Genomic DNA, 119542 nt, shown 5'->3' on the forward strand with positions numbered 1-119542 from the left:
AGTGGTAGACATAGCTGCTCTAGCACTCCTACACAAGAATAATTTTGAAGAGCCAGGAAGGTTCTAGAGGGTGGTAGTAGCTGATTGGCTCCTGGCCAAAGCTTGGTCCTTTTTACAAAAGGACTTGGATAGGTTACTAATGTGAGGACTCTGGCCTATTAGTATGTATATGTCTATATGACATTACTGTTTTTATATACCGGTGACTCCCACCCCGACGACGGGGAATGATTCAGGCATGTGAATCTATGAAAGATACCCATAATACTGGATAAGTGCTGAAAACACTCTGCTGCGCTATTCGGAGTTCCGTAAGTGAGAGTGCGGTAAGTCACACTGCTCGTGCTGATTTGTGGCGCCGGGTGTTTGCCCGTGCTGTCAAATCAGTGTGAATGGCACCATTCGCAACGCAAGAGGGCCCTGCTTCTTTCTGCCGCTCGAGTAGATGTTCTACTCAAGCAGCAGCTTCCTAAGCGCAAGCGGTAGGTTTCTCAAAGCGAGCAGTAGCAACCTGCCACAATGGCACGCTTAAAGAAATCTCACCTGGAGGTGGTCTAACATATGATTTTTTCTTAAAATTGGTGAGCAGTGCGAGAGGGAAAACTCTGCACCACTTGTGGAGTTTTTGGAACTCTGCGTGGAGTGGGCAGAACTCCTCGAACTCTGCCGGCAGAGCAGAATTCGTCACCCACCCCTAAAAGCAACATGAACGTAAATGGGAAGGGGTGGGCCCTGCTAAACAAACACAAGGGAGAGATCAACAATGAGCACAAGGGTCAGATCAACAATGAACGCAAGGGTAGGGGAGAAGTACAACAGGAAGAGAGTAACATGGGGTGCATGGTAAATTTGGTGGGGGAGAAACACTATGGTGATTGCAACATGTGGAGATTGACTAGGGTGAAACAAGACAGAGAAAGAGCACAACACTGAGTGTGAGAGTGGGAATCTGTGGGGAGCACAAGAAGGAGAGAGCTGAAAAACACAACCACTTTCATAACATGCAGAAATAAAAAGAAAAAAGAAGTTACCAAAAAGTGAACAGTAGAAGGACACAAATCAGGGAAGCAAAAGAATAGTGAAGAGTCTTTGCCGCAAAGGAGGGACAACCAGAAGATGGGGAAGGAAAGCCATTGAATAGGAAGCAAGCGAACAGGAGTGACAATAAAGACAACCAATACCAGTTTTGCTTGCAAACTGGTACTCAGGGCAGGGGAACATTGCCATATACCATGCAAGACAAATTCCCATCCCAACAGTCGCGTGCATATGAAACACAAGAGGTGCGCATTTTGCTCTCCGCCACTCCTGTGAAAGATAGGGAGCATGCATTTTTATCTCTGTCGCTCCTGAGTGGCAGAGACACATGCTTTTCTCTCTGCCACTTCTACTTCACACAAGGTTTATGCACTTTCTTTCTGCGTCTCTTATGAGACATAGGCTACAAGCACTTTTCTGTCTGCCACTTCTGGGAGACACAGCAGGCATATGTTTTTATCCCTGCTGCTCCTGAGACATTCAGGGGAGCCCTGCACTTTTCTCTCTGTTGCTCCTGAAAGACACATGATTCATGCAGTTTTCTTCGTGTTGCTCCTGTGATCAAGAACTTTTCTCTCTGTCACTCTGTTAAGACACACACCATGCACTCTGCGCTCCGCCACTCCTGCGTGACACTGTGTTCATGCACTTCTCTTTTAGCCACCAATGTGAGATACAAGAGCGTGAAATATTCTGCCACTCCCATAAGACACTTTTTTTAAGGAAACAAGGGAACCCAAAGGTAATTCACTAGGGGCCTTTGGTGAGTAATTGTTACTAAAGACAGTGGTCCCTAGACGGCAAGTACACGTCAAATAATCAACATATGCTAAACAGACAATATGTTCTTTGTCCAGCGTGACAGAATTTATTTATTTAAACGATATGCTTTTAGTGACAACGCTTTTCAAGTGGTGGGCAACCTGCGACCCACACATACAAAACAAAGAAACAAATTGGAGGGAGGGGGTTCAGGCAAGGAGGGGAAGGTCTGTTTTCTAGTATTCAGTAGACAGACTTGATTTTGTATTAGTACCATTGTGCATTATATCCACAATATTTAGTGCCATACGGTACTCTGGTGTCGAAGTTTCGTTCCCTTAACTCAGATACATGGGATCATCTTTATGACAGTGAATATGAACATGCCTGTCTTAGAATAATAGTTTGTATTGCAACCCTTACATAGAGGCAAAATACATTTTAACAATTCACAGGAAGGAATATGGGGAAAAAGAAAAGGGGAAAAAATGATAAAGCAATTTTAAAACCATTGGCAAGTTCAGACCAATTTTCAGTGACTTTATATACATGAGCACACAGTGGGGGAGGGAAGTGGGGGAATGAGATCAGGACATTCATTCACGGCGATCCTATGAAGAAAGGGACTATTTACTAGTGATAGCATTGGAGGGTCATCAACAAGGAGGAAGGTGAACTAAATTGTGAGCATGCCGCGATTGACTTACAACAATGTAGGATATTAACCTCAGGCCGCGCGTTAGTGGAGAGATATCAGAAAGGATTGTGAGCATGCCGCAACCAATGTAAAAGTAATTAAAAAGGGTCCGGTGGCTCAGGTAGCGCGTTTAAGGAAGATCAAGTGGCTTGGCGCAATATAAGTGCAGGGACTTAACGGGGGTTTAAGTAGAAGCTTGGCACAATATAGGGAGAGGAAGGGGGCGCACCTCATAGTTAAATTGCAAGTGCTGAGAGCGTGCGGGGCATTTTAGAGTATGCCGCATAATGAGCAAGATTACCGGAATTGGCCGGGTGTCTGCACATCATGCAGATAGCGTGCAGGTCCTAAGAGCGCAGGAAACAACCTTTACAACGCAACTTTGACAACGCACTACCATTACAACGAAACTTTTACAACACAACATCCATTACAACGCATCCCATTACAACGCAACCATTACAACGCATGACACTACAACGCACACCACTACAACGCAAGTCTTTACAACGCAGTCATTACAACGCATACCATTACAACGCATAACATTACCATCCAACACTTACCCTACTGTTGCACCCCCTGGAGTTAGAATATTAATTTTTACCCCTACACTATCCAACACATACCCTACTGTTGCACCCCCTGGAGTTAGAATAGTAAATGTTATCCCTACACTATCCAATACTTACCAAAACATGCAATGTAATGTTATGCGTTGTAATGGTATGCGTTGTAAAGGTATTATGCGTTGTAATGGAATGAGCTGTAAATGTAGTTTTTTAATTTTTGTTGTAATGGCATGAGTTGTAAGGGAATGCGTTGTAATGGATGTTGCGTTGTAAAAAATGCGTTGTAAAGGTAAGCGTTGTAAAAGTGTGTGTTGTAGTGACATACATCCAAGAGCGCGTGAGTCCGGCTCTGGATGAGCCGATCGATGTTGGCCAAAGGGGGCAATTGCCTACGGGTAAAATGAGAGTTTATGAGTGAACTGGTCAAGGTGATAATGTGTCGTGCGCCTGGGGAAACGAGAGCTCGTGCCCAATGAGATGAACGATATACTTCCAGCAGAGGTGTTTTGAGGTTGAATGATTCAGTGAAGTAAGGCTGGCAGCTTCAAGGAGTATTCACTCGGTAAGCTTAAACCCAGCACAACCCCGCGAAACTGCGCCCGTTTTTCCATGCGGATAACTAACTAAATTCCCCATTCCCCAGGTCTCGCCATATCCGCTATCAGCGACGGCCTTACTTCATTGAATCATTCAACCTCGAAACACCTCTGCTGGAAGTATATCAGTCATCTCATTGGGTAAGAGCTCCCGTTTCCCCAGGCCCACGACACATTATCACCTTGATCAGTTCTCTCATAAACTCTCATTTTACCAGTAGGCAATTGCCCCCTTTGGCCAACATCGATCGGCTCATCCAGAGCCGGACTCACGCGCTCTTAGGACCTGCACGCTATCTGCATGATGCAGTCACCCGGCCAATTCCGGTAATCATGCTCATTACGCTGCATACTCTAAATGCCCCGCGCGCTCTAAGCACTTGCACTTTAACTATGAGGTGCGCCCCCTTCCTCTCCCTATATTGCGTCAAGCTTCTACTTAAAGCCGCGTTAAATCGCTGCACTTATATTGCGCCAAGCCACTTGATCTTCCTTAAACGCGCTACCCGCCCCTTTTTAAGTCCTTTTACATTGGTTGCTGCATGCTCACAATCCTTTCTGATATTTCTCCACTAACGCGCCGCCTGAGGTTAATATCCTACATTGTTGTAAGTCAATCGCGGCATGCTCACAATTTAGTTCACCTTCCTCCTTGTTGATGACCCTCCAATGCTATCACTAGTAAATAGTCCCTTTCTTCATAGGATCGCCGTGAATGAATGTCCTGATCTCATTCCCCCACTTCGCCCCCCCCACTGTGTGCTCATGTCTATAAAGTCACTGAAAATTGGTCTGAACTTGCCAATGGTCTTAAAATTGCTTTATCATTTTTTCCCCTTTTCTTTTTCCCCATATTCCTTCCTGTAAATTGTTAAAATGTATTGTGACTCTATGTAAGGGTTGCAATACAAACTATTATTCTAAGACTGGCATGTTCATATACACTGTCCTGAAGATGATCCCATGTATCTGAGTTAAGGGATCGAAACGTCGACACCAATGTACCATATGGCACTAAATATTGTGGATAAAATGCACAATGGTACTAATACAAAATCAAGTCTGTCTACTGAATACTAGAAAACAGACCTTCCCCCTCCTTGCCTGAACCCCCTCCCTCCAATTTGTTTCATTGTTTTGTATGTGTGGGTTGCAGGTTGCGCTCCACTTGAAAAACGTTGTCACTAAATCATATTGTTTAAATAAATAAATTCTGTCCGGCTGGACAAAGAACAAACTCCCATGAGACAAAGTAGGGATGCACTTTTCTCTTTGCCGCTACTTTGAGACAAAGAGGACATCCACTTTGTTGTGCCATTTCTGTGAGACACACGGTTCACGCAGATTTTAGAGCTGCTCCTGAGACACAGGGTTCAAGCAGTTTTCTCTGTGCCACTTAGAACTTTCTGCCGCTCCTGTAAGAAGAATGTCTGACAAAATGTCGATACGAAAAATATCGACAAGCAAAAATATCGCAACAAAAATATCGATGTCAACAATATCGACATCCTATCTCCAACAAGGTAAGTACAAAAATATTGAGGAGAAAAAAATCGAATGTCAAAAAAATCGTAATTTACAAAATATATTTTTTAATAAAAAAAGTAAAATAAATTAAATACTTATAAATGTAATAAAAATAGTTACAATCTTTTATCATATTTAACATTAATAATTAATATACATAATGTAATAAACAAATTATTAAACATATACATATAATACATAATATATATACTTACTTAATAATAACTTTTAATATTTATTTTACTCATTTATAAATAATTAAAAATATTATAAATTACAAATACATCTATACACATAAAAGGATAATATAAATAATAAATAAATAAAAATGTAAAACAAATTTAAAAAAGTAAGGAGAATGTTGGATAGCGTAGGGGTAAAAATCACTATTCCATCGACAAAGAGTTCAACCGTAGGGAAAGTGTGTGATAGCGTTGGGGTAAAAATTTCTATTCCAACTCCAGTGAGTGCAACAGTAGGAAAAGTGTTGGTTAGCGTAGGGGTAAAAATTACTATTCCAACTCCAGAGACTGCAACTGTAGGGAAAGTGTTGGATAGCGTAGGGGTAAAAATTACTATTCCAACTCCAGAGAGTGTAACAGTAGGGAAAGTGTTGGACAGCGTAGGGGTAAAAATTACTATTCCAACTCCAGAGAGTGCAACAGTAGGGAAAGTGTTGGATAGCGTAGGGGTAAAAATTACTATTCCAACTCCAGAGAGTGCAACAGTAGGGAAAGTGTTGGATAGCGTAGGGGTAAAAATTACTATTCCTACTCCAGAGAGTGCAACAGTAGGAAAAGTGTTGGTTAGCGTAGGGGTAAAAATTACTATTCCAACTCCAGAGACTGCAACAGTAGGGAAAGTGTCGGATAGCGTAGGGGTAAACATTACTATTCCAATTCCAGTGAGTGCAACAGAACAGTAGGGAAAGTGTTGGATAGTGTAGAAGTTAAAAACAACATACTTAAAAATAATTAAAATATTAAAAAATAACAATGAATTAATTATTAAATAACTATCAACTATTTAAAAATACCAAAAAGTAATTAAAAACATAATTACCAATGAGAATTAATTAACAATAAATTAATAATAAATACCAATAAATAAAAATGCATTAATATTAATTAACAATTGAAAAATATATTTAAAAAACATAATAACAAGAACATATCAATTGTAAAAAATTATTACCAATTAACAAATATTAACAATTAAATAATGTATGCAAAAAAATTAATAATTACAATTAATAAAAATGATTTACCAATTAATAATAATTACTTTGCAATTATTACAAATTAATTATCAATTAATTAAAATTAAGTACCAATTAATAATTAATTAACAATATAATTATCAATACCAATTAATAAAAATAAAATTAATTACATTTAAATTACACCCACCATATTCCCCTATAAACCCACACCCTGCTACAGAACTTAAACAATAAAATTAATTAAATGTATGTATAATTAATAAGAATGAATAATTAATTTACTATAATTAAATGACTTCCCACCCTATTCCCCTATAAACCCACAACCAGCTATAAACCCACAACCTGCTACGGTACTAAAGCACAAAATTAAAATATACATATACAATTATTAACAAAATACATGAAAATAATACAAATATTGATATTAGGAACATCAATATATTTGATATCGATATTACTAACTTTGATATTAAAAACATCGATATCACTTACCTTAAGGTCGATATTCTGTCCATCGAAATTATTGACATCAATATTTTGTACCATCGAAATTAAAACATCGATATTATTGTATATCGATATTTTCATTTCGATATTTTGGCTACTCACCTGTAAGAATGAGGGTCATACACGTTTCTACCTGCTGCTCCTGTGATATACAGGGGCATGCACCTTTCTCTTCTAGCTACTTTAAGACATAGGATTCATGCAGTTTTCTCTGGGCTGCTCCTGTGAGACACAGGATGCACGCACTTTTTCGCTCTGCTGCTTCTGTGTAAGATAGAATGCATGAACTGTTCCCCCTGCCACTCCGGGAAGACAGAGGGTTCAAGCAGATTTCTCCGCACTGCTCTTGTAAGACCTAGGGTGCATATACATTTCTCTGTCGCTTCTGTGAGTTGCAGGGGACATGCACTTTTTAGGTTTCGCTGGAGGGCGGAGCTCTTAGCTCCGCCTCCAGAGAAATCTCTTGATTCCAGTAAGGAAAATGGAAAACGCCCCCCTGTCCCATTGGCTAGCTCCATAAATGGAGGCTAGCCATTGGAACAGACATCTGTCCGTCAAGGCCGGACCAGATTCGGGGGCGTTCCCGAGATTTTTTCCCAGGGCGGAGTTACGTAGTCTGTCCATTCCCGCCCCCTCCGTGTGCCTCTCCCGCCCCCTCCCGCCGTCCGTGTCCTCTCCCGCCCCCTCCCGCCGTCCGTGTCCTCTCCCGCCCCCTCCCGCCGTCCGTGTCCACTCCCGCCCCCTCCCGCCCCCTCCCGCCGTCCGTGTCCACTCCCGCCCCCTCCCGCCCCCTCCCGCCGTCCGTGTCCACTCCCGCCCCCTCCCGCCCCCTCCCGCCGTCCGTGTCCACTCCCGCCCCCTCCCGCCCCCTCCCGCCGTCCGTGTCCACTCCCGCCCCCTCCCGCCGTCCATGGATTTACACAGTTCTACCTATGCTCTTTCTTTGTCTCGGTAGCCTTTTGAAATGTAGTTGTATTAACATTAAAGGTACATTCTTAGTGGGCATTATGCAAAATTGAGTGAAACATGACATGGGTAATCCTTACATCGGTTTAGTAATATAACTGCAAATGTTCTTCTTCAAATGGCTGTGAAAGGTTACATTCTTTACATATGCTCTAGTGTTTTGTTATCATTCATGGGGGCTGCTGTTATGAGAAAGCAAGGAGGAGACGTGCATGGATTCCACGTTTCTAATACGTCAAGCTCTTTAATAGGCGGAACCAAATCAGGGAGCATCCAAGATGGCCACTGTGTTTACACGACCAGACACTATACCCTTTCGAATACATTTCCTGCAAACAATGAAGGGGGGGGGGGGGTCAGAGCCGCGACTAGACTCTATGGTTAAGGAGACGCTCTGGCTTCACTGGTTTTCCTCAGAGCTCACTCGTCAAACCTCGTTGGTTGTGTGGTGGAGTTCCTTCTTCGACGGAAGTGACGTCGGCGAGGAAACGGCCTCCGGTGACATTTTTCGGAGCAGTTTTTCGGAAGGGAACCGGTGCGTGGGGAGTCATGAGCTGAGGCCTGTCGGTGGCAGAGACCAATGCTCCATGTGGCGCCTCAGGTGAGAGGGGGCTGGGCCACGTCGTCCGAAGAGGCAACTGAAGGGCAGGCTCTGGGCGGCCCGGGTGCTCAACACTCCGGCCCCAACCAGTTTCGGAATCCCATTTTAGAAGTAGGTGGGATAATGCCGTTGTGGGATGTGGAGCAGGAAACCTTGTTTAAATGAGCCAATGCTTAGCAGTATTTCAAACATCATGGTTTTGAGTCCATTCATAGCGGTCGATTCTTCCTCCGCCAGTGTAGTGTACTAGATGAACCAGGCATCCAAAAATAACCAGCGCCAAATTGGAGCTGACCAAAAAATGTGTGCTACTCCACTAATGCTATAGGTGTATCGTCACTAGCCTGATCTCGTCGCTTAACTTGATGCTGGATGCCTCAGGCCATTTTGTTTGCTTGTCTGTTTAGACGGGTCGATTTATTTATCTTTGTTCACGGCGGCAATCGTAAGGGTGCACTGAAAAAGTTATTTGATCTGCTCGGTGTTTTGTTTAATCCAGTATTTAATGCATCTTGTCTTTGGATGCGATATGTAGATGGACGAAATGTATGCACTTGTATAGTGCTTCGTCCACAGGCAGAGGAGTACTGTATTAGGATAACAGGCGAAGGCGAATGAGTGATTGGAGGAGCGTTGCTGCTGCAGTCACTCACCGTGGGGGTGTGATGCAGTAAGGGCTGCCATACCCCACGACAAACTGGATAGCCTGACGTTGGCATGAGTATGCTTGTCTGTATTTAGGCTGAGCCGGAAAGGTGGTGTCTATTGATCAAGAGACAGACAGCAGATGCGTTTAATGCAATGCAAGAATGTTGGGAATATGCAAGAATGTTGGGAATATTGTCGGAGAAGAAGCGGCTTTGGAACTGTAGAACCAAGTTCGAGTCCCTGTGACATTCAACATCCTGTGATGGTAGAGCACAATTTCCTCTGTAAGATAGATATATTAATGGGACTTTGACATCGAGACGGTGGAGTGGCCGATATAGGGGCATTCCCCTTTAAAGTGAATTGACCCCGTGAAATAAAACATGCACGTGGGCTCCTTGATACTCCAACCCTGTGGTTACTTTGCTTCCGCTGACCTTCATCCCCGTCTGTCCGTCGTGTTTTGCATGCGGCACTTAATTATTGCTGCAACTGTGTAATGATGCGATTACGCCGTATTGATCCAAAAAGGTTTAATGCAGTATAATGAAGGGACAGGCGAAAGCCTGGCGGCACAGCTTCCACTCCAGGACGCAAAACATTTTAACTAAGATACACAACAAACTGTGAGGGTGTGCTCCTTTAAAGTGAGGTACACACAGGCACTTCTGCTTTTTGCGCACACGTGCATTTACAGCTTGGGTAGGCCCTCGTTGTCTGCACCTATGCATCTCGAGCAGTGAAGCACGCATTGGAGCACAGATGGCGGCAATATACTGATATGCAGTATGCTGCTGCTGTCATATTTGGTGTTTGCAGACTCAATCATACCCGGGGTGGTGGTTGGGAGGGGGCATGGGGGGCTAACAGGGCTATGACCCAAGTCCCCGTTATGCCAATACATACACCAACAAGCATTTACAATGCAACGGTTTCGCCTTTGGAAAAGTTTGAGCTATTGGCATTGTAAATGACAACATTTGTATTTGTGTTGGTTTTGAAAACAGATAAATAAATGGCATTGTCCTTTACATTGCCAATCGCTCTAACTTTTCCAAAGGCGAAACCGTTGCTTTGTAAATGCTTGTTGTCTCTGCCATTCCTGTGAGACATAGGATGTGTGAAGTTTTCTCTGTGGTGCTTCTGTGAGAGACAGGGTGGATGCACTTTTTTCTATGCCACTCCTGTTAAATACAGGGCCATGTACTCTTCTCTCCGCTGCTGCTACGAGATACAGAGGCCATTTACTTTTCGCTCCCACTGTTGTGAAGCACATGCACGTGTATCTGTGTCACTCTGTGACATAAAAAGTGTTTGCTATTTCTAGGATGTTGTGCTACAGTATTTTTGCATGTAGCATAACACTCTTGTGTAACGCATACTTTGGACTGAGTCACCTCCAGCTGCTTATAACGTTCCACGACTGAGTTGTGGCTGAAGACAGTGCGAGTTTCTCCCCGTGCCTGTCAGTGGGTCAAAAGGGTGCTCAGAAGGCATACTCATCCAATCCTTGGCCTCTCTGCTGAGCGCAGGGTAATGGCAAAGCATTCTAGGGTGGCACGCTATGCGAACTTTCATTGGCATGTTTAATCCACGCCCTTTACTAAATAGCCCCCATGTGTGACCCTCTATTTTTTTTCCATTCCACCTAAAGCCCTGCTCCGCTCTGGTAAACGCGCCGGGCAACTTTTCACTGTCACTTCAGGGAGGTTCCGGTTGCTTATAGTTTATCTGACTCTTGTACAGAAAACTGAAACTACAAAAAAAATACGATTAAGAGGCTAACGTTGCCAACCATCAGCGATATAAGTATTTCTAAAGAAGGGGATGGGTATGGCCGGGAGCAGGGAAAGAGAGGGGGTGACGAGGGTGCGGGAGAGCAGGGAGACATGGGGGGAAAGAAACGGAGAGGGGAAAAGAGAGATCAACAGGAAGAAGCAGCGCAAGAAAGAGTGAGAAAAGGATTGTGAGAGAAATGGAGATGGTAGAGAGAGAGGGTGTAATAGAGAGGGAGATAGAGACGCATAAAAAACAGACGAGGGAGAAAAATACGAAAGATTGTGAAAGAGGCAAGGTGACCGAGGGAGTGAGAAAGAAAGAGGCAAAGAGAGAGGGAATGACGGAAAGCAAAAGAAAATGCACGAGTGAGATGGGAAAGCCCGTGTGAGAGAGAGAGCGAGGGTGCGTGTGTTTGAGAGAGCGAGGGGGAGAGGCACTCGTAGTACCCGGGAAGGAGGAGACAGCTCAGCGTCCTCGGATCCTACCGAGCACTTTGGCAGACTGCATCGGGGAGGTGGAACCGCGATGGACGCGTTGGGGCTGGCCGTGGGGGCCGCTGCTGTGCTGGTCATTCTGCTCATAACCCAGTTTATGACACTCCGACGCGCTGCAAGCAAACTGCCTCCGGGGCCGACCCCTCTCCCCATCCTGGGGAACCTGTGGGCGCTGAACTTTACCCTGCATCATGAGACCCTCATGCAGGTACGTGGAAGCCTCAAGGTGAGCCGAGAGCGCGCTGCGAATGCCTTTCTTACAGGGCGAAGCACTAACACCATCTGTTACAAACCTAGCCAAGTCACTGAGGCGTTAGAGACGAACGGAGCTGACGACTGAGATCCTGTATAGGAGCACTGAGCTCCGCGGAAACTTTCAATCTCCTTTTAACCTCTAGTAGTTAGTATTTGTGGTGGGATTATGGCCGCAAATACGCCGACCCTAAGAATTCGTTGTTTTATTTATGAATTCAGGGCTTTACGAGGGTCGGGTCCCGCCAGTGCTGAGCACCAGCAGTTTATAAAGGGGGGCCTCGAAACGGGTCCCTATCGGGCTCTGTTTTATGGCCTTGCACATGCGGTCCGGTTTTTTTGGCAGTGAGAGCATGCACATCGATGCGTGCGTGCTCATTTTGCTCACTTCTCACCAGTGCACTTCATCTCTCAGCCCACTAACACTCAGGGGCATATTTACAAGCCCCTTGCGCCTCTTTTACGCTGCCGTTGCGTCACTTTTGTGAAGCAGCGGCGGCGCCAAGCTAGAGCCATGCTGCGGGGTATTTACAACGTGATGCATCTGGGAGATGCGTCACGTTGTAAAGCCCTGCGCCACATGTTGGCGTTCCGACGCAGAGGGGGGCGTCCAGCGCAGGAACGCCTCCTAAAAGTGGCTGAGTGAAATCTACAAGATTTCACTCATTCACTTTTAGGGCCATGCTGCGTCAAAACCCTGCGCCTGCTTGAAGCAGGCGTAAGGATTGACGTAGCATGTTAGGGTTAGGGCACCCCTGAGCCTTGCTGTAGCTGCGTTGCGCTTGCGACGCAATTCCAGCAATGCGCCGCCTTTCCGACGGGGGATGCGTCACGCATCTGCCCATCCGTGCGCCACGGTGCGCCGCAGTGCAAGTGCGGCGCATCTGTGGTGGCGCACGGGTGGGCAGATGCATCACAACTCTTCTGGCGCATCCTTGCTGATTAGCAGAGATGCGCCAGAAGTAGTAAATCTGCCCCTCAGTGCCCACGTTCATTGTGAAGGTCACTCCCAGGGCCCTGCCCATGGCCAGCGCTCCTCTTCTCTGTAACTAGGTCTGCGCTTCACAGGTCTACTTACACACGTGTGAACTAATCGCACTATACTGCAGCCGAAGTCTCAGGATTGTGGATTGTGCAGTTGTGCAGACACTCTGGAAGTGGGACGACACATTAACAAAACATCACCAATACTCTCACATTCCCCAAATATTTGGAAGAAATCCATAGGCCTCGCACTTATACTACACTTACAAAGTTCGTTTGACAAACCTGCCTATCGGCAATACACTTAGTTACTAATTCACATGTTTACGTAGGTGAGAGCAGAGAGGAACGCATGGCAAACAGATATCAGTCATTTTCAGAAAAACAGGAACATGTGCTATTTGTCTGAACTCCCAGATTGCTACGATATCTTCGAATAAGGAGTCCAAAGTACGAATGCAAGCTCACTGTACACACGAGAATAGTCCAAAAACATAAACTAGTATTGGCAAAACCAATAGCTCCTGCCTATGCTAGAGCTACTGGATTTGACAATGTGTTTTAGCCATGTTTAGACCACGCCCCTAATTGTATAAGCCACACCCCTTTAAGAGGTTTGTCACGCCCCTTTTAGAGCACCCCCAGTTTTTTCCCAATTAAAGCCCTGTATGAATCCCATTTTAGGAATATGTAAACTTTTACCGACTCCTAAAAAATGAGACTGCAAACCCATATAGATTCACTATTTAGAAGAGGCGTGCTCTTCTAGGCGTCCCTTCCAAATACCAATCTGATATGCAACATATCATTGTTTTGCAACGTGGAGTGTTAACCCTATTTGCAAAAGAGAAGTGGATCCCTTGGGACCTGTTTCCCTTTGTCAATGTTAGAATGAAAAATACTCAAAAAAACTTAAAAAGCAATCTTTTTTTAACACAGCACTAAAGTTTACATTATTGTAAAGCAATCATTGATATGGTGGCCTTCTGTCTCTCATAGACCACCTGCCCAGTGATGGCACCCAATCGTAGTGAGTCATAATTTGCGACTTGCCTCATTAGCAGTCATGAAGTTACTTCAAATTGGATTTTACAAACTGACCTACTGGTCTGTAAAGTTATTTATTGTTCCACAAAAAAAACTGTACACATTGCAACCAGTTTTTTACAACCAGTAAATAGTCCATCTGGCCCTCTCTTCTCTGTAATACATGGTTGACGCGTTAAGCTCCACCAAACACTCAATTAGATCCTTGTACTCTTCTTTCCTCATATTGGATTGGATTGTAATTGCATTTATATAGCGCTTACTACCACTGACGGGGGCGTCAAAGCGCTTTTTCAGCGAGTATCACGCTACTCCGGGACCCATAGAGGATTAGTGTTGAATTAGTATAGTGAAACATGCAAGTACATTTTAAGTGGTGGATAGGTTAGTCAGTTATTTGGAATGATAGCAGAAGGGAAAGAGTGCCTCTGGTTGCAGATATGTTGAAATACATGTGAAAACTCTACTATGACTATTAATATGCCTGTAGGCAGTTTTATACCAACGTATTTTTAGTATTGTGAAGCAAGTGGAAGACAGCTCTGCAGATCAGACATGTGACAGCAGTCAGACCACTGCCTGCCATCAGCCAGCTCCTGGGCCATACTACAGAGACTGTCCCGAAGTCGCAACAGGCGTGTTCCTGCATTTTGTCACCCCTGGGGCACTTTGGTATTACAGACAGGGAGCAAACCCTTGCACTGACCCTTCTGGAGCACAGATCGAGCTGATGCACCTTTATGTGCTAACACAATTTCAAGGGGTCGATCCATTTGAATGGGACCCTGGCCCTATACAAATGATGGCATCGCTTGTATTTGTCCCCGTGCCATATAATATATGCAGTGAAGACAAAAAGGCGATCAGGAGGTACCATTACTGTGAGTACCGCTATCCTCCTTTCAAACTCAGCCTTGGTTGCCACCTGTACAATGAAAGGTACAGATAATAAGTGTATGCAGTGTAGCTGTGGTGTAATTTTACTGTTACCTTTGAAAAGTGATCTCACAGCAGGACTGTAACATAGGCATTGCATCCTCTCAGTCACTGTTATTACAATGCAGCCAAGAATCTTCATATGCACGCCTTGTTAAAGGCTTTTTAAAGTTTGTGGTCTATTTCTGGGGAAGGATTTAACTTTTTTTTTTTCAAATCACTCCTTCCTGACTGGAGATTTAGCAAGCTGTACAGCAGTTTGCCAAGTTATGTTCCAATAAAGGAAAAGAGAGAAAATTACCCACATCTGAGAGCATTGTTTAGCTTAGCTAGTGTCAAAACGAAGCCAGTAAGGTGCATGATCAGGTATCTACACACGTAGATAATGGCCTTCCTTTTAAGTGACGGTTATAAGTGCATTAAAGTCAAGTCAACACTTTGGACTGGTAGGGAATGAGGGAGGGTAGGAGAGGAACCGGGGTGTAGGGAACAGGAGAAAGAATGGAAGAGCGTGGCTAAAATGGAGCCATTTTTAGGTCGAGACCTGCGGCGCTTGCGCAGTCGCAGGGAGAGATCTTATGTCGACAGTGTGGGGGCTTGTCCCCGCCCCTCTTCTCCATTGGCTGGTTTCCTAAACGGAGGCCAGCCATTGGAGGAGAGGGGCGTCACTCCGTTCAAGACGGGATTCGGGGTGTGTTTTTTACTTTCTTTCTGTTTTCTTTCTCTCCTCTTCCCATTGGCTGGAATTTTACATTCCAGCCAATGTGAAGAGGAGAGAAACAAACCACGCCCCCGAACCCAAAAATGACGCTGCGTTTCTTTGAGGCATTTCTGCCTCGCCTCGGAGAAACGTGGTCGTGTGGAGCGCTCCTCTCTCATCGCAGTTTCCTCAGCTGATACGAACAGCTGCCGCTTCCTCTGGTCCCCTCCAGCTGGTGCCGCCTGCCGAGAAAAATGAACTGCGCCACGCGCTTCCGACTCACAAACACTACCGCCTGCAACGTCACGTTATGTTTTGTGATGGGCAAATACTTGTTCTTCGTTTAGCTGCGCTGCTCGGGCAGCAGTCCCAAGTTAATATTTCAGGGTTTTTTTGGTTTCTGTTCCCTAGGCTCTTACGCTGCCCGTTTTTGACGTCAGGCTGTAGCGCCAGGAAACCTTTAGTAACCGGCCACCGACAGAGAAGCCCGCACCCAGGCGTCCGCGTTCACTTCCTGGTGTGCGCGAGCCCATTCCTGGAAGGTGCTTTGGACAGGGACGGCGGCTCAGAGGGAACACACTCCATCACCGTTTCGGCAGCCAAGGTGTCCCAGCTGGCGCAGCAGATTATGTCGCTGCGAGGTGGCGCCGGTGGGGGCCAGCTGGTGACAGTGCTGCAGCTGCCCAGCGGAGAGCAGGTGCAGGTGCACAGCGTAATCCAGGCCGCGGTGCCTTCTTCAGTCATCCGGTCGCCGGCGCCGCCGCAGCATATCCTGAGTGCCGCTCAACAGCAGCTGGAGGATCGAGCTGACGAGGAGCAGGCGGGATCCCCTCAGCCGCGCAGCGAGGACTCCCAACAGAAAGCGGCACGGGAGCTTCTGGCTCGGCTGCCCTCCTACCGAAAGATTCTAACGGAGTTGTCCGGTGGCGAGCGCGGCGGCGAGGAGCAGCTGCAGAACTTGCAGGAGGAGCAGGAGAGCGCTGGTGCCACACTTGCTCGTGAGGACTTTATTTTCATGACTTTGGAGTGCAAGTAAACATATAATTGTTAGATATTTGCAAAAGAACTGTGTACCTTAACTATTACGTTTCTCATGATCTAGAATCAAATAGTGGGATAAGTTACCCTTTTAGGCCTCTGTTACAGACAACGTTAGCTCTCTATTACCTGTTTGTTTCTAATATGTACCATATTCTTCAAGTGAGCTTTAAACACGTCCCTTCACGATTGAATGGTTTTGTTTTTGCATCAGTACATTAAAAAGGCCTCAGTGCGTTGCTGCACTTGCTTCATGACGTGACATGTGACCAGATATATGCATACGCATCATTTACCCTCTTGGAAAAGATTTTCTTTATTAGACCCCCCTCCCCCCAGTGAAAAAATGCTTGCTGTGTTTGCTGATGCCTATAAACTCTATGACAAAAGCCACCGTTGGAGCTTTTTAGAGCTGAGACAATTTGCGAATGTTTACTTTTCTTTGATATTGCAAATACAATCTATTAGGTAGCACAATACCTTATTATTATCTTGGACAACCAACAGCCCATGGTGTTAAGTACAGTGCTTAAATTAGTGAACCTGCAAACAGACCATAGTTATTGCCTGTCTTCTGAAAGCATACCAATGGCTTAGTTTGAAAAAAAAGAAAGTAATAACTAAGAGGTTATAATATGCAAAAATGTGTCCAGGTGGAGTGTAACAGATTGTAGATTCCGAAATGCATCAGACACTGCATTTGGTGCCCTGGACATGGTGACTGATGCAACTCGCAAACTGTGTGCCTTGGTGTGTACAGTTGTGTGACTATTGTTCAGCTTGCCTGCCGTCAACATTTATTCTATGCATATTTTTTAAATGTTTACCAAGATGCTATGTTCTCTTTGGGCAATATCGCTCATTGTTGCCTCAGTTCTTCTCACCCTCTTTCTTAAGTGCGTCCATGTGCATGCACCTCAGTTGCTACCGGGGCTTGCTCACCTTAACAGACTACATGCTTTGGTTGGCTGTAAAATTCCACTTATTATAGATTGCTCAGCATCTGCTCCCAGTTCTACTCAGTAGCCTAAAGATTGTGGATGTTATACAATGCCCAATCCATTGGTTTCGTTCTCTAGTATACCCGTGGTTGACAGCCCAAACCATAGTCCTAAGGGCCGTATCTCTGTTACTTGAAGGTAGGTTCATCCAAGCATTTACTATTGCTATATTGCTTTCTGGTTGCCCCTTTGTCACTTTTGAGTTGTTGTACAATACCCATCCCTGTGACTTGCTCTTTCCCAGTTTAGGGAGGATTTATTACTGCCAGTAGGGTTGTATAATGTGTTTTCATATAGATTGTCCTCTGCCACACCTGGATGGACTTTTTGGGTTACACCACGCTTGTCCTACAAAGGAACAAAAAGTGATGCTAGGTGTTCCATCTCTCCCTGCCGGACAATCATATCATATAAAGTTTTTTTTATTGGTTGCTCCCCGCCCCTCCTCATTGGAGTCATCATGTATTAACTATGGCTGATTTTAGAACTGTTAGGTGCTTTGTTGTCCAAAGTGGATTCGACAAAGCATAGCATGGCTGGCTCTATATAGTACGTTGCTGTGGGTTACTCCCCTGCCACTTCAGTGTGTACTCTAGTTATGCAGAATTGCACTTAATATGCCTTATTCTTTATGGTTTACAGTGTACAGAACAGTTCATAACTGGTATTCCGCATGTATGCACAATTGTAGCTTTTCTTTTACAGCCATGTTTAGGTTTGGATGCATGCTGGTTGCAGCAGGATTTAAGCAGTCTCTGCCATATAGTTGAGGCAAAAAAATTGCCATTTAGGTCACACTATATTCACACATTACTAGCCTATACTCTTTAACCCCCAGAGTACAAGGCGGGCCTAAGGCTGTTTACAAGTATTTATTCTCTTGCCAAAAAATCTTTGGGTCACATCTTGTACATGTGAACAGAACATCAGCCAACATGTGTTCTACCATTTTGACTTGCTGTCAAAGCTGAAAATATTAAGTGCACACTTTGTACCGTGTGGTATTCAAGGTTACAATGAAAAAGTATTTCATTTCGCATTGACAATATGGTAGCACACCCCCTCACACACCCTCACTCACCCACCCTCACTCACCCTCACACACCCTCTCTCACCATCACAACACCCTCTCACCCTCACACACCCTCACTCACCCTTTCACCCCTCACGCACCCTCTCACCCCCTCACTCACCCTCTCACCCCCTCACTCACCCTCTCACCCTCACATACCCTCATACCCGGCGCTCTGTGTGTGTGTGTGTGTGTGGCGCTGAGTGTGTGTGTGGCGCTCTGTGTGTGTGAGTGTGGCTCTCTGTGTGTGTGTGTGGGTGCAAATGCAATAGGTCTCGCATTTGCGAGATATTAAGCTATTGGCATTGTAAATGACAATTCCATTTATTTATCTGTTTTCAAAACCAACACATAAATATCAATTTTGTCATTTACAGTGCCAATAGCTCTAACTTTTGCAAAGGCGAGACCGGTGCATTGTAAATGCTTGTTAATGGATTACTGTACTTAATGAAAATGGCCCATTAGTTTTGGAAAGTGCCTCATACCACCATTGAGCCCATTTCATATCCTTTTGACTGAAACACCAGGACATAAAGTGATCCGTCTAGGACCACACAATTCAGGTAAGAAAGGAAGCCAGGAATGGGACTCGGGTGAACCAGTGGTGGCTCGCATAGGGCGTGCTGCAGGATGGTGAGGAGGGGAAGGGGCAGGGAGGAGGGGTAGTAAACTCGGACATATGACGGAACGGACGCTCCGTCGGATGTCCAAGTTTACTACACCCCCCCCAACCCGCCCCTTCCCTGCCTCACCGCCCCGCAGCACCCCCTATGCAATCCGCCACATTGGGTCATCAATTCTAAAGCAGACAAATTACCCACCACACAACGCCTTCTGGGCAAATTGAATACCCAATAGCAGATACTGCACTGTGACAATCCTTTTTTGTAAGGATAGGGTTAAGGATGTTTATTAGGATGAAGATAGAGCCAGGCGCCCAACACCCATTGGCCTCAAAGGGCTTCAGCCCCCAACCCCCCCCCCCCCGCTCGTGTGTGTCAGCCGGGATGAGACACTTCTCGGGCCCGCTCGGGGAAGCGTGGCTCAATGGTTAGAGCGGCAGACCCTGATGCAGAGGTCTGGCCCGGGACCAGGGTTCAATTCCCACCTCGGCGGCTCTTGGACTCAATTTCCCCGGACCTGATAATTCTCGCCTCGGTGCCTAGTCTAATCATGGGTCCCACTCTGTGACTCTGGGCAATAGCTTGCTTAATCTCCACAACGGCCCCAGCAGCGCTTGGATGCCTGGCTTCACCATGGGGGTGCCCAGGAGTGGACATTTCACAGGAAAGCCAGGATGGGTTCCACAGTAGTATGAATACAGCGCTACGAGGCCTCCGGGTAAAAGTGCGCTATATAAATACTTTACATTTACATTTACATCCGAACCCGATCACTTCACAGGTCTTTAAAATACCTTGTGCATGTTAACACCTTCAGCGCGGCGCGAATTTTCGCGCTGTGCTGAAGGTTCTAAAAAACGGGTGTGGTCATGACGGAACGGTTCCGTCATCAGCACAGCTCAACCGACGCTGATGACGGAACCGTTCCGTCATAAGCATCGAAGGGGTTAATGGGGCTTTGTTGTTGTTTCACCCCTTCCAAGAGCCCCTGCAGCTCGACTCTGCCGATTGCCTAAAGATCTCCTCCCCCCCCCCCCCCCCCCCCGAAATGTTTTCTTAGCCCCCCCCCCGAAATTTGACTCTAGTTGCGCCTCTGGCCATAGAGCACCCTAAACTCCGTTCGAAAAGAAGATGCCTGCATTCCTTGCCAATTAACGGCTAACGTGATGATTGAAGCTGCGCTGGTGAAGGGCCATGGGACAAACCAAAGGAGGCTGCAGGGGCTCTTAGTCTGGCCCCATTACGAAGTGCCATGAATCTGCAGTAAAGAAGCAATGGCATTGGCAAAGCCAAGTGGTCTGGTTTTAATGTGCTGACACGTTCATGCTGTTTACATGCATTAGCACATTACACCCTCACGTATTAACCTTGGCCATGCTCTGTACATTTGACATACTATATGCAGCTTGCCCCATTCAGCCATCCCAGCTCCTTGGAAATACAAACGTAAGAAGACATGAGGGTATTCTGTTTAGATGTGCAGATCTGCAACTGTCTGCTCTGGGTATTCCACCGAAGACCCTGCAGACAGCCTTCACCCCTGCTCCAGCGCCTGGATGCCCCTAGGCTCGTAAGTCGCGCTTTACAATTCCCAATCACATACCATAACATTCACAGCGGCAAGTCAGAACAGTGCCATGTCACTCTCTTGTGTGTATTCAGCAACATTCTGTATTTTTTGCAGTATGTTTTCTACAAAACATTTACAGTAGTGTTATCTGTAACCTTATCTTAAAGGTGCAACAATTCCGATGGTATTGATAATGTATGCAATATGAGAAAGTGTCACATTGTAAGTTATCTTGTGCATCCTCCCCCCAGACGCACACAACGTAAACAACTTGAACTGCATTGTGGTAACAAGTTTAGGCGTGTATTTATGCAGACGTCTGCAGTGTTGCAATATCTGTGTTTATGCGGCTGCCAGTGCTCTGGCACACCCCTTTTTTTATCGTTGGCCAAATACCTGAGAGGATTCAGATTTTTGGTGACCTACTTTTCAACAGGAAAGAAGCATACGTCTCCCAAGCATGCCCGATGGAAGGGGCTTATCAGCAGCTGGCAGCACCTTGCAGCGGGACTCACCCAGCAAGATACGAAACCGCCCACCAACGGGTGCTTTTCAGGGGCAATAGAAACATGCTGCTTGCTTTTATTCTGATTTACATAGGAACCAGTTACATTACAACAAGCTCAGACTCATTGTTGGGCGAGTAAGTGATTTGCCCAGAATCACAGATTGTTGAGCAGGGGCCAGAGCTCGAACCTGGTACCCCAGTTCGAAGGTCGGCGGCTCTGGCCATTACGCCACCATCCTTCTCTTTTAGTGAGGGTGGGCAAAGTATTTAATTTAAATGCAAATAGAGCTGAACCACGCCTCTTTTTAGCTGGTTTTCTGTTTCACCGCGCCAACCCCCTACCACGGGAAGATCTCTATCTGTTTATCCTGCCAAAGATGCTGAAAATGGAAGTACACATGGCAAGACATGGGGGCTTTTTCTTAACTTGCCTTTTGCCCCCCTTGTTTTTTAACAGTGCAAACAGCATGTGACAAAACACAAGATAGTGAGGAAGTTCTCAAATGTTGTGACAAATAATGTAACAAGGATATAGCTTAGGTGTGAAACTTGTGTAAAGGATCAATCCAGACGTAATGATTGTGAACATAATTTAAGAAAACAAGCATTTGCAATGCAATAGATCTCGCATGTTTTTTAGAGTTAGAGCTATTGGCGTTGTAAAGTAAATTTTATACTTATGTGAGAGAGAGCGCGCAAGTGTGAAAAGTTATAGAAAGCGAGAGAGAGAGTATATAGAGACAGTTAAGAGTTATTCACGTATATAAGTGAGAGGTAGACTGAAGAGAGAGAATGAGATAGAGGGAAAGAGAGTTAGAGAAAAGTAGAGTGAGAGAGAGAAACAGAGAGAGAAAGTGAGTGTTTAGACGTAGGTTGTTAAAGTTGGAGAGATACTTGTGTGGTAGAGTGAAGAGAGAAAAATACATCCTGTGATTCTGGGCAAATCCCTTAACCCCCCTGTGCCTACTAAAATGTTCACAAGATTCTCAATATGCCTTGTTATAAGTCCCTAAGTTCATTAATTGTAAAAGTAACTGGAACAGATAAAGGTATTGCAGGAGCACATGTGTCTTAATTACGTTAATGCGAACTAACGAGGAACTGAAGCAATCCCCCGGTGCGCCGCACGGGTGGGGGCCGGTTTTTGTTACAGGGCCGTTTTTGCAGCATAACTGCAAAATCGGCCCTGTACCAAAATCAAAACACACAAGATGATGGACGGAATGTTGCACATTGGCAAAACATTCACCCCCAGTCACAGATCTGGGTTTAATCCATCGTTATTTTGCTCACCAAGCCACCCCAGTTCAGACATGGCCATATGCAAATCAGTCTTGACCCTGTGCCTCAGGGGTACAGTCCAGCCCGAACTGCCAAGCCATGTCTTTCCTGGATCGGATTCAAGCATCCTAGGACCGGTTTCTGGCTATCAGCCGTGATCAGCCAGGATAACTTGATTCTAGTGGCATGGAGAGCACGGGACTCACGTCTGAGCATACCCGTCCCACTCGGGGTGAGAAATGCAAAAACAACAATTGATGGACGGAATGTTTCACAATGGCACAACATTCACCCCCAGTCACAGATCTGGGTTTAATCCATCGTTATTTTGCTCACCACACCACCCCAGTTCGGGCTGGACTGTTCCCATGAGGCACAGGGTCAAGACTGATTTGCATATGGCCATGTCTGAACTGGGGTGGTGTGGTGAGCAAAATAACGATGGATTAAACCCAGATCTGTGACTGGGGGTGAATGTTTTGCCATTGTGCAACATTCCGTCCATCAATTGTTGTTTTTGCATTTGTCACCCCGAGTGGGACATGTATGCTCAGACTTGAGTCCCGTGCTCTCCATGCCACTGGAATCAAGCTATCCTGGCTGATGACGGCTGATAGCCAGAAACCGGTCCTAGGATGCTTGATTCCTGTCCAGGGAAGACATGGCTTGGCAGTTCGGGCTGGACTGTTCCCATGAGGCACAGGGTCAAGACTGATTTGCATATGGCCATGTCTGAACTCGGGTGGTGTGGTGAGCATAATAACGATGGATTAAACCTAAATCTGTGACTGGGGGTGAATGTTTTGCCATTGTGAAACATTCCGTCCATCAATTGTTGTTTTTGCAACTGTACCAAAATGGTCCGAAAACCGGCCCCGGCAAAGAGCTCGGCGGCACCTGCAACCCCCCCCCCCCCCCGAGTGGGGAGGGGGGCCGGCCAAGCACTTTGCCGGGCCGGTTGTGGTTCCCAGTCCGTCCCTGAAAAGAAGGGTCTTTGGTTACATTTCACTGCTGCATACCAGCCCTCCACTGAACTTTAACGATATCTTCTACCCCTTTGGCAATATGAAACTACAAGGTGAGCATTTTGGGACATCCATGAAACGTGAGCATTCTAGTGAAACCAGACTCATTGCACCCTGTGCTAAGATGAACCCAAGAATGATGCAGTCAGTTGTAGAATCAAGGTACACTGTTGAAAACATGATGCTACAGTTAGTAAGCTGTAAATCTATAAAAAAAAATATACTAATTAAAATAAAACATTTAACTAGTTAAAAATCTTAAAAAAACAGTAACAATTATTTTCTAAATAAATTTTACCCTTTCCCTGCACCGCGAATTCCGCCCCGGCGCGGGGGGCTAGGGAGTGAGCGCGGCGCTTCCGTGCTCATGACGGAACCACGCCATCATGAGTCAAAGGTGTCGTGTGCTCATGATGGCGTGGATCCATCACGACCACTCACTAATTCACCCGCACAGGCGGGGAATTAGCGCAGAGTGGGAGCAGCATGACGGAACCATGCCGTCATGAGCAAACGCCACCCGTGCCTTATGACGGCGTGGTTCCGTCATGAGCACGCAAGGGGTTAATAATTAAAAATACTATAATTTCTAATAAACAAAAAATAATAATTTAAATTATAAAAATACAAAATTAATTGTAACATTTAATACCCATACTATTTCCATTACAATGTAACAAAACTACGCAAACTATTAAAGTAAATATATAAACAATTTTCCACTCCCATTTAGCACAACACATAAATATTAAGAGTGGATAAAAATAAAATTGACAAATCCTCGGGGTGGGATCCTCAATGTTTGGGAGGCGACGGATTTGACAGAAATTGAGCACCAATGGCTGGCTCTGGGGTGTCTTCTCATAAAACGTTTGATAGCAATGCACTGGGGCGCTCCTGACAGTCCTCTTATAGTGGTTTGGGCGGCAGAAATGGACAGGTCTATGATTGCTGAAAAAACCTTTGACAGAACTCGGGGCTGCCCCAAAAAATGGGATAAGAAATGGGGCCACTGGAATATCTACAGGGGCGAGATCTGCAGCTCTCCTACTGCTGACATGGCTATGGACAGAAATAGACCTTTATGATAAGACTCAAATTGATACCAAATGTCTCTGCTGGTATTGTTAACCATATTGTGCTTATTATGTCTTCTGAGATTGTACTGCTGATTTGGCTCTGCGTTTATTTCAATAAAATGTTCTTAAAAAACAAATTTGACAAATCCTCCTCCAATAAATGCAACAGCAGTAAAAGTGATAAATTACACATAGAAAATATTTACTGCACTCATTCCAGCCAATACAACACCAAGGAAACTGTTAAAGAGCAGAGGAGTAAAATATATTATTCCCACTCCAGTGAGTGCAACAGTTGGAAAAGTATTGGGTAGCACAGGGATACAATGCACTATTCCCACTCAATTCAGTGCAACAGTAGGGAAAGCGTTGGATAGCGGAGGGGTAACAATTACTATTCCCACTCTAGTGAGTGCAACAGTAGGGAAATTGGTGGATAGTAGAGGGGTACAAATTACTATTCCCACCCCAGTGAGTGCAACAGTAGGGAAGGTGTTGGATAGCGGAGGGATAACATTTACTATTCCCACTCCAGTCAGTGCAACAATAGGGAAAGATTTGGATTGCAGAGGAGTAAAATTTACTAGGCCCACTTCAGTCAGTACAAAATTAAAAACAAATAAAATATCATCAACAAAATACAAATACTTCAAAAACAAAGTAAATAAAAAAAGATAAATATGTTAAAAATTAAAATACAAACATATTTAATATTAAAAATAAAAAGGTAGAATGTTAAATACACATCACAAATACCTACAAATATTATATTAAATAACATATTTTTTCAAATCAGACAAATTAATATTTTTATTTAGAAATTATTTATTTAAAAAAATTAATTATTACATAAATGTAGTTTATTTACTTCCTACCCTATAACACCACACAATATGCAACTCCCATCTAAAATAAGTACTTTTTTACTTGCATAATTAACATAATTATCAATTAAACAAATATTTTTAAAAAATAAATTAAAACAGATACAAATTAATTAACTTCCAATCCTTTACCCCTATAATCCCCACAACACACACCGAAAAGTAACCTGTAAAAAAATTAATTACACAATTAAAATGTTTTTTCTAATACTATTTAATAACTAATTATAAAGTAAGTACAACTAATTTACTCCCCTCCCTTTACCACTATGAATCCAAAACCCCCACAAAAAATAAACAATTACATAACTAATTATCAATTAATGAATTAATATTAATTATCAACTAATAATTCATTACAAATAAATTACTTCCCACCCTTTACCCCATGAACCTCACAACCCACACCGAAAGTTAATTACACAATTTCCATATATAATTGTCAATTAATTAATAGTAATTAACAACTAATTAATTAAAAATAAATAACTTCTCACCTTTTACCAATATAAACCCAAAACCCACACCCCAAAAAATATAATGAATCAAATATTAAAATTATCAATTATTTATTATTTAAACTATTACTCAATTAAAAATAAATTACTTCCCAACCTTTACCGCTATAAACCACACAACCCACACCTAATTTTTTGTGCACAAATACCAAAATAACAAATTAATTAATATTAATTAACAACCAATTAAAAATAAATTGCTTCCCACCTTATACCCCTATAAGCCTCACAACCTACACATAAAATGTACACAAAAAAATAAAAAAACAATTAACACTATAAAATCTCAATTAATTAAATATTATTAAATACAAAATCATTAATTTATTATAATTAAATTACTTCCCACCCAAAGTCCCTATAAATCAACAACCCTCTATGGAACTAACTAACACAAAATGTAATTAAAATAAAATGTATGACTGCTAAAAATGTAAACCATATTAACCTCTACCGCGCTACCGCGTTTTCCCGCTGTGCGCTGGAATTTCAAAAATGCGCGGTTTGTGACAAAGCCAGCTCGTCATCCGCGTAGCGCAGGTAACGCCCATGACGAGCTGGCTTTGTCATCAGCGCTGAAGGGGTTAAAAACTATAAGCAATACTAATACAAAAAAGTCACATACATTTAAAATATATACTAACATACATAACACTAATAAAAAATCGATATTTTAAACAACTATATTTATGCAAACGTTATTAATGACTTCTATATTTTTTAAATCAACATTTCTTACCTTAAGTTCGCTATTCTTGACCACGATATTCTTGCTGTCGATATTTCTGTGTCACGATATTTACAACTTAATATTTGTGTAAGTCAACATTTTCAGCTCAATATTTGGTCTGAATACCCTTTGGACATAAAGCCAAATTTGCAAATATATTTTCTTCAGAGGGAAATTATTTTCTCTGATGAAGAAATCCTTTTCCCCCACAGCCATCCAGGTTTTTGGATGATGCAGCAATTTGCTGAAGTAAAACTCTGATTGTATGCAGACTGGGAGAGGGTCACATAGTTTGTGAATGCCAACATACTCTTGTCACTGTGTTCCTATCTTTCACACCCTCCTTCTTTGACCGTTCCCTGCCTTTTTCTCTTGCTGATGGTAAAAGTCTGTTGATGAAAAGTAAGGGACTCATTACGATGGCAGACGGACTTCCGTCCATCTGCCATTGTGCAGGTGCTTGGGAACATCCGCCTGGATTGCGGCCGTCCCGCACATAAGATTACGATGCGAACGCAACTGTGGCGGTTGTATTGTGTATCTCTGACATTTTGGTGGGTGCCGCTGGCTGCAGCACCCGCCACAATGTCAGAAATACTGTGTTTGCATTTCCCTGCACTACGTGGCAGGTACCACATGGTGCCTGGTGCAGGGAAATGCCCAGTGCATACCCACATCGCCCTAACACAAGGGGAGCCCGCTGCAGGCACCCAAATGCAATCCTCGCTAGCCTGTGAATGGAGGTTTCACCGCCCTACACCGGCTGGTGGGGAAGCAGCATCGTAATATGGCGGACGGTGCCTGCTAGGCGCCGCCACCATATTGTTGATGCTGGGTGGGTCTGCCAGGCAATCGTAAAGATTGCCTGTGGCAGACTCGTGGTGGACGGACTTTGCGTTTGCCAGCACACTGCTCGCCATTGTAATTTGGTGGACAGAGAAGTGCTTTACGATGGCAGTAAAACCGCCACCGGAAGGCTGCAGGTGGCGGTTTCAACGCCATCGTAATCAGCCCCTAAGTGCCCACCTCTTACCTCAAACCACCAGTACAAGTGAGGCCTGGATTCCATGACTTCCACCCACTAGCTGAATGGACTACATTGCAGCTGCCACATTCTATTCCACTCACACTAGCCAGAAGACAGGGTGTGGATTGTGCCAGTAAACTCAATGCAGCCAAATGCCAATTAATACGATGGTTAGAAGACCACAATAACAGACTGTTCCTGTAAGTGAGGGCGTGAGTCTTCATATAGGAGATCTGCAAAGAGGCCTCCTCTTTTTCAGTCAGCTGGGCCATGGTGAACTCACATCTAAGTTCACAAATATGCAGTGGCATAGCTGGTGGGGGGGTGGCGGACCGGCCCAGGTGGGACGAGTTTTGGGGGCGGTGACCTCCCACGCTATTACCTGCCGTCTCAGGGCAGCAACAACAGGCCCTCCCCCCGTGGGGCAGCAAAAGGAGAATACTGGACAGCATCCCTTCCTACCCTGGTTTTCACTGCGCCTGCTGCGGAGCGGCAAACGGAGGGACCACCACAGGCGGGCAAAGAGCTAGCTACACCATTGCAAATATGTAATGCGTCCTAAATGTATTAGTATTTATTACGCTTTACCAATCAACCACTTCAAATGCCTAAAGCACAATATTTTAAAGAAGCAGATCTACATTCCAGTCTGAAACAGAACCCTTGTTCATATTACTCACACTTATGAAAATGGTTATTAATCAGATAAGACCCTATAACAAAACCATATGTTGCTCACTAGGAACCCAACTGTACTTTTCAGACAGTTTGGTGTCACACACGTAATAGCTGTACTTTTGTATCCCTTCAGCTTACAAAAAGATATGGAAACACATTCACCGTGTGGATTGGACACAGCCCCATGGTGGTGGTCCATGGATACGAAGCTGTGATGGACGCCCTGGTCACCAGCTCGGATGTGATGAACAATCGCCCATTAACTCCATCTCTAAAGGACTATGCGAAGGACAAGGGTAAGCTTGCTGATAATTAATTCTATTAATCATAATATTTGTTGTAAAGCTTACATTAAAGACTTGGGGCCCCATTAGGATGGCGGGGATGATCCGCCCGCCATCCTTGCAGCAAGGACCCCCCTCCATATTACTATGGCTGGACCGACCGCCGCTTTTCCGCCCGGTCGACAAGTCGAACGGCGGAAAAGGGTTCAATATGGTGGCGGTGTCTTATTAGGATGTGGGCTGGAACATGCCTTTCCATGGCGGCATTGCTGCCACAAAAAGGCATGCGGAGTCTGCTTGCCGGGGCCCGTTACGGGCCCCCAGGGACTCCGGGGGTGGCGGGTGCACATGGGGGGTACCAGTTCCATGCACAACATGACAGGCACCGCGCAGTGCCTGCCATGTTGTGCATGGAAGTGCACAACATGCCTTACTGGCATTGTGGCAGGCGGTGCTGAGTGCGCCTCCCGCTGCAATGTCAGGAATGCAGGATGCGCCTGCCGGTGTGGCAAGCGCATCCTAATGTATGCAACGGGACCCCCGGACCAATGGGGGGCGGTCCCATTCCATAGGGGGATGGCGGGCAGACAAAGTCCGCCCGCCATCCTAATGACCCCCTTTGTTGTCTCTTTCAAATGGCAGCAGGTGTATCGAAACAAAAGTAAAGCAAAAAAAAAGCGTATCAGCAAACCCATAGATCTGCCTTGCATTTTGAGATGTAATTCAATAAACCAGGCTAATTGCCTTCGCCAGGCGAGGTGACGCAGTTGAGGGAACAACAAAGGTATGAACAGCTAAATTGTGCATGGGAGAAGCATGGTCAGCGAAGGGGTGGCTATCAAGAACAAGAATAATAAGCACAGACTACAGAGGTGTACCACAGAGATGTTTTAGGGCAAGGGAAAAGTGGGCTCTAGCCAGGGCCCCAGCCTTTGAGAGGTCCAGTTCTGTTATCCAGAGTCCTGCCCTGATGACTTTGAATGATTCTTCAACATAGTTTGTTTTAAATACCATTTGCCTTCAATTTAATTCTAATATGAGTGATGTGTGGGAGTCTATTGCACACAGTGCTGAGAAATGTCTGTTTTTCAGCACCATGCAACATCCATAAAAAATATCTTTTTCTATCAAAGCAGGGCCTTTCATGTGAAAAAGGTCACAGAGATTATTTGTAATAATAGTAGTGAGCTGCTGTTGCATTGCAATATTGAAAACACACTCACTATCCCATGGCAGTATATAGAAACAAGCATTTGCAATGCAATAGATCTTGCATTTTTGGGAGTTCGAGCTATTGGCGTTGTAAATGACAATATCTTTTCCCTATGTGGTTTTGTTCAGAGTGTAGTGAATGTGTCAACAGAAACGCAGCTGCAGCACTGCCTAGAGGAGTTAGAATGGAGGAGGTACTGGTGGTGTCCAGAGAAGCAGCTAGAAGCACTGCCTAGAAGACTAGGAATGAGGATTTACCACTGTGAATGGAGACACAGCTGCAGCACTGCCTAGAGGACTCAGAATGAGGAATTACTGATGGGAGCAGAGAAGCAGCTAGCAGCACTGCCTAGAGGACTAAGAATGAGGAATTACCACAGTGACCAGAGAAGCAGCTGGAGCACTGGCTGGAGGACTTAGAATGAGGAATAACTTTGGGACCAGAGCAGCAGCTAGTAGCACTGTCTAGAGGACTCAGAATGGAGGAGTTACTGACGGTGTCCAGAGACACAGCTGGAGCACTGCCTATAGGACTAAGAATGAGGAATTACCACTCAGACCAGAGAAGCAGCTGCAACACTGTCTAGAGGACTCCGAATGGGGGAGTTACTGATGGGACCAGAGAAGCAGGTGGCAGCACTGCCTAGAGGACTAAGAATGAGGAATTACCGACGGGACCAGAGAAGTAGCTATCAGCACTGCCTAGAGGACTAAGAATGAGGAATTACCACTAGGAGTCGAGACACAGCTGGAACACTGTCTGGAGGACTTAGAATGAGGAATTACAACTGGGATCAGAGAAGCAGCTAGCAGCATTGTCTAGAAGATGAAGAAAGAGGAATAACCACTGGGAACAGAGACACAGCTGCAGCACTGCCTAGAGGATTTAGAATGAGAAATTACCACTGGGACCAGAGAAGCAGTTGTCACACTGCCTAGAGTGCTTAGAATGAGGAATCACCAATGAGACCAGAGGAGCAGGTAGCAGCGCTGTCAAGAGGACTTAGAATGTGAATTTCTGATGAGACCAGAGGAGCAGGTAGCAGCGCTGTCAGGAGGACTTAGAATGAGAATTACCGATGACACAAGAGTAGCAGCTGCAGCACTGTGTAGAGGTGTTAGAATGAGGAATTACCAACGGGCACAGAGAAGCAGCTAGCAGCATTGTGTAGATGACTAAGAATGAAGAATTACCACTGGGAACAGAAGCACAGCTTCAGCACTCCCTATAGAACTTAGAATGGGGAATTATCAACAGGCCAGATAAGTAGCTAGCAGTACTGCCTAGAGGACCAAGAATGAGGAATTACCACTCGAACCAGAGAAGCAGCTGCAGCATGGTCTAGAGGACTTAGAATGAGGAATTGCCATTGGAACCAGAGAAGCAGCTGCAGCAGTGTCTTCAGGACTAAGAAAGAGGAATAACCATTGTTGGGACCAGAGAAGAAGCCCGCAGCACTGTCTAGAGGTCTAAGTATGAGGAGTTACCACTGGGAACAGAAAAGCAGCTGCAGCACTGCCTAGAGGATTAGGAATGAAGAATTATCACTGGGACCAGAGATGCAACAGCAGCATAGCCTTGAGGTCTAAAAGAATGAGGATTTACCACTGGGAGTATTATAAGTTAAAGCGCTTGTAACAGAAAGTGGGACAACCATACAAAGTGAAGCGTTTGGCCAGCTCAAAAGTTACCACACATTTAAAAATGTACTGAAAAAAAGTTGCAATGTAACACTGCCTAGATAGAAAATGAATACCATTACAGTTGTCAGAGCGTAATAGTGCAGTAAGACACTGGTTCCAATCATCAAATGCTTGCAGTTGTAAAAGCTTTTTAATGGTGTCATGGTTTACTTGGACCTTGTAGCCAATTCAAACCTAACATAAAGAAAATATTATAGCATTAAGCTTTGAGAAGAGTTGAAAAGATTGAAACCTTATCTCACCTCACACACGTTTGCACAGAGCTCTCTCCAGAGGCGCCTGCGGCCTTCCGCGCGCGGGCACGTGCTTTTCTCCCTTGCAGAGCCCACGCGGACACCCAGCGCTCCCTCGTGACTTCGCCGGCCCAGGTTCGTCCCTGTGGGGCGGACTCGAGCGCCGCCGCTTGCTTCCGTGAGGCCGAAAAACCGTCGGCCTCGGAGCGGCGTCGACGGAGCGGGAAAATGGCGGCAGGTGGCAGTTGGCGCGAGCCGGGTGCCGAGAGCGTGACGGGCGAGACGTTGACGTCCCGCGCGCGGCGCCCGTTAGGCCAGAGCGCGTGGCGGCGGTGCGCGTGCGTCCGTTCGAAGCTTTGCCCGCGCGCCGCCTGCCTGTGGGCCTTAGCCAGGGTTGTCACGTTTTACACAGAAAAGTACCGTTGTGATGTGATGTTATGCAGAGGCCTAGACATGATTCTTAAGTGGGCCTTTAAGGGACATGGTTTGTAACATGCCTATCTGTCTTTTTTACTTTAATTGTCAGTCTTGGCCAATAGGGCAGCTATAGGAGACAATTTTAAGTGTGTTCCTCTTATACAGGGTGACCAGGTTTTAAAAAGCAAGAATAACTAGTCGGGGCATGTTATGACAGCAGACCGGAGACTGAAGTAAACTAAAGTTGTTTCCCTTTTCATGCATATCATGAATCAATAAAGACATTGGTATTGTCATTTGTGTTCTTAAAGGAATCCAGAAAATGAATAGTTGGCCTAGCAGAAACCCATAATCCCCAGGAAGCAGTGGTTTGTTGTTTCTCTTACCCTTCTCTATTGTGTTGCATTTTAGCACGGTTTACCAGTGTCTAATATTAGAGATACCTGAGCTTATTTGACAATCAAGTCATGAAATTAGGTTACCACTTTCAGGTCAATGACTTCATCAGTGGCCATTATCTACCCGAGAAAAAAGGAACAAGTAAGTATTATCACACTATCTGCCACTGGTTTTAGTCCAAGTATGCCCATTACTCCTGGTAGTAATACGCCCTACTAACAATTCTAAAAAGTTTTCCTCTAAATGACTGATGTGCTACTGAGGCACGCAGTCTTCGATATTAGGAGTGCTCAGATGATCTGCAGAAGATAATGGAAAACTGTGTAAAGAGAGATCTGTTGAAGTGTATACGTCTGGCTGTGTGAAAGGAGGGAGTCTCCGCTTCAGTTATGAAATGGAATGTGAGGATGGAGTGACATTGTCATGAAATCTCTTAAACTTGCCTCATATAAACAAGGCATATTTGGTCCGGATATCAGTCAAAAGTAAATAATGGGTTTGTGTTTGCTACAGGGGTGACTTTCTCCAATGGGAATACATGGAAGCAGCAGAAGCGCTTCTGTACGATGGTGCTACGCAACCTGGGAACTGGAAAGAAGACTCTGGAACAGAGGATCCAGGTGGAGGCCAGGCACCTGGTGGAAGGCTTCGCCGCTCAACAAGGTAGGCATAAATCTGTGCAGTTCATTGATGAGTGAGGCGTTAGAAGGGGTTGCATGACGTTACAACGCATGCTTTTACCACGCATGCTGTTACAACGCAGTTTTTACAACGCATTCTGTTACAACGCATAGCGCTTTGGGGTGCTGGATAGTGAATAGTTTAATTTACTATTCCAACTCCAGTCCCCGTGGATAGTAGGGAAGGTGTTGGATAGTAAATTAAAACTATTCCCTATTCTAGAGCGCCCCCCCAGCGCAATGCGTTCTAATGGTTTTCGTTGTAAAACCTGCGTTGTAAAAGCACTGCGTTGTAAAAGTTTAGTTGTAAAGGATGTTTCCCGTTAGAAGGTCATAGGTGAATCAGTGAGCCTCTGAGATCTACAAATCAACCACACGATTATGTCTTTTGAGGCATCCTACTGGACTGATAGACATACTTCTAAAGTTATGTACAGTTTGTACAAGAATTCTCCTATTATTAGTACAAATCTCCTTTGGTTCTCTCGCCAACCCCACCGTTGCACACATAAATGACAATTAGGCAGCTGCTACTCCTGGCTTGTACTTTGATACTCCTGTGACCTCCTTTGCTACCCGTGGTCTCAGGGGTCATGAAAGCAAGAACCGGAAGGTAACACGGCCCTACAAGCAATATGTACTTTCTGCAGCTTACACTCTGCGGCAAGCACAAGTCTGTTTTGGGACTAAGGGTCGGACAGTGGATCAACCGTGTTATATCTGTGTTATTGCAAAGCATTGAAGGTGTTATGATGTAATTTCTGCTATGACTGTTATTTTGGTGAATTCATATCATGAATGTCCATATGACGGCAATGCTGCATTTTTTGTTAATATAGAATAATTACTTCATAAGCTTTAATTATAGTTTTCACAGTGAATTGCATAACATGTTTTAATCGTATATACTAAAGACAGCATCTCTTTGGCAACCGGGTAGGGTCTGACTCAAATTCTCCCATTTCAAATGAAGATGGAGGCAGAGTGGTAACCTCCCAGCTACCAGTCCTTATCATCTAAGGTACTCTGGATCACTCCCAGTCCTATTCTGTTCTGGCTCTCAATCTGGTCCACCGTTGTGAATTTCTATGATGAATTCCAAAACATGTCTGACTTTGACCATTCCATACTCTTCCTTCGACCGCTCAATGGCGTTTCAAAATTCCAGTCACTCAGACCTATTTGTGGTTTTCATGATGTGTTGCAAAATCTAAGCTGGTTTTCTTGCTTCCTGTGTAGAATCACGGTGAGAGGTAAATACCCCACTTAGCTGATTTAAGGTGTGATTGACAATATCTCAAGGCAACGACTGAAAGGGGCTAATGTAAATAAGCCAATGGTTGACCAAAGTTCTCTTTTATATATATGATCAGCAAGAGGTCATGCAGACAGCTGAGCTGCCAACTGTGGCTGTGGCCCTCACAAATTCTCCTACCCACTCAAGCATGTATCAAGGGGCAAAGCATCAGTCCACTTCAGCCATTGGCTGACTTCACTATGAGTTATGGAGTGTTGCCCTTTAACAAGATTTACATCCACATGCAAAGTACCTCCCTTCAGTGTCGGGGAGTACTATGGTAATTTGTGCTTGTTTGAGACCAAAACATTTTTGCCTTTAGTCAATTTTCTTTTAGATTGATGAACACCCTCTAGTTCCCGAACAATAAAGATTTCAAAACCATGACAAAACAAGAATTTCCAAAAGGCTAGCGACAATGCCAGACCCATTGGCTTTGCAAATGCTTTTTTCTATGGGAAGATGTTGTCGTACCAGGAATTGGCCATGTGTAGGGCTGAACATACTGCAAAACTGTAAGTTACAATGAAAGTGTAGTTCATGAATACCAAAAATTAGTAAACTTACTGAAAAGGGTAAACTTACACAAAAGTTTATGCTGGGAATCAGGCCCTATAAGTAAATTTGTGTTGTTATTAATTTGATGTAATGAAGTCCCTGACTGTGAATAGGTGCTCTGTTTAAACAAATGTACAAAAAATGTGACATTTGGGTTTTTGCAGAAGGGCAGCCAAGTCGTGTGTTGGTATTGGCGCTGACATTTTGTATCTTGTCATGTTTGATCATTTGTGATCACAGAAACTGGAGTTGCATGAACACATGTGATGGTGTCTTCTCTTTTCCCAGGGACTCCCTCAGATCCGTCTTCCCTCATCGGGGGTTGTGTTGCCAATGTAATCTCCTCTTTGGCGTTTGGGCATCGTTTTGACATCAACGATAGCTCGTTCCATCATCTGATCGAAGATTCAAATTACATTACGTATTTCCTGGGCTCCAACTGGAGTCAGGTAAAGAAGTGAACTTTCACAGATGCTTATATATTGCTGATCGTTTGTTAACTAGGCCACTTCTGTAGTGCTTGTTGGGGGGAACTTGGGGCGTGATTTACTTCAACGGCGATAGTTTTCACTTCTCGCCAAGATTATTGTACACCTGCTTGATTTAAATTTGGGTGAACAACAGTTTGGCATCACCGGACACTTCTTCATCTTCACAGTGGTAGGAGGTTTGACTATATGTCCACCCACCTAATTTGGATAGGCAGACAAGTATCTGTTTTTGAATGCCTTCCACCTCCAGGATAAACCTGGTGACAAGGGGTATTGAAAGGTGCCCAGCCTCCCCCCTGCCATGGGAAGCTACATCGTTGTGACTGAGTTCCCTCTCTGCCACAAAAATAAATAATGCTTGAGTCTGTGCTACCCATAATATACACTTTCATGCAGTATTATAACAGATTAGGATGATAAGCAATTGTAAAGGAGCATTCTTGTTCGCTGCAGGTGCACAATGCTTTTCCATGGGTGTCGCGAAATTTCTTAGGACCCTACAAGAAACTGATTGCTCATGTAGAGCGAATTAACAGCTACGTAAAGAAAGAGATTAAGGAACATCGGGAGAAACCAGGAGGGGAACTACAGGATCTCATTGACTTCTACCTGGACCAGATGTCGAAGGTCAGTAGATGGAAAGTTTTGTTGGCCATTGTGTAGAACAACTGCAAGTACTCTTTCATGAGACTAGGGTTGAGACTAACTTTAAAGGGGCCATGTTCCAGTGTATAAAAAAACAGTTTTCTTACCAGTCCTTCATCACTAACAATAGACATTCCAGATTGTGACTTTGTTTTGATGATGTCTAGGGGCGTTTCCAAACGTATTGTGACACCATTCACCAGATGGCCCCTTTAAGATCCAGCAGTAAGCCTAAACTCTAAAAACAAATTTTTGGTGTGTTGCCTTGTGTTCTCTGGAATTCTTATAAAGTCACCCAAAGTAGCTTGAGGGCACTGGAGCAGATGGAAAAAAATGGTTATTCGCTAGAAATATATGACCTGCCACCCTATGGTGCAAATACTCATAAACTGGGTCAAACGCATCACAATACATTTTCACCAGCATCTTTACCATGGTGAGTGCGTCTTTTGTTGTGGAGTTACAATGTGCTTTGAGTTATGCTTTAGATGAATTTTCCATTGTAAATCATTTTTTGATTTGCCTATAACTTTAGACCCCATGGACAGATTTGTGCAAAACTTGGCAGTCTATTATATTTTGGCATATCAAGTCCATAGGAGAAAAAGGTTAACGGGCAGTGAAAAAGTTGATCATTTCTCTTTTTAGCTCCTATAGTACATCTTGCCAAAAGATATAGGAAGACAGCAGAACGGATTTACACCAAACTAGGCATGTAAGGAGGAAATTACCCAGAAAGCATACCTTTTCATTTTGGCGCAACCTCTTATAGTAGGTTTAGAGAAATTATCGGAAACAAAGGTATGAAACAGGATTTAAAGGTTTAACAATCTTGTATACCTCTGTGTTTTAATACACAATTGACGACTTGTGAATCATGTCAATCACACTTTGAATTTTTTTACAAAATGTAATTGGCTGGATTTGGGATGAAAAAATATTCATCCCGCCATCTTGAAACTCATGAGTCAATTCAGAAAGTTATGTGTGTTTCAAAACATGACTGGTGAAATTCAGAGGTTGTAAACGTTTGAGCCAGAAACATAACTCCGGCCAGATTTAAATTTTGGCGGATATGGTACTCCATTGCAAATGACCGGTTACTCACCGGTAATATTCATTACTCCGAGTCGTAGCCCTCCCCGTCCCAGTCCTTACCCATGAGCATAGCTCCTCCCACCAGAAACTCCCAAGCAACTAAAACCCATCCCTTCCCTCCAGGCCACACCCACACCCTAAGGCATATAATCATGTGACCCGCCCATCCACATCCTGTACCACCAAGCACAAGAAGCCGAACAGGGAGGGAGGGATGGGAACCAGGACTGGGACGGGGAGGGCTACGACTCGGAGTAATGAATATTACCGGTGAGTAACCGGTCATTACCTCCTCGTCAGCCCTCCCCGTCCCAGTCCTTACCCATGAGCAGATACCAAAGCAAGAATCGGCTTCACACAGTAGCAAAACAGACTCAAGCCTCACAGGCAGGAAGGCACACAACCCGAGCAGAACGCAACCCAGCGTCCCCAAACCCAGGAGACACAGTCCCACACATCAACCAACGACTAGAGGACATAAAAGCTCGAGGAGAACACCCAGCAGCATACACGCAGAACACAGCCAGGGAGGCCCCCCGGAAGCAAGCACAAGAAGCAGCCACCCCCGAGGCTAGGTACCTCGAACCGACCCAGGCGCCAACACACCACAAGCCCAACAGCAGGCCGCACAGCCAACACAGCCACCGACAGAGAGCAGCCACAACAGGCCCCAAAACAGGACCAGCCAGCCCAAAGGCAACAAAAAGGGAAAACCACCCCATAAAAAAGACACCGCAGGAAGGAGGAACACCTCCAGAGTCCGCACAACCGTCAAACAGAGTAGCTGCACCGAAACCCCAGAAAGAGGAACAGGACAGAAAACAGGCAGAACCAGAAACCCCAACAAGGAGCAAAGGAACGAAAGAACGGCGCCAGGAGGAACCATCCAAAACCACCCGGACACCAAGGGGCGCATCGGCCCAATGCCCGAACCCTGAAAGGCCAACACATCCGCCCACAGAGCACGCAGGGAGGACACAGGCCGACCCAGTCGAAGCCAACCGCCCAGAAACCCAAGACCCGCACCGGAATCCAATGCAGACACACCCCGTGCCGGACAGTAATCCAGGAAGGAAAACCCCACGACCGGCCCAGGACAGGAGAGGCGAAGGGCTTCCGAATTGAGGAAAGGCACACAGCAGGCCCCCGTCCAACGAAGGACAGGGCAACCACCCCCCAGACAGTGCCGGGCCAAACCAGAGAACAACCTCAACCCAAGGCGATCCACGGAGATGCAAAACAGGACCAACAACGGAACCCCGAACCAGGTCAGCAAGAGGCCCAACACGGACAGGGAGGGAGACACCCCACACAGGCGAGTCGCCACAAGAACAAAACCCCCGGCAGACAGAAAGCCCAAAGGGAACTACAAAAAGTACTACCAGGGGACACAATCACAGCATTGGCAGGATTCGAACCCAGGCCTCCGAGGGCGGGCACCACAATAAGGTACAAGAAACACCCACCAGCCAAAGCCCCATGGCACCACCACCCAGTCCGACCAGACCGATAGGAACCTCAAGAGGAGCCAAGGCAGAAAGAGGCCAGGCCAACCGAACCGACCACAGGAGACAAAGAAAGCAGAAGAAGGACCCAAACTCACACCAGTGCGAGCCCGCGCCACCAGAGGCACAAGACAAACCATCGAGCTAAAGCTCTCCGGTCAAAACGAAAGCACCACAAGAACCAAAACCACCAAGGGACACCACGAAAGCAGAGGCAGGATATGAACCCAACGCCAGTGTGAGCCCGCGGCAGCAGAGGCACAAGACATACCATAGAGAAACAGGTCCAAGGACAATCAACGCCCAACAAGCCCAAGACAGGCACAGAGGCAACCGCTCACGGGACATAAAAGGGCAGCCACGCAAGAGGAGCGAACCACCAGCCAACAGGACCACCCGCGGCCAAAGGCCACACCCCCCGGAAACAACAGCAGACAGCTCAAAGAAGCCGGAACCCAAAGCCCCAGAGCAAGACACACCTGGGGGGAACAAGCGCCAACGGGCCCAAGGAACAAACCCCACAGCAGCAGACAACAGCCGCGGAACATGGAGCCACCGGGGAGAAGCGGAAGACTGAGCCCCCAACAACCACCGCAGTCCTCGCAACAGAGCCAGCCCGCAGGGCACCGGCAGGAAGACCCTACCAACCGAGGCGCCGAAATCACCCAACGAACAGGAGCACCTGAGCGGCGCAAAGAATGGAAGACTCCAAGACCAGAATCCACCCAAACCGACTCAGGAGCCAGCAAACACCCAGTGAAAGGGCCGGAGCCGGAAGGAAAGAAGAGGAAGAATCAACCAACCGTCCAAGGATGGGAACACCCGGAACCCCAGAGCAGGCCAAACAGAGTAGCTCAACAAAACCACCCAGGGAGCCAAAGGTCAGCAAACACACCAGGAGGCGCAGACCATCCAAAAGGCAGCCCCAAAAAGCGGAAATGAACAACACCCCCACAGAACGTAGGAACCACCACGAAGCCGCGTGAACTGACATATGAAAGCAGGCGTCCCAAAGAACCAGAGAATCCAGGAAAAACCCCACCAACAGGAAGGGAAAAACACCCGAAGAGACACCATCATGAAGGAATGAAGAGGGTACCACACAGGCCCAACAGAAACGAAGCCCCGAAAACCGAGAAAGAAAGCCCGACACATCGCCAAAGAACCCGGAACAGGGGCAGCGCAGAACCCATCCAGTAGCCCAGCCCAACAAGGAGGGACCAGAAGAAGAGGAAGCACTCAGAAAACCCCGGGACATGTGGAAGGAAGGGACCCACCGGCCGCGCACCACACCACAAAAGGGTCGGGCAATCAAAGTTAACGAAAGGCAGACCAAAAGCCCGCACACAACCCGTAAACTACCCACACCGAGTAATCGGACTGGAGCCAACAAGAACGACGGCAGCCGCCAAACCGAACAAGGGCACCAACGGAACCCCAAACTGGACAGAGCCCCTGAAGGAAAGCCCCATCACAGCAGCCCCACAATCAGCACCGCCTCCCCAGGCCAGAAGCACAATAGCCATCAAACAGCCATAGAGGACCAAGCCGCTGCCGTACCAAGGGAACCGAAGGACAAATCCGTCAGGAAACGCAACAGCAGTCCCAACATGGAAAAAGAATCAGAGGGAACTTAGCCCACAGCACCCGGTAGTCCAAGGTGGCCTCCCAACCAGGCACCAACCAGGCCCGACCATGCCCAACTCCCGAGAGCAGACCGGAGCAGGCGAAACCAGGGAGGCAAGGCCGTAGGCCGCAGAGAAACCTCGACAGCCACACAGAAGCAACCGAACCCAAAAGCAGGGGCAAGGCACAGACAGAACAGCAGGACCAGAGGCAGAAAAAGATGGATCCAAGGCCTCGCAACAAGCAGGACCACAGAATAAGAAGGAACGGCACCCACAAATACCAACAGGCACCGAGAAGGCACACCAGCCAGCAGGGATTGACCATCACCACAGCCAGGACACCACAGCGAACCACTGTAAAGGACACCCCACCGCCAGAGCCAGGGGAAAAACAAGTGTGACAACATCCTGCCACCCCCCATCAAGCACACCGCTCACAGAGTACAGAAAGACGGAGGCCTACAAGCCCCAACAACAGGAAAAAGGGGAAAAAGTCTACAGACTTCCCACTTCCCAAGGGCCAAGGGAACCCCAAACCGTCCCAAACACGTAGCAGAACACCGTGAAGCCTGCCCACAAGACTCACCCGAAACCACGTCCGGAGCCACGACAGCAAAGCATCCAGCACATGACAACAGTGAAGGAGCAGCGGAAGACCCAGCGACCACCACCCCCCAGTTACAGCGTAGCCCAAACCACACATCTCCAGTAGGGGAACAGAACAGAGAAAGTAGAGCCCAGACCAAGCAATGCAAGATCCACAAGGGCCAATCAGGGAAAGCCACACCCCAACAGGACAGCAGGCCAGCCCAAACAAGACATAAGAGGGAGTCCCGGACCCCCCCAAACACCATGGTCCCACTAAAGCAGGGACTCAAACGTACATGAAACAACAGGTATCCAAGGGGAACAAAACACAGCCGCCAAGCAGACCGCCACACACCTACCTGAAAGGAGGACAGACGTGCAGAGAAGCCAGCCATGCACAACACACCCCCCCTCCCACCCCGGGCGAACCCGCTAGGGCAGGGAAACAACCTGGAAGAGGGGAGGCCCCAGCAGGAAGACAAGTCGTGCCCCCACCACGGGTCCCTGTCAGAAACAGAAGCAATGCCCTCAAAAGGGGCAGAGAGCGACCCACGGCAGGAGAAAGAGGCCAGGGGAGAAACCAAGGACCTACAGCACACAGAGTCCCGACCCCCCAAGGAACCGGCCCCAGGCATGCGTATTGTAAAGATAATAAAGCACATGTTCTCCGTTAAGGGCAGGCTCAAACACCCAACAGGCTCCACAGTACATAGAGGATCATGTCACTACGATAAACAGATGTAGCCGAGGCACAGCCCAACACAATCAGAACACCAGGGCACCCCCAGATCCAAACAGACACGGGAACATCGGAAAACGTAACGGCGCGCTTTTTACGAGCACCAGTACATCACAGAAGGACACAGGATTACGTTCTGTAGGCGGGGGAGGAAATGCGAAACGCTCCGAACCACACGAGGTTGAAGCAACGCCAACACCCGAAACCGGGCAACCAAGTCCAAAGCCGGAAGCAGTGCATGGGACACCACATCCTAGCCCCCGAAATCCCGGACAAACCAATGGCAGCAAACAGTGGGAAACACGGGCCCGTTACGAGCACCCAGCCACCAAACACACCACCAAGGAGGAGCCAAACCGCCACGCCACAGGCGAGCAGAGAGGCCAGCCACGCCCAACACACCCCCCCTCCCTCCCCGGGTGAACCCGCTAGGGCAGGGAACATACCCGGAAGAGGGGAGGCCGCAGCAGGGAGACACCACCCCACACCAGGCAGTCAAGGCCCCCCAACCCCACGGTCCCGCTAAAGCAGGGACTCGAAAGTACATGGAAAGAAAACAAGTACATTAGGGGAACAAACGGCCGCCCAGCAGGCCGTTTCACACTCACCCGAAAGGAGGCACCATCGGTCCAGTACCTCCCCACAACGAAGTTGCCAGGAAATGAATTCCGCAGAAAAAACAAACAGGATGTGGATGGGCGGGTCACATGATTATATGCCTTAGGGTGTGGGTGTGGCCTGGAGGGAAGGGATGGGTTTTAGTTGCTTGGGAGTTTCTGGTGGGAGGAGCTATGCTCATGGGTAAGGACTGGGACGGGGAGGGCTGACGAGGAGGTAATGTGAAGGACCCACCTGCCTCATTTAGAGATAGGCGGACCTAAAGTTGTCGGTTGACGCAGACCCCGTTGGAGTAGCGGCCAAGGAAATTTTACAGCCAAACTCAATTTTGGATGGCCGGTGTAATGTCTTTCTTTTCCAGTGTGTCACTGCAACGGAAAAACTGAGGTTGAGGGGCAGAAAAAAAAATTCCCCCACACCATTGGAGAAAACTCTTAGGTCCCAACTCAGGAGTTTGCCTCAGAAAAACAAAAACTTTTGGATGGTTTGAGTCAAAACTGATGGCAGTCGTCCAGAAAATCTTTTCTACATTGAAAGCCACAGCTTTGACTTCCTGTCCTCTAAATCTTAAATAAGGCCCTCCGTGTTTAACTGTTGTTTTATAGCTAGATAGGTAAATAGATAGATAGATAGATGGATGGATGGATGGATGGATGGATGGATGGATGGATGGATGGATGGATGGATGGATGGATGGATAGATAGATAGATAGATAGATAGATAGATAGATAGATAGATAGATAGATAGATAGATAGATAGATAGATAGATAGATAGATAGATAGATAGATAGATAGATAGATAGATAGATAGATAGATAGATAGATAGATAGATAGATAAATGGCTTTTTTGGTTGTACATATTATCCAGTTCATATAAAATAGTATGGGTCTATGTAATATTTGTACAAGATAAACCTAGCAGAAATTCAGCGGTGTGCTGTACAGGGTCAAAGGTAAAGATTAACTCAAAGAATGATTGGAGATGTTGCTGGGGTCTGTCCTGCTGAAGTGTACTGTCCCTTCATTGTTATGCAGTTCTCTATTCTTTCTATGTGATAATTCAAATTAATATACAAGTATTTGCCATTTCATATATGGTCTTTTTAAATTCAGAAGTGCATTAGAATAATGAGGATATGCCACCAGCTAATCCATCATGTACAGATCTAGTACATATTGGTATCAGATTTATGATATACAACTGATGAACACCAATCTATATGTTTATGAAAGGAAGTTATAAAGGTAGTCCCTCCATTTACTTTCCAAGTAACATATTTGGGTATTGTAAACTCTATTGACCGTATTCACAAATTAAATCCCGGGGAGTACATTCTGCACACATAGTTTAATGCCTATGTTTAGGTGTAAATCTATGCTTAAATGCAAGTTTTCTCATGGCAGAGATTTATGCCTAGTACTAAGAGTAAGTGTACATGTGCCATTATATGAGGAAGGGGGACATGTAAAACTCATAATGAACCATAAAGTTGCTATAAGTAACTTAGCAGGCATGCTTTAGGTGTAAATTGCCCAAATATATTTCTACGTAGTGTAGGCGGTGATCCACCTACTCTATGTAGATGTTTTAATTGAAGAGAGTCGGGAAAGAGGTATCACCGAAGGAAATGTTACCTTCTAGAAACACATTACTGCTGGGAGCACATTAAGTGATCCAGACCTGTGCTGGCCATTCTGCCAGCACAGGCTAGAGGGCTGCTTTCAGAGCTGGGTGATATACGATGACCCAACCATGAAAATCTCCATAGCTCTATTATAGTAGCGGTCCCAGAATCATTAACTCCTTACATATGTGCAGTTTTCTACATGTAAGAAAGTGAATTTTAATTGGGATGGCTGGTAGTCTTCCACAAGAAATAAAGTCACTAACTTGTTAGGTCTAACACAAGGTTTCAGTAATTTAAAACTGAGCTCAGTGCCTGGTAGCGATGGCATAGAGCAGACAGGCTTAGAGAAAATGTCTAAAACGTTTAGAAGTCACAAAACAGTTAAAAAGTCAACCTAATAAAAATCCCACTCCAATTAATAAAAATTTAAATTAGAGTAAACATTCATAAATAAAATGACAGCAAAAGGACAATAAGGGGAACCTGACATATGCATTTTTAACAATTTAAGGTATTTGTGCATGGGTAAAGAAGTACAACTTCCCACACCCAGGCCACTGTCTGCTATGGGAGCAGTTTCACCCCTCATTAAGGTCAAGCACTGGCTGGATAGCTGTTGTTAGGCTCCTGCAAATTCACCTCCAGGAGCTCCAAGCAGGAAAAAGGTAACTATCTAAATGTTAATTTGTCTAAATATTTATAAAAACGAACTTTACCATTATATTGGATTTTTAACACATTTTTAAATTAGTAGTTGAATAATTTTTCTTGCTGACTCCAAACCTGAGATGGTAGAATTAATCTGTACTTTAGTTTTCTCATTGGACAGCCAGAACCTTCCACAGTGAAAATAGCTTTTGGGGGCTTGTCACTGCAGGGATATGGTAACATTACATTTTTATAAGTTCCACTTTTAATTACTATGCCCCCTACCTTGTGGGCTACAAGGCCTACAAAGAGGTGACTTATTAATCACTAAAACCAAGCTTTTTCTGCGGTTAAAGGGATTATGTTGACTGGCCGGGTGGCAGGTGTAAACATTAGCACTCAGGCTGCAAAGGTAGGCCTGAAGTTGTTTTCCTTGTCACATTAATGGATTTCACAATAAGTGCTATAGGGCATAGGTGACATTTAGCTTTCCATGCCATGGAGGTATTCAGCCACAAAATAGGGAGACCATGCAAAAAGGGGCATTTTCCCACAGTACAGTGTTGTACACTTCATTTAGTTCTTCATCATAGCCTATTGTAGGGCTCTGAAACATATTTTCAGAAGGGTAGCATACCACACAGTGACCGATTGCATGCTTGGCAGAGCTTTGCATTTTTTGTGACCCTGTATCAGAAGCCTTTCTGTGATGCAGAAGTGACCAGACAGGTACTCTTTCCTTTCTTTTTTAAAAATAATTTAAAATCTTGGTGTATACAGGTGTCTGATGTATTTAAAGTTATATGACAATTTTTTACATTCATTTTATTTATTTATTTAATTTGTACATTGTCTACATATTTTTACAGTGTGATGTATATGTGTGTCTACAATGTGTCTAAATTCTTATGACCGTTTTATTAATTTTTTTGCATGTTCAGTTTGGTGCTGGCAGTGTTATTCTCTGCCTCCTATCTGATTCCCTTATAATACCACCGAAGTCCCAATTATGAGTCTGGTGGCTCACTATGAGGTGGATGGTCAGACCGCCCTGGGACAGCCATTTTGCTGTGGTTAGAGGCCACAATATATGTCCCGCTGAGCATATTACGAGTTTCCCCTCCGCCGGCGGTGTCATGGAGGTTAGTCCTTCATAAACACCATGGCGGAGAGGAAATGGTGCACACAGGGGGTCATAACATGTGCCCCCCTGTGTGCATGCACACCAGTTCCAGAACAGCATGGACTTTCGAGTCCATGCCGTGCAGGAATCTTGTTGTGTAGTGCCATTGCAGTGCCTTTTTCAAAGGAAATGCCGCCTTTGAAAGAGGCACAGCTGTGGTACTGCCACGACCCCTACCCTCCAGCCCACTTTAAAGTCTAGGGGCCCAATACACAGAACTAACTTAAGACAAAATCCTAAACTTACTACTTTTGGTATTCACAGAAGTTAGGATTTTGTCTTAAGTTTGTCTTAAGACAGACTTAGGACAGACTTAAGACAAAATCCTAACTTAAGTCTGTCTTAAGTCTGTCTTAAGACTGTCTTAAGACAAAATCCTAACTTCTGTGAATACCAAAAGTAGTAAGTTTAGGATTTTGTCTTAAGTTAGTTCTGTGAATCGGCCCCTCAGTCTGGCAGGTGGTGCGGGGGTATGGTGTGGTGTACCGCCCGCTTCTGAGCCACTGAAACTCGCAATAGGCCCCTGAGTGTCTCCGGGCCCAATTCACAGAACTAATTTAAGACAAAATCCTAAACTTACTACTTTTGGTATTCACAGAAGTTAGGATTTTGTCTTAAGTTTGTCTTAAGACAGACTTAAGACAAAATCCTAACTTAAGTCTGTCTTAAGTCTGTCTTAAACTTAAGACAAAATCCTAACTTCTGTGAATACCAAAAGTAGTAAGTTTAGGATTTTGTCTTAAGTTAGTTCTGTGAATCGGCCCCTATGTGAGGTGTGTGACTTGCTCTAAATAATTAGCTGTAGAAGAATTGAGCCGTTTTCAACTTTGATACTATGGAGTATATGTAGATGTTACTTTAGTGTACTACAACTGAATTACTCTTTAGTAGGTGTTTGTTTTGTATTTACCTCACCCTCCCTGTGCTTCACCTACATTTTCCTTTTCTCTCTTCCCATTTTGTGGAAATTATCTCTTTTTTCTTGCTACTCCTCCTTCCCATTTCCACATTTGCGCCAAAAGCACATACCTACACTTGCAGAGCTGTCCCAGCTGAGAACTTCGCACATGAGAAATAAGGCATGCATAGGTGGAGATTTCCACCTGTACCTATGTGAATTGCACTTAACACCTTCCATGCTCATGACGAGCTCAGCTCGTCATGAGGCACACTGGAGCTGTGCTAATGACGAGCTGACCTTGTCAAGAACAATGGTAAATATGTGAATGCAGCACAGGAGAAAAATACCTTTAGCATTGAAGGTGTTAAGAATACACCGAGTACTGCAGGAGTACTATTTCAGTACTCATAAATGCCTTCTATAATACATTATAGAATATTTGTTAGAATGTTGGTTACAGTCCACTATTGTATTATATTTGCGAATTAATTTCGAGCAATTAAGACACGGTTTACCTTTGCACTACGGATGGGTGTTTTTAAAAAAACTCACACCCAACATAACAATACATATACAGAAAGTGACATTCAGGAGATATAATTTATGATCTCAAAAGCCCTGAATGAAGTCTTTCTAACTCGTAAAAGGGATTTTGAGACTCTTTCTCAATCACAAACTACAGTTATGAGTCATGAGAATATGCATCATCATTTTGTGGCCACAGTTGCGCGTCACAAACCATTGATCAGTTATTGATCCCTAGTATGGGGTAGTAACTGATTTGCAAAGGGGAAGCTATCCGCAGGGGAAAGCCCCACTTTGGGAATCATGTCGGGGAGCCTCCGGAGGAGCAGGCAGGGAAACCCCTTATAGAATGACTGGATGAATGAAATGGGTCTTATTGGGCGCAACTTAGCCCAGAGGGCATCAAGGCGCCAAACATGACAACGTGAACAGACATACAGATAACAAAGGTCTTTAGGCACCAGGATCAAGATCTATGAATAAGAGTCCCGGAAGAGCCAGGTTTTCAGTTGTTTGCTAAACACCCCTGTGAGAGGCCAGTTCTGGAGGAAGGGCGTTCCATATATGAAACATAGAGAGTACTTGCCCATTTCATGGACAAATGGCACCTTTAAAATAATATTTTTAACTGTTGGGAATACAAATGCAGGGATGAAAGTCAGATGTCCTTGGCTAGCTAGTTAAGTCAAGGCCATATTGATTGGAGGAAAAGTTGGTAACATCAGACAGCCATTTTAAAAGCCATTACGAACTGTCTGCCATGCTGCAAAGCATCTGGTCAACAATATATAGTCTTAGAGCCCGCTGTCAAGGGCTATGTCGATTGTTAAAGGCCCTGAACCCGAGTTACTTGGGCTTATAATGCAGGCGAGAGCCTTTAACAACCGCTATAGCACGAGGCAGAAGGGCTATAAGGCTATTAGAACATTCCAACTGTGAGGGTAGAATGTTCTAAATTAAAAAGGGAGAAATATGGAGACAAACATTGGAATGTTGGAACTCAAAGCTTATACCAGCTGTTATTAAACCTGAGCCACCCCATTGTGCTCATTGGAGCTCTCAATATTCCAATGTTCTAATATAGCCTTAGAGCCTGCCGTAGCGTGCTCTACCAGCCATTAAAGGCCCGCTCCAGAGTAGCCTTTAACAAGAAAGCGGGCCTTTATGGAGGGCTCTAGGACTATTGGAACATTCTGCCCCTAGAAGGCAGAATGTTCTATTTAAAACAAAGGCCTCACGGAGCCTAGGGGGGTTTAAATACCCTTGGGTTCTGTGAGACCTTTGTTAAGCATTGGCATGTTGATGCTCCGGGCTTCTACCAGCCACTAGAAGCCCGTAGCGCTCCATTGTTTTCAAAGGAGTGCTCAACCTTCCAATGTTCTAATATAAGTAATATTGCCGCAGGTTATGGGCAGGCACATAATAAAGTAAAAAAACTAAAAAAACATAATAAAGACACCCAAATTTAGTCAGCGGCCACACTGTTTTTCATGTAGTCTCCAACTGTTTCGCCTCTGCCATTTTGCTGAACTTTACGAAGCCGTAGTGCAGTGTCTGTGTTATAAGCCACTGAAGTAAATACAGTTCATAATGTACCATGAACAGCCACCGCTTTTGACAGTGAGGAAAAGAGTGTCGCTGCATTCCTTAACAAGGTACAACATTCTCAAAGATGCACTTCTTAGTTACTTAAGGCCACATTTTTAATTTAGAGGACTAGCCTCTTTAAAGAATGAGTGGCAAAGGCACCTGCGCCACCCAAGCTGTGGTCCCCCAGAGCTGGCATGAGAGCGGGTATCATTTTTTCCACTGAAGTGACACCTCAAATGAAGAAGCTGCTCTACAGAAACACAATTTATCACAAGTCATACTATGGTGGACTGTAATGGCTCCACTTTTACAAATGCATAGGAAAGACTTGGAGGAAGTCCCGCGACTTCTGTTATGTGGGTGCATGAAATGTACCACCAATATGAGTATAAATTGGTCACTTTAAATCCACCATGCTGGACAGGCAAAATAATTGCTGTGGAAGTAAATGTTTGTCCGAGCCAGTTCCCACAATGGGGGAGTGAGCCAACCCTGAAGACAAAATCTTTGACGTTTTGTCACACTGAACATGCTAAAATGCCTGAAATCTATTTATTCATCAATATTCATGCTAATCATGTTACTTATCTCTTTCTTGACCTCTGCAGAACAAAGGTGAAGGTGAAAAAGAATCTATATTTGATGATGCAAACCTGTTTCAGCTTGTGATCGATTTATTCATTGCCGGCAGTGAGACAGTTGCCACAGTTCTGATGTGGTGTCTCTTGTATATGATAAAGTATCCAGACATTCAAGGTGAGGCAATAAAATAACTCTTGATTTAATTTACACCATTTTTCTGAAGTGCTTGGCTGCAAATCCTAGGTCATCTGTACCTGGACACTAGAACTGTGATTGTTTGTAAACTTGGGGTATAAATGAGAAAGAGCTTATTGTGACCTACTATTGTAGAACTCCTGTCTTACTCCTGAATTTCAATCATTAATAAGCCAAGAGTTGTAGTAAGCCATGGGTAAGCCAAGATTTGTAGTAAGCCATGAGTAAGCCAAGAGTTGTACTAAGCCATAAGTAAGCCAAGAGTTTTAGTAAGCCATGGGTTAACCGAGAGTTTTAGTAAGCCATGGGTTAACCGAGAGTTGTAGTAAGCCATTAGAGCCTAGAGTTACAGTAAGCCAAGAGTTGCAGTAAGCCATAAGTAAGCCAAGAGTTGTACTAAGCCATAAGCAAGCAAAGAGTTGTGGTAAGCCATGGTTAAACCAAGAGTTGTATTAAGCAATAAGTAAGCCAAAAGTCATAGCCCAGCTTCTTGATGACTGCGAATAAGTATGTCCATTCAATAGTATCAAACGCCATAGTGGCATCCAGTGACACCACGATCGCGTCTTCCTAGATTGGGGCCAGTCGCCCCAGTACACTGTGCAATCAATGCAAATTTAGGGCTGTGTTTCGATGAGGCATAAAGCCGATTGGTCAGGGTGCACCAACTTACAAATAACCTGGTTGAGCCGGGTTGCCAATAGCTTAGCAAGGATTTTAGGTTCACCATTTAAAAGGGAAATGGGCCTATAGGATGAGCATTCGTCTCGCTGGTTTCCCTTCCTTATGTATGGTGACTAACGTTGCTATTCTTTGGTCACGTGGAAGTTGGTCTCGATCTCTACTTGCCACGAACATGTTTTTAAGGTGGGGTGCAAGTTTGTCAGGCTTAAGCTTGTACAGCTCAATGGGTATTCCATTAAGAACCCAGGGCTTTGCCTGGCCGGAGGTTCTTAATTGCCTGAGATATTTAATCATTTGTTAGGGCACTGTCCAATGTTTGCCGTTCTTCGGCTGTAAGTGAAGGCAAGGCGATGTCTGCCAGGAATGCCGTCGAGTCCTCCTCCAGTAAGTCAGAGCCGTGTTGGTAGACCACTTTGTAGTGATCTGCGAATACATTGGCTATATCCTGATGATGTGTTAATACATCACCTGCGCGACTTTTGAGTTCAGGTACTAGTCTATTCGTCCTCTATTTCCGGTCAAGCCATGTAATTAATTTGCCAGCTTTGTCTCCCTGGTCATATAGTCTGCCGTCCCTGTCCCTGACTAAGGTTTTGGCCATGTCTGTTGCGACAACCTTGTACTTGGTTCTTTTCAGCAGTAAGTGGTGATGGCTATCCTGAGCCTCCCCAGGAGCTTTAGTTTTAGTCCGCACAGACAACACAACAAGAATGCATTATTTAAACAAACAAGGGGAAACAAGATCGACTATGCTATACCTGCAGGCACAGCAAATCTGAGATTGGGCTATTCAACATCAGATAACTCTGACAGCAGTGCATGATCCAGGAGTGGCCAACATTCTAGCGGACTCCTTGAGCAAGTCGATTACAACCAATCACAAATGGAAACTTTACCAACGAACATTGAAGCACATCTTTCGTTTGTGGGGCAAACCAAGGTTAGACCTTTTGCAACCAGTTGGAAATGCAAATGCCAATTACTTGCCAGTTGGCTACCCCAACAGGTATCATAAGGGAATGTGTTTTCGATAAATTTGTCAAAGATTTATGCTTATGCTTTGTGAGAAGTTGGCCTGGTATATGATGTCCACTATTCTAGTGGGCACCTTGCACCAGTCCAAACGACCCTTATTGATGGTAGGTTGTAAAGTCGACCTTATAAAAAGCTATTCTAGTGGTAGCTGTGGAGAGCTAAGACTTAGAGGCGAGTTAAGCAAGTTGTTTTACCAGTTATAATCTCTTGAATGATCAAATGAAAGCACACCACATAAGATATATCAAATATATACGTATTTCATCTAAACACAACCCCTCTGGACTCTTTATGATTTCAGAGGTAAAAGTACAATACAAAGAACCTAATTAGCATGCGATAAGTTGCACAGTATATGTTTTGCCCTAGGGGCCTCACAAACCATATACTAAAATAGTGGTATAAGAACCACGTGAGGGATAGAAAGCAGGCCTAGGGCCTGTAAAACCACTGGGGCAACCAGGAACCACCCATGGTAGGGACTCAGGAGGCCCACGGGGGACGCATTGAGTGTCTACACACAGCCGCGGATCACCATTGACTTTCCGTGGAGAACGAACAAGTTAAAATTTGAAAGAATAAGGGCACTTAGAGGTGAACTACGATGGAACCCTTTTAGACTAGGACAGCAGAGTACTCGTGTTACCTCACCCAGGGAAGCTGGGTGCATAGGTGTCTTTTGGTGTCAGGTTTCGTCGTCGATTCCAATGGAGAGCTGCGAAGAAATGCTGCAGTTGACCAGAGGAAAAGTGTCCGGGTGGATCCAAGGGTGGATCTGAGATGTGAAGAACCTGAAAGCAGAGGGGACAGAGTCTGGGTTACTAGCCAGTGACCAGGATGGCGAGGAGAAGATGCCAGCCAATGTCGGGTGATTTCAGGTGAAAGAGGTGAAGCTTGACTCTTCAGCCACGAGGACCAGGAGGCGTCAACGGCAACCAGGAGCTGGATTCGAGCTGTCCCACGAAGGATGTTGAGTGCTGTAGCATCGGAATCTGGATTGGACCCAACAAGCAGTGGCATAAGCAAGCCACGCAAGATGACAAGATTGGCTTCGGTTCCGACCAGCAAGGTCTGGGGGACTCCTCCTTTGGAGGGGAGTCAGAGCACATCTGGAGCAACCAGGAAATCTCAAGGAACAAAGGATTGGCTTTCAAAGGGGCTCACTAGCCAACACTTGTTGAGTGTAGGCCTCTGAGCTTTGGTGCGAAAGGTGCTCGGGGCAGGGGCTTCAAATACCCCAATGCACAACTTTGGGATACCTCGGGAAGTAGGTGCAGTAGCAAAAATGCAGGATGTCCAAGAGTTCCGGTCCCAGGTCTCTCGTGTCAGCTACGGGTCTCAGCTTTGCTGGGATCTCGGGTCAGCCTCAGAGATGTCTGGAAGTCCATGTCCTGTGTTGCAGATTCTTCGGGATCCGGCGGGAGCCTCAAAAATGCAGACTGGCAAACATGCTGTTGGTGCCTGTTTGAACAGGGTGGTCCTTCCTTGACCACAAGGGAGATTTCGTCCATCTTCCAGTCGATATGGAATGTCACAGGTCCAAGATATATGTTGCAGAGATTCGTCAAGGGTAATCTAAAGTCCTGGGGACTGGGCTCCTATTCTTATAGTAAGTTTAGGAGTTGGACTAATTCTAGGGTCCCACCTATGGGAGGACCTGGGGAGGGGGTGATTCCAGTTTTGTGCCAGAGCTGGGGCAGAGTACCCCAGCAACCGGTTTGAACTGGGAAATGCATGGAGCACCTTGTGTGCCCCAGACGGTGTCTGAAAAGAATTCACTGAATGCAACCCACCCTGCCCCAATACACTAAAGCCTGTCTGGGGAGGTGCTAGCAGGAAACCTATTGTCCAGGCCTCCCCTGCCGGAGTTTCGTCCAGCAGCAGGAGGGCAGATTTGTGTCTGTGACAGTAGCATCCATTTTGGGATGCTGGGGCCCTGTTTAACTTTAACCGGGTGTACCAGTGTGTACTTGTCTTTTCCCTGTAGAAGGGTGGAATGCTACCCCCACCGCCAGAACTGGCGGGGGTGGGGTAGTGGTCCAAAGTATTTGACACCAAACACAACATGTTTTGATAAAGCCAAACCAAAGTTAGCTTTAACCGCGAGGATTATAATGCACTTAAGAGTATATGGTATGGCTATGTCATTGATCAGCTATAAGGAGATGGTTCTGAAAGCTACAGAGGGACTCAGCTCATGCTAGGGCACCCTCTCACACAAAACCAAGCACTCTGCCTTCAGGATTGTCAAGACCTGCCATAGGAGTGACTTATAGGTTAATATGTGTCTATATGTAAAGGTAGATATAGGTATACTATATCTCAGTAAGGGGTGTTTACACCACCTTACCCAGGCTGCAAGTGCAGACCTGTGGTGCCATTTTGGAAGACTAACCAGGGGTGGCATAATACATGCTTCACCCCCTGGTGGGCCTCTGGGGTAACTATGCCCTGGGTACCTAAGGTACCATATACAGGGACTCACAAGGGTAACCCAGTAGCCAATCAGGTATGTACCTAAAGTACATGGAATTAATTGTATAGAGAAAGCAGATAGATTGGGGCCCTGAATAGCAGGATCCCAGCCCAACTAAGTTGAAAACCAGCAAAACACCAGGCAAAAAGTGGGGGTAACCATAGTCAGATTCCACCTTACTACACGCTTTTCCTCCGATTACTTAAGTCCCAAGGGTGCTTTGGAAGATGAAGAAAGAACCCTGCCGAATCCTTCTCATAGCTCCCAGGTGGCCTCGCCAATTCTGGTTCAAAAAGCTTTTACTCCTATTGAAATGCAAACCCAGGCTGTTGCGCCCATTACAGAACTTACTGACAATTAACTGCAGCCAGGTCTGCCATCCGGATCGAACATCTCTGTGATTAGCAGCTTGGCTCTTGAATACTATGAGTTTGCCAACCTAGTTATACATGCTGACTGTCGGGAGGTCCTAGTGAATGCCAGAGCGCCCTCCACTATCAAGACTTATAAACTGAAGTGGAAGAGATTCTGTCATTGGTGTGCAACCTCTGAAGTGCACCCTATTCAGTCTTCGCCAGAACAATTGCTGCATTTTTTCCTCCAACCGGCAAAATCTGGCCTTTCTCATTCTACTATTAAAGTATTCCTTGCTGCGATTTCCAGATTTCGATGGCAGAATGGATCACAGTCTCTTGGGTCATCAAGAATAATAAATCAATTTCTCAAAGGATTGTTTAGACTCTCAACATTGTATTAGTGCAACTTATGAAACCTCCCTTTGAGCTTGTTCATAGGGCTGATCTTAAATTCATTTAATGGAAACATCACTTCTACTGGCTCTTACTTCAGCTAGACGAGTAAGCGACATAGATGCTTTCGCTACTCAACATCCTCTCCTCCAGTTTACTAAGGACTCTGTTATACTTCTGACAACTCCTACCTTTATTCCTAAGGTCCCATCGGATTTTCACTTAAATGAACCAGTCATCCTAAAGTCTTTCTTCTCTAATCCTCAGACACCAGCGGAAAGGGCCTTGCATTCTCTGGATATTAAGAGATTTATACAATTTTACCTGCAGAAGACAGCCTGTTTACGTAAGGCTGATCAGCTTTTTGTGGTTTATGGAAACATCAGGAAAGGATATCCAGTGACTAAGCAAACTATAGCACATTTGATTTCCTGGTAGTTCCAGTTTTGCCATCAGCAAGCAGGCAAAGCTCTATGGGGCATATTACCAACCAATAGAGATAATTTTTGTCTCTAACTTGTTTAGAGACAAAAATTATCGCCGCACATCGGCGATTTTTATCGCAGATAAACCTTGCTATTAGCAAGGTTTATCGCAAATGCGATAAAAAACGGCCGCAATGCATGAATATCGCTGAAAAGTCAGCGATATTCATGCATTATCGAGCAAATGCTCTTAGCCATGTTATCCACCTCCCATTGGATAACATGGCTAAGAACTGCTCCTGGACAAGTGTTAGCTTTTGGAGATATTCGCGCTTAGCGCGAATATCTCCAAAAGTTGGTAATAGGAGATAGCGATGTTAGCGACTGTTTTCAGTCGCTAACATCTTGGCACGCCCACTTTGCATGTCATTAGTGATAAATATCACTGACATGCAAAGCGGGGCCCAAGATGGTCACTATCTCCTATTAGCTGTCGCTAACTGGTGTTAGCGACAGCTTGGTAATAGGGAGATAATTTTATCTCCGCTTTCTTGGCTTTTAAAGCCAAAAAAGCGGAGATAAAGCCCCTTGATAATATGCCCCTATATTCAAAAGTGAAAGCGCATTCTACAAGAGCAGTTCCCTCCTCAACAGCTCTCTTCGCCGGTGTGCCTATTCAGCAAATTTTCAGAGCAGCAACCTGGTCCAGCAGGCACACTTTTACCGATCATTTCTGTCTGGAAGCTGCAAGTAATGCTGATACAGCTGTCGACATGCGGTGCTACGTAATCTTTTCCTATAAGGTGAGCCTCTATCCTTCTAACCTTCTTTTAAGTACATTCAAGGTCACTGTTATTCTGTGCATAGGCATTGTCAGATTATATATATATATATATATATATATATATATATATATATAAATCCAAGATTCCTGTCCACCCTCCAGGGTACAGAAAAAAGGTCGGGACACTCCGAGATATTCAAAAGTGTTTTATTTACCAACAAAGGTTAACAAAGCCGACGCGTTTCGCCGTTAGGCTTGCTCACGGTAGTGTCAGCACATTTTCCACCCGTATACATACACCCTGTGATAGTAATGGACATAGGACTATGCACATTTCATGTCATTATTTTGACCTCCATCTTGTAGTGGTTATATGATTAGGACTCACGCCCCAGTGGGCTCACCATAAAGAATGCACGTATTATAGATACATAATATAACAACCAAATCCTTTATATACTCAGAGTTATGTTGCCACTACGTGTATATAAATCACTAGCAGATCAAACAAGTGGTACACCATGATAACCCTATACTCAATTTACAAGATACAGATCTGGTCATAGATGCTGCAGGCGGGAGTGGCTTCAAGCCTAAGTCCAAATTCCTTCCTGTGGTACATTGTGAGGCCATAGAGGTGTTCGAAAAAAGTGTCACCAAAGAACTGAAAAAAATTCGTTATAAAAAATATGGGAACACAAGACCCAACCTCAATAAAGAACAGGTGACTGCCATTGATAGTCTTAGAAATGATCCAACTATCACAATAAAACAATCAGATAAAGGCGGCAATGTGGTGGTGTGGGGGACACAGGAAAATGTGCTGACACTACCGTGAGCAAGCCTAACGGCGAAACGCGTCGGCTTTGTTAACCTTTGTTGGTAAATAAAACACTTTTGAATATCTCGGAGTGTCCCGACCTTTTTTCTGTACCCTGGAGGGTGGACAGGAATCTTGGATTTATTTCTTCAAAAACGCCGGTTTTGAGGGAGGGACCGCTGTGCAGTTTGAGCCCAGGATTACCGGCACGTTGTGCAAAAAATATATATATATATATATATATATTCCACAAGTTGTCGCTTCCGGTGAACAGGCGTACACCAATAGTGTCCCGCAACATTTATAAATATATAAATAAGTGGTACATAAGTGTGATATACACCGGGTGATGTACAGTTGTCTTTCTTACTCTGTGTACTACATGCTTTCTTGTATGAACATTCATACCTACATGATAACTGCTATCTATTCTCTTTCAAGCATGTGAATCTATGAATGATACCCCAATACAGGAGAAGAAAATAAGTTACTTACCTGTAAACTGTGGTTCTCCAGTATTGGTATCTTAAATAGTTTCACATGCGACCCACCCTCCTCCCCAGAGGCTCCCCTGTTTTATTCTACGCTTATACTACACGTGTGCTCGAAAATGTGGAGAGGGTTGTAGTATGCTTTACAGTTACACATGTAAGAGACATTCTTAGACAGGTCTCTAGTTCAGTCTAGTTTGCTGCGAGCAAAATGTGCCATACACTGAGAGTAAATCAACTAAGATCCATGTGTCTTTCAGCAGCCTCTAACACTAATGGTGTCTTTTCAGATAAAGTGCAGAAGGAGCTGGATTGTGTACTCCATGACTCTCAGACTATTCGCTATGAAGACAACCAGAAGCTGCCATACACAAAGGCGGTGATACATGAAATCCATAGACACTGCCTTGTTGTTGCATTAGGAGTGCCCCACCAGTGCACAGAGTCCACCACAATCCAGGGATTCAACATCGAGAAGGTAAAGATCCTTTGTTGGGCATGGACTTCATGTCTCACTGACCTGATTAAAGATATAGCAGACACTGTTCATTTAATTGGATCAAATTCATAATCACCACATACCTTATTATTGCCTAAATGTGTCTTTCAACAGAGCTAAAGGTACAGGCATATCAGGGGAACCATCTGTCAAATGTAAAACAATTATTCCTAATAGTCCAGGTATGCAATAATGTGAGTTTAACTGCATCAGCATCCACTGGACACTAAACACAGAGCTGCACTGGCTTGAGCAGTTTATCAGTAGCCCAGCCAGGGGGGAGGTCAGGTGATTCTGAGAAGCCAGAAGAATGAGCTATAGCCACTGGATAGTATTTGGGACATTCTCACAAGACTGTAGCAGTCTCCGAAACACACAAGGGTACCCATATCCGCATATCACCCGGGTATCTTTCAAACTATAGCTTTTTTTATTATAGTTTAGCAATGATTGTTCCACTCTTTCAAATAACCACAAAATCAATATCAACAGAGACCCACTTTCCCAGTTCAGCCTTTCCTTCATTGAATCACCTAGTCATCTCCAACTTTTAAGCCAATTATTTCAACTGAGGTGAACCTGGGTTACAACTCCCAGCATATATTGAGTTGATTGAAAAACCTGTACTGGGAGAATTAGTTTCTAAAGAGATGCAGGTAACCTGAATTGTGCATTGTTAAGCAATAGAATATAGGTGCCCATCTCTACAATGCAAATATGCTTTACCTATTTGTATTCTTTTTTTAGGGTTCTTTCTGAGTCAATCCAACATCATAGTATATTCCTTGAAGTATCTTATCTGAAAGGTTCACTTCTTATATGCTGGGAACCAGTGTAGGGACTCATCCAGGTAAAGGGAAGCAGGAATTGCAGTCAGAAAAGGACCAGACTCCTCAAAATCAACTGTTCCACCCTCCCTGCCTGCCAAAGAACTGACTGAGTTACCAGGCTTGTCTTTGCTGCTATCGAGTTGTATGTGTTTGCTTCTTCCTGTGTATATAACTAAAGTGCAATACTTAATTGTCTTTCATGTATAGAATTATAGATGGGTAACAATGAATTACGGGGATGTTTTTCACTGCGGGGTTCTCAGATACATCAAATATACACCAATAGCGAAGCTCGAGTTGTGTACCATGTCACTCAGAACCCTCTATAATTTTGGTATGTATGGTCCCCAGGTTGTGCATCTATCAGCCCTAGGCAGACGCCTATCCTATCGAAAGCCAACCATCACAATTAATTTAATGTGGTCCATACACAACAGAAATGAATGCTAAGCAGGCTCTATGATTTCCAGGTCCACTTGTCGTTCATTTTTTATTTTCCTCCAACAAACCCTCAAAGTAGGATTTTGTTTGTGAAATATAAGGAAGCACAATCCTTGAAGTGCAGGTTTTCTCATTATGCATGCAGCATTGTTTGTGTCCCTGTCCTGGGATGCCCATGCCTCTCAGGGCAGACAGGCAGGGAAACTATTCATTACTAAGGGCCTGACTTAGAACACGACATACAGGTTACCCCATCACAACGGTGACGGATATCTGTTGCAAGAGGGAAGGCACTAACGGCCAGATTCATCAAGGTAAGGAATTGCGAGTCCTTAATAGCGAATTTTAAGGATTCGCTATTAAGGACTCGCAAAACGGGATTCATGTAGGAATCGCAATTGAATTTGCGATTCCCACTGATTCCTTATTTGCGATTAGCTAATTGCTAATCGCAGATAAGGAATAACTCCCCATTCATTCCTATGGGCCTAAAGGCCTAAAGGCCCATAGGAATGAATGGGGAGTCACTCCTTATTTGCAATTAGCTAATAGCAAATAAGATTGCGATTTCAAGGGTGCCAGGGTGTCCAAAGGACACCCTGTAGCACCCCTGAAATGTAATCTACATTGGTGTTGGGCACACGCATGTCCAAAGGACATGTGTGTGTGTAACATGCAACTTAGAAAAATGCATTTAAATGCATTTTTCTAAGTTTTCGCTATTTACCACGAGGTTTGACCTCGCGGTAAATAGCGGCCCAAAATTGCGATTTCGCAATTTTAAATTGGTTCATGAATTGCATTTAAGGAATCTCAAATAGAGATTCCTTAAATGCAATTCCTCGCAAATGTGCGAATTCTTTATTAGCGAATTTTGCATTTGGGATGATGAATCCCAAATGCAAAAATTGCACTCGCAAAGGGCCAGATTCTCAGAATCTGGCCCTTTGCGAGCGCAATTTAGCTTGATGAATCTGGCTGATAAAGATGTAACGCAGAGAAAGGTAAGATTCTGGAAATCCTTTATTTTCTGATCCACAATACAGGAGCGCAGAGCAAACGCAACCTGCGCCACGGCGTGTCAGGTGAAACTGACTCAACCGATGCACCGGCCGCACCAGGTAAGCTTGTAAATTCAGAAGAACACATTACACACTGCATTATCAGTATGAGAGAAAAACTTCTAACAATGACAATTCTGAGGCAGAACACACTCTACACCGAGATGCTCTTGAGTGCAAACACCGACAGCGCGTGCACAGACTAGATGATAGACATCAGAGATTAACTGAGTAACAGCTTACACAAGCCACTAGAACAACGATACCCCGCCTACTGAAATATAAATCCCATAGGCTATAACGGGATTTATATTTCAGCACACGGGATATCCATCACCGTTTTGAGGGAGAAACCTGCCTCTGAGGTCAAAATCAGGCCCTCATTCTGCCCTAAATTGTGAGGCCCTTATTTATAAAGGGCTTGCGTTGCCGTTGCAGCACTTTTTTGTGAGGCTGCAACGGTGTAATCAATGCGCCAAACTGCACCCTATTTACAAAGTGATGCATCTAGGCCAGTGCATGACTTTGTACAGACTTGCACTGCATTATACCTGCGTCAGGTATAATGTAGGTGGGGTGAGCATTCCCCTATAAAAAAAACTCGTAGAAGTGGCGCAGTAAAATCTATGAGGTTTTACTGTGCCACTCCTACAATTTGACTGCGTCAAAATCCTTACGCCTGCTTCAAGCAGCCGTAATGATTGACGCAGGTATTTTCTAATGGGACTCGCCCATGGGTCATGATACAATGCTGGAGTTGCGTCAGTTTTCTGACACACTCAAGCAATGCGTTATTTTTGCACCACTAATGCGTCAGAATTCCTGACATATCTGTAAATCTTTGCACAATGGAAGGCCATATTATAAATGCGGTGCATCCCTGGTGTCGTAAGGATGATGCTATGAAAAGTGAGGCTTTGCTGTGTTTGCCCAGCGATGTGTCACTTTTCATAAATGAGGGCCTTAGTTTTTTCATTGCCCAAGACAGCCATGCCATGCATGATGGACTTGGCACCTGTACTGAGAAAAAGAACACCTTGTCTTGCAGGGCAGAACCAAGCAGGTATCACAAACATTTTCAGGAGTATCACAAATAGAGAGGATCTCCTGATGCTTTGAAGGTGGTAATCCTGTGGTGGACAGGTTTGATTAACCACCTGCAGAGGTTTCACCAGTGGTCACTCATAGCTCCCACCCCTCTCTAAACAAGGTAGTGAAGTAGTGAGCTAGCATGGCAAAATAATCACCAATTTACAGCAGTTTTACCACCAAGCTCTGGACTAACCCCTAAGTGCTGTACATAACAGGTGTTGTTATTAGTCATAACAGAGGTTCTGACCTCCAAATGATGAGCTGGTCTTGCCTGCACTTTATCTTGTGACCTGTAGACGATCAAATGTTTTAGCAGTCTGCATTTATCCCCCTCAGCCATCCTCCTGGCCTAAACCAAAATACTAACCATAAATTTATAATGAATCCACCATAAGTAATTTAAATCAAATTAACTTACACTCTGTTGTATTGCACTCAAGCTTACCTTTATCACAAATTAAACGGAAATGAAATAATTATAAAACATATTCTTAACCTAGCGCTAACCATCGCCTTGTATTATAGATTACATTTGTTTTAATTAACTTTAGTTAATGATGTTAATGCTAACCCTAGATCTATTTTTGTAGAATATTTTGAATTAAATAAACTTATTAAACCTGATTAAATGTTTAAGTAATGGTATTCTACTGGTTAAGAAAGAAGTGTGTGGTTTTGAAGCTTAATGCTAAATTATGTATGACTTAAAAGTCATTTACCTGATGCTTTGGGTGAAATTACATTGCAACTCGTGTAGAAAAGGTGCTGCCAATGTAATTACAGGAGAGTCACTATCAGACCAAAAATTGTGTATTTTCCGTCATACGAGAATTCTGCAATTTTCAACCTGTAGAGACACCTGACAATCTAGAAAAAGTCTAAAATATGATCTGGGTTGTAAGTGAATTTATGCTCTGTCAAACTTGCCACATCAAGCAGCACCCCCTGTCCTACCTTGAATTGGAAGACTTTCCCTTATTACTTCTTAGAGGAGCTGAAAATCCATATATTCAAGCAATACCTCGTCATTGGCTACCCAGCAATGCTAGATCACCCCTGAAGAGGTCACAATACTGCCTCTTTCCACTTGCCCCTCCATTCTCCAGCTGTGCCTCCCTCCCTGTGAGCCTCATCACACCACCCTTTCCCTCTCCACTGTAACCCTCCACCCTTGGTATCACAGCCCACTCCTTCCACACTATTCACTTTAAAAAGCCTATTGTGTTCAGCACAGCCTTGCATTGTAGACTTGCTTGTGCTACCAGTCACCGACATGCATACCTGCCACACTACAGAATCTTCAGCAGACACTGGTTCAAAGCACTTACAGAGAATATATTTCAGATATAGGGAAACACATCCTATTTTTCTTTAAAATGACCTTGTATGTGCAGCCAAAATTTGTATATGGTCTGATGGATAGCTCTCCCAAATACTGCCAAAGGACATTTTCATGATTATGTAGTAATTTGACTGCACCACTGGGTGGTGCCCAAAGGCTAGTTATTGTCTTACCTGGTAGTATGCAAAGTCCAGTGCAGAGTCGCACTGAGCTGCGGTGAAAGCAGGCTCCATCTGACCAAAATCTCTTCAAGATAACAACTATTTGAGCATGTTAACTTACACATGTCTTGGCACGTGGTTAACACTGGCCTTGGTGGAAAATAGTTAGTTACACCATTAGAAAAATGTGAGGTAAGATATAAATAGGTGAGAGAGTTATCTGAAATATGTTCCTACCAGATTTACTCAATAGTTTTGTTTAAAACATAGGTAGATGGAAGGACCAGGACGTGACAGGATAGGATAGGATAAACATTTATAAAGCGCGCAAATGCAATGGCGTCTTGGCGCTATAGTAAGAGTGAAGCCAAATGTCACCCGATTAACTGATTATAGAGTTGGAAAACAGCAAAGTTTTAAGTTCCTTCCTAAAAAAGGCATTTCGCTGCAGACGCATAGCATTTGGCAGCTTGTTCCACAGCTTAGCTGCACGCACGATGGGAGAATGCTCGACCCCCCCCCCCCCCCATCTCACTCTCCAAACTCTATCTACTTGCAGAAGGCAGGCGTTACTCGATCTAAGGGTCCTGACCGGAATATAGGGCTTAAATAGTCTTTGCATGTCTGCTGCACCTCCCCCTTAGTACACTTTGTGGACCATGCATTGGGCCTTAAATTCCACCCTTTGCTGGACAGGGAGCCAATGCAGGGATGTGATTCCCTTAGAGGTGGAACTACCTTTGGGAATGTTTAACAACAACCTAACCGCTGCATTCTGCAAGGCCTGCAATCTATTGCTCAGAGCTTTGTCGATTCCAAGAAGCAGCGCATTGCAGTAATCCAGCTTTGAGAGCAGGAGACCCACTACCACTGTCTTCTGCAAATCCTCACTAATGAAAGGAAGAATTTTTCTCAGCACTTTAAGGATGAAAAAAACAGGAAGAGGTAAGGCTGTTTATATGAGCTGAAAAATTGAGCTGACTGTCAAAAATCACCCCCAGATTCCTGACTTTAGGCACCGGCTTAGGGCATTCCCCTGCGCTTATTGGCCACCAGGAAGAATAGCAGTTGGTTTGCAAAAGTTCAATTTTTGAGCGAATTCCAAACATAAAAAGTCATACTTGTCCAACAAAAGGCACAATGTAGCATGCTTTTGGTGCAGACAAATTGCTGTTCATAATTAGTGTTGCCACATATTTGCTACAAAGAAGTTAATGTAAAATTAGACCAAGCAGCAACCCTGCACAGTTCAGAAGGGAAAACAAATCTGTTTGCTGGCATTCTTGGCCAGAGATGCGTGTGTTAAGCTGTTTATAATATGTGTTGCCAACAATTTAAAGGCTGCCTGTTACTTTCTTTTCACAGTATAGCTTGCACTTTTATTCTGCATATCTGTGACTGTAATCGCTCGTTTATTAGGACTGAGAGACCAAGATTGCAATAGCTGGCTTGAGAAAACATTGATTCAGTCACCACATAATATAAGGAACAACATACCCCCCTCATCAATGCAAAAGGGTCACTTCAAGTTATATTGGAGTTGCCTGACTTTACAAAAGAGATCACTCAGAGGAAGTAGTAATATGTTGATTATAAAGCAGGAACATAGCACGTTATAAGAAACCCAGTAGAAGATCAGAAATACCAGAAATTGAGCTGAGGTGGATGCCAACAGGTGTCAACAGCATGAGATGTTCCCTATATAGTTAAATCCATCCAAAATTATCTTTACTGAAGGTATATGCCAACTCTTCACGAGACAACAGAGTAACAGTCAAGGAAATAGAATAGTAGAAGTGCCTATGAGGATTCATTTCTTTCTCTAAATATGAATTTAATTATGGTTATTGGGAGAACGGGAACCTATTTTTGATGTAATGTGTGAGAATCTTTTAATTAACAATACATGTCCCTGCATATCCTAAAGATCAGGGTTTAACAGAGAGCAACAAGGCATCTATACAGGTTTCGCACAACATGGGTTCTCTTTCAGGGGATCCTAATCAATAACCATAAGCACTGAATAGTTCCGCCCAAGCACCCGGATCCCAGAGCACTATTAAAATTATACATTAATGTATATGTCACTTTGTGCAAAAGTACACTACATATATGTTTGCCGCCCAAAAAAGGCCTAAAAATTGCCACATTTAATTTAATTTTCATTTTAAAAAGAAGTTAATCACATAACAGTTAATTATTGAAAAAAGTAACCAAAGAAAATCTTACAAAAACTTTTTAAAACAAAAAAGAAACGTAATATGTGGCATTGTTAACTAACAGGTCTCAGTGCAAAGTATAGAAGTTAGAAACTGGCAGAGTGTCTTTAAGAACCTCTGAATACACCCTGCATCTCATCATGTCCCACAGGTGACAGGTCGAGTCCTTTTTCTAACTCCTGGAAACAGGACCGTGGAGCACTGAGCTCTGCCTTTTTTTGCCCAAAAACCATTGGAAATCTTTCCTAACTTTATAGTTAGATTTCCACTCAATGTCTTTACATTTGGAGTACTCAAAATCTTTTTTTCTGTCAGGAAAATATTTATTTTTCCAGTAAAAAAAAATCCTTCACTTTTTGTGAAGTGTCCTTCTTGCAGAAAAAAGTAGCCTGTATCCATGACCTCACATAGCAAACAAACACGGAGAAAGGCTCAGGCACTCAAGCAGTGTTTGTTTGCTATGTGAGTTCATGGATACAGGTTTGTGCCCCACTGTAATTAATTCACATGTTTATTTTATTTCATTTATTTGCATATTAAACTGCCCTCTCCGGCTGGACAACAGCTAAAATATAGTACTGATTGGGGCTATATTGATTTCAACCTTATTCTTTACTAACTCAGGGACCACTGTCTCTTAAAATAAGTTAGCTCCCAAGGCCCCCGACCGATTCAAATTGGGTTCCTGTGTACTTTATATACATACATGTTCCCTGTCATCAAATATGATGCCTAGACACCACTCGACAACAAGACAGCCCTCAAAGGTAAAACATCCCTTGCAGTCAATGTCAAAACATCAAATGATGCCAGAATGACCTCTATTGACATCAGGGCCACCATTGTAGATGTCAACGTGGACATTAAAGCCACCACTGTTGACATCGAAACCACCACAGGAGATGTCAAAACACCATCCAAATCCTTTTCGACAACCAGAACAAGGTCTGTATCAATATCTACCCAACTTTCATCAAATGGCTATAAGACCTGGGAAAAAGCAAGTACCTGGCACTCAGTTTAGTAGTAGTAAAGGACTCCTAACTTTACTACTCCTAAACTGCGAAAAATCCAAATTGTAAGACTTTCGGTATTCACAGAAGGCATTTAGGAGTCCTAAAGTTAGGAGTCCTAACTTTACTACTACTAAACTGATAAAAATCCCAATTTTATGTCTTTCGGTATTCACAGAAGGCATTTAGGAGTCCTAAAGTTAGGACTCCTAACTTCTGTGAATACCGAAATGAGTAAGTGCCTTCTGTGAATACCAAAATGAGTAAGTGCCTTCTGTGAATACCAACATGGTAGTAAGTTTAGGATTTTGTCTTAAGTTAGTTCTGTGAATCGGGCCCAAAGTTTGTAAACTTCATGAGCCTAAGAAACATTTTCCACATGTCAAATCTTACATGACACCTTCCAGATTGTGTTTTTGTTACAGTTTGTCCAGTGAGCATATATTATATGTATTTAAGTAAGTGATTTATATAACAAAAATGTAGTTGCATGAGGGGAGTGGGTTAAAGTTTTTCCCAGTTGCCCCACAAGGGGGCATTCAGAAGAGAAGGAGGAGCATGGATGATGAAGTTCACAGTAATGTATCCAGCAGTACTGAGGAGGTGTAGGATGAGCAGTGCAATGGTAAGCAAGATGAGGGCAGGTGGCAGGGCAATTCTCTTCAAGAAGAGTTTGGTAGCTGGGCTTTCACAGGGCTTTTTATCAGCTAACTGGGTTGTCACTTTCAGAAAAACACCTCACAACTCACTTGTTCCATCTCGTCCATTTTGTCTTAACTTTTCTGTCTAGAAGTTGCACAGTGTTCTCTGTCCATTAGTTCTCCAGTTGCATTGTTGTATAACGTAAGTGATTTTACTGTAAATGGCTTAATTTCCTCTGTGGTGTAGACTTCTGCTTCAATGTTTTTGGCTGTTTACTGTGATGTAAGCCATCTGAATTCTTCGTAAAGTGTCCTACTATTTTCCTGTGGTGCTGCAGCGCTCTATAACACCCTTAACGACATAAATAAATACATCTGTATGTAGAGATGCTTCGATCAGACCTTCACTTGTTAACTTTGTAATTTTTGCAGTTTTTCTTTGGTTCCGTGTACTCATCACTTGGGTGATATAGGTAGCCAAAGCTTCAAACATTTTCAGTACCCAAGGCATCAGATCCAGGTGCCCCAGAACAATGGTTCCCAACCTTTGTTCCGGGGACCCCTGAGGGTTCACGAACCCTCCTCAGGGGTCCGCGACTACTTAGAAAATCAAATACTATTAACAGATTAATAAAGTGTATATTAATAAAGAAGCTAAATGTGCAATTGACATTTTTTATATGTACAGTAAATGTGAAGAAATTTGAAATTGGAGACTAGAAATTGAATTAGTATCCTCAGACTGATTTGTGGGAGCAGTGCCAGTCCATCAAACAAAGTATTTTATGAACAATATTTGGCCCTTAATTACATTTAGAAAAGCTCCAACCGTTTTATATTAAAATTAAAATTTTGAGTTTATTTTTTATTTTTTATGTTTGCTAATTAAATAAAATGTGTCATTTGTGTATTTGTTTGAATGTTATTCTGTATTTTGTGTGTATTGTTTTGCTGTTCAAATCATTGACAATGCTTAGGCTGGGGCCCTGGGCTAGCTGTCATGACACAGTGGGGGGTACCCGGATTCCAATAATGATTTGGGGGTAGTGGGGGTGTCCCTGGATTCCAGCAATGATTAATTGGGGGACCCCAGAAGTCAAAAGGTTAAGGATCACTGCCCCAGAAGATGTTGCGACCCAGTAAAATCCGATACCCCAGAATTCAGAATTTCCCAGGTGTGATAAATAGCACCCAACATGAGTTTTACCTAGATTGTGAACATACCCTATATTTCAGTGCATTTCACATCAAAATCTACATGTCTCAGTATTGACCTGGGCACTTTTCCTCCAATACATTACGGCTAGTTTGAAAAATATATTTGCCACATAATGTGGACTTTACTTCACCCAAACAGCAGGGATCGGTAAAATCAAGGCACTTATAATTAAGTGTTAAGTCAGTTGTCCACCCTTTTTGCTGTGATGGTTGAGCCCATACTGTTTGGCAGTAATTCATGTTTTTCTTTCAGGGAACCGTAATTTTGGCTAACTTAGCCTCTGTCATGTATGACCCTAAGCACTGGGAGAAGCCTCAACAGTTCAACCCCAGTAATTTCCTGGACCAGGATGGTAAATTTGTGAATCGGAAGGCGTTCCTACCCTTCTCTGCAGGTAAAGGCAACATTGCAGAGTGTACAACATCCTGCAGACATTGGTGTCATCTTCAAAGTTGAATCCCCATCTTTTTGCAGCGATTCCCTTTTAAAGAAAGAGCTTGAACTTCTTATCAAACCCTAGAGTTAACGAGCTTGCTCTTATCAAACTCTAGGGTTAATAATTTTCTTAAAACTATTTACTTTAAAAACAAATCCCAATTATTCATTGTTACCCAACTATAATTCTACATGTAATTTAGGATTTCCACCACTAATGTGTACAGAGTCACAAAGCAGTGCAAAACAGCACAGGTGGCCGAAGGTTCTCAAAGATTGGTGGTGGAGGTGATTGGCAATGGCTAGATCAATACAATGACAGGAGATTACATATCATCTATACTTCGCACTTTCACAAATTTTCTTATTATATAACACATATTTACCACTCTGGCCACAGAGTGATTAAGGACCTGATTTATATTTCAGTGGACTGGTGACTCTGTCATAACTGTGACAGATATCCTGTCAGCCAAAATATAAACTTCATTATATCATATGGGATTTATAATTCGGCAGACGGGATTTCCGTCACCCTTGTGACGGAGTAACCCATCCGCTGAGATCTAAGTCAGGCCCTTAGTCTGTGTAATAGAGTGGTGTAGGTTATTGGAGCAGCCTTTGCCTCTTCCTTTAATGGAGCCTTGACGAGCCAGTTGTCAAAGTACTCGTATAATTGGGGACCCTGGCGTTTGAGGTGCTTGCCAAATATAGAGTTGTCTGCCAGCCCTGCGGACAACGCTAACCATTGACAGGAACCAACGTCATGGTAGTTCCTGTCAACGTATTAAAAGTTTGACGGACAGTACCATGAAAATGACGGTACCTGCTATCAAATTTTTACATTTTTTTTTTCAAAAACAAAATCCCAAAGCAGGATTTTGTTTTAAAAAAAACAAAAATGAATGACCCGCAAACCATGAGAGTTTTCTCCCATGGTGAAGGTGTCATTTAAACGTTAGTACAGTCCCTAAGCCTCACATTTTTCATGGTGTTACGGAGAGTAGAAACTAGCCGTTCGACAGGGATGTATGACATTACAACGCACACTTTTACAACGCATACCTTTACAACGCATTTTTTACAACACAACATCCATTACAACGCATTCCATTACAACGCATGCCATTACAACGAAATTTTAAAAACTACATTTACAACGCATTCCAATTACAACGCATAATACCTTTAAAACGCATACCATTACAACGCATAACATTACATTGCATGTTTTGGTAAGTATTGGATAGTGTAGGGGTAAAATTACTATTCTAACTCCAGGGGGTGCAACAGTAGGGTAAGTGTTGTATAGTGTAGGGGTAAAAATTACTATTCTAACTCCAGGGGGTGCAACAGTAGGGTAAGTGTTGGATAGTGTAAGGGTACTATGCGTTGTAATGTTATGCGTTGTAATGGTATGCGTTGTAATGACATGCGTTGTAGTGGTGCGCGTTGTAGTGTCATGCGTTGTAATGGCTGCGTTGTAAATGCATGCGTTGTAATGGATGTTGCGTTGTAAAAGTTTCGTTGTAATGGTAGTGCGTTGTAAAAGTTGTGTTGTAAAAGTTGTTTCCCGTTCGACAGACCACTCTAAATTGGGCAGGCGGTTGAATGGCGAGACCTCTGGCAGCCATTACTCCGTCCAAGGATGTTAGCAATAGAGATGGAGTAGTCTCCCAGGCTGGCATAGTTAAGGTCCACCCATTTGTTAATCAGCTGGGTGGAGCTTTAGTTTGTGAAGAGGGTACTTCATTGCAATGGTGTATCCTCGTCGCCAAACTCTAAATTAGCCACTGTGTCGTTATTACCCACACACCATTTCTTGGGGCTTGGTGAAGATGTAGAATGAAGATTGTGCCATATACCCATCTGGTGATTATATTTCTTACTTTCACAGGACAGCGCATGTGCCTAGGGAGTCAGATGGCCAGGACTGAGCTCTTCCTCTTCTTCTCCAACCTCCTGCGAGAATTCAGATTTCAGCTGCCTGATGCAGGTGCCAAAATCAACGTAGGTTATGTTTGCGGCTTGACTTTGAAGCCACATCCATGTCAGATCAGTGCCTTGGTGAGACGACCTGCAACATCAGTGAACACAGGAACATTTAAAAAAGAGAGGGAAGCAGACATTTGTAGAAATAAGCAATAACTGGGGCTTCCAGCTTGGTAACCTGCTAAGCCACACCGCAAGCAGCATATGCCGTGAAATGTAGTAACTGCCGCCTCGCAGTACTATGCTAACTTTGCTTAGCTCAAAACTGTGAGAAGATTGGCTCTGATGTTCTGGGTCTGATCCATTAATGACAGGCTTTACTCTATAAGGTACACATAGGCCACCCACTTAAAATGGATGAGGTAAAATTCAGATGTCTGTGGCGTCAGTGTTTATACCAAATGCAGAAACCGGCACCCCAAGAGACAGCAAGCCTCTGTGTGCTTGCAATTGAGCATGATGCTGGCAGGTAACTTTAGCCCCTATAGTTATAGCCTGGGCCAATGGAATTATGTGGCAGGGAGGGCCAAATTATGTGGCAGAGTTGAGTAAATTATGCAGCAGTGTTGAGTAAAATATGCGGCATAATGCGCCACATTTCTTAATAGTATTACTTCATTATTTTGTAATTTTTACACTTGTTACCACTGTCTGAGCATTGTTTACACTTAATTAGTAACAGTTTAATACCCAAATACAGCAATAAGCAGCAGAAAGGTGTCCTGTCAACTTTTGCGAAGGGTCTTCCACTGTGTGGCGACACATGTTGCTGCATTTTTATTAACTTTTGATCCGTTTGCACCAGAAACAAATTTTATTTGTTAAAATCTGCAGTTTATGCAGCAGATGATGGATTAAGTGGCAACTGCAGCAAATCCATAACTATGCTAAAAAAAGGCAGCGGCCACTCAATCGCATAATCCAAGTGGCCCGAGTTATAGCGGTCACACTGCCACAATTGGAGGGGGAAGGGGGGTTTGGAGGGGACATCGCAGGAAGCATTCACCAGCCCACTCCTTGTGCTGACAGATTGAAACTAGAAGCTATCCAAAATGGAGAGCTTTGATTTATAAGTAATTACGGCCTGTGCTCAGCAGCTGGTAACCTTTGAATGCTGTGCATGCACTTGTGTAGTGTGGTTTGCATTGATAAATGTATAGCACAGCACACAATTGTACATTGTGAGCTTTAACTTGGTTTGGCAAATCCAGCTGCATTTTGCAACAGTGCCTTGTGAAATTAATAGCAACTTAGTACATGTGCCACAGTTTTGGACTTTGCCCATCTGAAGAAATCCTCTGAGCTGCATGAACCAAAAGAGGGAAGAGAAGAGGGCCTAGCAGGAAGATGCCTGCTGAAAGGTGGGTCTTCGGCGCTCTGCTAACGAAATGTTCGATTTGTTGGTCAAATGGAGTTTCCAAAGCCTCAAGAGTTGCACAGAGCTGCACCTTCCTCTTGCTTTGTTTTTCAAGATGTATGTCACACTCAAAAAGCACGTTGCGTCGGGGCGCAACTTTCTTGGGTATTCTATTGATCAGGTTTGCTCTGTTAGCACGTTACTTGTGGATATTCGTCAACCCAGTTCCTATGTACCCTCCTTTTCCTGAGTAACCTTCAATATATCTCGTAGGTTGATATAACTGTCATTAATGTTGTATCAAGTTTCTCTACTGCTTAACATTTGGTATTTTATTATATTTCTATATATAGCATGTGTTCTTTGAAACCTTAATAAACGTATTAAACTTAAAAAAGAATCTTCACTACCAGCTTGACTGACTTGGGTTATATGACACCTTCTGATTTATTTCTTTTAGGTAATGTAAAACTTGAATATTAAGACTTTTACACTAGAAACATGAGCAATAATAATTAATCCGGATATATTTTTTTAATTGCCTAGATGCCATTGTTGCAAAGTGCCCCTTTTGTAGGTCATCTCCCCCAGTTTTTCATTTTTTTGGGTCTCACCTGTTGTATCACTGGGTCACTGATAGCCAGTGTATGTGTTCTTACCCCTAAAACATGTATGTTGAAATTTACCTAAAACGTGATTTGCACATTTAACTTTCCTATAAGGCTATAGTGCATAAAAAGTTCTTCTCTCTTGTGGTCTGCAGCACCTATTGTAGCAAACCCTACAGTGGCAGTGAAAATATGGCTTCAATGCCTACCCTGCGAAGCAATCTTGACACCCACAGCTTGAAGCCTGCTGTCCAGACCTGTCAAAATCAACTTAATGACAGGTAGGAAAGCCTGATTTAAAATATTAAACAAGTCACCCCTAAGCACACCTTGCTGTCTGCAAAGTAAGGTGTATAATATTTAAGGGCGTAACATGTGTGACTTTAGAAATTACATGTTGCCCGTCAGGCTGTAACTTGTATATAATAAATGTAACATTATAGATTCTATACTTAAATCTATAACTTTTGGCCTGTACCGGCTGCAGAACCCTTCCAAAGACTTTCTTTTATATTTAACAAAAATCCAATCTAATGGTGAAGTCTGACTTTTTTATTCCATATATTGGAATTGTACATTTTTGAAAGTTACCTTTACCTGGCCTGAAGCTGCTGAAGGCTAAGTTGCATGAACTGTCCAGCAACTGACCAGCCTTTATTTGGTCTCAATTTGGACTGAAAGAGGTGTGGAAACTGCTCCCAGAGCAGAGACCATGGCCTGTGAGTGGGGAGGTGTTTTCTACCCCTGGCAGGAAGACCATTTGAAGTGGTCCCAGGAACTTGATATAGTTCAAAGGGGCATTCCCTGTCACAAGAAAATGTGGGGTGTCCTCAAGGCCAGTGTCGCACCAAACCTAGTGGGAAGAAAGCTATCTCCAGAACCGGTCTTAAGTGACCACAGAGGCGAGGACTGCTCATTACCCCAACCACACCTCTGGATTGGCACAAAGGCTCTCCACAAGAGAAGAAGGGGTTCCCCACCTTGGATTTTGAATCTGGAATTGTTTACACAAGTAAGTGCCACCGGTAACTTTACCACATTGGTTAGGGAGTGCCCAGATGTCACTCTGACCCACTAGCTGGTGCCAGGCATAAATATGGCACCTCATCACAGCATTTCCCCAACTTACGAAATAGCAGAAGAGGGCTGAACTTGATGTTGGGGACTTGCGAAGACCCCAGAAGGACTGGACCTGCTCCCTCTCATACCTGACCTTTCCTCTATAAGGGTTTCCCCCTTACCTCAAGCTCAGGGCCTGCGGCTCCATCACAGCCTTCTCACCCGCGCCATTGCAACTTCCAAATTCACAGCCTTCTCCACACTTCACTAGGTCTTGCTTAGAGAACGCAACTGCGTCCTGGTTGGGGGACATCTTGCTTTCCCACGTGCGGTGGCAAGAACTGATCCTGCACTAGAGTTTGTGGGCATTTCTTCCCACAGTGAAGAGAGAGGAAGCGCTGCATGTGGAATGAATATTTACTTTGCTGCAATAATTCTATACAAAATATATTCACATGAATTATGTTGGTGCACATATTCTATGATGCGTGTTTATTTCGAGTGTTTTATGTTTTGAATCACTTCCAATCCAAACCTTTCTGAAATATTGCCACATCCTGTTTGAGTCTATAAAGGCAGTCTGTTGTAAGTCCACTTGTGTCACAATAGTTTCTGCATCATTGCTCGCTCACGGGAAACAACCTTTACAATGCAACTTTTACCACGCAGTGCCTTTACGACGCAACTTTTACAACGCAAACCATTACAACGCATTGCGCTGGGGGGCGCTCTAGGATAGGGAATAGGTTTAATTTACTGTCCAACTCCTTCCCTACTATGCACGGAGATTGGAGTTGGAATAGTAAATTAAACTATTCACTATACAGCGCCCCTAAGCACTATGCGTTGTAATGGTATGCGTTGTAAAACTCGTGTTGTAAAAGCATGCGATGTAAAAGCATGCGTTGTAATGTCATACATCCCTCGCTCACTGTACTCCATAGACTCACTGCCCTCTCCAGTTCCTGTTGTTCTTCTCTTTGCCTTGCTGCTGGCCTGATCAGCTGGAAGGTTTTTCTGGTCTCCAGTTTTTCCCCTCCCTGCTGAATTTATTTAATGGAGCATTGCTAGACCTCCATTTACAATCTGTCATCCGGTACTGCCTCCAGAGATAGAAGGCTGTGTCTACAAACCAAGAAGAAACTCCAAGCATAACCTAGAAGAACAGCTCTTGACACTCTGTGGCTACAGGGACGCAACAAGCTGCAAGCGGCCTTTGCCTGGAAATCTCCAGCTGACAGTGGCAACTAGACCTGGATTGGACTTTGCTGTTGGTCTCTGAGTCTTTAAGTGCCATCTGCTGAGGTCCTGGGGGCCTTAGAAGTGTCCTCCAGAAGTTGTTTGGGCACCATAAAAAGTTTGAACATTTTGAAAACTTTTCCTCATTGCGACCAACAGTTCCACAGCATCGGATCGAATTTCAGCTTTGTACTGCTGAAGGCTCCCAACACCTAAAAATAAAAACAGAGTCCAATTCTGTGATGAGACTTAGAAATTTTCATCAAGAAATCTCCAAATCACCAGCGAGCCCAATCTGCTTCCAGTATCCGCCCTTGAGATCCACGGCAGAAGCTACATTTTCAACAGTGGACCGCAAAGGTATGATTTTCCTTCTCAACAAAGTGAAAGTCCATTTCTGCTTTGGGACATTAAAAAGTTTTCAAACTTTTTGACTTCCAGACTTTCATCCAGACCAATCCACTTGGTATATCATACCATAGCTCATTCATGGTTGACCTCAAATTGTGCCTAGGTGCTGTCTACCACTTCAATCAATCAATCAATCAATCAGGTCATTTGTAGAGCGCACTACTCACCCGTAGGGTCTCAAGGCGCTGGGAGGGGGGGGGGTGCCGCTACTGCTCGAACAGCCAGGTCTTGAGCTTCTTCCTGAAGGAGAGGTGGTCTTGGGTCAGGCGCAGATTGGTCGGAAGTGAGTTCCAGGTCTTGGCGGCCAGGTAGGAGAAGGATCTTCCTCCTGTTGTCGCTCTTCGGATGCGGGGGACGGCGGCGAGGGCGTGGTTGGTTGATCTGAGGAGGCGCTTGGGAGTGTAGAAGTTGATCCGGTTGTTGAGGTAGCTCGGGCCTTGGTCGTGTAGGGCTTTGTGCGCGTGGGTGAGGAGCCGGAAGGTGATTCTCTTGTTGACCGGGAGCCAGTGCAGATCTCTCAGGTGTCCGGAGATGTGGCTGCGTCGGGGGATGTCGAGGATGAGTCTCGCCGAGGCGTTCTGGATCCGCTGGAGTCTCTTCTGGAGTTTGGCGGTGGTTCCGGCGTAGAGGGCGTTGCCGTAGTCCAGTCGGCTGGTGACGAGGGCTTGGGTGACCGTCTTCCTCGTCTCGGTGGGGATCCACCGGAAGATCTTACGTAGCATGCGCAGGATGTTGAAGCATGACGAGGAGACGGCGTTGACTTGTCTGGTCATGGAGAGGGAGGAGTCCAGGATGAAGCCCAGGTTGCGTGCGTGGTCCGTCGGTTTGGGTGCGGTGCCCAGGGCGGGGGGCCACCAGGAGTCGTCCCAGGCGGAGGGCGTGGAGCCCAGGATGAGGACCTCCGTCTTGTCTGAGTTCAGTTTCAGGCGGCTGGTCGTCATCCATTCGGCTACGTCTCTCATCCCTTCGTGCAGGTTGGCTCTGGCGGTGTCGGGGTCGTTGGTCAGGGAGAGGATCAGCTGGGTGTCGTCAGCGTAGGAGATGATGTTGAGGTTATGTTGGCGTGCGATGGTCGCGAGGGGGCTCATGTAGACGTTGAAGAGGGTGGGGCTCAGTGAGGATCCTTGAGGGACGCCGCAGATGACTTTGGTGGCCTCTGACTTGTACGGTGGTAGGCGGACTCTTTGTGTTCTTCCGTCGAGGAAGGAGATGATCCATTCCAGTGCCTTCTCCTGGATTCCGATGTTGCTGAGGCGCTGTACTAGGGTGCGGTGGCAGACCGTGTCGAAAGCCGCGGAGAGGTCCAGGAGGATGAGGGCCGCTGTTTCTCCGTTGTCCATTAGGGTACGAAGGTCGTCGGTGGCGGCGATGAGGGCGGTCTCGGTGCTGTGGTTCGCTCGGAAGCCGGACTGTGAGGGGTCGAGGGATCCATTCGTCTCGAGGAAGGCGGCCAGCTGTTTGTTGACGGTCTTCTCGATGACTTTGGCCGGGAACGGGAGGAGCGAGATGGGACGGTAGTTCTTGAGGTCGGTGGGGTTTGCTGTTGGTTTCTTGAGGAGAGCGCTGAGTTCGGCGTGCTTCCAGCTCTCAGGGAAGGTGGCGGAGTCGAAGGAGGTGTTGATGATGTCCCGCAGGTGGGGTGCGAGGACAGCGTCGGCCTTGTTGAAGATGTGGTGAGGGCAGGGGTCAGTCGGAGATCCGGAATGGATGGAGTTCATGGTGCGGATGGTGTCTTCGGTGCTGATCGGGGTCCAGGTGCGGAGGGTGGTGGTGGGTGGCGTCGTTGCGGTTGTGGCTTGCGTTGGTTGGTTGTTGAAGCTGTTGTGTATGTCCGTGATCTTGTTGTGGAAGTAGGATGCGAGGGAGTTGCAGAGGTCTTGCGATGGGGTGATGTCGTTGTTTCCGGCGCTGGGGTTGGAGAGCTCTTTCACGATGTTGAAGAGTTCCTTGCAGTTGTGTGCGTTGTTGTCCAGCCGGTCCTTGTATGCATTTTTCTTGGTGGCGCGGATCAGTTGGTGGTGTTTCCGGGTGGCGAGCTTGAGGGTGGTCATGTTGTCCGTCGTTGGTTCCCTTCTCCAGGCTTTCTCGAGGGCTCGACAGTTCTTCTTGGAGCTCTTGAGTTCGTCGGTGAACCATGGTGTTTTTCTGCTGCAGGATCTGCTGGGTGGGGTTCTCAGAGGGGCGAGTTCGTCCGCGCAGTCGTTGATCCATTTCGTGAGGTTGTCGGCGGCCTGGCTGGGGTTCGCTGAGTTGGCGGGAGGGTGCTGGCTCAGGGAGGCGGTGAGCTGGTCGGCTGTGATCTTGTTCCAGCTTCTTCGAGCAACCTGTTGCTGGAGGTGGTGGATCGTCGTTCTTCTGAAGGTGAAGTGGACGCAGCTGTGGTCCGTCCAGTGGAGTCCTGTTGCGTGGCTGAAGGTGACGTCTTTGCTGGATGAGAAGACGGCGTCGAGAGTGTGTCCGGCGAGGTGGGTGGGGGTGGTCACCAGTTGCTTGAGTCCGAGGTTGTCGAGGTTGTCGAGCAGGGTGATGGTGTTGCGGTCGTTGTTGTTCTCCAGGTGGAAGTTGAGGTCCCCCAGGAGGATGTAGTCGGCGGAGGGGAGAGCGTGCGGGCTGACGAAGTCGGCGATGTCCTCGCTGAATCGTGTGCGTGGTCCCGGGGGTCGGTAGATCAGGGTGCCTCTGAGGGTGGTCTTCGGGTTGGTGTGGATCTGGAAATGCAGGTGTTCGGCGCTGGTCAGGGTGTCATCGGTGTTGGTAGTGATGCGGATGGTGTCTCTGTGGATGATGGCGATGCCTCCTCCGGTCTGGTTGTCTCGGTCCCTCCGGACGATCTTGTAGCCCTCTGGGATGGCGATGGCGATGTCTGGGGCTGAGGAGGCGTTCATCCAGGTCTCGGTGATGAAGGCAACGTCGGGGGCGGTGGTGTCGAGCAGGTTCCAGAGTTCTACGGCGTGTCTGTGGACGGAGCGGGTGTTGAGCAGGATACACTTGAGGTGGGTGCTGCTGGAGTTCGGCTTGGCGGGTGCAGGGAAGGTCCGGATGCAGGTGAACTTGCAGGCGTGGCAGCTGAAAGGTCCGTGGGTGTGCTTCGGGGCGGCTCGGTGACATCCTGGGATGTGGCCGGTGTTGAGTGCGATGAGGTCGGCGGCGCTGTAGGTTCGTCGGGTCGGCTTCCGTCGGTGGGGGCCAGGGGTCCAGGCACTGGGCGCGGTCCAGGCGCGGACGGGCGCAGACGGGCTTACCTTTGGCGCGCCTTCGGCGCACAATCGGCGCGCCCGCTGCGCGTGACCGCTGCGCGTTCGCACGGTCGCCATTTAAGGCGAAGTGCGCGGGTGGGCGGAGCAGCTGGGAGGCGGGAGCGGGGAGGGAAACAGAAGAGAAAAGGGGCGGGGCTCAAGGCGGTGGCGGGAAGCGGGGGCAAAGCGCGACGATAAACGGCAATTAACAAGCACAAATCTGAGTGAAAACAGGGGAAAAAGACAGCGACACACGATCTGGGGGAAACAAGCACAACGTTCTGGGGAAGAAATAAAAGCAAGCACAAATTCAGGCAAAAACAAGCACAATTACAGGGAAAAAACGGGAAAACACCACGGAGATCGCTCAGGGCGGCAGCGAGGCCGGCGCTGAGACAGAGGCAGGCACTGGGGGCACACGCAGCAGCTGGTGGCCGTGCGGCGCGGGGGTGTCCCACAAGTGGGTCACACTCACCTGTGTCGCACGGTCGCCATTTAAGGCCAAGTGCGCGGGTGGGCGGAGCAGCTGGGAGTATGGACTATCATGGACGCTTTGCACTTTTTGGCCCTATTTGTACTTACGTTTAAAAAAATTTATATCTCTGGTTCCCAATATAGGATTGTGGTTGATTTGGTCTTAATTTACTCATAAAACTTTTCTCTCTATTTTTAAATTTATTGTGGAGTTTTTTTCTGTTTCGTGTGACTTTTTCTACTGTGTCTGCACCGCTTAAATACTTTACACATTGCCTTTTTCTCTAAGCCTGGCTGCCTTATGTCACGTTACCAGGGATAACACACAGGTTTATTTTATTTAATTTGTGTGACTTCCAGGAGGTGGTGGCCTTATCCTTCGAGATGGACACTTATCTGCTGAAAAACAGGCCCCCCAGCAACAAAAACGACTCCCACCCTTCTGGCCCACCGGGGAAATGCCCGGTGCTTGCTACGGCCAGTCCGGCCCTGACCACGCCCACCTCCAGAGCTCTACTTTGATTCAGCGGAACCCAGAACTCCATGTTCTTGTTCCTGGCTCCTGAGCATCTAGTTGACCAGGCCAAGTGGTGGATCTGTACATCAGTGTTTATTAGGTATCATTACAAACAGGAATCAGAGGCTAGTGCCTTTATAGGGGCTGATATCAGGCAGACGTATGCTCGACGCGAGGCACTTTGATTTAGGGTTTAGGCACAATACGGAAAAACACCATCCGCTATATAAAAGGGAAATTATAGTAGTACTTGATACTCTTCTAATAAGTGTCTCGGCTTTACAACAAGGAACAGATTTGTGGCCAGATGTAGGTATCCAAATACCGGTCGGTAACAGCCGAAAATACTGATTTTCGGCGGTTACCGACCGGTATTTGGATACTGAGATGTAGGGCATCTCAAAATACAGATTCGGTAATTTTACCGAATCGATAATTTTACTGAATCGGTAAATTTACCAATTCGGCAAAATTACCGAATCTGTATTTTGAGATGTAGGTGGCACTGTAAACAGTGCCACAGGGCTTTAAGGATTCGTTATTTACCACCAACTATTAGTTGGTGGTAAATAACGAATACCTGTGTATATGCAAATCTGTGCATGTACACCTGTGCCATGTGACAGACATACATACCCTTAGGGCATGTATGTGTGCCACATGGCACACAAGCACTAATCAGGGGTGCAACAGGGTGTCAAAGTGACACCCTGCCACCCTTGACTTTTTCGGTATTTACCGAATCGGTAATTACCGATTCAGTAATTGACATTCATTCCTATGGGCCTGGAGGCCCATAGGAATGAATGGCAATTACCGAATCGGTATATACCGATTTGGTAATTACCGAATCTTACCGATTCGGTAAAAAATACTGAATTATTACCTACATCTAATTTACCGATTCTAAAATACCGAATCGGTTAAGGAAAAGGCAGATGGACACAAGAAGTGCAGAATCAAGCGGGAACACTGTTTCTCTTTTGTTTTCCTCTATAACTGAAGTGCATGGTCTTTCTCCTCTGACCACAGCATCTAGAGTAAGTAACCTAAGAGTCCAGATAGACGCCAGGGATTGGTTGAACGATGTCTCCGTTACCCGCTTACGTATCCACTTGTTCCACATGTCTCTGCTGATGAGGTCTCCTTAAAGTGGATTCCTAAATATTTATAGCATGAAGTTCCCATATTTATATCCCATTATAAACTATGCCTTTTCTTTGCATCAATCAATCAATCAATCAGAACATTTGTGAAGCGCACTACTTACCCGTGAGGGTCTCAAGGCGCTGGTGGGGGGGGGGGGGGCTGCTACTGCTCGATTAGCCAGGTCTAGCATCCAAAGATAGCAATGTTTGTTTTTTAATTTGTTCAGAATTAAAACATTTGCCCCATTTAACTGTTTAAGAACATTAAGGGACTTCTATGGCTCCACCCTGGTGCAATCTGTAATGACAGCATCAGCTGCAGGTTCTAGTGCAGTATTACATCGAACTCCTTTTTTCGGTAACTCCAGGCATAGTGTGCATAGCGGGGCTACACGGAGGTCCACAGAGTAGCTACGCCACCGACATCCCCACCCCATTATAACAAGTAATTAAACATTACTAAAAAATACATTTAAAACCAGTTACCTGTACTCTTCTTCTTCTTGTGGTGGTGTTCTGAAACCAAATGTAATTTCGTTTGTAACTTTTGTCACTTTGGAAGACACTGTGTCATAACTGTACTTGCCCTTGCAACGAAGCAAAGACTTTTCCCGTTCTCGCGGATAACTCCGAAGAAGATATTGCTTCTGTATCTTAGGTTCGGTTCAGATCAGCTGCTCTCCTGCAATATTTTTCCATGCAAAGCTCAGTGAGTTGGGCATTTGTTTTGTCCTTCAGGTCAGGGCAGCTCCCAGATGAGCTCAGCAGCTCAACTTCCATGAATGCTAAAGTGGCAGTGCCTTCTCTCACCTTCAGCGTTTTCCCTGTACTGGGAGTAAGAAGAAGGCAGAAATCTTGGTCCTTCTAAAATGTCTCCACTAAGTTGGTCCTGCAGACCTTTCTTCTAAAATCAAGATGAGTATGAATTATAGGTTTTGGAGGGTTAATAAAAGCAGTGTCTTCCTTAAAGATGATAACCCGTTCTTGCTACATTTAGGGGGAAGGAACAGCGAATCATCAGTAGTAATTTGGGATGTCACACACCAGACATCTTAAGCGAGTGCCTTATTGGTGTGAAAAATCTGGACTCAGGGATGTCGAAGTAACTAAAACATTTCCACCCAGTATATCGTTGCAGGTAAGCCTTTGGACAGGATGTAGAGTGTTGCTCTCCAAAGCCTGGATATCGGCTGCAAATGTGTGGCCATTTCAATAGAAAATTTTCTAACAGTCTCTCCACATCGAATGTATGACGTTATTAAGCATACATTCAGCATGCATGGCTTTACAACACGGTCGTTACAATGACCGCATTGTTACCACGTGTGCCATTACATCACAAGTCGTTACAATGACTTGCTGTAGGGGGCGCTCTGGACTTAGGAATGGTATTAAGTACTATTCCTACTCCAGTTTGCGCAACAGTAGGAAAGGTGTTGGATTTAAAATCCAACACATTCCCTGGTGTTGTACCCCCCCTACAGCAAGTCGTTGTTACGGCTTGTGATGTAATGGCACGCGTGGTAACAACGCGATCGTTGTAACGACTGCATTGTAAAGTTACTGTGTAGCGTTTACAGCGTTGTAAACGCTGTGTCCCCTCCACATCATGCTTAGTACCACCCTGATGATAATGCTGCTAGTGATCTAAGAGGCAAGTGAGAGATCATATGTACCCTATATGTGCGCTAGATTTGCATTATACATGGAGATAAACTTTCTTCTATTAAATCAAACAAGAGTGTTTTGTACAGCAGACATGCTGAAGTCACATATCTGAAGGTGCTCTTATATGTGATAATGGAGAAAAAGCCGACTCGATGAAATAAAATATTTGCCCAGGATTGCACAATTTAAGACCAGTTTATGGATCAAGAGCATTACAGTTAAGTCGAGTAGATTATTTATGTCAGCTGACCCGGTAAAATCTTTAGGAGCTTTCAAGGCCTGAGTCTGAGCTTAGATATCTGCTCTTTGGCCTATTGCATAGACTTACTTTATAGACAGTGTGCTCTTAGACTTACCTTATATTGACCTGCTTTCTAGACCTTGCCTTACACAACACTGTGGTGTCCTGATCTGGGCCTACACAGGGAAGACACAGGACACATGTAGTATAGTTGGTGGCAGTAACTAACCTAGCCACGCCCGGCTCCCTGGGCCTTTTATTGAATACCTTGCGTGTCCACGCTTACGCTTGGACCAAACCAACAGCCCCCTTATGCTCTGGGGGTAGAACATGGAACACAGTGGGGAGGGGGCGTGTGCTGCAGTGGTACACCCCACTGGCAGCAACACTACAAACACCATAGTGAACATCACGGGGTGTGGGAATTATGTCGCCCGACTGCCGGGACATATTGATTGGACAATATTTTGGAACGTATATTTTGTCTGCAAGAAAAGTAGACAATCACTTTCTCTTTCTGCAACTGGAATGACAGCTCTTATCATTTGTTACAATTTGCAAGCTGAAGTCCTTTTACTAACTGTTTTTTATCCGTAGACAAAGTAAAGCAAGAATTTCATGTTCATAGCCAATCATGGAGGTGAAAACAGATGCCATAACCTTATTCAAATGTGAGACTTCCAATGTCTTAGGTTAGGAGGCAAGTCAAGGGGACATAAACAAAGGAGAATAGCAGGCAGCACAAAGTGCTTATGCACAAGAAGTTCTGGATCAAGGTTAGGAGGCAAGTCGAGGAGATGTAAACGAAGGACAATAGGAGACAGCACAAAGTGCTTATGCACAAGAAGCCCTGGATCAAGGTTAGGAGGTAAGTCAAGGAGACATAAACAAAGGACAATAGCAGGCAGCACAAAGTGCTTATGCACAAGAAGTTCTGGATCAAGGTTAGGAGGCAAGTCGAGGAGATGTAAACGAAGGACAATAGGAGACAGCACAAAGTGCTTATGCACAAGAAGCCCTGGATCAAGGTTAGGAGGTAAGTCAAGGAGACGTAAACAAAGGACAATAGCAGACAGCACAAAGTGCTTATGCACAAGAAGCCCTGGATCAAGGTTAGGAGGCAAGTTGGGGAGACATAAACAAAGGACAATAGGAGACAGCACAAAGTGCTCATGCCCAAGAAGCCCTGGATCAAGGTTAGGAGGTAAGTCAAGGAGACATAAACAAATGACAATAGCAGGCAGCACAAAGTGCTTATGCACAAAAAGTTCTGGATCAAGGTTAGGAGGCAAGTCAAAGAGACATAAACGAAGGACAATAGCAGGCAGCACAAAGTGCTTACGCACAAAAACTTCTCGATCAAGGTTAGGAGGCAAGTCGAGGAGATGTAAACGAAGGACAATAGGAGACAGTACAAAGTTCTCATGCACAAGCACCCTGGCACAAGATTAGGAGGCAAGTCAAGGAGACATAAACGAAGGACAATAGCAAACAGCACAAAGTGTTCATGCGCATGAAGCCCTGGATCAAGGTTAGGAGGCAACTCAAGGAGACATAAATGAAGGACACTAACAGACAGCACAAAGTGCTCATGAGCATGTTGCCCTGGATCAAGGTGAGGAGATAAGTCGAGGAAACATAAACAAAGGGCAATAAGCGACAGCCCAAAGTGCTTATGCACAAGAATCCCTGGCTCAAGATTAGGAGGCAAGTCAAAGAGACATAAACGAAGGACAATAGGCTAGAAAACAACATGCTCATGCGCAAAAAGCCCTGGTTCAAGATGAGGAGTTAAGTCAAGGAGACATAAACGATGAACAAATAGTGACAAGATTGTAGAAATATTGGAATAATCTAGTGCAGTGTTTTGTGGTCCGGGGACCCCTAGGGTCAGCGATTACTTGGAAACAATATTAACTGATCAATAAAATGTATATTAATAAAGGAGCAAAATGTACAACTGAAAATTCTAAAACGCGCAGTAAATGTGAAGGAGTTTGAAAACGGAGGCCAAATATTAAGTTGGTAACCACAGATTGATTCATGCTAACGGTGCAAGGGCATCAAACAGAATATAGTATGGACGATGAGGTGCCTCAATTGAATTTGGAAACACTCCAACCTTCCTATTAAAATTACAGTTTTTATGTTTGTTTTATTTGTTTCTGATGTAAATAAATCATTTTATCATTTGTATTTTTTTTTATGAATGCTTGTTTCTGTAGTTGTGTTTTATTTTGCGGTTCGTTCAAATCATCAAAATTGCTCAGACCAGGGTCGCCGGCTTCCAGTAGTAACTCAGTTGGGGTCTCCTGATTCCAATAATAATTCAGTGGGGGTCCACAGGTTCCAGAAATAATTAAGTGGGAGATCTCAGAAGATTAGAGGTTAAGAAGCAATGGTCTTGCCTCAGTGATGTTGCCAACTGGATGAACACTAATTCCCTTAAACTTAATGGAAATAGACTGAGGTGCTACTACTGGGTAAAGATCCTCAACTTTGGGGACCTCAGCTCTGGTGCGACACTCTGGGTTCCCTTCCCACAGTAGCTGACAGGTTGAAAAGCCTGGGCATTTGGCTGGATGCCATTCTGTCCATGAAACCTCAAGTAGCTAAAATGACCTCTTCCTGCTTCGCCACTATGAAATGGCCATGATCCTTTCCAGACTAGATTATGGAAACATTCTCTATTTGGGTGCTGACAAGGCAATAATCAGACTCCTTCAGATTGTTGAAAATACAGCCGCTAGGCTGCTTTTTCGTCTACCCAAACATTCTTCGTTATCTGGCCTCCTTCAAGATCTCCATTGGCTCTCTGTGGATAAACGCATCAACTTTAAGGCTCTTTGCTTTATGTACAACATCAAGAACTACATAGGCCCTACAGTTTTGAAAAAGCTAGCTGTGCCTTACCCCCCCTCTCGTACACAGTGTTCTAGTAACCAGCCTCTTTTTTCCGTGCCTAGATTCAAACGTTCACGAATAGGTAGCCGGTCTTTTTCTTTTATTGGTCCCAAATTGAAGAACACACTTCTGGAGTCAATCAGAGGCTGTAATTCTCTGACCCTGCTCCGCAAACAGTTGAAAACTTGGCTATCCGAGACAACCGAAGTAGGGGCCATATTATCAAGAAAGGGCGATACATTATCGCCACTTTTATCAGCAGGAAACTGCCAATAAAGCGGTGATAATGGGCTTGATAATACGCCCTTGTGAATTCCCATAGAAGCCCAGGTTAACACCAGAACCTGGGCTTCTATGGGAATTCACAAGGGCGTATTATCAAGCCCATTATCGCAGCTTTAGCGGCAGTTTCCTGCTGATAAAAGCGGTGATAATGTATCGCCCTTTCTTGATAATATGGCCCTAGGTTACTAACCAATGTCCTCCAGTGCTGGGAAACCTTATAAGAAGATACGCGTTATACAAGAATTAATAATAATAAACAATAATAGAGGAAGCTATCAGGGTATGGATGCAATGAATGGTAAGCGCAGGAGTCAATCATCAGAGAGAAAGGAAAGAGTAGTCATAGGTTGGATTGAGTACCACCAGGCTAAAAGGTCAAAAGAAGGAGACTCTGTCTTAAGAGGGAAATTGCTTCTGTGGTGGGAGGGTTTAGTACAGATCACTTAAAAAAAAAAAACGGCCATACATGAGTAGGTGGTCAGAGCCCTGCTTACTACATCTAGTAACAAGTCTTAAATGTGTGTCCACTTCTAGAAGTATACCCTTAGTCGTGACACTTTTTAAGCAAAAAATTAGTAGCACAGAGGGGCATATTACCAACAACTAGCTAAATAGGCTAAGCGGCAATTTTTTTATCGCCAAGCATCGCCGGATTTTATCGGTGAGACAAAGTGCTATTAGCAACGTTTATCTCAAAAGCGATAAAATTTCCGGCGATAGCGGCAAAATCCGTGAATATCGCTGAGAATACAGCGATTTTCACGCATTATCGCTAACAGGGTCTTAGGGCCAGATTCACAGAATGAACTTAAGACTACATCCTAAACTTACTACTATTTGGTATTCACAGAATGCACTTACTACTTTCGGGATTCACAGAGTGAACTTACTACTTTCGGGATTCACAGAATAAACTTACTACTTTCGGTATTCACAGAATAGATTTAAGACTACTAACTCTAAGTCCGAAATCGGGGATTAAATTCCGGCCCGGAGGCGGAGCTTCTGGCTTGGGGGTGGAGCTTGCGGCCCGGAGGCGGGGCTTGCGGCTTGGAGGCGGAGCTTCCGGCTCGGAGGTGGGGATTTTTGCCATGCTGAAATCTCCAACTCTGGGCTGCAAGCTCCGACTCCGGGCCAGAAGCTCCGCCTCCGGGCCCCAAGCTCCGCCCCCAAGCCGGAAGCTCCGCCTCCGGGCCGGAATTTACTCCCCGATTTCGGACTTAGAGTTAGTAGTCTCAAATCTATTCTGTGAATACCGAAAGTAGTAAGTTTATTCTGTGAATCCCGAAAGTAGTAAGTTCACTCTGTGAATCCCGAAAGTAGTAAGTGCATTCTGTGAATACCAAATAGTAGTAAGTTTAGGATTTAGTCTTAAGTTCATTCTGTGAATCGGGCCCAGAGCCATTATATCCACCTCTCATTGGATATATTGGCTAAGAACTGGTCTGAGCAGGCGTTCGTTTTTGGAGATATTCGTGCTAATATTTCCATGGCTACGCCTGCCTTGCTAATAGGCGATAGCGATGTTAGCGGCTGTTTTCAGTCGCTAACAGTTTGGGGACTCCCACTTTGCATGTCATTAGTGATAATTACCGCTAACATGCACAGCGGGCCCCAAACCGCTCCGTTTCGCCTCAAAGCACAGGGGGATGGAATTATCAACGCTTAGTGGCCGAAAACGGCCGCTAAAGCGGAGATAATCCAATATCGCCAGTCTTGGTAATATGCCCCAGAGTTCGTACAAGGGTCAAAGGCATATATATGGCAACTGTGGCGGCTTGACGAAGTTCTTTTTACTACTCAGCTATGTAAAGAAGAATTACAAACCTATGATAGTCTTTGACCATGACTGCTCTTCAGTGCAGCTTTGAACTCGCGGCTGAGTAGCCAAATACCACAAACCATAATTTTACTACAGAACTGCACCCCTGGGTTGCTACGGATGCCACATCCTGTTTCCATGATTCACTTGTTGTGGAATGGAATGGAGTAACATTTTGCGAAAACGTTCATGGGATTTAGCAAGTGCTCAGTTATCACAGTGGCAAGGCTCAATCCCAGATGGGGACCGAGCTTTAGTGTCATTGTACTGAGAAAGGGCCATACGAGAGCCCAGACCTGTGAAGCAGTGATTTAAAGTGCTTTTTAAAGCACCTGGGGCCTCATGAACAAAACTCTGTTGCTATTGTCAAGGCTGCAGCTAACAAAAATCATGGTTTGTGATCACAAAAGAGTAGTTTGCTGTGTGTGAACCCCCTTTTCGCCCTATATAAGAAATTCATCTTACTTGAGAAAGTTCACATTCCTCACACACTGGGACGTTTTTAGGTCGAGCGACCTATCTCAATGTGCATGCGCATTGAGCGGGAGCGAGATATATAGGGGCTTAAATAAGCTTTACCTAGACTGGCGATTGACTGGCGATTTGATGCTGTGCCCGTGCGCTTTTAGGTCAATGCGCAAGCGCATTGACCTAAAATGCGCGTGCACATCATCAAATCGCCGGTCAATCACCAGCAGCACTCCTCCCACACCTTTGAAGTGAAGCTTAGCTTCACTTCAAAGGCCCCGGCTGCTTCACACCCTCATGCCGCTCTCCCCGCTCCGCCCCCTCCCCTGCCCGCCGTGTCGCATTTCTCCTCCCCCCCTCCCCACAGCAATGCCCTCCACCGGCCGTACTTTCACTTTGACGGCCGCAGGCCGTCTCTCGTGTTTCTCCTTGTCTTGTTTAAGCTTCTAACCTGCAAAGCTTCTGTAGGAGAGTAGGGTCTGCAATCCTATGATCACCCAGATTTTTGCTTTTTGCTGCACTGGTTTACGACTTTCCCTGGCTGTGGGCCTGCTAATCAGACCCACAGCCTAGCTGTTCTCTCTATCCAAATTGTACTTAGGTACTGAATTGGCACTGGGCCCTCTCCAAGTCCCTGTACCCAGGGCTGAGGTGCACCCAGAAGTCTCCCAGGGGCTGAAGCATGTATTGTGCCACCCCTGGATTGACTAACTAAAACTGACACAACTGGCTGCACGACAGCTGGGGCAAGGTGGTGTACTCACCCTTTGCTTTAGATATAGTATACCTATATCTAACCCTAAAATGGACACATAGATCTCCTATCAGTCACTCCTATGGCAGGCCTTAACAATCCTGAAGGCAGAGTGCTTGGAATCGTGTGAGATGGTGCTCTGGCATGAGCTGAGCCTGTCTGCGGCTTTCGGGATCCATCCCTTAGCCGTTTCCATGATATCGCATACCATATACTCTTAAGTGCATTATAATCCTCGCGGTTATGTGCCAACTCTGGTATCGCTTTATCAAAACATGTCGAGTAAGGTGTCATACGAATTGGAATACTAACCCCTCGCCAATTCTGGCGACGGGGTTAGCATTCCACCCTTCTAGAGGGACACGACATGTATGTAACCCCTAACCCCGGTTAAAGTCAGACAGAGCCTTAGCATCCACAAAATGGATGCTGCCACCGAGACACAAGTCTGCCCTCCTGCTGCTGGGAGTCCTCCCAGAGCAGGAGATAAGGACAAAGGGTTTCCTGCCAGGGGCGGTGCCAGCACCGTCCCAGACAGGGTTTTGTGTATTGTAGGTAGGCAGGGCTTTAGAGGAAGGTGACTGCACGTGGCACCCCGGTGCTCACTGTGCATAGGCTGGCTGGAACCAGTTCCAGGGTCACTCCAGACCCTGTGCTGGGGAAAAGCCCGCCAAGGAAGTGGGTGTAACCACCCCCCTCCTAGTCCCACCCATAGGGCAGGACTTAGTCGCGTGCCAGCCCCCTTTTACAGGATAAAGGTAGGAACTGGCCCCCTTCCAAATCAGATCATCTTTGAATCCTGAAACTACTTTATGCGAAAGGAACTCAAGACTTCTTCCTAAGATTTCTCCCTTGTGACTAAGGAGTAGTCACCCTGCATCCGCAGGCACCATCTAAGAACACTGCGGCCTGCTGCAAGTCCTTCCTCCGGAATCCGACTGCCCAGCTCGACGAGAACCGGCTTCCCTGGCACCTCTGACCTCTACCCACCTCTACAGCCCAGCTGAGAACCGTGGGTGCGACGAGACCTCAAGGGACCGGCCATCTGCAAGACTGCACGACTTCTTTCCAGCAAGCCCGCCGAGTGAATTCCTGGTGAGTGCTTTGGGGTCCGAGAAGCCCCCACCCTGAGCAGCTCCAGCACCGAAGAGCAGCCCCCCAGCATCTCCACGATCTGCGTGGGGCCCTTCTGCTTTTTGCTGCTCACCGCGTTGTTTGGCTACTAGCCCGCTGGCTTGTGGCCTTCCTGACGATGCCCGACGACATTTCTGCTGCTGGTCTGGTTGCTCCAGACTGGCCCTTGCTTCCCTCCATCGGAGAAGTAACTTGGACCCTCCTGGTCCACTCAAGACGCCATTTTAGGTCCACCGCGTGGGCCTTGCATTTGCCAAGACTTGTTGCCCAATCCTGGGTCCAGCGACGTCGACAGCAAGAACCTTCGTGGGACAGCTCGCACCTCCATCCTGGTCGCCGACAACGCCTCCTTGTCCGAGAGACTGCAGAGCCCAGCAGCGCCCACTCACCTGACTGCGGTGACTTCGCCCGGTGCCATCCTGGTGCCCACTTAATCACTGGCTAGTGATTCAAGAACTTGGTCCCCTCTGCTTTCAGGTTTTCTTCTTCCTTGATCCAGGCTTGGATCCATCGAACTTTTCTTCACTGGTCGCCTGCCAGCAACTTCTTCCTTCCAGGCTCCTGGTCCGGCAACGAGATCCCCGACGTCTTTTCAGACCTATGCAGCTGCAGCCCCTGGGCTAGGTAACTTCGGCACTTCGGTGTCCCAGCATAGCCTCACTATCCTAGGGTCAGGATCCACTGTCGTTTTCTTCCTACCAGGTCGGGTTCGCCCGTGAACACTAACTTTGCCTTTACTAGCCTCCATAGACTTTGTCCCGCATCCCGCGTGAGAGTGCACACTCTGCACCCGAGTCCCCTGGGTCTCCTAGTAGTAATCTAACGATTCCCTAGTCCAGTCCTAGCGATTCCAAAGCCTATTAGAACTGTTACTTACCTGCTAGTAATTCGCATTCCACTTTTAAAGTATATGGTTTTTCGTGCCCCTCGGGCATTTGTGTATAACGTGCTAACTTAAGTATTTTCGTAAGAGTTTTGTTGTGTGCCTAGCACCCTGTCCTCATAAAGAGTACAGGGTTGTTGTGATTCTAATAAATACACTGTTTATTTTCATAACACTTGTGTGGTGTCCTTTCACTGGGTGTTCAAGGGGTAATGTGATGGTAAAACAGCTGGCTTAACACGCCCTCTAGAGTCTTAGCCTTAGACTGCTCGTATCCATGCTACTAGGATAGCTGGTCTATAAGGTTGACTTACAACCAATCATCAATAAGGGTTGTTTGGACTGATATATAGTGATCACTAGAATAGTGAACACTGCACATCAGGCCAACTTCTCACATTGGTGAGCAGCGGTTGGGATTTGAGCTTGCTGTTGTTTTACCACACATGCCCTAAGAATATCTTGTGAAAGATCACATAAGTACTAAAGGTACATATAACTTAGCTTAGAATACTCTGAGTTCTACTGAACCAGCTGTTGTAGCTCCTAGGGCCTAGCACACCCTAAACTACAACTCTAGCAAGGGATCAGTAGGCAAACATATAGTGTAGGTAAGTGCACCACTTACACCTCACTAGAAAAGCATGTCGACTCAGGGGGACTCTACTGAGACTCCCCTGGTCAGTGTTGACCCTCCACAGGTCACTTCAAGATATGCAGCTCTCAGTTTTCAGGAGATGAGACAAATCTGTGTCTCCAGGAAACTGAAGCAGGGGTCTAACCCCACCATTCCCTTTCTGATAGGTCTCTTAGAGACATATGATGCCAGAAAGCTCTCTCAGTTACATGAGAGCATGCCAGCCTTAGAGGGAACCTCTGGGGATCCAGACCTCCCCAACACTGATTCAGCAGTTGAGGAGGAGGATCAGGAGGTACTCTCTGGGGATGAGGTAGACAAGGGTCTTGAGGTAGTCAGAAGGCTAACTAGGACCAACTTAGACTTACTTGGGCTAGGATCTGGGGGACCCCCAGTACTAACCCGAAGTGGGCCTAACCTTGGAGTTAGGAGAGATAGATCTCTTTCTAGGGACTCCAATAGATCTCTGCACTCTAATGCCTCTTCTCAGGGGAGAAGGAATCCTCCTCAGAGGAGATTTACTTCCCCTCAGAGAAAAGAGCATGAAGCTAGAATGAGACAAGCTGAACTGAGGATTGAAAGGGAAGAACTTGCCCTGGCCAAAGAGAAGCTTGCCTTTGCTAGAGAGCAGCAGATGAGTGGGCTAGCTCCCACTGGTGGCAGCAATCTCCCAAGAGATAGAGAGAAGGGTTTAGATACTAAACACCTGACTAAAATAGTGCCCCCCTTTAAGCAAGGGGATGATATCCAGAAATGGATGGCTGCTCTGGAGAGGGCCTGCACTGTGCAGGGCATTCCCCAGAGTCAGTGGGCAGCTATACTGTGGCTCTCCTTTGATGGTAAAGGTAGAGATAAGCTCCTCACTACAAGAGTGGAGGATGCTAACAATTACCAGGTCCTGAAGAACACACTGGTTGATGGGTTTGGTTTAACCACTGAGCAGTACAGGTTGCTGTTCAGAGACACCCAGAAAACTCAGTCTCAGGACTGGTCTGATTTTGTGGATTGTGCCACTAAGGCTTTGGAGGGCTGGTTGCTGGGTAGCAAGGTTACAGATTACACAGGATTGTATAATCTAATGATGAGAGAACAAATTTTGAACAATTGTGAGAACCAGTTGCTGCACCAGCACCTTGTTGATTCAGATCTGACCTCTCCCCAAGAATTGGGAAAGAAGGCAGACAAATGGGTCAGGACAAGGATCAAGCAGAACCAGAACCAGAACCAGGGTGGTCAGAAGAAAGCAGACCAGAAGGGTAATGTTAAGAATGAGCAAAATGACCAGAAGTCTTCACCAGGTCCCCAACAAACCAAAGAGGATGGGGGTCAGGCTTCCCAGAAGAAGAAGACTCAAGAAGGCCAGTCAAAAAGGTGGTGCCAGTACTGCAAAAGTAAATCTCACTGGTTTAGTGAGTGCACCAAAAGAGGAGGACAAACTCCTGCCACTACAGCTCCTAAAGCAACTGCACCCCCTAGTACAGTCAGTAGTGGTAGTGTCACTCCCAAGGCATTAGTTGGGTTAACCTTGGGTACTGAGGGGTCTGACAACTTAGTTGGCACACTCACTCAGGCTGTCCTTGTCTGTACAGGGGATATGGATATGTCCCCTGAAATAAGTCCCAATACTTCGGGCAAATACAGGCAGACACCTTTGATTAATGGCAAAATGGCTCAGGCCTATAGGGACACTTGTGCCAGTGTCACCATGGTGACACCTAACTTTGTGGACCCTGGACAGATCATGCCAGGTACTGATTTCCTGGTGACCAATGCCAGCAATGTCACTACTAGTCATAGTGTGGCAATTGTGGCTTTCTCCTGGGGTGGAGTGAAGGGACAAAAGAAAGTTGTAGTCAGTTCAGACCTCCCAGTTGATTGTTTGTTGGGCAATGATTTGGAGTCATCACAATGGTCAGAAGTGGAGCAGAGGACTCACATGGAGATGTTAGGCTTGCCAGCACATGTGCTTGCTGTGACTAGGTCACAGGCCAGACGATGCCCCACTGAACAGGTGCTGGATCCTGAAATTATGGACCAGACACCTCCCAAGAAGAAGAGCAGTAAGGGTAAGGCTTTGCCTTCCCCCTTGCCCCAGGTTGAGGATCAAGTCTCTGAGGAGGCTGATCTAGAAGAGCTGAGGGAAACTGAGCCTAAAGAGCTTGAACTTGATCAAGTTGAGTTTCTGGGCTCAGGGGGACCCTCCAGAGCAGACCTGGGGAAGGAACAGTTGAGCTGCCCTTCCCTTGAACCCCTCAGACAGCAGGCTGCTGCTGAGGCTGCAGGGAATGCCACAGGTGCCCACAGGGTATACTGGGAAGATGGACTCCTGTACTCTGAGTCAAGAGACCCCAAGCCTGGTGCAACCAGGAGGCTGGTCATCCCCTTGTCTCTGAGAGGTTTCCTTCTCACCTTGGCCCATGAGATTCCCCTTGCAGGTCATTTAGGTCAGACAAAGACTTGGGACAGGCTTGTCTCACACTTTCACTGGCCACATATGAATGAGAATACCAAGGAGTTTTGTCGCTCATGTGTCACTTGCCAAGCCAGTGGTAAGTCAGGTGGCACAACAAAGGCCCCCCTCATACCACTACCTGTGGTGGGGGTTCCCTTTGAAAGAGTGGGGATTGACATTGTTGGTCCAATGGAACCCCAGACAGCATCAGGACACAAGTTTATACTGGTGGTGGTGGACCATGCCACCAGGTATCCTGAGGCTATTCCCCTTAGGACCACTACAGCCCCTGTAGTGGCAAGAGCCCTAGTTGGAGTGTTCTCCAGAGTGGGTTTCCCTAAGGAGGTCGTTTCTGACAGAGGTACAAACTTCATGTCAGGATATCTGACTGCCATGTGGAAAGAGTGTGGTGTGAACTACAAGTTCACCACACCCTATCATCCACAATGCAATGGGCTTGTTGAGAGATTCAACAGGACCCTGAAAGGGATGATTCATGGACTACCTGAAACTCTTAGGAGAAGATGGGATGTCCTGATCCCCTGCCTCTTGTTTGCTTACAGAGAGGTCCCACAGAAGGGGGTTGGCTACAGCCCTTTTGAGCTTCTGTATGGGCATCCTGTAAGAGGACCCCTGTGTTTGGTGAAGGAAGGATGGGAGAGACCTCTCAAAAAGCCTGCAACCAACATAGTGGACTATGTACTTGGTCTCCGCTCCAGGATGGCTGAGTATATGGAAAAGGCATCTAAAAACCTTGAGGCCAGCCAGGAACTTCAAAAAGCTTGGCATGACCAAAAGGCTGTACTGACTGTGTACCAGCCAGGACAGAAGGTGTGGGTGCTGGAGCCAGTGGCCCCAGCAGCTCTGAAAGACAAATGGTCTGGGCCCCACACCATCATTGAGCAAAAGGGAGAGGTTACCTACTTGGTGGACCTTGGAACTCCCAGGAGCCCTCTCAGAGTGCTCCATGTTAACAGGCTCAAGGCATATGTTGACAGGAAGGACATGAGCTTGCTCATGGCCACAGATGAGGGACAGGAGGAAGAGAGTGACCCTCTCCCAGACCTGCTCACTCAGAATCCTGATGATGGATCAGTTGATGGTGTTGTCTTTTGTGGCAGCCTCACTGAACATCAGCAACAGGATTGCAGGCAAGTCTTGCAATCCTTCAGACATATGTTCTCTCTGACACCCAGCCAAACTGATTGGTGTACCCATGATGTTGACACTGGAGACAGTCTGCCTGTCAAGAGTAAAATCTACAGACAGCCTGATCATGTTAGAGACTGCATCAAAACTGAAGTGCAGAAAATGTTGGAACTGGGAGTCATTGAGCCCTCAGATAGCCCTTGGGCTAGCCCAGTAGTTCTAGTGCCAAAGCCTCACACCCAGGGTGGTAAGAGAGAGATGAGGTTTTGCGTAGACTACAGAGGCCTCAATGCAGTCACTAAGACTGATGCCCACCCAATACCAAGAGCAGATGAGCTTATAGATAGATTGGCTTCTGCCAACTTCTTAAGCACATTTGATTTGACAGCTGGGTATTGGCAAATCAGGTTAGCTGAGGAAGCCAAACCCAAGACAGCATTTTCTACCCCTGGAGGGCATTATCAATTTGTGGTAATGCCCTTTGGACTGAAAAATGCACCTGCCACCTTCCAAAGGTTGGTGAATCAAGTCCTCACTGGGCTGGATGACTTCTGTGCAGCATATCTGGACGATATTGCTGTCTTTAGCTCCACCTGGGAGGATCACCTGGTCCACCTGAGGAAAGTGTTAGAGGCCCTGCAAAAGGCAGGCCTCACTATCAAGGCCACAAAGTGCCAGATAGGGCAGTCACAGGTTGTATACCTGGGCCACCTTGTAGGTGGAGGCCAGGTTCAGCCACTGGAGAGTAAGATACAGGCCATCAAGGACTGGACTCCTCCAATCACCCAGACTCAGGTTCGAGCTTTCTTGGGCCTGACTGGGTACTATAGGAAGTTTGTCAGAAATTATGGGTCCATAGTGACCCCCCCTTAATGACCTGACAAGCAGGAAGATGCCAAAGAAAGTTCAGTGGACAGCAAGCTGTCAGAAAGCATTCAATGACCTAAAGCAGGCCATGTGCACAGCACCTATCCTCAAGAGTCCAGATTACTCCAAGCCATTCATTGTCCAAACAGATGCTTCTGAGTTGGGTGTGGGAGCTGTTCTGTCTCAACTGAATTTTGATGGTAATGATCAGCCTATTGCTTTCATTAGTAGGAGGTTGACACCCAGAGAGAAAAATTGGTCAGCTATTGAGAGGGAGGCCTTTGCTGTGGTCTGGGCCCTGAAGAAGCTGAGGGCCTACTTGTTTGGCACTCACTTCACCATTCAGACAGACCATAAGCCCCTCTTGTGGCTAAATCAGATGAAGGGTGAAAACCCCAAACTGCTTAGGTGGTCCATTTCCCTACAGGGGATGGATTTTACAGTGGAGCATAGACCTGGGACTGATCACAGCAATGCTGATGGGCTCTCCAGGTATTTCCACTTAGAGCAAGAAGACTCACCTGGTCAAGGTTAGTTTATTGTCCCAAAGTTTGGGGGGGGGTCATGTAGGAGAGTAGGGTCTGCAATCCTATGATCACCCAGATTTTTGCTTTTTGCTGCACTGGTTTACGACTTTCCCTGGCTGTGGGCCTGCTAATCAGACCCACAGCCTAGCTGTTCTCTCTATCCAAATTGTACTTAGGTACTGAATTGGCACTGGGCCCTCTCCAAGTCCCTGTACCCAGGGCTGAGGTGCACCCAGAAGTCTCCCAGGGGCTGAAGCATGTATTATGCCACCCCTGGGCTGACTAACTAAACTGACACAACTGGCTGCACGACAGCTGGGGCAAGGTGGTGTACTCACCCTTTGCTTTAGATATAGTATACCTATATCTAACCCTAAAATGGACACATAGATCTCCTATCAGTCACTCCTATGGCAGGCCTTAACAATCCTGAAGGCAGAGTGCTTGGAATCGTGTGAGATGGTGCTCTGGCATGAGCTGAGCCTGTCTGCGGCTTTCGGGATCCATCCCTTAGCCGTTTCCATGATATCGCATACCATATACTCTTAAGTGCATTATAATCCTCGCGGTTATGTGCCAACTCTGGTATCGCTTTATCAAAACATGTCGAGTAAGGTGTCATACGAATTGGAATACTAACCCCTCGCCAATTCTGGCGACGGGGTTAGCATTCCACCCTTCTAGAGGGACACGACATGTATGTAACCCCTAACCCCGGTTAAAGTCAGACAGAGCCTTAGCATCCACAAAATGGATGCTGCCACCGAGACACAAGTCTGCCCTCCTGCTGCTGGGAGTCCTCCCAGAGCAGGAGATAAGGACAAAGGGTTTCCTGCCAGGGGCGGTGCCAGCACCGTCCCAGACAGGGTTTTGTGTATTGTAGGTAGGCAGGGCTTTAGAGGAAGGTGACTGCACGTGGCACCCCGGTGCTCACTGTGCATAGGCTGGCTGGAACCAGTTCCAGGGTCACTCCAGACCCTGTGCTGGGGAAAAGCCCGCCAAGGAAGTGGGTGTAACCACCCCCCTCCTAGTCCCACCCATAGGGCAGGACTTAGTCGCGTGCCAGCCTCCTTTTACAGGATAAAGGTAGGAACTGGCCCCCTTCCAAATCAGATCATCTTTGAATCCTGAAACTACTTTCTGCGAAAGGAACTCAAGACTTCTTCCTAAGATTTCTCCCTTGTGACTAAGGAGTAGTCACCCTGCATCCGCAGGCACCATCTAAGAACACTGCGGCCTGCTGCAAGTCCTTCCTCCGGAATCCGACTGCCCAGCTCGACGAGAACCGGCTTCCCTGGCACCTCTGACCTCTACCCACCTCTACAGCCCAGCTGAGAACCGTGGGTGCGACGAGACCTCAAGGGACCGGCCATCTGCAAGACTGCACGACTTCTTTCCAGCAAGCCCGCCGAGTGAATTCCTGGTGAGTGCTTTGGGGTCCGAGAAGCCCCCACCCTGAGCAGCTCCAGCACCGAAGAGCAGCCCCCCAGCATCTCCACGATCTGCGTGGGGCCCTTCTGCTTTTTGCTGCTCACCGCGTTGTTTGGCTACTAGCCCGCTGGCTTGTGGCCTTCCTGACGACGCCCGACGACATTTCTGCTGCTGGTCTGGTTGCTCCAGACTGGCCCTTGCTTCCCTCCATCGGAGAAGTAACTTGGACCCTCCTGGTCCACTCAAGACGCCATTTTAGGTCCACCGCGTGGGCCTTGCATTTGCCAAGACTTGTTGCCCAATCCTGGGTCCAGCGACGTCGACAGCAAGAACCTTCGTGGGACAGCTCGCACCTCCATCCTGGTCGCCGACAACGCCTCCTGGTCCGAGAGACTGCAGAGCCCAGCAGCGCCCACTCACCTGACTGCGGTGACTTCGCCCGGTGCCATCCTGGTGCCCACTTAATCACTGGCTAGTGATTCAAGAACTTGGTCCCCTCTGCTTTCAGGTTTTCTTCTTCCTTGATCCAGGCTTGGATCCATCGAACTTTTCTTCACTGGTCGCCTGCCAGCAACTTCTTCCTTCCAGGCTCCTGGTCCGGCAACGAGATCCCCGACGTCTTTTCAGACCTATGCAGCTGCAGCCCCTGGGCTAGGTAACTTCGGCACTTCGGTGTCCCAGCATAGCCTCACTATCCTAGGGTCAGGATCCACTGTCGTTTTCTTCCTACCAGGTCGGGTTCGCCCGTGAACACTAACTTTGCCTTTACTAGCCTACATAGACTTTGTCCCGCATCCCGCGTGAGAGTGCACACTCTGCACCCGAGTCCCCTGGGTCTCCTAGTAGTAATCTAACGATTCCCTAGTCCAGTCCTAGCGATTCCAAAGCCTATTAGAACTGTTACTTACCTGCTAGTAATTCGCATTCCACTTTTAAAGTATATGGTTTTTCGTGCCCCTCGGGCATTTGTGTATAACGTGCTAACTTAAGTATTTTCGTAAGAGTTTTGTTGTGTGCCTAGCACCCTGTCCTCATAAAGAGTACAGGGTTGTTGTGATTCTAATAAATACACTGTTTATTTTCATAACACTTGTGTGGTGTCCTTTCACTGGGTGTTCAAGGGGTAATGTGATGGTAAAACAGCTGGCTTAACACGCCCTCTAGAGTCTTAGCCTTAGACTGCTCGTATCCATGCTACTAGGATAGCTGGTCTATAAGGTTGACTTACAACCAATCATCAATAAGGGTTGTTTGGACTGATATATAGTGATCACTAGAATAGTGAACACTGCACATCAGGCCAACTTCTCACAGCTTCATTCTCAGAGGCTTGCGAATCCCGACGTTCAGCATAAAACAGCACAGTGCAGGAATACCACATCTTTCACTAATATGGGTTTGGAAATCACCGTGAGATACAGCAACCTCTCCTAGTGATGTCCCTTTGACGTTTGAGTTTAGCAATAGGATTCTTATTCCACCGCTCGTTTACAGGACCTTCCCCCAGCGCCTGCCCCCTCCCCGTCCTATCCTTCAGTCCACGGGCAAAACAGCAGACAGGGCACTCCAGCGCTCCAGGCCGGAGCCCAGGAGCCGAGGCTGCAGCCCCTTCCTTTTCTTGTTTAACTTTCTAATTTAGCCTTTCCTTTCTTTCTCTTCCTCTGTGTCTTTTATTATTTTCTGATGTCTGCGCCGGTCTCGTTTCCTTATACACTCTTTCACTCCCTCTGTATTTCTCCTTTCCTCTCTGCCTTTGTTTTCGTTTCACCCCCTCTAAATCTGAATCTAACTTTTCTCTCTCGTTCTCTTTTTTTGTTGATACCTTATCGAGCGGGTGTACCAAGAACTAAATTTTGTAAAGGAAATCCAGAAAAGTAAAACAGAGGGAATGGGTACATTGAATGATTTTGTAGCCCAGTTTAATTAAAACAATTTATTCAGCAATCCATCCAGTAATAAAGAAAAAAGCACATCAAACTTACAATAAGGCTCATAAAATGGTGGACAATTGTGCGTGCACCTTAATATGGAATTTTAAAAACACATACCCTTCTCCTGCATCAATAACGTTAATTACTACCCTAGCACACTTTGTAGGGCCTCACCACGCTTCTGTACAATGACCAAGCACGTAGGGGCAGATTTATGATGACTGGCGCATCCCCAGGGATGCGCCAGTCATCCTGCGCCGCTGCTCCGCCACCCATGGTGCGCCGCATTTACAATGCGGCGCACCATGGGGCAAAAACGGCACAGATGCGTGACGCATCTGTGCCGAAAAGGTGGCGCATTGCTGGAGCTGCGTCGCAAGCGCGACGCAGCTCCAGCAAGGCTCGGGGGTGCTCCATCTCCACAATGCTGCGTCAAGACCTACGCCTGCTTCAAGCAGGCGCAGGCTTTTGACGCAGCATTGTCCTGAAAGTGACTGAGTGAAATCTTATAGATTTCACTCAGCCACTTTTGCGAGGCGCACCTGCCCCGGAACGCCCACCCTGCGCCAGAACGCCTCCTGATGGCGCAGGGCTTTACAACGTGACGCATCTCCTAGATGCGCCACGTTGTAAATAGGGAGCATTGTTTGCGCCGCCGTTGGTCAAATAAAGTGACGCACCGGCGGCGCAAGGCCTTCATAAATCTGCCCCTTAATATGTAAAAAAGATAGTACGGGCTTTAAAAAATCTCCACTTTTGTTCCAAAGTTTCCACTTAATGTGGCTATATTTTTTAGTCTTCGTGTATTTCTCTAGCTATACTGAGTTTATTTCTATTCAATTATACTAATAAAAATGTGAGTTGCAGACCTGCCAACTTAATAGATTTCACCGTTTGTGGCGGAGACGTGGCCCTGAAAGGGGCGGGCTTCATGCCGAGAACTGCTTCTGGAAGAGGCACTCTGCCCCCCTTGATTGCCTCCCCTCAGGCACGGCCTTAGGCATGTGCAAGCTGTGCACCTGCACAGGGCCACCAAACCCCAGGGGCCGCCACGCTAATATATATCCTTAATATAATAATCCTCTGAGGATGGATACATATTTGCGTGGCGGCCCCTGGCAGGGATTTGGCGGCCTCCGGCTCTGTTTCACTTCCAAACACCCTGACCCCCCCTCTTTACTGGCCTCCGTGCTCCGCCCCGCCCGGACCCCCTCTTCCGGGGCACCCTACCTACGCTCTCTGCCCAGGGCCACCATGAGCCAAGAGCCGCCCCTGCTCCCCTCGAGGAAAAAAACAACAACAAACAAGTAACAAAAGCTTGCTGAGCTGCAGACGATGTCCTGGGGTCTTTTCACACTTCTTAGTTGGCATCAGCTACTCAGAGCCTCCCAAAACAGCTGAAAAGAAACTATTTTGCAGTGGTCTCCAGCAGTTTCCCTCCCACCGTGTGAGGGCAGTCGATATCGTGTGGCACACGGTTGCGTGGTGTGAGTTCGAAGGTCTGGAGATGTCATGTACCTGTAAACAGATGTGGATATTATTAAATTGTGCTCCTCCGATGCTCCCTGCCTGGTTACAAAGCCAACAAGCTGGTTGAAACGGTTGTAACTTGACTGTGCTTTTCAAATGCTATCTAGCCATTTTACTGGCTTCTTTATGCCTGGCATGGAGTAATAGCTTTATTTATGCTCTAACCGTACTTGGTAACTGCACTTCTAAAGGTCCCGCATCCCCAGGCATACTTTGGCCGGTCCTTAAATTCAGATGGAATTGAAGAGCCTGCCTGGACTTTCCATTCTGTTATTTCTGTGCTGCAACATAAACAGGGTATGCGCCTATCATCTTTGGCCTGCAACGAGTTTCTTTTTTAGCTTTTTACAGATGCTGTCATTGATATTTTCCGTTTGTAAGAGACGAAAAAACGAGACCGCTAAATCATTTCAGCAGAGAAAAAAACAGATACTGTGACAACTTTAGGAACGGATTATCAACGTATTTTCTAGGCAAAGTGAAGAACATGCCCTTCCATCCCCACTCTTACCACTCTCCACTCTGTCCCCTCCCACCACTCTCCCCTCTCACCACTCTCCCCTTCCCACCACTCTCCCCTCCCTCTCCCCTCTCTTCTCCTCTCTAGCTCTCCCCTCTCCTCACTATCCTCACTCCCCTCACTCTCTCCTCTCTCACCACTCTATCCCCTCTCCTCACTCTCCCCTCTCCTCACTCTCCCCTCTCCTCTCCTCTCTCTCCTGACTCTCCCCTCCCCTCAGTCTCTCCACTTTCCTCTCTCCCCTCTCCCCTCCTCTCTCCTCTCTTCTCCCCTCTCCTCACTCTCCCCACTCTCCCCTCTCACCACTCACCCGTCTCTCACCTCTCTCACCTCCCTCTCCCTTCAATCTCCCCTCTCCTCACTATCCTCACTCTCCCCAATCTCTCCTCTCTCTCCACTCTTCCTCTATTTCTGTCTCACTCTCTCCTGCCCCTTCACTGTCTTGGCCTCTCCACTCTTCCTCTATTTCTGTCTCGCTCTCTCCTGCCCCTTCACTGTCTTGGCCTCTCCACTCTTCCTCTATTTCTGTCTCACTCTCTCCTGCCCCTTCACTGTCTTGGCCTCTCCACTCTTCCTCAGTTTCCACCTCACTCTCTACTGCCTCTTCACTGTCTTGGCCTCTCCACTCTTCCTCAGTTTCCACCTCACTCTCTACTGCCTCTTCACTGTCTTGACCTCTCCACTCTTCTTCTATTTCCGTTTCAGTCTCTCCTGCCCCTTCACTGTCTTGGCCTCTCCACTCTTCCTCTATTTCTGTCTCACTCTCTCCTGCCCCTTCACTGTCTTGGCCTCTCCACTCTTCCTCTATTTCTGTCTCACTCTCTCCTGCCCCTTCACTGTCTTGGCCTCTCCACTCTTCCTCTATTTCTGTCTCACTCTCTCCTGCCCCTTCACTGTCTTGGCCTCTCCACTCTTCCTCTATTTCTGTCTCACACTCTCCTGCCCCTTCACTGTCTTGCTTCTGTTTATTGTATTTGCACAAATCTAATATCTTGGTCTATTCCTTTTCAATAATCAGGCATTTTTGTTTATTAGGTGTTTGTTTTTAATGGGTTTATGTATAGACACTTTCTATCTATCTATCTATCTATCTATCTATCTATCTATCTATCTATCTATCTATCTATCTATCTATCTATCTATCTATCTATCTATCTATCGCCCTCACTCTATTTATCGCCCTCACTCTATCTATCGCCCTCACTCTATCTATCTATCGCCCTCACTCTATTTATCTATCGCCCTCACTCTATCTATCTATCGCCCTCACTCTATCTATCTATCTATCTATCTATCTATCTATCTATCTATCTATCTATCTATCTATCTATCTATCTATCTATCTATCGCACTCACTCTATCTATCGCACTCACTCGATCTATCGCACTCACTCAGCACCACCACTCAGGGGCACCACAGCATTAATCTGTGCAACCATTCAACAACAACTGGTTCAAATATGTTCTCTCAATGTCTCAAACTTTATTACAATTGTCACAAAAAGATGTTAATATTTCACTTCTGTTCTTGGATTTTTGTCACAATAAAATACACTTAACACCATCTTCACAAAAGTTATTTACAAAAGTTTAAGCTATTGCTATTATAAATTACAATAACTTTTATTGAAGTATTAATTATTTGAAAAAAATTAAAAGCCATTGTTATTTGTAATAGCGATACATCTAAGTCACGTAAATACAACACATATTCAGTACAAATGCTATAGGTGTCACATTTGCGAATGTTATAACTATTGGCATTGTAAATGACAAAGCTATTAATTTAGCTATTTTCAAAACCAACACAGAAATAAACAAAAATGCAATTTACAATACCAATAGCTCAAAATGTCCTAATGCGAGACCTATTGCATTGCAAATGCTTGTTAGTTTTTCGATCATTTTAGGTAGTAGCCAGAGAGCTCGGTCAAGAACAGTGCTGATGTAATATTTTAAAAGGCCACTAGGAAGCGCTGTCGGATCACACATAAATAAGTGCGTTAGATATTTCAGAGATTTAGAGCTCTCAGCCTGTCACATAGACGTCGATGCGTTGAAATGCAAGGGGTAGTGAAAGCAGACCTGCCAACTTCGGTGGCACAACCGTGTGTCACATGATTTCGGCTCCTTTCACATGGTTCACCCGGTGAGGAGCCGATATCACACGATGACAGACAATGTGAGCTGGAAACCCATCCAGAGAGTGTTTCCAACTCATTGTGTGGAAGGCTGACCACATCCAGCGGTGCTGGAACAGTTTTCAGAGAGGGGGCTGGCATGAATGTTACGTCACTGAAGTCATAGGCAGTGCTTAATTTGTGCCGGTGCTTTCCGGTGCTCAGCACCAGCACTTAATTGCCAGCACCGGGGCTTATGACTGTCTGCCACATGGTAGTGGTGTCTGCCAATTTAGGTACGAGCACAACATCTTCTGTTTATTATTTCCATTTTCAGTTTACAATTATTAGTATTTGCCTCCAAAGCCATTCTTATAGCTTTGGGGGCCTATAATAGTATGAATGATCACACTTTTAAGAGTGTGATGATTAGTATTGCGTTGGTGCTGGCATTGGCAGTGCTGCCAGGGGCAACGCATGGTGCAAGCTCTAATGTTCTCCTGTCGAGAGCCCCGGCACTATGTGTTTTTTACAAATTAAGCACTGGTCATAGGGATTGTGAAAAATCCAAGTGTCACGCAAAAAACAAGTGCAGCAAATGTGTCCTGCTCGTTCAGCAGGAGAGTGGTAGTGTGTGGTATGCAATCGGTAATACTTTTTGGAGCACTGGTGAGGCAGCACAATGTCATTTACAGACAGCATAACTTCCAGTGAAATGCCCACTAAATTTGCATGGACATGCGGTTTTACTGCTAAAACTATACACCGCAAAAATGAAAATGGTAGAAACTGGATTTCAGCAAATATTTAACCTTTGCGCATCACCACGTAAAGGGTCTTGATTTGTTTTCCTTCTGTTAAAATCTTTCTTTACCTCACACTTCAGAATTACAAACATCTGTTTCATTTGTGCTTTCCTAATTGCTGATATCATTTAAAATATGTGTATTGTTCATTTACTGGTGTTTAAATGTTGTTTCTGTTAGAAAAAAATCCTATGTTCTAATTTTTTCAATTGTGGTGTCACCTTTTTGTCTCCTTCCCCAGTGCTTTTATTTTTCATTTTTCCCCGTCTGTCTGTTTTGCGTGTTTTTTAGTTACCCCTTGCACCCAAAGCTATGGCAGAGGTCTCGAGTGTATCAAAATCAAAGAAGGACTAGCTAGGTTTAGAGGAGAAGGAGACTCAATGAAGTACGTATGTCGGCAAACCAGTCGGTTTGTTCAAGAAGCCCTCACCCACCAACCTAGTTGGTGGCATGCTTCATCATCGGGCCCACCACAGTGACACCGAATGTGTCCCGGGTGTGCTTCAACGCCAGTTTACTGCGGAGCTGGTATATTCGCTGAGTGTGCTGTGTAGTAAGTGAGAAGGTGAAAATTAAAAAGCCATACAGTGGGTCCCAGTACCCGAGGGTAATGAAAAATACTTTAATTTACTGGGCCCCTGTTGGTTATTTAAAAGGCAGACGGACGTGTTGGAGTATGGATTATGACCTCCAGCGTCCTGTGTGGTCTACATGTTTCAGCCTGGCCTTTTTTAATTTGAAACAGGCTTTCCTCAGGACCAAGTGAGTATGTGATTAAAGTGCAATTTAAATAAATAAACTAAATTATAGTGGTTGTGTTGTTTTGGCTATGTGTAGCACTCTCTAAGGTGCTATATGGGTGAGAGGGGGATTCCCTCTCGCTTTGCTACACATAACATATAGGGGACATAGACAGACGTACAAAGTAGAGTCATGTTAGCATTATATGACAAGTTGCGCATCATTCAGCCGGCTTGTAAGGTGAGTGATCGAACTATGTTTTGGCTAGGGTGTGGTCGTGTCAGTGACAGGACCTGCGTGGGTTTTATCTAGAAACCGATTGTAGTGGTGAGCTAGAACAGCGGATATTGGCATGGTGAGGTACAGGTAAGTAAAAGAACATTATCCTCACACAGGCTATTTGCTGTACAAAGCTTCCTTGGGTCACCTGGCAGAGAAAGAGACCCTGAAGGAAGGTAGTAACAGTGATGAATTGCATCCGACCTGTAGGGAAAAAGATATCAACAGCTTACCCCAGTAGTTGCTGTAGTGCGTGGTCGATTTACTCACGGAATTGCCGGTCTGGTTCCTCCTTGGACCTATCGTCCTTCTGCGGTGCCCGAAATGCGAAGGGGGAACCTTGCAGATTGTGTTTAAATAGCCCCGTTTATCGTTTTCACCTGTGTGAGTGTAGAGATAGAGGGAGGGTTGCAGTCGCGCAAAAACGCTATGTCATTGCCGCGGGGCGCATGCCCAGTGGTATAGTGGTTATCGCGCCTGCGCATTGCAGTGCTGGAGGCGCCCGTAGGTGTGCACATGCGCGAAGGGGAGACAAAGGTTGTGATATGGGAAACACCTCACTGGATAGCGCGTGTCTATGCGCGGGTGGTTGGGGCATTCTGAAAGTGTGACACTATGTGTGAAACGGTGCAATGAGTGATTGCATCATTCGAGGAATATTAATGAATTTTGATGAGTATCACGAGGAGATTTCCAATGGGCAGTGTGGCGAACAATGGGGTATTGAAAAATCCAGATTAATAAAAACCACAATAGAAACCATGGGCTGGGTTGTACAAGTGAGAGAGAAGGCAGGGAACATCATTAGAGGGGAGTACTCAGTTCAGATTGTTAAGGAGTTCCACGGTATTGAGTCATTCAGGCCCACAATATGTGTGGACAATCTGTATATCCAGCGTTGTTCTTTCTGGTCATATAATGCTAACATGACTCTACTTTGTACGTCTGTCTATGTCCCCTATATGTTATGTGTAGCAAAGCGAGAGGGAATCCCCCTCTCACCCATATAGCACCTTAGAGAGTGCTACACATAGCCAAAACAACACAACCACTATAATTTAGTTTATTTATTTAAATTGCACTTTAATCACATACTCACTTGGTCCTGAGGAAAGCCTGTTTCAAATTAAAAAAGGCCAGGCTGAAACATGTAGACCACACAGGACGCTGGAGGTCATAATCCATACTCCAACACGTCCGTCTGCCTTTTAAATAACCAACAGGGGCCCAGTAAATTAAAGTATTTTTCATTACCCTCGGGTACTGGGACCCACTGTATGGCTTTTTAATTTTCACCTTCTCACTCACTACACAGCACACTCAGCGAATATACCAGCTCCGCAGTAAACTGGCGTTTAAGCACACCCGGGACACATTCGGTGTCACTGTGGTGGGCCCGATGATGAAGCATGCCACCAACTAGGTTGGTGGGTGAGGGCTTCTTGAACAAACCGACTGGTTTGCCGACATACGTACTTCATTGAGTCTCCTTCTCCCCTAAACCTAGCTAGTCCTTCTTTGATTTTGATATATAATACCGGGGATTCGGACTAGCTTACCTAGTCCTCACTCTCTCCTTTGATTTAACCACCCCAGAGGTCTCGAGTGTGCCAGCAACACAGAAGTCCCGCTCCAGAAGTGCTAAAAGCAAGGGGATTAGCCCCATCAATATATTTCAGAAGAGGTGGCAGCACTTATTTTTTAATGCTGCGCCACCTCTATGTATATATATATATATATATATATATATATATATATATATATATATATATATATATATATATATATATATATATATATATATATATATGTATATATATATATATATATGTGTAGAAAAGAAGGTTGCCCCCAGAGAGAAGCCACACACAGCAGGGTTACTGCACACCACTCAGCAGGTGGCAGTGAGGTCGGCAGAGCGCATACGATCCAAGCGCCAAACGCGTTTCAAGCTCCTGCGAGCCCTTGATCACTGGCAATATGGAGGCAGACAACAGGAATAGGAACAGCTGATTTTATTCAATATGGAGTCCCGCCCCTGTGGGCGTGTACAATAAGGCATGCTGGTCCAAGTAGTCCAATATTATTTGCCACACTCGAACTCCAAGGTATTGGATACCGCGAACCCACCTCGGAAACAGACCAAGCAAATGGCCGCTGCTGATAGCAGTCCGTGACTGCACGGGGACCCGTGATCACTGAATCTACGCGTCACGGCCCGGTTTGGAATCTGAATTTGGGGTTGAGGCGTTGGGGACCCAAGGCGACTATGGACACTGTTATTATGGGACACATTCAGCTTCTACAAAGCCCCCTCCCCCCCTTTTGCAAGGCACAGCAGTGCTCACTGAAGCACGTACTGACTCCGCGACCGACACAGATCGTTGTAATGTATGCTGGGATCTGCAGTCTTCCGATGACAGGCAGCAGCTGTAAGCAATCAGAGGCGGAGCCAGCTGCACTCCCATCAATGGGAGGGCCATGGAATATTCAAAAGGAGGGAGTGAGTGTGAACCAGTGCAAGGGACATCAGAAGAAGGCTAACGCCGAAATGCATCATGTCGAGCACTGTGAATAAATGGTCGCCCAGTAATCCCCGCTTTGTCCTCTGGTCATTCTCATGAAGTGATCGTTTTTTGGATATTTTCACGCGCCTGCCAGTAGCGTGTGCAAGAGGACCCGTCTTTTAAAGTGGCTCGCGGCAATATTGGCAACGTGGCTATTTTCTCCAAGGTATTGGATACCGCGAACCCACCTCGGAAACAGACCAAGCAAATGGCCGCTGCTGATAGCAGTCCGTGACTGCACGGGGACCCGTGATCACTGAATCTACGCGTCACGGCCCGGTTTGGAATCTGAATTTGGGGTTGAGGCGTTGGGGACCCAAGGCGACTATGGACACTGTTATTATGGGACACATTCAGCTTCTACAAAGCCCCCTCCCCCCCTTTTGCAAGGCACAGCAGTGCTCACTGAAGCACGTACTGACTCCGCGACCGACACAGATCGTTGTAATGTATGCTGGGATCTGCAGTCTTCCGATGACAGGCTGCAGCTGTAAGCAATCAGAGGCGGAGCCAGCTGCACTCACATCAATGGGAGGGCCATGGAATATTCAAAAGGAGGGAGTGAGTGTGAACCAGTGCAAGGGACATCAGAAGAAGGCTAACGCCGAAATGCATCATGTCGAGCACTGTGAATAAATGGTCGCCCAGTAATCCCCGCTGTGTCCTCTGGTCATTCTCATGAAGTGATCGTTTTGTTGGATATTTTCACGCGCCTGCCAGTAGCGTGTGCAAGAGGACCCGTCTTTTAAAGTGGCTCGCGGCAATATTGGCAACGTGGCTATTTTCTCCAAGGTATTGGATACCACGAACCCACCTCGGAAACAGACCAAGCAAATGGCCGCTGCTGATAGCAGTCCGTGACTGCACGGGGACCCGTGATCACTGAATCTACGCGTCACGGCCCGGTTTGGAATCTGAATTTGGGGTTGAGGCGTTGGGGACCCAAGGCGACTATGGACACTGTTATTATGGGACACATTCAGCTTCTACAAAGCCCCCTCCCCCCCTTTTGCAAGGCACAGCAGTGCTCACTGAAGCACGTACTGACTCCGCGACCGACACAGATCGTTGTAATGTATGCTGGGATCTGCAGTCTTCCGATGACAGGCTGCAGCTGTAAGCAATCAGAGGCGGAGCCAGCTGCACTCCCATCAATGGGAGGGCCATGGAATATTCAAAAGGAGGGAGTGAGTGTGAACCAGTGCAAGGGACATCAGAAGAAGGCTAACGCCGAAATGCATCATGTCGAGCACTGTGAATAAATGGTCGCCCAGTAATCCCCGCTGTGTCCTCTGGTCATTCTCATGAAGTGATCGTTTTGTTGGATATATATATATATATATATATATATATATATATATATGTGTAGAAAAGAAGGTTGCCCCCAGAGAGAAGCCACACACAGCAGGGTTACTGCACACCACTCAGCAGGTGGCAGTGAGGTCGGCAGAGCGCATACGATCCAAGCGCCAAACGCGTTTCAAGCTCCTGCGAGCCCTTGATCACTGGCAATATGGAGGCAGACAACAGGAATAGGAACAGCTGATTTTATTCAATATGGAGTCCCGCCCCTGTGGGCGTGTACAATAAGGCATGCTGGTCCAAGTAGTCCAATATTATTTGCCACACTCGAACTCCTGAGTTCTTTGACCAAGTGGGTACTGTTTCTGCCCCGCAAACATGATAAATATCTAATTACGGTGGAGCGCATTTAGGCACTGTCAGCCGCTGCCAATGTAACTGCAAGCAAGGCCCCCGCTGCCCCAGCGTGTGCTCGTGTTACCAAGCACATAGGATCCGCTCAACAAGCGCCGGGGCTTCTCGCGACCGGACCAGCCGCTAACATGTAGAAAAGGAGGTTGCCCCCAGAGAGAAGCCACACACAGCAGAGTTACTGCACCCCACTCAGCAGGTGGCGGTGAGGTCGGCAGAGCGCATACGATGCAAGCGCCAAACGCGTTTCAAGCTCCTACGAGCCCTTGATCACTGGCAATATGGAGACAGACAACAGGAATAGGAACAGCTGATATTATTCAATATAGAGTCCCGCCCCTGTGGGCGTGTACAATAAGGCATGCTGGTCCAAGTAGTCCAATATTATTTTCCACACTCGAACTCCTGAGTTCTTTGACCAAGTGGGTACTGTTTCTGCCCCGCAAACATGATAAATATCTAATTACGGTGGAGCGCATGTAGGCACTGTCAGCCACTGCCAATGTAACTGCGAGCGAGGCCCCCGCTGCCCCAGCGTGTGCTCGTGTTTCCAAGCACACAGGATCCGCTCAACAAGCGCCGGGGCTTCTCACGGCCGGACCAGCCACTACATGTAGAAAAGAAGGCTGCCCCAAGAGAGAAGCCACACACAGCAGGGTTACTGCACACCACTCAGCAGGTGGCAGTGAGGTCGGCAGAGCGCATACGATCCAAGCGCCAAACGCGTTTCAAGCTCCTGCGAGCCCTTGATCACTGGCAATATAGAGGCAGACAACAGGAATAGGAACAGCTGATTTTATTCAATATGGAGTCCCGCCCCCGTGGGCATGTACAATAAGGCATGCTGGTCCAAGTAGTCCAATATTATTTGCCACACTCGAACTCCTGAGTTCTTTCTTTGACAAAGTGGATACTGTTTCTGCCCCGCAAACATGATAAATATCCAAATTACGGTGGCGCGCATGTAGGCACTGTCAGCCGCTGCCAATGTAACTCCGAGCGAGGCCCCCGCTGCCCCAGCGTGTGCTCGTGTTTCCAAGCACACAGGATCCGCTCAACAAGCGTCGGGGCTTCTCGCGGCCGGACCAGGAAGAACATTGGTTTATATTTTATATTTTTCCATTTAGTGTGCACGAAGCAGCAGTATCCACTGGGACTTAAATGAAATCGAGTCCTGGCACCTATTACATGGACTACAAGTACCAAGATGCTGTGCGCCCATATGGGCGGGACTTTTACTATTAAAATGGTGATTTCAAACAACTCCTGCTTCCGCCTCATTACCTGCCACTGATGTAGTGCAATTCATATGCTCGAAAGGCATTTGGCTGCTATCAGGTATGGAGGAGCGGTGGTAACCTGCCACTGTTGCTGCCTGCTGTGGTGTGCAGTAACCCCTTTCTGTGTGATTCCCCTACCGAGGCACCCCTCATTTTCTTTATATATGCCCACGGAGGCAAGTCCTGTTGATATTAAGTGCAAAAGGAATCGCCGTGTTTAGCAGAAAGCCATTGATGAAGGGAAGATGCCCGAAACCGGTCTGGCTGGCTAATACTTTGGTGACTGTTGCCCTGTAATCCCTGTTTGTAGCTGCCTTTTTATTAAATAAAGGAATGCTTTACCAACCTTGTGGCTTCTTCCACCGGGGCTAAAACTTTGTTGTGGATAATAGCGGCTGGAGCCCAGCCGCGGGAGAAGCTTGCCGCGTGGTAGCGGACCCAGATGACGCCAAAATGGTGCCATTAACTATGGGAGGTTGGCTTCAAAAGGCATGCTGTAATAACATCAGGCATCATCAGCGTGACTTTTTACCGACCCACAGAGGTTTTAAAAGCATATTATTTCTCTGCTGAATTAAACGAGACGAACTCACTTGAGACTGAAACCTGAGCACTACGAGGACCACAAAGCTGTGCAATCAGCCATGCCCACGGAGGCAAGTCCTGTTGATATTAAGTGCAAAAGGAATCGCCGTGTTTAGCAGAAAGCCATTGATGAAGGGAAGATGCCCGAAACCGGTTTGGCTGGCTAATACTTTGGTGACCGTTGCCCTGTAATCCCTGTTTGTAGCTGCCTTTTTATTAAATGAAGGAATGCTTTACCAACCTTGTGGCTTCTTCCACCGGGGCTAAAACTTTGTTGTGGATATATATATATATATATATATATATATATATATATATATATATATTCACTGAAAAAACCATAGGTTTCACACCAGTTATAGTTAGGTGGAAATTTTACTCGCATAAAACCATTGAAATTCCCACGTTATAGTTAGTTGGACTCACCATAACTTGCGCGTGCAATGCACTGCTGATGACGTCACATATTACATCACTCATGACTGAGGTAACGGGTTTTTAGGAACCCGTTGGTGTCAGGGGATAACACCCGAAGACCTCTGAGTTCTCCCTTGTTCCGGACCACAAAACACGGAGTCTTCTAGTCGCAGTCAAAGATCAAGTTTTATTGGTAGCTACCAAGTAACACGTGTCCCAGAAGTACACCACACGGATAGTAGGTTCTCGGGAGACTGTTCGTTTTTACAGAACCAGCCTTCTCCTTATATACAAACATAATAGCTTCGAGCAAGAATTCTTGAGTTTATGATATGGCTATACACATATTTCTACAATAATACAAAGAGCGAAGTCATGTAAGCAAGCCCACATTTTAGATGTCCAGTTCGTTGATAGATTACCCAGTTAGGCCCGGAACTCCCATCAGATATCGATGAAACCTCAATAAAGAAGGGCACCTCCTAGTCATAAAACTGGCCATAAACAAGGAACGTGGACAGGTGCATGTTTGCAGAAAGCATGGTCTGTATGTAGTGAATGGTTTGTGGAATGTTATGCATTGATGCTATCGTATTTGGCCACTGGGCGAGGAGCTGCCCAAACAGGTCTGGCTGAAGGCAGTGGAGTCAGTTGGGACAGGTCAGGGGGAAGTCAGGGAAGGTGGACGTGTCCTTTTGGATCAAGCTCGACCTTTAATTGACTTATCATGAGGGCAAGGCACAAGATGGATGCCGCTTACAAAATGGAGCTTAAAGGGTCGGAACGGAAACTATGATTTAGGGGTGTTGGCAACCTCCGATCATGACGCAAATGCATAGGGATGATGTCCTAGTCATTATCGGTTCGTCGATACTAAATTCGTCATGGTATGTTGATGTTTTGTGACACGGGTATTGGACCTCGATATCGGGATAACAACAGGGTCAAGATTTTCAGAACCACAGACCCTCCTTTTGCCCTTATGTAAGGCAATAACTCACGTTAATCTGAGTCCAAATCGGTATGAAGAAATTCGTGGAGATGCTGCTGTAGCATCATTCTGTTACTCCGTTCGTCCCTTGACACAGGCTTCCGTACACACGAAGTAGCACAGAGGCCACATAGTGCAGGAGCGCACTGTACACATAGGCAGAACATAAACAGAAGTGCTAAGATCATCCCAATGAAGATCAGTGTTTTCCATCCCCAGCCGGTGATCAATTCCCAGAACCACCCCAGCAAGGACCAATCCCCTTTCTCAACGTGAAGGGAACCAGATATTTCATGTAGTTTAGAGATGGCCTGGTATACTGTCGGCGCATTATCAGGGATGAATATACAACAACTGGATTGGATGACTCTACACACACCACCACGATCGGCGAGTATGATATCTAGGGCAATTCGGTTCTGAAGGGTCATAAGTCGATCCGACTGAAGCTCGGTTGTCAAATTGCCAAGGGCTTCGGCCGTTGTAATCACGGTGGATTCAACTATCCTCGATAACTGACGAATATTCCTGCTGTTCACCATAGGACCCCAAAATGGCAGAAAACCTTTGGCGAAGTCAGCGAATTCCTGACCCGCAGTGTCGTCTTTACTCACGACACCCCTAGCTGTCCTTGTCCGATGGTAATCTGCTCTGGCCGTGTAGGTGGGAGGCAGCAGAAATGAGATGAAACATGTACCTGAGAAGTCAGGGGGCAACCACGTGTAGGCTTGGTCGTGGCAGACGAAATACGTGCCTTTGGCTGCTAAGAGTATAGGGGAAGTTCGGGAAGCGAACACATATGTTTCTGTGCAAATGCTCTTTCCTAACTGTGCCGTGGGATCCCTACCAATACCCTGTAAACATAAATGACCTCGGTGGGGAGTTCATCTTTGGGTATTGTCAGATATGTGTCGATATCCCTACTCATATTTCTTATCCCTGCAATTAGTGCCTTGTTACTGGAATCGCTCTCAGTGGAACGGGTCGGGTATGGTTCTAGGGCGAATAGGAACATGGTCTGGAAAGCCCACAGAGAACCATAATAACTGAATGGCAGAATGAAGTATGGGATCCCCTTATCGGTTGTGTGTGGCATGAGTCCGCATATCCAACAGTTCGAGGTGTTCATTATGGACTGGTGTTGGTGTAGAAGTTGAATGAAAGAGTTATTTACAAATTCGAGTCTTCGGGCAGACTCGTGTTCAGGTAGAGGGTGAAAGTAGTGTGGAGAAATAGTAGGAGGAGGTGGTGGCTGGGTGTCATTCAAAAAGGTAACTTTAAATACGAATAGAGTATAACCAGTCAAAAACACAACTATGCTACATAACATTAAAACACATATTATCAGGAATCTTCTTTTGGACAGTATCGTGCATAACTGTTCTTCAAAGTTCGTGAGTCTGATAGGTCTCTCTACCCTAGGAAACTCCATCCTCTAGTTGCTGCCCGCGGTGGTAGATTGATTCTGCCAGGGAGCGCGCTCTGTTCAGTCCGGGGTAACTCCCGTGGACCAACCAGAACTGTGGACCTAAAAACTTCCCCAGTTGCACTCCCCAGACTTCAACCGCGACCCTAGCAGCAGAACCGGATGGCGGTTCGAAAATCAAAAATGAGCAAGTTCCCTGGGACGAGAGAGCTGAAAAATCAAAAATAGTTCTTAGGGGAAAAGAAATTCACATTAGTTTGCATTTTTATTAGTCTCTTTGTCTAGACCATAGGTTGTACCGTCGTTTCCCAGGTACGGTGTGGTCTTCAAACAATGTCTCGGGTTCGGTAGTGTCCAATTGCATAGACGGTGACACAAGTCCTTGTAAAATATGATCACTCTCCTTTTCGGTACTAGTTTCTTTCAAACGTGCATCGCTGAAAGGGATGAAGCGAGGTACGGATTCTGTCTCGGAGTCGGCAAGTCCTTTATTGACCCACCGGTCGTATGGAAGGGGTAGAGGGACCCGTTTACAATGGGTCCCATGTACCCAGTTCTTTTTGCCTTCCACCCGAACGGCAGATCTCGTGGAAAGAAGTACCAGGTGCGGTCCGGTCCACCTCGGTTGTTCGTTGTTGGTGCGCTGGAAGTTCCGCACCAGGACCCACGTGCCGGGTTCGATGAGGTGGCCTGGATCGCCAGAGGCTGGCGGAGAGGAACTGTGAACCTGTTGGTGTAAAACACGCAATTTAGTTGTCAATTCGCACAAATAGTCAAGCAGTACGGGGTGTTCTATTTCACTGAGTTTCTTTGGTCTTGGCACGCCCCAGACGTTGGCTGGGCGGCCAAACACTATCTCGTGGGGGCTAAGTCCTAATCTGGAATGCACAGTCATTCTGGTTGACAAGAGTGCTAGAGGCAAGGCGTCGGGCCATTTAAGACCTGTACTGGCTTGGATCTTGGCTAGTTTGAGTTTTAAAGTGCCATTGTAGCACTCTACTAATCCAGCTGATTGGGGGTGATTTGCAGCGTGGAATTTCTGGTATATGCCTAGACACTCACACACTCTCTTCATCACGCGTCCTACAAATTCACTTCCATTATCACTCCAGACAATTCTAGGCATACCAAACCTCGGGAAGAACTCTTTGACAAGGGCTTTGGCAGTTGATAAGGCGGTATTGTCCTTAAGGGGGTACGCTTCCACCCACCTGGAGAAGGCGCAAACAACGACGAGCACATACTTCAGATTGTTGCACCTCTCCATGTGGATGAAATCGAGCTGCAAAACCTCGAACGGGTACGTTGGAGGCGCAAAATGACCAGCTGGAGTTGGGGTTCCCCTACCGGGATTGTACTTCAAACACACCTTACACTTTCTGACCACATTCTCTGCATATTTTGGGATATTACTATTCTGCCATACTGGGGCCAATAGTTTACATATTCCTCTCGAACTGATGTGCGCAATTCCATGAGCCATTGTTACTACTGCAAGTACGTATGCATTAGGTAATAGCCATCGCTGGTGTTCTGATAGTTCGACTCAACAACCATTCGCATCTAATCTACCTGTGCTTTCTCTCCATTCATTCACCTCGTTCTCAGTGGCCTCGGCTTGTATCGATTTCACGCTGTCAATGGTGTCCTCACACATTCCCACATCAGCAATCCATCTAGCGGGACCCACAACATACATTCGACTCATTGTGTTCCTTGCAGTTTCTTTCGCAACCTCGTCTGCAAATGCATTCCCGCGGCCAACATCATCCTGAATCTTTTTGTGTGCACTGCATTTTATGATGGCAACTTGTAGTGGCAAGGTCAGTGACTCAAGGAGCTCATTAACTAGCTGACCATGTTGTATTTTTGCACCATGTGACGTAAAGAACCCACGTTCACGCCACAATCTCCCAAAACTGTGAGCCACACCAAAGGCGTATTGGCTGTCAGTGTACACATTCACTCGCTTTCCTTTCGCCAACACACATGCTCTGGTAAGTGCAATAAGTTCTGCGGCTTGTGCAGAATTGTGGGAAATACGCGCGGTCTCTATAATGGTGTGTAATGTCGTTACGGCATATGCTGTAGTCGTATCACCATTCGGCAACTTGAAGCATGAACCATCAACCCATAAAGTATCGTTGCATTCGGGAAGGGGAGTGTCCTGTAAGTCTACTCTCCCTTTTGTCTCTTCTTCTGTCCTAAAGCAGCAGTCATGGTTATCAATCTTGTCTGTGTCTGTTTCTGTCGGGATGAAAAGTAGTGTAGCGGGGTTGAGTGTATCACACCTCTTTATGTGGATGTGACTTGCTAGCAGTGTAAGTTCGTAACTGGATAGTCGAGCGCTAGTGAGGTGTTGTGTCTTTGTCCTATTTAGCAAAATGTCTACTGCATGCGGAACCATAACGATCAGAGTATTATTCATGACTAATCCAGCAGACTGTCGAATGCAGACAGCTGCTGCGGCGGTTGCTCTCAGACAACTTGGAAGGGCTTTAGCCACAGGATCTAGAGTTGCCGAAAAATACGCGCATGGGCGCTGTTTGTCCCCAAAGTATTGCGTTAAGACTGATAATGCACAACCTTCCTTTTCGTGGACATATAATGTAAAAGGCTTACTGTAGTTGGGGTTTCCCAACACAGGAGCCGAACATAATGCATCACGCAACTCGTGGAAACTCGTCTGACAATCTTCAGACCAGGGCATAGGATTGGGCGTGTCCTTACAGAGTAGTGTCAGCAAGGGTTTAGCTAGTAATGAGAAATTCGGTATCCATTGTCTACAGTACGATGTAATGCCCAAGAAGGCTCGAACCTCTCTCTGTGTCCTTGGGGCACTTAGTTCTGCGATTGCCTGTATTCTTTCTGGTGTCAGTCTCCTTCCCTCCTTCGATAAGATGTGACCTAAGTAGGTTACGTCTTGTCGACAAAATTGTAGTTTGGAAAGAGAGACTTTGTGCTTCATGTCACATAAGTGATGCAATAATGACAACGTGGCTTGCTTGCAAATTTCTTCAGTGTCTGCAGCGATCAGCAGATCGTCTACGTATTTATTATTTTATTTATTTATTTTATAGTATTTATAGGGCGCACAGCTACCCACAGAGGGTTTCCCGGCGCCGAATTAGAGAAACACAGAGCACAGCTAGAGAGAGAACAAGTCCGCGGGTGTTTATTTGTTGAACAACCAGGTCTTTACACTCTTCCTAAAATTCCTGTAGTTTTCTTCTTTACGTATTTGTGCGGGCAGTGTATTCCAAAGAGTTGGACCCAGGAATGAGAAGGATCTCCCACCCATTCTAGCTAGTTTATACCTGGGTACCACAAAGGTCGCTGATGAAACAGACCGAAGGTTTCGATTGGGGAGGTAGGGCTTGGCAAGATTCTGAAGGTACATGGGAGCAGTCCCGGCTTTGATTTTAAACAGGTAGCTCAGGGTTTTAAAGCGGATCCGGTTTTCAACCCTGAGCCAATGCAGGTCCCTAAGATGTTTTGTAATCCTGACATGTCTGGGGATTTTACAAAGCAGTCTGGCCGCAGCATTTTGTACCAGTTGCAGGCGTCATACTACTGCTTTGTTTGCACCCAGGTACAAGATGTTACCGTAGTCAAGCCGAGAAGTTACCAAGGCATTGACTACGGTCTTCTGGGTGGTAGGTGGCAGCATCCAGACGATTTTACGTAGCCATCTAAGAATGGTAAAGCATATGCCTGCCACTTTGTTGGCTTGCTGTATCATGGAGAGGTTGTCATCAATGATGACTCTGAGATTTCTAACCTGCGGTGCTGGAGGAGGAAGCTTGCCCAGTGATGACGGCCAGTGGGGGTCGTTCCAGAGGTCTTTATTATTCCCTAAGAGGAGGACCTCTGTTTTGTCCCCATTTAATTTAAGCTGGTTAGCCGACATCCAACAAAATATGTCATGCAGGCCCATTCTAAGTGCAGAAGGAGCAGACGTATCAGATTTAGAGAGGGAAAACAAAATCTGAGAATCGTCTGCATACGTCATTAAAATAAGACCAAAGTTCTCTGCAAGATTGGCTAAAGGGCGAAGGTACAAGTTAAACATCAGGGGACTCAGGATAGATCCCTGTGGTACACCGTGGGGAGAATAGAAAACATCCGAGCAGGCCTCAGCAGAGGTGATCTGAAAGGTGCGTTGGGATAAGTATGACTTAATCCATTCTAACGCCCTGCCCTCGACACCACACTCCTCCAACCTGGCAAGCAGTATGGAGTGAGAAATGGTGTCGAAGGCCGCACTTAGGTCTAACAGGACAAGTGCTACTGTTTGTCCATCATCTCTGAGCTCTCTTATCTTTTCAGTAATCCCAAGCAGGGCGGTCTCGGTAGAGTATCCACTCCTAAAGCCGGACTGGGACGGGTGAAGTAGTTTGTTTTTTTCCACATATGTGGAAAGTGCCTCGTGAATGTGCCTTTCCAACATTTTAGAAAAGGCGGGGAGCAACGATATTGGCCGATAATTGGCCAGTATCGTGGGATCGGCGGTCCGTTTTTTTAACAAAGGACTGACTATGGCGTGTTTCCATAAAGCAGGAACTGATGCCTGTTCCATGGAGGCATTCAGTATTTCTGTGATGGGCGTCAGAGTAGAGTCTTCCAATTGGCTCATGACACTGATGGGAATAGTGTCACGAGGAGAGCCTGATTTAATTGATTTTAGAAGTTTCCTCAATTGCTCTAATGTAATGGGAGGCCAAGCTTCAAGAGGACAGTTTCCTTTGGACATTAGGGAGGTTTCCTCTTGATTATGAGTAGTAGTACTATTTTTATTGATATTAGAGACGATCTTCTCAATTTTTTCAATAAAAAAGGTCGCCAGATCCTGACACTGCTGAGTGTTAAGTGGGGCCGCCTCCGCTCTAGAGTTTTCACCGGCCAATTCCTTCACAGTGTTAAACAGTGTCTGGATTTTGTTAACAGCTATATTTATGGTAGAACGTAGTACGTACTGAATCAAAGTTGACCCATCTGGCAGCACAATTGTGTCTAGTTGTGTTTTCAGAGCCTGACTGAATATTGATGGGCTTTCGCAGTAGCCTTGAGGAGCGCACTTGAAGCGGAAGCTTCGTCCTCCTAAATTGAAGCCGAAAAGGTCTCTACTCTCTTCAGCAATCGGGATGCTGAAGAAAGCGTTCTTCAGGTCAATCACCGAGAACCAAGCTGCTGAAGCTGGAACCATTGTCAATAAAGCAGTAATGTCGGGGACAACT

General features: G+C 45.8%; 1 protein-coding gene across 1 annotated transcript; it reads left to right on the forward strand.

Moving 5' to 3' along the window:
• The first annotated feature begins 11443 nt into the window (after positions 1-11443).
• On the forward strand, positions 11444-70840 carry LOC144790968 (cytochrome P450 2J2-like). The gene is made up of 9 exons (XM_078665587.1): positions 11444-11620; positions 28502-28664; positions 33131-33280; positions 35441-35601; positions 36097-36270; positions 49551-49698; positions 57474-57661; positions 67954-68095; positions 70034-70840. Exons 1-9 carry the CDS (start codon positions 11444-11446, stop codon positions 70282-70284), a joined length of 1554 nt encoding a protein of 517 aa, XP_078521713.1. The 3' UTR covers positions 70285-70840.
• The last annotated feature ends 48702 nt before the right edge of the window (positions 70841-119542 follow it).

Source organism: Lissotriton helveticus, chromosome 11 (genome assembly GCF_964261635.1).
Source record: "Lissotriton helveticus chromosome 11, aLisHel1.1, whole genome shotgun sequence".
Taxonomy (NCBI): domain Eukaryota; kingdom Metazoa; phylum Chordata; class Amphibia; order Caudata; family Salamandridae; genus Lissotriton; species Lissotriton helveticus.

Coding starts and splice junctions, on each gene's coding strand:
- LOC144790968 (XM_078665587.1), top strand. CDS start 11,444: ATGGACGCGTTGGGGCTGGCCGTGGGGGCCGCTGCTGTGCTGGTCATT. Junction 36,271..49,550: donor ACCTGGACCAGATGTCGAAG/GTCAGTAGATGG, acceptor TGACCTCTGCAG/AACAAAGGTGAAGGTGAAAA. Junction 49,699..57,473: donor AAAGTATCCAGACATTCAAG/GTGAGGCAATAA, acceptor GTGTCTTTTCAG/ATAAAGTGCAGAAGGAGCTG.